Source organism: Canis lupus, chromosome 20 (genome assembly GCF_048164855.1).
Source record: "Canis lupus baileyi chromosome 20, mCanLup2.hap1, whole genome shotgun sequence".
In the NCBI taxonomy this organism is placed as follows: Eukaryota; Metazoa; Chordata; class Mammalia; order Carnivora; family Canidae; genus Canis; species Canis lupus.
In genome coordinates, this window is record NC_132857.1 from 12,258,558 (window position 1) to 12,402,736 (window position 144,179).

Below are 144,179 nucleotides of genomic sequence, written 5' to 3' on the forward strand. Positions count from 1 at the left end.
AAGCTGACTAAAAGACCAGAAACATAAATAAGGAAAAAAATAGCATTTCATATAAAAATGACTTAAATATGTGGACAGGGATCAGAAAAGCACTTTTTCAAATAACAGAAAATGGCTATATATCTTTTATTTATTTAGCTTTGACCAAAATTATTTTATTTCCTCAGAATTACAACTTTGTCTAAACAACACACTTTTATTTTCAATTGGCTTATTCTCATGCTTTTGTTTCTGACCTTCGAAACATATCTTCTTCTATGTATGTGGTAGTTCTATTAAGAGAAACATCAAAAACAGCAGTGTTCAGCAGGTCTTTTAAAAATTATACTATTAAACAAATAATGTGAAAAGACTAAACAGAACAGCTAACAATGAGGTTCTGGAAGTCAGCCAGTCTGCAGGCAATAAAGAGATGGTTATTAGTTCACTTGCCTGCTAGGCTGAAGATTTACAGGGAATAAATACAAATAAAATCCAAAAGCATTCCTGTAAAATATTGTATTCAAGAGGTGAAATGGGGGTAACTAAAAAAGAGAGAAAGCATAAACACTTACAATATATATTGAATTATGTCCTCTAGCAATATGACACTGCTATAAACTGCTTGGCAAGAATAATAGCATGCAGAATTACCAAGATGCAAAAATAGAAAAAAAAAGGGGGGGGTGTTGCTCATGTTAAACAAAGACATTAAAAACAATCAACTGCTTTAATGAACACAATTCACAAATGATGCTAAATCAAAGGTGGCTTTGCCTGCCTTACACAATATATTTTATATATAAAGGGATTGAGTTTTTCTTGGTCTTTCCATTTGCAATTAGCAAATGCCTTAAAAAAATTCACTATCAGAACTCTGCATTCTCTCCTTGAGTAAGAAAATTATGATGTAATATGATACGTTTATTTTTAAAATACGTTTTGCTTCATTATCTTTTCAACATCTAGCAGGAAATATCCATTTGGTTGTTAGAAATGCAGCTCATGGGACGCCTGGGTGGCTCAGTGGTTGGACGTCTGCCTTTGGCTCAGGTTATGATCACGCCGTCCAGGGATTTGGGTCCCACATCGGGCTCCCTACATGGAGCCTGCTTCTCCCTCTGCCTATGTCTCTGCCTCTCTCTGTGCGTCTCTCATTAATAAATAAATAAGATCTTAAAAAAAGAGAGAAAGAAAAAAAAAGAGAAAGAAACAAATGTAGCTCATGAGTTTGAGCAAGTGGAAATCACAAAGAAGATGGTGATAAAAGGCATGAGCAGGAGTTAAGAATTGAGAATTGAGCCCTGTGAAACACATACAGCTAAAAAATAAAAAAAACAAAAATTTTTAAAAAGGCAAGAGAATCAGAAAAAAAAATCAATAGAATAGAAAAGGTAAAGGCACAGATTGGAAATAAATGAGTGATATGATAAATTATTAAAATGCTTTCCTACATTTTGAGCCTCCTGCTACCAAAAAAAAAAAAAAAAATGGCTGCTACATAGAGCAATTGATAACTGATGATTGAATAAATGTTTTTAAAGTATAGAAGTCAGATTAATTAGAGTATAGAAGTCAGGTTAATTAGTAGAAAAAATATTTTTGCTCAATAAAGGTCTCCCAATACAGTGAATTTGAAGATACAACAATGCAATCTGAACAAAAAAGAAAAATAGACCAGAAAACAAATGAGCAGAGTCTTCTCAAACTCCACCAATTTGAAATATTGAGGCTATTTTATTTTACACAGGAAGAACCGGACTCCGCCAATCTCTTTTCTGAAGACTTGTTAAATCCTTTGTTCTTTCTCACAAATATAGAACATTGGGGCTTTGGTCACTTTTGTATTTTTCATAATATCCCACTGCTTCTCACAGTCACTAAAATGGTGACACCATATTAATTGTTTATTGAACAGAAAGTGATGGTTAACCTGAACAATTTAATGACACACAAACTTAGAAGATTTAGAGATCTGACACATTGGTAAAGCTTGCAAGTCTAATTGTGCTTGTCATGTTAGGGTCTCCCCTCTAGAGAGATAATGCACTGTTTTACTTTCAACTCCTTAAGGTAAGAAAGAATCATTCAATCTTTGCTGGATCTCTTGACTGTGGAGCTCATGCCAATCTTAGAAATAACTGTTCAGATCTATTTAGGTGAATCAACATGTTGCCAGTTTTGAGTTGTACATAATGCAAGAGAGGGCTCTATAGAGGGTCAAGGCTGCACTGCTGCTTGGACCATATTAGCCAGACAGTCCAGCAGTGTTAGAGATATTGACTGTAGATGAGGTCGTTAAATAGATCGAAACACAAGATGCAAAAGATTCATAGTGCAGACCCCTGAGACTGTAAGAAGGGCTGTATGTTCTGTAACAGAGAACTATTCAACCTTTTTTAAAGCAGAGGCTCACATGTTACTGGAGTCTAATGAACACAGAGCGTCTGATCAAGTGGCCTCAAATGAATATATGGGAGGAGCTGACCAACAAAAAGCAGGTATTAGCAGACATAACGATCAACTAAGATATAAATGCAGCTTTTAAACTAAGGACTTCATGTGTAAAGAAGCACAAGTAAATATCGTGAGCAGTGGCCTAGTCCACTGCCAACTCTGTTGTACTAATGCCCAACCTCATGGAGTTTCACTATGGCAACTGATGAATGATGAAAAAACTCAGATACAGTTGACAGATGAATCAGGTTCCCATGTTAGAATAAAATGAAGATAAATTGCTGCTACACTGAAGCCATATTCAGGGTGGACCTAAAGAATAATAGTGAAAGTATATTTTCCTACCATGTATATCACATACTTGAATATTTATTTTTTTTAGAAAGAGAAGTGTCTCAATATACAGCTATTCATGGATTTTTTTTTAATTAATTATATGTATGTGTCTTTTATCCTTTTCTACCAACAGATTTGTAGAATTATTATTTATAGCCATGAAATTCCTTACACAGTTGTTTCACACTTAGCCGTCAATAGGTGAAGGACCATGGAATCTACTGGTCACACCATGTTCCATAGACTGAACTCTTCTGGTCCAAAGGGATGATTAAAAACCTACTAAAAACTCACCTACGGTACTAGCTTGAGAACGCATCAAGCATGGTTGGGGTGCTATCCAGAATGCAATATATATATATATATATATATATATATATATATATATATATATATAAATTTTTACACTCATTTAATTTTAAGGTCATATCACCACTGAGGCACCAACCACAAACCACCAAACCACCCACCACAGCTGAATTAGTATATATATTGAACTAGTAGACAGCAAGTGATGCTAGGCTTCCCAAAGCTATGGTTTAAGAAATGAATGGAAATCAATCATTCCCTTTGACTCCATTATACAAATTATACTTCCTATCCTGATAAACACTGGCTGTGCTGAATTAGAGGTACTGGGGTCCTTAGAGAAAAACTTCCAGCAGCAGAGAAATTAAGTAAGGTTTTACTAACCTTGAAATTCTAACTTATACCTGATTACATCAGGCTTCTTATTCTAGTAAATATGAAGAAAATAAAAGGAGGATCTACTAGCAAATTTAATCTTTCCTTATGAAAAACTAGACTAAACTGCTATACAATGGGAAGAAAAGATTCATGAGTTATTTTGGACTTTCATGTCTAATAAACATTGTGAATAGTCAGTTGAAGAAACCAAACCTTAACAAGGACAAGGCAACTGAGGGTCACTGACCTCAGTGACCATACCCATGGACTAAAATATTTATTGACTATAAAGTCAATTGATGGAGAATAGGAGGAAAATATCAACATCTTCAGAGCAGTTACGATAGCTGAGGCTGCAGCTTGTTATCCCCCTGCATGAATTGCTGCATAGAGATTGTAGGTTGCCATCATCTTGAGTGGGTGGTGATTGCTTGGGTTTAATGGAAAGCATACGCATATCTGAAAAGTTCAAAGGAAACAGTATTAAACCTTTGCTGTTTACTGCTTCACATCTTCTTAGCCTTAATTCTGTTTCAATCTCAGATAAATGCATATTTTTCTATGCAAGATTGTATTAGTTTTTGTTCACAAAGATTCAAGTACATGCCATCATTTCTTCTTCATAAAGCTTCTCTAACATCACATCATGGTTCACAAAGCAGAGTGCACTGCCTTGGCCCTTATAAATGTAGAGAATGAAAAACGGTATCCGTAACACAAGAGAACAACCCACAATTGATTGGGAAAAAATCTAAGGGATAGATGATTCCATTTTTAGTTTTTACCAGGAACAATTTTAGATGCTTTTGTTACAATTTTTCAGAAGGATCAACACAAACAAGAACTAGTATCCTATAGTAATTGCCAACTCAAGAAAAAAGTGCTACATTTACTTTCCCTCCTTTCTGGCCATCTCCCCTCAGTCCCTGACCTGCTAAGTGAATTCAAATTTTTTACTTGGGTTCTGTTGTTGGGAAAGCCAGGCTAATCAGAGAGCCATAGAACTAGATGTATACATAAGTAATTCAAATAAGAGTAAAACAATCTTGTTTATGAAAACCTTCAGACCCCAGTATATGTTTTCAAAGTGTGATTAAAGAAAAATAATTATTTTATTTTTTAACAGATTTTATTTATTTATTTAGGAGAGAGCAAGAGCAAGAGAGAGCACAGAAGGAGAGGGAGAAGCAGACTTTCCGCTGAGCAGAGAGCCCGATGAGGGGCTTGATCTCAGGACCTTGAGATCATGACCTGGGCTGAAGGCAGACACTTAGCCGACTGAGACACCAGATGCGCCTAAACTTAAGTTTTTAAACACATCTTAAACAACTGTCTCTCCAAATATGGGACAATGCATTATAATTCAACAATATTTAGCAGGTATTTGTTGAGTATCAGCCATATAAGAGGTCTTATACAAGACCTCTTCTGAAGTACTTCCTTTAGATTCCAATTGTGTTTCCTGTTTCATCTATTATATTTGATGCAAGGAATGTAAAGTAATGATGAATTATTTTTTAAGGTGTTAGGATAAAATCAAAACAAAAACAAAAAGCAAAATAAGCAAACAAGTAAACATAAAACCTAAACTGAAACCACCACTGCTAACATCCCCACGACAAATATTAGTGAAATGCTTTGATGACTAATCAAATAGTGATATGTTTACTGAAGACTCAAAATCATATTTTTATGCTGATGAAAATAAATTATGTCAATTATGTATTTTTGAAATCAGCAAACATAGAACTATTTTCACCCAGTTTTAAATTAGGAGAATTAGATCATTAAAAAAAGCTTTTAGGGGCCAATTTTTTTTGAAGAGGTTATTCCTTTGTTATTCCTTTGTATTAATTACAAATCTTAATCCTAAATTTGGTTACCTGGCAGTGATTTTCTTTCCCAATGAAGACTACTTCTCCAGTATGATCTTTTCAATTGGCTTATTATACATTTTTATTGAGAAAAATGAATTTCTAAGAGTTAAAAACAGGTAATGCAGAAGACAGAGATAAAGGGGCTTTACAGCAGGAATACTGTGGGACAGGAATCTTGCCCAAGTTATGAGAAGGTGTTTCAACTGACAAAGACAGAGGATAATTGTAACATGGGAAATGTCTGAGGTTTTAGTAATCAGATTAACCTTAAATTTACTGAAAAGAACTGAGATAGTATTATTAATTTGCACATTTAACTCCTGTCATTCTATCTTCCAGTATCAACCCAATTCAGTAAATTGTGAGATTTGAAATAGAAATTTGATATTAGTTTACAAAAATATAAAGTATTTTTTATCCGTACAAAACTAAGAATTTTTCCCCGTACAAAACTAAGAAAATCCCAGTGGAAATATATGTACACCAGATTATTGATTTAACACATATGACATACTTCATAATACTTAGACTAAATGATTAAATATTGTCTTGTTCATAGCTCCTCAAAAAGCAATTCCTAGAAATTGAGATTTAAGAAAAAAGTTGTGCTAAAGTCTGGTTCTTACTATGTTGAACACAATAAAATCTGCTTTTTTATAGCACCAATGCTTCTCATAATGGCAGTGTGAATTATCAATCTTCAGGAATGTCCTAGACTTGATCCCAAAGCACAACACGATTTTTTATAAGACTATTACACATACCAGTGGTTACCATGAATGGATTTTTAGAAATGCTTATTTATCCCTATCCCTATTTTTCAGTTGAAGAAACAGATGAAATAAAAATTAAATAACTAGCTAAAACTGAAGAGATAAGCACTTGAAAGAGACAAAAACCCAACTCTCCTGATATCACACTATTGATCCTTACTAGAATTTTACATTGCCTCTCTTAATTTACTACAGTGTGACAGGAATGAATTGGGATTCTATTTTAACTATTTAAAAGAATTAACTTTGTCAGGTTTTTTTTTTTTTTTTCATTAATTAGGCTTACTACCAATATCCTATTCACATGCTATGGAAAATAATTCTGTTCATTTTTATTATTGTAAAAAGTCTGATAATGAAGTTTTACTTTTCTTAGGCTGTAGTTGACATAATGCCATAAACCTAAGTTACCCATTTATGAAATAGGTAACCATCATTATATATTATATGTTTAATTCAAAAACCACTTTCAAAGCCTTCCTATTAAAGACTATGTTATTCAAATTTTATAAATGTAGCCCTTATTTGAAAACTGGGCTAACATCACATATTTTATTTAGACTTTAATTATGTCCACAAGATTAACATATTACATATAGACTAATTATTTGCATGTCATTATACCTCATTTCAAACTATCAGATTCCTTGGTATCATCAGAAGCAGTCAAGTGATAATAAACATCTTTACAAACTCCCTAATTATTGACACTGGGACTTAAAGGTAAGTTACTAAACTTTCCATTTCTGTCACTGAGTTCCAGACATTCCATCCAGACATTTAAGGCTTATGTGCATATATTTTGTTGATATATAAACTGATTTCAGTAAAGGGTAAGTGACTACTAATACAGCACGGTCAAGAGTATTTCATAGAATATAAATTGATCTAAAATAATGAATATCCTGACCATTCCCTAAAATGTCAGAGTTAATAGAATTTGAATTACCGGTGTAATAGGTGAAGGTTGTAAGAAACAAATGATTATAAAGAGGGCATAATAAGTATTTTTTAAAAAATTCATACTTCTTTTACTTTAAGTGGTATTTATTAAGTGCCTATTATGTTGCGTTGGTGGTATAGTGGTGAGCATAGCTGCCTTCCTATTATGTGCCAGGTCAGGTGCTGAGGGTATCGTGGTTAAGGAAATGGCACCTCTTCCTAAGTATTTTATAGATAGATTAAACTTAGGTCCTGTATTTCCAGGAAATTACATTATCAACATCCGTTTTAAAATCTTATTTATTAAGACTCTTTCCACTCTCAGATGTACCATTGTATATAGGATTAGTCATATGATTACCCTATCTGTAAACTTGATAAAACTCTTATAAATGAAAACATTGAAAGAAATTTGTCACAATATTTGATTTTTTTAAAAAAGTAAATTAGATCTTCACTTCCTTTTATAGTTTGAATCTTATCCTACCTACATCAATTCACTCAACTTATTTTAAACCACAGTGAAAGCTGAATAAATATCTGATTATCAGCAAAATCAATCTTATACTACAGAACTCAGTAAATTAATTTTATCCAGAGTATTAAATCCTGTTTGGAGAAAACTGTGTAAAGAGGATTATGACAACATATTATAAATTGACTGTAAATAAACTCATAGGATTCTCATGGGAGAAGACATGTTTGCTCTTACAAATGAGTATTCCATGATGCTCTGTTCCTTTGTTTTTAGATAAAATCTGGATATAGAGTATTTATCATTAGCACTTTGTAGGTGTAAATTATATGTTAAAGATACTTACTTAAGAAATACTCTTTTAAAAACAACACAAAGTCCTAAGGTGCAACTCTCAATATAAATTGAATTCTATAATGGAATAGAAGAGGAGTGGATTCAGGATAATTTTTAAAAGTTTGTTCAGTACTCCAAAGAGGGTAGCCCAGGTGGCTCAGCGATTTAGAGCTGCCTTCAGTCCAGGGCGTGATCCTGGAGACCTGGGATCAAATACCATCAGGTTCACTGCATGGAGCCCATTCTTCCTCTGCCTGTGTCTCTCCCTCTCTCTCTCTCTCTTTCTGTCTCTCATGAATAAATAAATAAAATCTTAAAAAAATTATTTAAAAAAAAAGAACTCCAAAGAAATCATGAAAACTTCTCATAGGCCTAAGACATTTCTTTAAACTGTGTAGGTTGGATCTATATACTAGACAAAAAAAAAAAAAAAAAGGAGATGTTTTCACTGATTATTTTTTAAATTCAAATCACCACATGACATTTTGAGGCACAGAGGTATTAGAAATACATTTTGTTAATTTAATGAAGTTTTTCATGTATTTTTACAAATATGTAAAAGAAACACAGAGGAACAGCAATGAAATCCATATGAATATCCATAGAAATAGTAAGGATGAAAATTACAATTCTTCAACCTCTATTAACAATAAACTATATAATAATTTGTTTCTTATGGAGAGTGAGCAGGGTCATTACTAATACTTAATGAAAATAATCTGAATACTTTTGCTGCATATTTAAGAAAAAAAGCTTTTGCCACATTTCAGAGTATGAGAAAGAGTGGCAATGACCTCCTCATCTTTCTCCATACACACAACTCCTCTCCACCATGCCTATTAAATTCTATTTCTTATAGCATATGCTCATTTAATATTTGATGGATTTTTTAAATTGAGAAAGTAAATTGAGAGGAATCACTGAACATTTTGGTCCTTTTGGGGAAAAAATTAAATGATAAAAAAAGATACAGTAGACTTGTCTCTACAGTTTTTAGATTAAAACATAGCAATAATAACCTTGCTAAATCTGGTAAAATTAGTGGATGGAACTAGATCATTTCCAAACTAACCAACAATGCTATAGTTTTTAAAAATGATGATTTATTTTCCTGGGGGAAGCCAACAACAAAACTTTCAAGTTAAATTTATCAAAGAAACCTGGGAAGTGCCAGAACTTGTAGTTATAGTGGTTAAAAAGAGATAACAACATAAATGTTATAATTCAAAATGAACTTTCTGTAATAGCCTATAGTATTTGCCAACTGCCATGGATATAAATATTACAAACAGTGTGCTATTTAAAAGCAAAATTATTTTTTTTCTTTTTGAAATTAACTTCCTTTTCTCTACTATTAATAGGATTTTCAAACATTTATCAATACATTTTTATTTAAAGATCTGAAACTCGCTGCTCTTAAAAGAAAAGCAATCTATGTTGAGTTAAAAATTAATGTGGATAGGTAAAGTCATATTTATTTATGTATAAATAGTGGTATCAAACATACTTAATAGACAATATTGTGTATAGGCTTATGATTTTTGATGACTAGGTAATAACAGTAAATCTAGATATTTTCCCAAATAAAAAGTGAAATCATCCTTTGTTTTTAATAATTCACAAGACAATTATTTACCAACTTTACAATGGTCTACCTATCTATCTACTAATCTAGATAAACAGATATTTCCTCATGATGGTTAATTTTATGTGTTAGCTAAAAGGTTTTTTTTTTTTTTTTCCATGAGATCAACATTTAAATTTGTGGACTTTGAGTAAGGCAGATTGCCCTAGGCAACATGGATTTATCCAATCAATCGAAAGCTTGGATAGAAAAACAAAAACAAAACCACAATTTGGGTCCTTGAGAAGAACATGAAGGAATTCTCTAGAAGGTTGCCATCAAATTTCATTACATAACCAGCTCTCCTGAATCTGCAGCAATCAGCCACACTGCTGATTTTGGACTTGCCAGCCAACATGATTATGTAGGCCAATTCCTTTAAATAAATGGGTAGATGATGATGATGATGATGATAGATGATAGATAGATATAGATAGATAGATAGATAGATAGATAGATAGATAGATAGATGATAGATAATAGATAGATGATAGATACATAGATACATAGATAGATAAATAAAGCTGACCTTCGACAATGTAGGGATTAAGGGCACTGACATTCCCTATTATGGTAATAAAACCCATGTATAGCATTTGACTTTCCCAAAACTTAACTACCAATAGTCTATTGTTGACTGTAAGACTTAACAATAAACAGTTGATGAATACGTATCTTGTAAATGTGTTATATACTGTATTCTTACACCAAAGTGAGCTAAAGAAAAGAAAATGTTACTAAGAAAATCATTAGTAAAGAGAAAATATATTTACAGTAATGTACTATAGAAGTGGACCTGTGCAGTCCAAACCCATGTAGTTCAAGGGTTGTCACATACACTACTAATTTTTATCTCTCTGGAAAACCCCAGCTATTACAGTCTCCAAAATCAATGTGATTGAAATGATGTGTATTTATTTATTTATAAGGACTATTTATTTATTTGGTAGAAAAAGAGCACAAGCAGGGAGAGGCAGAGGGAGAGAGAGAGGCAAGCTCTCTGCTGAGCAAGGAGCCTGATGCAGGGCTCAATCCCAGGACACTGGGATCATGACCTGAGACCAAGGAAAACACTTAATAGACTGAGCCACCAAGGCGCCCCAAAATGATGTGTATTTATAAACCCATCATCTCTGACCTTAAAGTACCAACATAAGTGATTACAGCTTGAACAAAAATTCAATCACAATGCCATAGAAAGAATTTCTAGATAAATTTCTTAGATCAAAAAGGTTATTTCTCATCGTATGTATAGAATCATAAAAAATAATCTGACCTTCACAATAAAGGAGGTTCCACCACTTTATCATGACGAATGTTGTGCTATATTAAGCTAGTTTTTATTTTTCTCCAAATTTGATTTTAATAGATTTCAGTTACAACATTCATTAGTCTGGATATAATATGTTATGTTGTGTTAATAAGCTACTCTTAAGACCAATGGCTTATGAAAATAACATTTAGTTCTACCTTGTGCTAAATGTCCATGGTGAAACGAATATGCATCTCTGCTCCAAAATATCTTCCTCAAGATCCAGGCTGAAGAAGTGTACACTCTCTGGGACATGCCAATTGCTTGACAGGAGAAAAAAAAAAAAAAAAAGAGATAAAGGTTAACTGTGAGTTTAAAGCTTTAGGAGTGACACATATTACCTCCACACAAATTTTATTGGCTAAAATGATTTATAGGACCTCTCCTGATTTCAAACTCCAAGGATATACAATTCTCTTTCTGGGTGGATCATCACAAATCACAATGACTAAGTCTGAGATAATTGGGCAGGGATAGAAGGATTGTCCTTCTGCAGAAAAAGTCACTACAAATTACATTGCCAACATTGACATTGAAAGGGTGCAGCAGTATAATCCTACCGAAGAGGAGCAGCAAATGTTTTGTACAGCAATACCAGATCATACATACTCCGTGTCAACCTAGTACACAGAACTATGCAGATTGTCAACAGATGGAAGTAATGCTATTTTTAAAAAGATTTTATTTAATTATTCATGAGAGACAGAGATACTGGCAGACAGAGGGAGAAGCAGACTTCCTGTGGGGAGCCTGAGGCAGGACTCCATCCCAGGACCCTGGGATCAAGACCTGAACTAAACTCAGACGCTCAACCACTGAGCCACCCAGATGCTCCTCAAATAATGCTATTTTAAAGTCTACTGTAATCAATAACCTCCATTTCGCATAATGTTGCAATTGCTTACATTCCTCAATTGAAATACTTTTTTCTTAAGAAGTTTGAAAAGAAGATGAGATGGAGGAGCAGGACTTGAAGGTACAAATAATTAGAAGGAAAAATAAGAAGAAAAGGAAATAAAAAGAGAAATCAAGGTTTACAAATAAAATTCTTATCAGTACTATTCTTATTTCTCACAAATCAGTGATGTAAATCTTAAAAAGAATCAACATTTGCTGTAAGAGAATAGATTTTGATAGCATTGTAGTCAAAACTTTTATTTAAAAATACACAAAATAATTCATAGATAATATTTATATAAAGTTTTGTAGTGAAATAACATCATGATTTCCATTTTTGTTATAGTGAAGTTTTGTAAAATACACTGTTTTTTCTAGAAATAAAGATGTGTGTGTGTGAGGAATCTTTTTCTCTTCCTATGGCTTCAATCGAATTGTGAATCTTATCAACTATCCAAAATGGTTTTACGGGAGATGATGGGAAAATGCACATGTTTTAGAATGACATGGATGTGAGTTGCAGTCTTGACTCAGAATAGTAGCTAGTGGTTATAGGCTTAATAATTATGCATTCTGAATTTAATTTAATGTTTAAAAATGGTGATAATCATATTTAGATTATGTATAGATTCTTACTGTTTATTTTGTCATAACTTCTCTTATCAGGATACTTTTTTCTGGCCTGATTAAAACACTATTAAAGGAAATTATTTCACAAGAAATAAATATATGATTTCATCTGCATTGTTTTAACTGAAATTAATACTAATTGAACTTTTTGCCTCCTTTTTAATAATATCCATTTCAAATGTGTTTATGCAAGTTAAGATTCTATAGATTTGCTAATTAAAACCATGAGCAAGTTAAGGAAACATGTTTGAGAATTCTAGGAATGTTTATGGGGACCTTGTACTAAGTATCTACAATGTAAATTAACCATATACTTTGTTTCTAATTTGCTGTAAATTGAAAGCTAAAGTGCCATCTCTTCCATATCATTTTTTTTCTTGCAATCATTTACTTAGCAGTGATAGATGAAGCATTTGCTTGTCTTGAATAGCATGCTATACATCTATTTTAATGAATTTTAGCCATCAACTTAATTGATAGTTTCAAGTAGAGGGATAGATTTATTCCCACAATGAATAAAACTACTTAACATTTGCAGCCTGTATAAATTATGTTAACACTTCTATTGGCTCTCCATTTCAGCCTAATATACTGCTAATTTTAAAAGAAATCAATCAAACAATATATAATATATCACTAGACCACAGTTTCTATATAAAGCAGAGTACATTTTTTTTATAATACTTTAAAACTATGTGTTAAATGATTTTGCCAGGAGCCTTCACTGAACCAAGGAGCTTTTGACTTGTCTGATGTATATCTCTGTGGGCTCCCTTTATCATTTTTTACTTTAGACTATTTGTCTTTCCCTGGCATCCCACCTGTACAAGTGAGATGTCTCTATTGTAATAATTTATTATATAGAGTTTCAGAAAATTTGTCTTCTAATTAGAAATGTAAAGGATTCTAACCCATATGGTTGATTATAGAGAATAAAATGCAAAGAAAGTGAAAATCAAATATTGATATATGAACATACATGTAAAAACGTTTTCTAGTATTAGTTTAAACCCCCAGTCAAATATCATAGATCCAGTACACCTCACGTGATCTAGCACTTATATAAGGAAATACTATGGTTTGTAATATATATAAAATATAATCATTTCTGTATGTTAATATTCTTTAGATTACTAAATCATGTGAGTTATTTACTTTTGCTATATTACTAAAGATGTATTATTTTATTTTTATGAGAAACCATCGCCACTGAATAATTGATTCTTAAATACATTAGAATTAACATGCTGCATAGAGGCAGCAGTTTTATAGTAAAAATTGCACTGATAATTTACTATAATATTTGATTACATGATATTATATTGCCCTATAAGCATTCATTTTTAAGTGAAATTATGTGACTATTCTATTTTTCTTTCTGTAATACTGTTTTCTTCTAATGAAACTGCACTAAAATTTACAAATTGAATGCCTTGCTTTATTTTAATGGGTTTAAAGGAAATACAAAAAAACAGGGAAACCATAGAGTGATGATCTAGACTTAATACTAATACTATAAAATTAAGATACATTTTATGAAACATCATTTAATTCAATTTCATTTCCACAAAGAGTTGTGTAAAAGAATGGATCAAAAAGTACAACCTACTGAAGGATAGCAAATTCATCTAAGATCTAAACATAAGTTGCAATGTTAACTGTATTAGATAAAATCTGACATATATATTATTTTTAAAAATATTTTATTTATTCATTCATGAGATACAGAGAGAGAGAGAGAGAGAGAGAGAGAGGAAGAGACACAGGCAGAGGGAGAAGCAGGCTCCATGCAGGGAGCCCAATGTGAGACTCGATCCCGGGATCCCAGGATCACACCCTGGGCCAAAGGCAGGCACTAAACCGCTGAGCCACCCAGGGATCCCCAGACATACATATTATTTATTCCACGTGATGCCATTAAGTGACCTCTTTTAAAATGCCCTGAACAAATATAATAGTCTTGTCTGACTTGATAGCCATGATTTAAAGATGAGACCAGTCAGCATAGCTGAGTTTTATTTTTTTGTTTTCAGATATGTTCAGTTACATAGGTGTACATGTGGGTAGCCGGAGTTGAATCCAAGTTTGGGATTTTTACTGATTTTGTACAGGGACTTGAGGAAGTGATAAGTATGTTGAGGTTTTATATGAGGCAAGTCTTTCACAGTTGGACAGAATCTCAGGTGGGTCTTTAGAGAAGTAAAAACTTAATGATGATTGTCGGTACAAAGAGGAGATACTTCAGCACTGTAGTAAACTATCCCCAAATTTATTGCCACTAAATTCCTATGCATTCTTCTTATCAACCAGAACACTGAAAAAGGCAGAGTGGGGATTCCTTGTATCAGCTCTGTGATCTCTGCAGCCCCAGGCTGAAGAATCAGAGTGTGTGTGTGTGTGTGTGTGTGTGTGTGTGTGTAATAATCTGAAGGCTCATGCACTCACTTGTCTGACTCTTGACACTATCCAACTGGGGCCTCAGTTTCTCTCTTCAAAGGCATTGGATTGTGAAATCTTCTCAAGAGATAGTTTGGTCTCTTCTTACCGCATGATACTTAGTTCCAAAGACAAGCACTCCAAGATAGAAAAGGAATCCCAATAACTATTTATGATATAACCTTGGAAGTTATGCAGCATCACTTTTGCCATGTTCTTTTTTTCAATTTTTTTTTGCCCAAAACTTTATCTTTTTAGAGCAATTTTAGGTTCACAGAAAAATTGAAAGAAGGGTATAGAGATTTCCTGTATACCCTCTAAACCACACCTTCATAGCCTCCTGCATTATCAACATCCCTTTCAGAGTGATACATTTGTTACAACTTATGAACCTAGGGACGCCTGTGTGGCTCAGCAGTTGAGCATCTGCCTTTGGCCCAGGGTGTGGTCCCGGAATCCTAGGATCGAGTCCCACATCGAGCTCCCTGCATGGAGCCTGCTTCTCCCTCTGCCTGCGTCTCTGCCTCTCTCTCTCTCTGCCTCTCATGAATAAATAAGTGAAATCTTAAAAAAAGCAAACAAACAACTAATGAACCTACATTGACTTATCATTATCACCCAAAGTCTGCAGTTGATATGGTTCACACAATCTTGTACAAAATTCATGTTGCCCATGAGTTTTGAAAAATGTATAATGGCATCTATCCACCATTATAGCACCCTACAGAATTGTTTCACTCCCCCAAAGTCCTCCATGGTATGCCTATTAATCCTACTTTATCTACCTCTGATCCCTTACGTGTATTCTTAGTTTTGCCTTTCATAAAATGTAATATAATTGGAATCATATGGTATGTAGCCTTTCTAGACTGGTTTCTTTCACTTAGTAATGTGAATTTAAAGTTTCTACATGTCTTTTCCTGGTTTGATAGCTCATTTCTTTTTAGTGCCTTATAATATTCCACTGTCTGGATGTACCACAGTTTATTCATTTACTCACTTACCGAAATACATCTTTGTTATATTTTAGTTTTATAAAGTGTGAATAAAACTGCTATAAATATTTGTGTGCAAGTTTTGGGGTAGATAATAAGTTTATAATTCATTTGGGTAAATATCAAAATGCATGATTTTAGGAGCATATGGTAAGAAAATGTTTAGTTTTGTGAGTAACTGCCAAACTGTCCTCCAAAGTGCCATACCATTTTGCATTCCCACCAGCAATGAGCTCCTGTTCCACAACTCACCAGCATTTGATAGTGTCATTATTTTGAATTTAGCCATTCTAACACGTGTGAAGAGTAGTATCTCACTACTGTTTTCACTTGCATTTTCTGATAACATATGATGTAAAGCATCTTTCCATATGTTTATTTGCCTTCTTTGCATCTTTGGAGAGTGTCTGTTAAGCCTTCTGATCACTTTTCAATAGGACTGTTTCCTAATTCTTCAGTTTTAAGATTTTTAAAATATATTTTGGTTAATAGTTCTATATCACAGTCCTTTAGCATATATATCTTTTGTAAATTTCTTCTTGTATGTGGCTTGTCTTATTCTCTCTCCCTCCCCCCTTTTTTTAATTTTTTATTTTATTTTATTTTTTTTTAATTTTTATTTATTTATGATAGTCACAGAGAGAGAGAGAGGCAGAGACACAGGCAGAGGGAGAAGCAGGCTCCATGCACCGGGAGCCCAACATGGGATTCGATCCCGGGTCTCCAGGATCGCGCCCTGGGCCAAAGGCAGGCGCCAAACCGCTGCACCACCCAGGGATCCCTTTTTTAAAAGTAGGCTCCATGCTGGGCCTACTTAAAACAGGACCTGAGATCAAGATCTGAAATGACATCAAGAGTCATACTCTCAACTGACTGAGCCACTCAGATATCCCTGTATTATTCTCTTGATATTGTATTTACAGAGCAGAAGTTTTAATTTTAAGTTCAGTTTATTATTTTTTCTCATAATCATGCCTTTTGTGTTTTATCTAAAAAGTCATTATTATACCTAAGGTGATCTAGGTTTTGTACTATGTTTACTTCTAGAGTTCTAAAGTTTTGTGTTTTACATTGATATCTGTGATCCACTTGGAGTTCATTGTTCCAAAGGGTATAAGATCTATTTCTAGATTAAACTTCTTTGCTATTGTTTCATGTGGATCTATAGTGTTGCAGTACCATCTGTTGAAAAGACTGTCTTTTCTCCCTTGTATTGCCTTTGCTATTTTACCAAAGTTCAATTAACTATATTATTTTTTTGGGCTCTCCATTCTGTTCCATTGATCTGTTTGTCTATTCTTTTGCTAATACCTCACTGTTTAGATTACTGTAGCTTTATAGTAAGTCTTAAAGCTGGGTAGTGTCAGTCCACCAATTTTTTCTACTTTTTTAATGTGGTGTTGGCTATTCTGGGATTTTTGCCTTTCCTATAACCTTTTGAATTAGTTTTTCAATATCCACAAAGTAGATTGCTGGGATTTTTGTTGGGATTGCATTGAATCTATAGATCAAATGTGAAGAACTGATATCATGTTAACCTTATCTTCTTATCCATGAAAGTGAAATATAGCTTCATCTATATAGCTGTTTTTTTGATTCTGTTCTTCTGAGTTTATATTTTTCTTCACATAGATCTTGCACATATTTTGTTATACTCATGCTTGAGAATTAGGATGTAACATGTTCAGATTCAAGCATTGCTCTGTGTACCACATAAAGCCTCATTCTTTCCATTCCTTATTTAGTCAGTTTGGTATATTACTTTTTCCAAAAATGTGCTTATTTCATTTTAATTTTCAAGTTACTTAGCAAACATTTTTGACAATAGTATCATATTAATTTCATCTGTCCTGTATTTATATTTATATATTGTTTTATCCATAATATTATTCTCTATATTCATTTTGCTCACCATTTTTCTTTTGCTAGACTTTTTCCTTCTTCTCAAACCATTCTCCAAGTTATGGTCTGAGTGGTTGTTAAATATATATATTTTTATATGTTATATATTTATATGTTAAATATATATAAATATCGATTATTCCATTTATTTTATCAAGATCCTTCAGTGTTTTCTCAATATATTAAGAGTAAAGCCCTATATCACATTCCACACTTTCATTATAAGGCTCTTATTTAAGTATGAAAAGTTTCTAGACCAAGAAATTATTCAGATATATCTACTTGTGTCTGTGTCTGTGTGTGTGTTGTAGGATTTTAGACCCGTTACTACCCTATGTAGAAAATACGTTTTCTCTTCTGGAACTATTTCTCTGTCTTTCCTCATTCTCTTTATCTGGACTTTATTATCCTTTCTGTAATTACACAACATCTTTATTTTGATACCACAGAAATCATTACATTATATTCTAATTTTGTATTAAATTGATTGCATCTCCTGGATGACTGACTATAAATTCAATTAGAGCTCTGTAACAGTGATCACTTTGTCTCAAAATTTAGCAGAGTTCCTGTAAAATGTAATCACTCAATAAATATTGGATGGAAGTGTCATTGATTATAACAGCATACTGTATAAATATTTTACTGTATTTGTGTTCAAAGATGAACTAAGAGTGAGGAGAGAAGTGAACAAGGAGTGAGAACTCCTGAATTATATAGTTTTGCCTCTTGTAATTCGAAAGCTGTAAAATGTACAAAATCACTTACATTATAACACTCTATGAAGCTATATTCTTATGTATAAAAAGACAAGTTGAACTAGACAATTTTTCCAACATAAAATAGGCTTGACAGAGAGAACCAATTTTCCCTCTGGAAAAATGTTTTTCATTTCCATACCTAAAAACAGAGAAAACTTCACTGTCTTGCAACTATATTGTTAGAATGGTATAAATATGCTAATTTCATATATTAAAAATTCTGTCTTAATACTAGAAATTATGAATATTTACTTGATGACATAATATTTTGCAAGCTTGTCTAGTATTGAGGTATCTCTTACTAATATAAATTTATAAATTATATTTTTAAATGCCCTTTCTTTGGGAAAAAATACTAGAGACAATGCTAACAATTAACAATTACTTAGATTAGCTCCCATGTCAAATTCTGGGTTTTGGTGGAAGAAATAATATGATGTGTAGCTTCATCAGAACCACTTTTGGCAAAGCTGTTGCCTACAAAAAAGGTATGTACTTACCAGAATAAAGGGGAGATAACACTAAGAAATTTTAAAAAATACATCAATTTGAAAAATCAACATACATATTCCTTTCCTTTTTTAAAGATTTTATTTATTTATTCATGAAAGGCAGAGAGAGAGAGAGAGAGAGAGAGAGAGAGAGGTAGAGACATAGGCAGAGAGAGAAGAAGACTCTCTGCAGGAGCCCAATGTGGGACTTGATCCCAAACCCCAGGATCATGCCCTGAGTCAGATGAGGCAGATGCTCAATCTCTGAGCCACCCAGGCATCCCAACATATTCCTTTCAATTAAATATTAGTTATTCCAAAGTAATGTGTTTGCTATATTGGTAAATTACTAAGATATTGTGACTTTTGGTGGAATTGTACTTTTTTTCTTAGCTCTGTCTTTCCCAAATCCAAATCCAAATGGTCTTCAAGTGTTATCTAGAAGACAAAGAAAGACAAGAAGAGGAGGAACAGAAAAAAAAAAAAAGAAAAGAAAAAGGAAGCGAAAACCTGATTTCTCTTTCTCCTGCTTCTCTCTTCTGTGCCTTTTCTTATTCAAGTAATAAAAATTTGGAGAAGAACAGTAAATTTATACGTTCTGTTTTGATTTATCCACCTTTATTTTGAGGTCTGTCTTCTTGGCTCTAGCTATTCTTGTTGTGAATATAAATAAAGGAAACCTTATTTGAAATGGAGTCAGGAAGCCCTGAAGGTGGTCGTTTTAAGTGTTTCCTCTTCAATGGGATTCATAAAAAAGACTTTGACAGGTACTCTAGTACACCAGTTTTGATAAATTTAAGATCATAACATTGAACTAAGTAAGAATTTCCACAACTTTAACAGAAAACTGATTGCTTTACTGTTTTGTTTTCCAGGTTTAAAGGAACTCTTTTTGGGCAGCCGGGGTGGCTCAGCGGTAGCACCGCCTTCAGCCCAGGGCCTGATCCTAGAGTCCTGGAATCGAGTCCCACATCATGGAGCCTGCTTCTCCCTCTGCCTATGTCTCTGCCTCTCTCTGTGTCTCTCATGAATAAATAAATGAAATCTTTAAAAAAAATAAAAAAGGATCTATTTTTTCTTCTTTAAGCAATCTATAATTTACTGCAATTTGGTAAAGTATATCTTTACCACAAAGTTTGAAGAATTTATCTCTTCCTCCCTACCAGATTCCTCCAAAATTCTGAAACCTTATCAAATATTCTTATTTTTCATGAGAATGTGTCTATTTGCATAAATTCAATAAAAATCTCTTCCTCTTAAAACAGGATGCGGAATACCCGTTGCCCCTGCTTCTTTTAGTCTACAGCTGATACAAAGGAGACATACTTCAATATTGTGAAGACCTATCTCTGTTGAAAATAATCATGCTTTGATAGAGCAATTGTTTCACAGTGTGATCCTGGGAACATCATTTTTGCAACTTATACTTTAGATATTGGAAAAGACATCTCTAGAAAAAACTTCTTTTGACCCTGCTGGAAAGATCCCTATCAGCTACGGTTTATCAACCCTTGTCCTGTCAAACTCTAGGGAACAAACTTTTGGATTCACATGTTATATCTAAAGAAAAGTACCAAATCCTGGCTGGTCCTGTACACCAGCTGGTGACCTGAAGGTAAAGATTTCCAGGAACTGAAGACGTATAACAACAACAGGAGAGCTTTCCTGAGATGATCAGATCAGGACTCTCTTGCTACTTTCTTGCTGCTGCTTCTTACTTGGTTTTTCTCCTCTTTCTCTTGGAGAGACAATGCTCTTATCAACAAATTTTAGTCTATTGCAAAGGAGAGAAATGTCTCTGACTGTTGGATCTGTCACCAGAAACTCTGATCTGTTCACAGTGGCAGAGACCCTTTGGTATTTCCTGTAGCTAATGTCTCTTTAGTCCTAAATGGCAATGCTGTTTATACATGCAAGCTTATGGGTGTTACCTATTAGGTTAGGTTGTTACAACTAGGTGTTCTCACACCATGTTTCAACCTTTCCCCAGTCTAACCAGACTAGTTCAACTAAACACCGCCACTGTTGCTGTTTGACCCTTGTTCCTACACATTCTTTTCTTTATCTAAATATGATCTGTTCCCCTGTACCCAAGGGAGATACAAATGAGTTTATACTTCTCTGTGAGGTTTTTATTTTTTTAATTTTTTTTTTGTTTTTTCTCTCTGAGGCTTTTAGAAAAGACCTCTTTAAGAAGGGACAGGCTTTCAGAATGTTATCTCAACTCCTCTGACTCATGGCTTTAAAGGGTAGATCATGAAATTCCAGCTAACGAATCTATCAAACCAGACCTCAGCTGGAAACCTTATAGTCCATTGGGTTTCACGTTTGTTTAAGGTCGACTGCATTTGGAGGGCATGGGAATGTTAAGAGAGCTAACAAATCAGAGGTCTATGCTTACTGGAACTTTACTGTCCCTGTTAACATCCATACCAAATCAGAAGCTTCCCATTAGTTCATTCTCTTGAACATCCCTGGCCACTGTAAACAGGAACTCCCAAGATGCATACATGACTCTAGATTTGTTTCCCTAAGGAGAGCCCTTCTCCCATTGATTGGATTAAATACCAAGGACGTGCATGAGAAGAAATCTCTCCATAATGTTAGGAGAGCTAGCCCATTCCACAGCCAAAGCAATAGCAGGTAAAGTGCTAGGTAAGCACTTGACTCATTGGCTAAAGTAATTTTGCATAGTCACGTTGCCCAAGATTATCTGCTTGTTGAATAAGAAATCATTTGTGTATAGTGATACCACCTGCTGTACATGGATAAATTTCTCTGAATAGGAAGAAACCTAATTGCATAAAATCAGAGATCAAGCACATTGGCTAAAACAAAATCCAGATAATACATGGTTTTGACCTATGCAACTGGTTACTTTCAGACTTGGAGCTCTGGCTTAGGACTATTAGCCAAATTGGGGCCATTATTCTGTTCCTTGTCTTATTTTGTATAATCAATTGTATTTTTTTAAAGTAAACTCTGCCTGTAACATGGGGCTCGAACACATGACCTCAAGATCAAAAGCCACATGCTTTATCTACTGAGCCAGCCAGGTACCCCTGTTAATCAATTTTAAATGTTGTGCTTGTTGCCTGCCAAACCACTGCAGAAGTAATGCACCAAGCAGGGTGATGCTAGCTAAGGGCTTTGTGATGATCTCCAATGCTTACAATCTTGATAAGATATAGATGTTCAGTGGACAATCCCTAAGAATCCTTCCTCCTACCCTTCTTAATTACACAGATACGGCCTCCACAATTTCCATTCTATACACTTTTCCTTACATGGAAAAATGACAATCAGGAAAAGTCCTTCCTGGCACTGGGGGGGACAAACCACTAAATGTGGTAAACCCACCTTATCAGTGATGTTTTTGAGGAAAGATCTTGATCAAAAAGGAAAAGTGTGAAAATAAAGGAAAGTTCATTAAAAATGAAATTGGGATGATCTGAAGGCTGATTCTCATGCACATACTACTTATTGCTGCCTGCATAACCAGGAGGAAGAAGGAAGAATTATTTTGACAAAGAGGACATTCTTCATTTAGAAATTTCATCTCCTGCTTTAAGAGAAAGAAGGAAGCTCCCTCCCTACCCCAAGAACAACACACTAACCACAGCTGTCAGCCAATGAGAAACCTTCACAAACTCAAACTTTTGTTCTTTTCCCGTGAACTTTTGTTCAAAACAACCCTCAATTTTTTTTTAATTTTTATTTATTTATGATAGTCATACAGAGAGAGAGAGAGAGAGAGAGAGAGGCAGAGACATAGGCAGAGGGAGAAGCAGGCTCCATGCACCGGGAGCCCGACGTGGGATTCGATCCTGGGTCTCCAGGATCGCGCCCTGGGCCAAAGGCAGGCGCCAAACCGCTGCGCCACCCAGGGATCCATGACGAATCTAATAAAAGCTGATCTTGTCTTTGTCTCTTCCGATTTGCCAATGGTTCACCATAGCTTGCAAGTCCCAGATTGCAATTCCTCTGCTATTCCTGAATAAACTCAATCTCCTGGTAAAATAGCTGGTTATTTTATTTTATTTTTTTTAAGATGTATTTACTTAGAGGGGAGGGGCGAGATGGCGGAAGAGTAGGGTCCCCAAATCACCTGTCCCCACCAAATTACCTAGAAAACCTTCAAATTTTCCTGAAAATCTATGAATTCGGCCTGAGATTCAAAGAGAGACCACCTGGAACGCTACAGTGAGAAGAGTTTGCGCGTCTATCCAGGTAGGAAGACGGGGAAAGAGAAATAAAGAAACAAAGGCCTCCAAGGGGGAGGGGCCCGCGAGGAGCCGGGCTGAGGCCGGGGCGAGTGTCCCCAGGACAGGAGAGCCCCGTCCCGGAGGAGCAGGAGCTGCACCGACCTTCCCGGGGGAAAGGGGCTCGCGGGGAGGTGGAGCAGGACCCAGGAGGGCGGGGATGCCCTCGGGCTCCCGGGGACACTAACAGGCACCTGTGCCCCGGGGGAGTGCGCCGAGCTCCCTAAGGGCTGCAGCGCGCACGCGGGGACCCGGAGCAGCTGGGGGGGCTCGGGGGCGGCTCCGCGGAGGGGGCTGCGGGGCGGGAGCAGCTCGGGGGGCTCGGGGGCGGCTCCGCGGAGGGGGCTGCGGGGGGGGGGAGCAGCTCGGGGGGGCTCGGGGGCGGCTCCGCGGAGGGGGCTGCGGGGGGGAGCAGCTCGGGGGAGCTCGGGGGCGGCTCCGCGGAGGGGGCTGCGGGGCGGGAGCGCGAATCCACCAGCACAGGCTCCGGAGAACTGGGCGCCGGGACACAGCCCAGGATCCGGCCTCCCCCGGGACAGGCAGAGGCCGGGAGGGCCCAGGACAGCGAGGACGCTCCTGCCCCAGCTGAGCAGATCAGCGGCCCCGCCCCGGAGCCTCCAGGCCCTGCAGACGGAGTTCCTGCCGGAGCTGAATCCAGGGCTCCAGAGCTGGCCCCGCCACTGGGGCTGTTCCTCCTGCGGCCTCACGGGGTAAACAACCCCCACGGAGCCCTGCACCAGGCAGGGGCACAGCAGCTCCCCCAAGTGCTCACACCTGAAAATCAGCACAACAGGCCTCTCCCCCACAAGACCAGCGAGACGGACCAGTTCCAGGGGAAGTCAAGGGACTTAAAGTACACAGAAGCAGAAGATACTCCCCCGTCGGTTTTTTGTTTTTTGTTTTGTTTTGTTTCATTTTGTTTTGTTTTAATTTGTTTCCTTCCCCCACCTTTTTTTTCCTTTCTTTCTTTTTCTTTCTCTTTTTCTTCTTTTTTTTTTCTTCCTTTTTTCTTTTTTCTCTCTTTTCTTTCCTTCTTTCTCGCCTCTCTTTTTCTCTTTTTCCCAATACAACTCGCTTTTGGCCACTCTGCACTGAGCAAAATGACTAGAAGGGAAACCTCACCTCAAAAGAAAGAATCAGAAACAGTCCTCTCTCCCATACAATTACAAAATCTGGATTACAATTCAATGTCAGAAAGCCAATTCAGAAGCACTATTATACGGCTACTGGAGGCTCTAGAAAAAAGCATAAAGGACTCAAGAGACTTCATGACTGCAGAATTTAGATCCAATCAGGCAGAAATTAAAAATCAATTGAATGAGATGCAATCCAAACTAGAAGCCCTAACGACGAGGGTTAACGAGGTGGAAGAACGAGTGAGTGACATAGAAGACAAGTGGATGGCAAAGAGGGAAACTGAGGAAAAAAGAGACAAACAATTAAAAGACCATGAAGATAGATTAAGGGAAATAAACGACAGCCTGAGGAAGAAAAACCTACGTTTAATTGGGGTTCCCGAGGGCGCCGAAAGGGACAGAGGGCCAGAATATGTATTTGAACAAATTCTAGCTGAAAACTTTCCTAATCTGGGAAGGAAACAGGCATTCAGATCCAGGAAATAGAGAGATTCCCCCCCTAAAATCAATAAAAACCGTTCAACACCTCGACATTTAATAGTGAAGCTTGCAAATTCCAAAGATAAAGAGAAGATCCTTAAAGCAGCAAGAGACAAGAAATCCCTGACTTTTATGGGGAGGAGTATTAGGGTAACAGCAGACCTCTCCACAGAGACCTGGCAGGCCAGATAGGGCTGGCAGGATATATTCAGGGTCCTAAATGAGAAGAACATGCAACCAAGAATACTTTATCCAGCAAGGCTGTCATTCAAAATGGAAGGAGAGATAAAGAGCTTCCAAGACAGGCAGCAACTGAAAGAATATGTGACCTCCAAACCAGCTCTGCAAGAAATTTTAAGGGGGACTCTTAAAATCCCCTTTTAAGAAGAAGTCCAGTGGAACAATCCACAAAAACAAGGACTGAATAGATATCATGATGACACTAAACTCATATCTGTCAATAGTAACTCTGAACGTGAACGGGCTTAATGATCCCATCAAAAGGCGCAGGGTTTCAGACTGGATAAAAAAGCAGGACCCATCTATTTGCTGTCTACAAGAGACTCATTTTAGACAGAAGGACACCGACAGCCTGAAAATAAAAGGTTGGAGAACCATTTACCATTCGAATGGTCCTCAAAAGAAAGCAAGGGTAGCCATCCTAGCCTCAGCAATCAGACAACAAAAAGACATTAAAGGCATTCAAATTGGCAAAGAAGAAGTCAAACTCTCCCTCTTCGCCGATGACATGATACTCTACATAGAAAACACAAAAGTCTCCACCCCAAGATTGCTAGAACTCATACAGCAATTCGGTAGCGTGGCAGGATACAAAATCAATGCCCAGAAATCAGTGGCATTTCTATACACTAACAATGAGACTGAAGAAAGAGAAATTAAGGAGTCAATCCCATTTACAATTGCACCCAAAAGTATAAGATACCTAGGAATAAACCTAACCAAAGAGGTAAAGGATCTATACCCTCAAAACTATAGAACACTTCTGAAAGAAATTGAGGAAGCTGCAAAGAGATGGAAAAATATTCCATGCTCATGGATTGGCAGAATTAATATTGTGAAAATGTCAATGTTACCCAGGGCAATATACACGTTTAATGCAATCCCTATCAAAATACCATGGACTTTCTTTAGAGAGTTGGAACAAATCATCTTAAGATTTGTGTGGAATCAGAAAGGACCCCGAATAGCCAGGGGAATTTTAAAAAAGAAAACCATATCTGGGGGCATCACAATGCCAGATTTCAGGGTGTACTACAAAGCTGTGGTCATCAAGACAGTGTGGTACTGGCACAAAAACAGACACATAGATCAATGGTACAGAATAGAGAACCCAGAAGTGGACCCTGAACTTTATGGTCAACTAATATTCAATAAAGGAGGAAAGACTATCCATTGGAAGAAAGACAGTCTCTTTGATAAATGGTGCTGGGAAAATTGGACATCCACATGCAGAAGAATGAAACTAGACCGCTCTCTTGCACCATACACAAAGATAAACTCAAAATGGATGAAAGATCTAAATGTGAGACAAGATTCCATCAAAATCCTAGAGGAGAACACAGGCAACACCCTTTTTGAACTCGGCCACAGTAACTTCTTGCAAGATACATCCACGAAGGCAAAAGAAACAAAAGCAAAAATGAACTATTGGGACTTCATCAAGATAAGAAGCTTTTGCACAGCAAAGGATACAGTCAACAAAACTCAAAGACAACCTACAGAATGGGAGAAGATATTTGCAAATGACATATCAGATAAAGGGCTAGTTTCCAAGATCTATAAAGAACTTATTAAACTCAACACCAAAGAAACAAACAATCCAATCATGAAATGGGCAAAAGACATGAACAGAAATCTCACAGAGGAAGACATAGACATGGCCAACATGCATATGAGAAAATGCTCTGCATCACTTGCCATCAGGGAAATACAAATCAAAACCACAAATGAGATACCACCTCACACCAGTGAGAATGGGGCAAATTAACAAGGCAGGAAACCACAAATGTTGGAGAGGATGCGGAGAAAAGGGAACCCTCATACACTGTTGGTGGGAATGTGAACTGGTGCAGCCACTCTGGAAAACTGTGTGGAGGTTCCTCAAAGAGTTAAAAATAGATCTGCCCTAGGACCCAGCAATTGCTCTGCTGGGGATTTACCCCAAAGATACAGATGCAATGAAACGCCGGGACACCTGCACCCCGATGTTTCTAGCAGCAATGTCCACAACAGCAACACTGTGGAATGAGCCTTGGTGTCCATCGAAAGATGAATGGATAAAGAAGCTGTGGTCTATGTATACAATGGAATATTCCTCAGCCATTAGAAATGACAAGTACCCACCATTTGCTTCAACGTGGATGGAACTGGAGGGTATTATGCTGAGTGAAGTAAGTCAGTCGGAGAAGGACAAACATTATATGTTCTCATTCATTTGGGGAATATAAATATTAGTGAAAGGAAATATAAGGGAAGGGAGAAGAAATGTGTGGGAAATATCAGAAAGGGAGACAGAACATAAAGACTCCTAACTCTGGGAAACGAACAGTTAACTAGGGGTGGTGGAAGGGGAGGAGGACAGAGGGTGGGGGTGAGTGGGTGACGGGCACTGGGGGTTATTCTGTATGTTGGTAAATTGAACTCCAATAAAAAATAAATTTAAAAAAAAGATTTATTTACTTATGTGAGAGAGAGAAAAAAAAGAAAAGGTTGGGGAAGAGGGCAAGAATCTTTGAGCAGACTTCCAGCTGAGCACAGAGCTGGACATGGGGCTGGATCACAACTTATGAGATCATGACCTGAGCCCAAACCAAGACCTGGCTGCTGAACTAACTGAGCCACCCAGGATGCCCCTGGTTATTTTAAAGGTTGGAATTATGTCAAAGTTGTTGTAAACTCCTCATGAAGTCACTAAATTATAGATGATTTCTTTCTGTAGTAGCTGTAAGTTAACTAATCCAAAATTAGATCAAATATCCATTTTATAAATCTTAATGTATTTCTGAAACTGAATATAAATTTATGACACAGTTTAGTTAATTCAGTTAATTTTTCTCACAGGCATATGTATGTAGTCTCAAAGTGTAATTATAGTAACTCATGATTTTTGTGAATAGATATTTCAGAGGGAAATTATACGTCTAATCACTGAGCAAAAGAGCTTTATTCCGAGGACTTAACTCATTGTTTCTTCTTGTGCATATTTGACTATAATGAAATAAAAAAATATAAGTTGATATTTTATAGAATGGCATTTCATTGAATTAATGAATTAATGAATTTCTATTTTTCATAACTAGGAAAATATCATTTCCCAGTTTAATGTATAAAATTGTTTCATGCATAAAATTTGAAGAGAGTAATTTCCAATATCATATTTAAAATGTTATAAAACTATGAACCTGCCTTTCTTTTCCATTTCTGTTTTTTAAAATTTGAAACACACAATGCTGAATACTGGTATTTTAAATGTATGTCAAGTCCCTTGAGTAATAATGTTATTTTTTTTGAGTAATAATGTTATATATGATAACTTGTTGGTATCTGTTCTTTAAATCCACATTACCCTGGTCCCACAATTGCCCTGATAGTTGCAGTATGGCAAATCAATAAATGACTAAGCTTCAAAGCTAACTCAATAATCCTTTGACTTAAATTTTCTAATTGAAAAAAAACAAGAAAAAAAAATTCTAATTGTTCAACCAAATGTAATTGTCAACTACTTGGGGGGCCTTGGGTGGCTCAGTGGTTTAGCACCTGCCTTCAGTCTAGGGCGTGATCCTGGAGTCCTGGGATCAAGTCCCATATCAGGCTCCTGCATGGAGCCTGCTTCTCCTCTATCTGTGTCTCTGCCTCTCTCTCTCTCTCTCTGTCTCTCATGAATAAATAAATAAAATCTTTAAAAAAAAATCTAAAAAAAAAGTCCACTACTTTGCACACCATGAAATTCATAATTTACCTAGAATTATAATGTTTATGCTTGTATAATTTCTCTGACATCTGACATTGTAATTTCATGTTACTAATGCATGATAACTTTAAATTGAAAAATGCAGGAATACATAAAATAGCAAAATGTTTTACTAAAGCATATAAAAGAAACATGAATTAAGTGAAGAAACTGAATATTAGCAGAAAATGCTGGAATAAGTAATCTTGATCTTTACTAAAGAAGACAAAATTAGAACATGTTTAAGTGACTGCTAAAGGAATAAAAAAGTTGGAAGAGAACAAAAGATTTTAGGACTAATTTTAGGACTGATTGTGAACAGAAGAAATAATTTTAAAATACTCATACCTATGTACACTTATAAACATCTGCACACATATACATTATTCAAGTATACTTTTAATAAATGTTAACCTTAATAAATAACTTTAATGTTAACCCTTGTTCAAAACCAGAATTCTACATTTACTGCCTATTTTTAATCTGTAAGATAAATCTAAGAAATGACTCATAAAAATATCCTTCCAAATTTTATATTGATTTATTAAAAGAAAAAAAATAAGATAAATGATCAATTATTGAAAAAGATAAATATTCAAAAGTATAGCATAACCAGGAGATCATCAACTGAGATTTTCACAGCCTTTTTAGTTAAAACAGTAAAATCTCATCTTACAAATTTAACCATGAATAGTCCATTAACCATTAACTCATTTTCCTTACAAACTCAGTTTTCATCATGTAAAAATGTGTAAACAATTCCTTTAGAAAATTTACAGCTTTATAGCTTGCAAAGTTAATTGCAATGAAACCAAAGAATTTTGACAAAACATTTCAAGATTTTTTCCATCTGAATGTGCATTTTAATGATTTAACATGCAATTCCTTGTCTCATTTTGAAACTGTCAAATTTACATGCACTTGTCCTCTGCCCTGTAAACAGTTGTTATTGCAAATAAATATTGCAGTTGAGCTTGAAGATGGATTTGAAATATTAGATCTAAATTACCAAAATATTTTTTAAATTACCAAAATATAACCACTATGATGACAAGTAATTTCCATGAAGTGTCACCCTTTTATTCTTGAGCAAGTTATAACTTTTATGCTGATGATATTGTTGCAGGAAAGAAAAACCTGATCTTAGTACAAAAGGTTAATTTTAAAATTAGGAAGACAAATCTAAAAATGATGCCATTTCCTATTAGTTTTCTAATTTCCGTTACATTTTAATATAATTTATAAATGGCAACATGTATTTATCCTCATTGAAAGTTATTTTTTACATTATTATTCAGTATCAAGAGCCCTTAATCAAAATGATTTGCTATTGAAGAGATATCTAATTGTGAATACTTAAAAAATATAGTAGCCATGACCCTTTATGACATATTGTATCTTCTAGACTTAAATTATTTTCACAATAATGGCTACTAGAAATTTTAATCAGTTTATATTTAAAGATGTATTTTGGAAAGAACAAGCTTTGAAAATCGATTCATGGAATGATCTTTTGTTTGTATTCAGAGTTCTTATGTCATTTGTGCAAATATGAAGAAAGAGAAAAGCATTCCTTAAAAAGTATTATTGAATAATTAAATAATTGAGTAAGAGTAAAAAACAGTAATGATGAGGTAATATATATTATAAGAATTTAAGGGAAAAAAGAATTATAAATATTAAAATAAGAAATTGGTAAAGAATACATAATAGATGGTGGACTCAAACATAAAACATATACCCAAATATCTTTGCAGAAGAGAAAAAATAATTTCTGTGACTATAGAGAATCGGCCTACTCTAACCACCACTTGGAAAAGAGCGAATTAATCAAAATACAAAAATATTAACTCAATCCAGTGAAATCATTTAAGCATTAACAATGACAAAAATAATATGATAGCAATGATAAAATAATGATGATGACAAAATTAAAAAATAATGGTCACACCTAAAACACCTTGAAACATGAGTAGAGTAATGTGTCCAGGAGCCGCTGGGAGCAGAAGTGGCCAGAAATAGATTCTCTCTTGGAACCTCGAGAAGGAACACAACCCCAATGACACTTTGCTTTTAGCTCCTTAAGGCTTCCTTTAGATTTCTGCCTCTAGAAGTGTAAAAAAAATAAATCTGTGCCATTTTTGTCACTGCATTTGTGGAAATTTGTGATAGCACCAGAAAATTACATACCCTGGAACAGGATTCTACCCTTTAGCTTTCATTTACATAGAAATCATTGGCAGGCATCCCAAAGCAAGCAAACTGTTCTTCAAGAGAAGCCAAGACCATTGTGTCCTTCATCAGTCATACTTGACCTAGAAGAAATTGTATTATATACCCAGTTATCTACCCTGTGGTCATGGAAAAGAGAAATAGAGAGTGGAGCAGGCAAAGCATCTTCATTAATTCACCCGACAAATACTTACTCAATGAAATAGGCTTAATCTGGGGGCAATGGAGAAAAAAAAAATACTCAAGAACCCCTGCTCTCATGGATACTACATTCTAGCTTTCTTTTTTATAGACTGTCTCTTCCATTAAAAAAAAAATGTGACTGTTTAAAAGTATAAGCATGGTTCACTTGATGCATGTTTAGTTTTGCTTGCCAAATGGGTGGTCAGGGTAGAGAGAAAAAAAAATATGGTAGCAAGTATTTTTTGGACAAGTTTCTCTGTGAACTCTGCATCAAATATAATCTTTTGAATAAGCCCAGGAATGGTCTATGGTCTGAGAAAGAAAAATGAAACCACTAAACTGTTTCTTGCCAGATACTTCCTTCAATGCAGATTTTATGAGACCTGGATAGGGTGTTGGAAATTTAATACCTAGGGAGACTTTGTAGGTGATGTTTATGAGTTGTCCACAGTGTCTCTGTGGTAATTTATTAAAATTAGCTCTTAATTTAACATTTCTCTCCAAACCATAGATACTCTCTGTCTTTATTGATCTAAGTAGAGCCATGTTTAAAGATTTATTTATTTATTTGAGAGAAAGAGAATGAGTGGGAGTTAGGGGTAGAGCTAGAGAATCTCCAGGAGATTCCATGCTGAGCTCAGAGCCCACGTGGATAAGTCCTACAACCCATGAGATCATGACCTGAGCAGAAACCAGGTATTAATCATTCAACCGACTGAGCCACCCAGAGCCCCTAAGTGGAGTCATGTTTAAAAGATCAAAATGCTTCAGATTTAGTGATCTAGGTTGTTGTTCTAATTTACCTATGTACTATGAATGAAAATGTTACTGGCATAAAGCTTAAATCCCTCATCTGCAATTTTGAATCCACTTAGCCTATCCTACAAAATTCAGTCTATTCCACTGTGATAAATTCTTTAAATAAATATAAGTAATAAAAACAAATGGAGAATACATATTTTGGGTTAAACTTATAGGTTAAACTACCAGCTCTTCCTATAAAATGTGAAATTACATAATCATAAATGAGTATTTGGAGAACTGGATGTCTTGGTATTAATCATAATTATAATTTTATATGACTAATTCACATATTCATAAAATGCCTTTGGTTATCATTCTAAATGTAAACATTCAATCACAAAAGAAAATTTACAAAGTTGTCTTGCTTTTAAAAAGTTTTATTTGGAATTTGACATAATGTTAAGAAACAGAAGGAACCAAAGTTTGAACAAGTTTTTCAGGAAGAAGAACTGTCAAAGGAGAAAGTTTTGCTAGAATAATAGTGAATAGAAAAATTGATTAAAAGCCATCAATAGGGATCCCTGGGTGGCTCAGCGGTTTAGCGCCGCCTTCAGCCCAGGGCGCGATCCTGGAGACCCGGGATCGAATCCCACGTCAGGCTCCCGGTGCATGGAGCCTGCTTCTGCCTCTGCCTGTGTCTCTGCCTCTCTCTCTCTCTCTCTCTGTGACTATCATAAATAAATTTTTTTTTAAAAGGTAGAATTTAAAAATATAAATAAAAGCCATCAATAATACTTTCGATTTTTTATTAAAAGTTATACATCATAACCTAATACTATTTTTAATGAGTTTATTCTGTGTTTCTCAACATGAACAAATGCTTAATCAGGACTTTTTTTAACTTCTCCTATGGGAAGTTTGACCAAAGAGGAAGGACAAAAGGGGAAAAAATAGGGTCATCTTCTGCATATACATCTCAATCTTTTCACCTGTAAACTTCTATATTTTTCTTTATTCTGGGAAATATTGTGAGACCATGGATCAAAGCCAATCAAATTAGGCTGAATTTCTACTTACTTGAGAAAAACAATGTTAAATATTTATAATTCCCCTAATATAATACAATTAAGGAATTTGTAAGATTTGTGACCAAATAAATACAAAATACTTTAAAATAAATTTAAAATTTTCAAATTTGATATAAATATGATTACCACAATATGATAAATTACATTTTGCAAGTGATGGCTAAGTATAAAAGTGTATATTTACTTTATTAAGATATAGCCAATATCAAATAATCATTTCATAGTACATTATTGTCATTACTATTTATTTTATTAACTCTAGTTTACAAGCTAATCTTAATATTCAGAAATCCTTAGCTTTCTCTTGGGTGATGCAAATCAAAGTACCTTCCCTCCATTGTCAACATCCTCTAGATATACTTTATTCATTCCAGATCAATCAATCAATAAAGCAATGAGGTAGAAATAAAACTGGAGATGTCTTATTTAAATGTGAAGAACAAAAGTGCAATGGATGTAAATACCTTGCAAACTTTGGAATCTATCTTCCTGGGAAAGTTATGAGAAAATAAAAATTTCTTCTTTTCTGTTCCATAAACTGCATATTTGTTTAGACAATGGCAGAAGCTAGTGAAATACCTTAAATCATCCTGCTTCCAAAGAAGGAAAAATTCAAAGATTTGCAACACGATTTTTAAAAATATTTTATTTATTTATTCATGAAAGAGAGAGAGAGGAAGAGAGAGAGAGGCAGAGAGATAGGCAGAAGGAGAAGCAGGCTCCACGCAGGAAGCCTGATGTGGGACTTGATCCCAGGATTCCAGGGTCACGCCCTGAGCCAAAGGCAGACCCTCAACCACTGAGCCACCCAGGCATCCCTGCAAGACAAAATTTAAAGTCACAGTCTGTATAATACAGCCAAGTGGAAACAATTACCTGGCAATAATTCCCAACTACAAATACATCTACTCTTTCTGGGATTTAATTAAAACTCCTTTTGATAAATGTTCATAGATACTAAAATATAGTAAAGCAATTTTACGTGATTATTTCTAATAAAACTTGAGATGTATGTCATACGCAGTAAATATCTCCTGATAGGAAGTATATTTACCTATTCTCTGTAAGAATATCAAGAATTTGGCCAAGGCAATTCCCTGAGGAATTTAACCTGCAAGGGGGTCATGCAAAGAAAAAGAAGAGAGTCAAGTTTTTGATGGCTGAGGTAGACTGGCCTAAGATAGCAGAATGGCCCTATCAAGTAGAAATCATTGGGAAGAGCTTGGACATCACTCTACAAAATTTAGCTACTGCATATAGAAATATGTTAACTAAAAATTAGAGTGCATGGTCCCTGGAAGAGTAAAGAAATCGAACTCTTCTTTTAGGAAGTTTGACCTACAACTCCTGATGTATCACAGATAACCATTTGCATTGGGCTGGGGGGTTTATATCTGTTGTTTTTTAGAAGATAAATGTATTATGAAGAAGAATATATTTTACCCAACTTGCAAATAAGAGTAAAAACATAAATTCTTCAATTCAAAATTGTAATTCAAAAAAATTGTAATTCAGCAGTATTCTTAAAAAAAAAAGCTTTTTTTCTGATGGGGGAGTGTTAAAAAGTATATCCATTTTTTTCCCATTATTTCCACAAAATGAAAAATAATCAAAACAGTTCTCTTTACTCATTTAGAACAGAACTAGCACAGCACAGAATTCACTGCTAAACACAAATCGACTACAGATATATTTTTTTAAAAATAACTTTTTTATATAAATGTGGTTTCAGAGGCTGTATTTCAAAGACAACACATTAGTAAAAAAGTTGACTTAAATTTTGACAATGTGTTACTATAATCAGCATTTATACAATAACAGAAATATCATTATATATATATATAACACCTATAATTACATGCTGTGATAACCTGTATAAAATACAGATTTTTAAATCTTAATCTCTTTCTTTACACCTTGAATTAAAATCATAATGCCCCTTTCAGGATTATGGTGGAATATATGAGAATTATAGGCAAAGTGTCCAATAACATATTTCATTCGGAATACATCACAAATAACTGATAGGTAATTTCACTCAAGCCATCACAGTGATGGAAAGGTTCTGAGTTTTGGAAAATATGTGTAAATGATCAAACACAAGTCATGTAGGTGAGTTCTTTAAAATTTGGTACCCTTGATGTCGCAATATAAGTTCCATCTTCTACAGATGGGAGGCAATTTCATACTGTTTGATTTCCCATTGAAATGAGAGTAGCCAACTAGGTCTCTCTTAGTGTACTATAAACTGACTTACTGATTTAAACAGATATAATTTAAATAAATATTTAGATCAGCAAAACACAGGGTATAGTTTCCTCACTTTGATGTACACATACACACATTCTTGATGTATATATTTTTACTATTACCTCAAATAATAATCAACTACTCATATCTCCCTCTCTCTATAACATAGTGACTCTAGGTTTCTTGTTTATTCTGTTCTCATTTCCTACATACTTTACCTGGAATTATTAACAGAATTATTTTTATTATCATATCATAGAATTCTTAAAGCCTAGAAGATAATGTTGGATTCTTGTTTTTTATAATGTTGGATTCTAAGAAATAACATTTCAGAAAATTAAATGCAGTCTATTTTTTGTCTTATATATTTCATTAAAGTCACCTGGAGAACAATTGAATAAGTCAGAAATGCAGCATTATCAAATTATTCACAAGGCTTATCTAACTGATTAGAAGTAATTGAAAATATCTTTAAAAGATTGCAAAAGCATGGCTTATGGCAGTCTGATCAGGAAGCATGTAACTACTTTATCAAAAAAACTGGAGGTTTTAAAGCTGCCGCAGACTTGGTAGTGATTTCTTGGATAAGACACAGAGAGCATAGTCAACAACCATATCGAATAGAAAGCTCCTGCACAGCAAAGGAAACAATCAATACATTGAGAAGGCAAATCTATAGAATTGGGAAGATTATTTAGAAACCATACACACTTATGGATTTAATACCCCAAATTTATAGAGCTCATGCAACTCAATTATCAAAAAAAGTAAATAGTCCAATTTAAAAGTGGGCACAAGACTTGAATAGACATTTATCTTAGTTAATACAAACATACATACATGAGCATTACACAACAGAAGTTGACATTTTCCCATATCCTACTTCTCCCTCTGCCTGTGTCTCTGCCTCTCTCTGTCTCTCAAAAATAAATAGATAAACTATTAAAAAAAAAACAAAAAATAAAAAACAAATTACTACTTGAGACTAACTACAAAACTGACCTTATATGTAATATGTCCTCAGTTTGTTATGGTTATTTCCTTCGTTCTTTATTTACTCGGAGTCCTTTTATTATTTATTTTATTTTATTTTATTTTATTTTATTTTACTTTATTCTGTTATTTTATTTTTTTAAGATTTTATTTACTTATTCATGAAAGACACACACAGAGAGAGAAAGAGGCAGAGACACAGGCAGAGGGAGAAGCAGGCTCCATGCAGGGAGCCCGACGTGGGACTCGATCCCAGGACTCCAGGGTTAGGCTCTGGGCTGAAGGCCGCGCTAAACCGCTGAGCAACCCGGGCTGCCCTATTAGTCCTTTTAGTTTAGAATAAAGACAGTTGCCTAAACTTTTCTTTCTTTATTTTTATTTTTTTTTAATTTTTATTTATTTATGATAGTCACACACACACACACACACACACACACACACACAGAGAGAGAGAGAGAGAGAGGCGAGACACAGGCCGAGGGAGAAGCAGGCTCCATGCACTGGGAGCCCGACATGGTACTCGATCCTGGGTCTCCAGGATCGCCCCTGGGCCAAAGGCAGGCGCCAAACTGCTGCGCCACCCAAGGATCCCAACTTTTCTTTCTTTAGTAATAGATTTGTATACTGATTGCTTAGTTTAAAGGTAAGGTATTCATTGATAAGATCTAGACCCATAATTTGCCATCTAAAGAATTTACATGGATATGTTAGTAATATCCTCTAGGTCTACTTTTTAGAAAAGGCTGGGATACACTATTTTGGAATGTGCTTTTGTACAATTATTTCAAATTTTTGTTGAATACATGCCCAAGGAATTTCTTTTAAAGATTTTTCTTTCTTTCTTTTTTTTTTTTTAATTTTTATTTTTTTATGATAGTCACAGAGAGAGAGAGAGGCAGAGAAACAGGCAGAGGGAGAAGCAGGCTCCATGCCCCGGGAGCCTGATGTGGGATTCGATCCCGGGTCTCCAGGATCGCACCCTGGGCCAAAGGCAGGCGCCAAACCGCTGCGCCACCCAGGGATCCCTATTTCTTTCTTTATTCATGAGAGACACACATAGAGAGGCAGAGACACAGGCAGAGGAAGAAGCAGGCTCCATGCAGGAAGCCTGATGTGGGACTAGATCCTGGAACCCCGGATCATTCCCTGGGCCCAACGCAGACGCTCAATCGCTGAGCCACCCCGGCATTCCCCCAAGGAATTTCTTAAATATAAATATCCTCAACATGTGTACATAAATAATATATGCTTAGGAATAAAGGATTATGAAGGATCTTTCAATAAACAAATTTAGATAATTTCACACACACATATTTGGAAATATTGAATTAGAAAATTAAAATGCCAATATTATTATTTCCAGGACTTTTATTCAGAAACATTTAGAATGACCTTTATATTCTGTGCATTCCTACATTGTGTTATTCTTAACTGTTCTTATCTTTTTGTTCTTTCTTTTATAATTGCAAGCATCAGTTTACTCTGTTAAAAGGGTAGACCTGTTAATTATTCTTACCATAATAATAATAATAATAATAATAATAATAATAATATTAATAAAATATAACCATTCATTATGTGGTAACTTAAAATATTGGCACAAATAAACATATAATTACCTTAAAAATTCTGTAATCTCACAATCTAAAGAAGAACAAGTAGAACTATACATATAATAACATGCTTTTTTGTCTTAAAGAAAAACAAAAGTAGAGTTCATGTTAATGAGAGTCATTGTCTCATCCATCCACTACCAGTCCCTTAACTCTCTCTTTCTTTCATAACCTGCTTCATTCAAAATAAATTTTCAATTGTCAATCAAAATAATTAGCATACAATATAAATGTCATTATGATGCACTCATGCTTGAAGTTATTTCTACTTATAATTCATTTTAAACTTAGTTGGACACACCCTTGCTTAAATAGCTTCAGCTTCTAGCACATCATGCTATGGTGCACCCAGAGGAAACTTTACTGTCTTGTAGAAATTTTCCACCCTTTCTGCCTTGTGGATTTTTTGAACTTATGCTATGTTCTCTATATGAACCAATCTTGTAAGAAACTGCCCTCCACCACAATTTCATTTGGATAAAACATTCTTGAACATATGATTTACATTGTATCCCTATATGGTCTACTATTACAACTAATATTTCTTTAGCATAAATTTAAAACCCTTAATTGAACTGTATATTTAATCATCTTTTTCATCTGCCAGGTTGTAAACTCCTTAATGGTTGGTACTGCCATTTTCTTGTTCAGCATTTTACCACTGGTGCATGTCAGAATGCATTAAATGTATTACTGAACACTAAATTGTGGCAGATATCTTTTAGGCCCTGAGGATTTGGTAGTTTACAAGATCAGATAGGCTGCACTCAGAGAGACTGCTTATATATTAATGAAAAGGAGAGAGAAAAAGCATGGAAATATATAAACATGAAAAAGACTCAGATGTGACAATGATGGTGATGTACTATGATGGTTTTAAAAACTAGGATAATAATAGGATAGAGAATATTTTAGGCTGGGAGGAATGGAATCTCTGAAGGTATGATAGTAGAACTATCATGTGAATACTAAGAAGAAAGCTATATAACAATCAGAAGAAATAAATAATCCAATTAAGAAATGGGCAGAAGACATGAAGATACATTACTCCAGAGAAGACACAAATGGCCAAACAGACACATGAAAAAAATGCTCAACACCACTCATAATCAGGGAAATATAAATCAAAACCATAATGAGACACCACCTCACACCTGTCAGAATGGCTAAAATGAACAATTCAGAAAACAACAGTTGGTGAGAATGTGAGAAAGGGCAACCCTCTTGCACTGTTGGTGGGAATGAAAACTGGTGCAGCTGGTCTGGAAAACAGTAGAGGGGTTATTCTATATTCATAATGACACCTATTCATACTCTTATTCATAATAACAGTATAATAATTATAAATAATTATAAATAAACTATAAATAATTATAATTATTATTATAATTATTGTTACAATTATTATAATTATAAATAATAACTTGCACTATTAGATATTTATCCAAAGGATACAAAAATACTAATTCGAAGGGGCACATGCACATCAGTATTTCTGGCAGCATTATCCACAATAGCCAAGTTATGGGAAAATGCCCAAATGTCCATCGACTGACTTCTCTGTCTCTCAAATAAGTAAGTAAATTTTTTTTTTTTTTAAAGGAAGGGGAGCACCTGGGTGGCTCAGTTGGTTACATGTCCGACTCTTGGTTTTGTCTCAGGTCATGATCTCATGGATCATGAGATCGAGCCCCATGCACTCAGCAGGGAGTCTGCTTCTCTCCCTCTCTCTCTCTCTCTCTTACCTTTCTCCTCTCTGTGACTTGAACTCTCTCTCTCTCAAATAAATAAATCTTAAAAAAAAATTTCCCATCAACTGATGAATGGCTAAAGAAGAGGTGATACATATAAATAATAGAATATTACTCAGCCATCAAAAAAAAACTCTGACGTGGATGGTGCTAGAGAGTATTATTATTATGTGCTAGAGAAATAAGTCAGTCAGAGAAAGACAAGTACCATATGATTTCACTCATGCATGGAATTTAAAAAACAAAACAGATGAACATAGGGGAAAGGGAAGGAAAACAAAATAAGATAAAAATAAAAAGAGGCAAACCATAAGGGACTCTTAACTATAGAGAACAAACAGGCTTGCTGGAGGGGAGATTGGTGGGGTAATGGGCTAAATGGGTCATAAGTATTTAGGAAGGCACTTGTTGGGATGAGAACTGTGTTGTATGTAAGTGGTGAATCACTAAATTCTTCTCTTGAAACAAACAAACAAAATAGTATGGAAAGAAATAATAAGCTCTGAAAAAACATATTCAAATCTTACAGATATTAATAGAACAAAACAAAACAAACAAAAACAAGAAAATAAATAAAAAGTCAGGATACTACATCAGGTCCTTATGAGACAGGGGAAAAGTGACTGGAGAAAAGGCCAGTGACTGGGGAACAAGTGAGTTTGTAAAGCATCTTATAGGCCATGGTAGGAGTTTGGATTTGTTTTTGCTTGAAATGAAAACCATCAAAGGATAATAAGCAAGATATTACTATGATCATGTTTATTATATAAATGAAAGATTCCAGTAACTGCTGTGCCAAAAATAAAATGTACAGTCTGCTTAGTAATATACTAAATACATATATATACATATATACATATATATACATATATTCCATTCAAGAGATGATAGTGGCTGAAAATTAGTTGTAAAATGAAGATAGTAAAATGTAATTAAAGTTAGAAAAATATTTTTGAGGCTGAACCAAAAGAAATTGCTTATAGTAAGCTTAAAATATGGGGAAAAGAGTTAAATGAATCGTATCTTCTGTATTTTCTTGTTGAAAATTTCAATGAACTAAATGGATGGTTTCATCATTTATGGCACTAGAGAAGGAACAGATTATAGCAGGAACTGAGAGGTACATTTTGTCTGAATTATATTTGATATGCCAGTTAGGCTTCCAAATGAAGATGCTAAACAGACAGTTTCATATGTGTTTGGGGCCCAGGGCTAGATCAGATGAAGATGAGGCTTGAGACTTATCAAGATACATATGGCAACAGATTTATGAGACTTTTCTGATTGTCTAAGGTAAGATTGGCTAGAACATCTAACACCGAACTTTTTGTAGTTTTCACTTTCTAGGTATAGCAGAAGAAAGACCCTAAGAAAAGACAGGGAAAAAATAAGTTTTCACAGAAACTTAGGATATGAAGAAAAAAGAAAAAAAAAAAGGTTTCAGTTAGAGAAGAATGATGCACCAAGCTAAATGCTATTGAAAGTTCAGGCAATGTTAAGGAAGGTAAATGAGTATCACATTTGCCAAGATTGAGGTTTTGATGAATCTGAGAATTATTTTTGTGGATCATGAGAATGAGTGACCAAATGGAATAAACTGAAGAGGAAATAAAGGAGATGTCATGTATCAAATTACTCTTTAGGGGAGGGGATTGGTATGAAAGAATAGGGAAACATAAAAGACAGTAAATTAAGTTGTTTAAAGCAAAACAAGGGATATCTACATACGAATGGAAATGATCCAGCAGAAGCAAAAGCAATAACAGTAAAGAACAAAATAATTATAATAGTACATGTTCTTGAGTAGGCTACATACAATACTCACTAAAGGATTTAGTAAGCATTTAGTGAGCATTCCAGACACTGGCAATAACGCAGTGTTGTCAATAAACCTCCATCTCTCCCTCCTTGCAGAACCACCAAATTTGAAAAAAAAAAAAAAATATATATATATATATATATAACAGAGATGGTGCAAAGTCAGACATTAGTCTTTGTTGATATTTTTCAATGAATAAGTTTGATAAAGGAGATAAACAGGAGAATTAACAGTTTGTAAAGTTAATGGAAATACCTAAGAAAGTAACCAGTGGCTTTCAGAAAGGAATGAGGAAGAATGGTTTAGAAGTGGAAATGGGGAGTAGGACTAACACCTACCCCATTTTGTCTGTATCCTGCATATATATATATATATATAGTGTGTGTGTGTGTGTAAAGAGAGAGACATAGGGTTTATAATTAAAAAAAAGACCAATAACACATCAATTTGACACAGTTACCAGAGAAATGATAAAAAATGATCATGTCATTTGAGAAAAATCATCTCTGAAGATGGAAAGGAAATAAAGGGAATGTTTACAGAAATCTGAGGACATAGAAGCACCTTCTTATGTCTGTTTTGGGATTCTAGTAGGCATAATGGAGAGGCTGGAGTTGAAAGGAAGAACCTAGAGGTGAAAGGAAAACCTAGATGTGACATTAATTGGGATTTTTCTTGTGGGCCATGGTCTCCCAGTGTGTGAGAGCATAGGGTTAGAGCCAAAACTTTGAAGGTAGAAGCTAAGCAGTGCTCCATCTTATTCTCTTGAGGTATGAGGTTGTGCCTCAGCTAGAGCCAAGTGAAATATAAGGATCTCAGGACTCACTAGCAAGGAGGTGGAATTAAGTCCCTTTGCTTCCTAAAAGAACACTACATAGAAACACAATAATATTGCTTCCACCTGTGAAAGGATAAAATACAAAATCTGAGATATTAATCTTAATTAACTATCTTAGAGAAATAAACTGGCATCAAAATGATAAGAGATTCTGACTAAATGTTAAGACTTCTAGCCCTAGGCAGTAGAGGGACAAGGCTAGATATAGAACAATCAGTGTAGGCCTGAGATTCACTGAGTATAAAGTAGCAGAGAAAGTATAACACAAAAGAGGAGAACTTTAAAAATCAAGGCAATAGACATAAAGTAGTCTGGAAACTTTAATCAAGGGAAAACAGCCAAAACACTTCAGTATGATAAAATAGTATCATTTACTACAGGATTATTACAATGGTTCATGTTTCTAATGATAACTGTTAGTCATCGAGGCAAAGAATAAGTTTTATTAGGATAGTAACTTAATGCTCTTGACCCTTAGAAGTATTTATTTCATAAAGGCTCATGTTAAAATTTGTTTAAAGATTTCCTGGGTGCCTCATGAGATAAATCTTCAGCTTTCTGGAAATCAAAGCTAGCCCGGTAAACAACATCCCAATATTTCTAGGTAATTTTACTTTCAGAGTTAAGAACATTTTCTTTAGAAAGCAGTAAGAGAGTAAATAAATATTTACCAAATTTTATTTTCATTAGGAATTTTTGCTTTTACTTGATTATTTTTCTTAATTAATTTCTAGATTCTACACTTCCCTTGACTAATTAGAAGGATAGCCTTAGTTGATGTTTTAACTAGCTGTTACACCAAAATACAAATTCAACTGAGTTATTTAAGAGCCAGATAATATGAAAAGCAAAGAGATTATTTGAACTAATGTTGCAAAATGAAAACATAATGAAATGTATTCATTATAAGTCAACAAATGTTTGCCCCATAATATGTGATATCTGAACTAAATGGGTTTCTACTTAGTTCTTTGTTTATTAGGGTAGAATTAGAAGTTTTGAATTTAATATTATATGGGAATCTTTCGTAAAGAGTGTTCCATAGAACATTGGTCCATGCAACTTTTAGAAGTGCTCTGCAGGACAGGTTTATGATTCTCAAAGATATGATCAGTAAAGCAACATTAAACTAGTATTTTTATGCCATAATTCCTCAAATCTTTTATCAAGTAATGCTCTGTTTGATCATGGAATCCATTTTTCAGGACATTTCTCTTAGGTTAATATTCCATGGAATATATACTTTGAGGCATATTGCTATATTTATTTAGTTAGAAAACAATTGTGAAAACTAAACAAGAAATAATTAAACAGAAAAAAAGCCCTCCTTTCTTGTCTCCAACAATAATGACAGAAAAATAAAAAAAAATAGAAAATATATCCCTACCCTACACCTGTGGAAAATCAAAACTACAAATTATATCACATGGTGAAGAAGTTATCTTTTACTCAGTTGTTAAATGTGATCTGCTTAATATCATTTTTTTTTTCTTTGTCATTTTGGCTCCCTTATTCATTTTTATTTTTAAAAATATTTATTTTTTTGAGAAAGAGAGTTGGAGGAAGAGTTAGGGGGAAAGGGAGAGAGAGAATCCTAAGCAGTTTCCTGCTGAGCATGGAGCCCAACATGATACTCTATCTCATGAGCCTGAGGGTCATGTCCTAGGTTGAAATCAAGAGTCTGGATGCTTAACCAATTGAGCCATCCAAGTACCCCTGAACCTTTCTTTAAAATAGAATCATCTATAATCAAAGTGATTAATGCTCCTTCAGTACAATAAAATACAGCTGGAAGGGACCTAAGAATTGAATAAATGATACGGAAACTATTCAATATATTAAAACATTCACTGACATTGAAAGATCACAGGTCTGCATTTTTATATTAGATAAAACTTATTTCTTGTATGTTTTCTCCAGTTTAATTGAGATATAATTGACATACAGGTATGTTTAAACTTAAGGTGTTGATTTGATACACTTACCTACTGCAAAATGATCACCACCTTAGCGCCGGCTAGTGAACTCTATCAAGTTACATACATACTGCAAAGTAGCCAAAACTTGTAGGACACCATGTTAGGCATAGCCTGAAGTGTTTGTTTTCTCCCTAAATCTTCACAACTGTCCTATGGAGTTTCATTTTGATAATGTCCTCATTTTCCAGTTAAGGAAAGAGACTGACTAAAGTAGAGATGTTTGCTAATGATACAGGGTAAATACATAGTGCAACCATATTTGAAAATGTATAGTCTGGCCCCAGAGTCCACCTCCTCAAACATTCCTTATAATTTTCCATAATGATGAGGAACAATTACTTACTATGCTAAGGATACTTTTGCTTGGGCTGCTATGGGTGGACAGATTACGTTTCATTCTTTTCATGTAAAACCATATATTTGGTAAGAAGATAGCCATTGGCATATGTAATTTTATTAATGATCATAAAATAGTTTCCTTGCTGCAAAGAAGATAACATTATCTTTAGATTGAAAAAAGAAGAAAGCTTAACACAAAAATAGACTTGCTCAGCGATGAGTAAATTTGTTGTTGTGATGGTAAAATCCTGGTTAAATTGTTAAATAAATATTAAAGCATTCACTTTATTGCTTCTAATATAATGATAACCGCATTTTTTGTATAATCCATCCTTTTATTTTTATAAGTATATGATATATGTTAAATGTGCGCACCACTTACAAGTGCTTAAAGGAATGTAATTCAATAAAATCATTCTTATTGTGCCTTTTTTTCTATTTAAATGCTTTTTTATATCATCCATAACAGAAGGTTGAACTATTATAAACATGGACAACACCATTATATTAGTTTTTCTTATTCAAGTCTCTTTCATGATTTTCAGTCTTTTCCTAGGCACTGTAAAAAGAAATGAGTCACCCAAACACTAAAAAGATAAAATGAAAAAAAAAAAAAACTATAGACAATGTGATATTTATACAACAGTTGAAACTGCAATCCTCAGAGAAAGAAAATAGTGTTTTGACTTGTAAACTGAGAAAAAATAACTAAGGATGTCAGCAAAGGATAATAATATAAACTATAGATGTCATGTTCTTACATTGTCACTTTTCTGACCATAATCACAATTTAAAATGAAACATGTGAATAAAGAGTATTGGATGATAACATAAGCTATAATGACTATAACACATAACAAGAAAAATGACTACATGTGTTTTTTTCTAAGATTTGATCACCATTAATCAACTCTCCACAAAAGTTACGAATTTAAGGAATTGATGAAACCATAGTTCTAAAAAAAATTGGGGACTGATGTACTTATACAGCATACTGAAAACAAACTGAACAACTTGTACGTCCTGAAATTGTTTTTCCAAGATTAATTTTTAAAGGAGCAATGAATTATTTTCCAAAGTATTTTCTTCCATAGGAGAAAAAAGGGCAAATATATATATATTCTACTACCCATTTTTAAAATTGACATTATGTTCTTATAAGTATCATGTGCATAAATAGCTGGCCATTGCCATTTGCATCTATGGAATAGGTAGTGAGAACACCAAATCTCGTCATCATCTATCATTTCAATTATTTTTTTTTTCCAAACACCTACCAATCTATTTTTTATTACATCTCCATGAAAAAAAGTGTCACTATAGCTCTGGAATCTAGGCCATTTAATGACTCTTATCTTCAATATTTATCGTGTGAAATGTATCATTTATCTGATAGATGTTATGAACTTTTATCTTGCTTTACCCTTTGGTGAGGTTAAAGCTAACTAGACACCAACTTTGTCCTACTACTCCTTATTAAAGTTACTCCTTATTAAAGTTACTTATTAGCATTTTATGGTAATAGACAAAAGAATCCCCCAATTGCCAAAAACTGGTAGGAATGCAAAATGTATTTATCAAAATTTTTCCTGAATACAAGAGAATAATACAAGCTTAGGGGAGAAAATGACAGAAAAAAGACAGAATATTTTGACACTTCTAAAATTTCACAGGATGAAATATATAACCTGAAATATTATATTATAAAACTGAGATGGATAATTATAAATGCAAATAGATTTATGCGGATCTAATAAGATTTAAGGAAGAGTGGACATGGAATGATACATGCTTCCAGACAGAAGCAATCTCTATATAATATGCTTCTTACCAGATTGAGGCCCTTTATGTCTAGAAATGCCAAAAGCAGTTGACCAAGATAAAACCACCCCAATCTAAAAGAATGGTCTAAGTCAGTACTTTGTAACAACTACAAAGAAGATAACTTAACAATAATTATATTAACAATTTAAAATAAGAATTACAAATTTTCTAAGTAGCATAATTATACACATCAACATATAATTTTGGATATAAAAAAATTTGGATATAATGAAAATCTTTGTATTAATTATGGCAGGTAATTGTCTCTGCTTTTGTGCCATGGCTATCTCCTCTTTTTTTTCCCCTTTAACTCAAGAGAGTTTTGCTCTTCTGATCATTTTCTACATGTACCACCTTATTCTTCCATTTGCCCCCTGCCTTGGAATGGTTGGCAATATCTTTCCGCTAATATTGTCAGAAAATTCTTATGTGTCTACATAAACATAGGTCAAACTTGGCTTTTAACTACTTAGTTTTTATCAAGGATATCTTCTGGATGATTTCTTTGCTTCCATTTACTTTGAAGACTTTTTTTTTTTTTTTTTTTTTGCTTTGAAGAAATTTTAACCATTAGTTACTTATTAATGAGGAATGACTTTTCATTCTATTTAGGTTTTCTCACCTCTATAAATGTCTTTAGTATGAATGTTTCTTGAACAAGTTGTGTTGTTACCTGATATCTTCCATGATGCACAAAACTATTAATGCCACAGGGTTTGGTTTTGTTTTTAAAGAAATGTTAAATGTCTCTCTCACAGCAAAGTGGCCTTTAAAGTTTATCTTTTCTTTTTGATTTATTTATTTTTTTAAAGTCTATCTTTTCATTGCAGCTGGTGATAGTAATAAAAGTTGGTAAGAAAGAATTCAACCCTTGAACACACAAATGAGTAGGTGTAATCAGAAGTATCTGTAATTTCTTCTCCTCAATACTTACAAATCGTATAAAGGTGGATAAGTGAGAGACGAAACTGCATATCATTTAAGATATCAAAATTACATGCAGTTTTGTCTCTCATCCATCTTTCCTCTCTTCTTACAAAGATACTTACAAAGATACTCTCATCTGCATATAACCATGTGATGATATGGGCACATAACGTACCGCACACAATAAAGACCCAGTGACAGGCCAGTGTTTGGTTAATAGGATAATATACCTAGAAAGGATCGCTATTATTTTGTGATAAAATGATTTCAATTGAAATATCTTTCTTACATGTGATTCTAGATCCGAGACAAAAACAAAACAAAATTTTTAGAAAGAAAAAAAAAACTTGCAATGCAGTGGAGCACGTCTATTTTCACATATGGGCAAACTGGATGTTGATGATTCAAACTCTAGAACAAGCATGGAATCAGTAGCATCACTGAGTACTTACGGTGGCAACAATGTGTGATGTGAATGTAATGAGGAAAGCTCTGTGACAGGGTATGGTTTCACAGAGTTTATACTTAAGTTAATACGCTTTGAGTTAGACACATTCACAATTGAGTTCTCTTTTATTTAATCAGTTTTAATGTGCCTTAAGTGAGGTTAAAGGTCTCCTATTTCCACGTATTGAAATTGTATTAATGAAATTAAGTAGAGTGTAAAAATGTCTAGTTTACTCACCAGTCATGGTTACTTTTCTCTGTTGAAGTCCAGAGACCATTGATACATGAATTCTTAGGTTTTAGAAATGAAAATTTTCCACTCAAATTTTTATATGAATTTTTAAATGAGACAGGGTATAATTATATTGTCCTGTTAGTCACTAAATTGTCCACAAGAGATTATAATATCTGAATTTATAAGACTTAATATATCTACAAATGACTCAAAGCTGTAGAAACTGTATTATGTGAAAAGCTTATTGATAAATCCATGTTAAAATAAGTAATGGTAAAATCATTCTATTTGAAACAATTTTACATATGATTAAAATAACTATTTCAAAGCCATAAAGTTTAAAGCTAAATTCATTTTACTCATGCCCAGAAGGCATTCGCAGTTCATCACATATCTGATGAAAGCTGTCTTTGCACATTAACTATTTCATTTTTCCCGGCAACAAAACCATGAGGAAAAAAATACACACACACACACTCTAGGTGTGAAAATCTTGGCATTCCAGCTGTTCTCAAAGATAAGCCTATGCATTTTTGACCTTTCAATTTGTTCCAAGAGTTTTCAACTAGCTCTTTTCTGCATTATTTTCTGAAAATTTTATGATTTGGCATTCCTGTCTTCTTCATTATATGGGCCAAGATGAATAAAATATTTCTTTCTTTCTTACATTACATGAAATAATTAACTTCTTCCAAAAATGAAAACGGCAATAGAATGAATGAAGAGACAAAATAATTTATTTGAGCAACCAGACAAAAGTAAGGAAATAGTTGAGTTCCCAGTGTGGCTGGATCTCTTTATATCATAATGGAATTGTTACTTTATGTTTTGATATTCCGTCTTTATTTTTTACGTTTAACTTTTTTTTTAAAGATAATACATACACATGACTGAATCATCCAGTGAAATTCACACTTCTCTCCCTGTGCTCCAGGAATCCTGCAATTCCCACAGATAATTGTATTTGTTTCTTATCTGCCATACCAGAGTATTTTAAAGAAAAAATTTTCACTTGTGAGTGTATGCTTATCCTCCACTTTTTATACACAGAGTACTATATGTGTGTGTGTGTGTGTGTGTGTGTGTGTGTATCTTCATCTCCTTGTTTTCCCACTTAATATATCTTGGAGTCTATTTTCATATAAATAAGCCTAGAGCTTCCTCATTGATTAGAGTAGCACATCATAATATTATTTGTTACATGGTAATTTATTTTAACATTCTCTTGTCAAAAGACAGATTATTTTAATTAATTTTATTTTTGTTGTTACAAACAATGCTGCAATTAATGACTTTAGTGAGAGCAGTATATACATAGGATATTTCTCAATTGAGTCAGAGTGAATCCATTTTAATTTAAATATTAAAATTGTAATTATAATGAAGTGAATACATCCTCCTTACAGATGTAATAGCTGACACTCCCACATGCTTTATAAGAGAATACCTATTTTCCAGAAGCTTAATTAACAAAGCACATTGTCATTTATGTTTCAGGTCTAGATAGGGACTGGATACCCTTCCAGCAGCAAAAGCTCTTTTTCTGGCCTTACTTTGATTAGTGTGAGCAGGACCTGCAGTTTTCAATCATTTTCCCTTTAACCTACAAGAGTCTTCATATTTATATTTATACTCAAAGTGAGTTTCTTGTAGGTGGAATACAGTGGGTTTTGTTTCAGATCTCCATTTTCCACCATCATGAAATGCAGAGTTATTCCAGTAGAGAGGAGTTAGTGGTGATGGATGTTTCAGTGCAATGCTGCTTGTATTATAGTATTTGTTATATTATGTCTTGAAGAATAATCTGTGATATGTATACTGCCATAGAGTAAATAGAACTGTGATTTATGATTCACCATTTACATAACTATTTTAATATGCTACCTTCTATCCTGCTTTAATGCATTCCAAAGAAAATTAATCCTATTCTCCTCTACATTTATTCTTCTTTTTGCATTATGGGCCATGGAGGGATTCTTAAACAGAAATTATGGGGCTCTATGATATATTCCTGATGCTGTGTTCACTTCTTCCTTCCTAATATTTGGTCTCAGAACAACAGTGAACTTAAAGATGAAATGGCAAATTTCTTACTTTCAGGTATCTCCCATATTTATACATGTGATATTTTAGGTAAAGATGGGAAGAGGGCATGGCAAATAATCCTGTGTATTATAAAACACTCTGTTTTTCTGTATCCATTTCTAATTGCTAAGTTCAGGCAGTGCAGATTCACTGAATGAGAAAAGATTTTTTCAGCACATTTCATGAAAAATTTTCAAATTTCTAACCTATATTTTTCATTAAATTAATTACGGAAAACTTCTTAGAAGATTAATATTCTTGTTACAAAAACACTATTTTAGAAAAAGGCTGAGGAATTCCATTATTTGGACAAAATAATAAAGATAAAGAACTTATTAATAAAGTAGCAGATTTTTTTTTCTCAAAACAATGTTACTAACACTATGCAACATTTAATCTCCAGATATTGAAGACAATTTTCTTTAGAGAAAGATGCTCAATTAACCTCATAGGAAATATTTGACATGCGATGTACAATTCATTCAGGTTGAGTAATTAAACTTCAGTTTACACCAGTATTATAGAATGACAGTGATTTTCCCTACATTTTCAAAATTGGCCATTTATGATTAGTTCACAAGTGTTTAAGGTTTCATTATTTATGTAAACTAGATGTTTCATATTACATAAAATATTTGTTAATATAATATGTCATATACATGTTAACTGTGATTAAAATAAGTTTTTATCTTAAGGACCACTGTGGTGTTCCTTCTTTATGCCAAAAATGTACAGGATGTAAAATATACTGAGAAATATTTAGTACTTTGCTTAGAGCAGTTTAGAAAATGTGTTTATGTGTTGATTGTTTGATTTTACAGGCTTGATTTTGATGTCCACTTTAACTCATTTATTTTATTAATATTTAATATTATTAATATTTAATTGATTAATAAAAATAAAAATATTTGATTCATTAATAATTTCAACCCATACACATAGGATATAATGATACATTTTGCTCATTGGCTTATAATAAAAAAGTAAAACATAATCAATTAAATTAATAATTATAATGTCACAGTATGGCCAGCCTGTGCCTAACCATCACTAGTTTTGAGGAACTATTACTTGAGGAAAACCATTCCATTTCTAAAAATCTGTTGGTAATTACCACCAATGCCTATATACACACAATTTTTAATAGACATCATTCTTAGCATCTGTTTCCCTTCAAGTTTATTTTTAAGGACCAAGGAGGAAAACCAGCATGTAGCACATTTCTTGCATGTGAGCCATTTCTTTTACCTTACTGTTATTTGTTCTACTTAAATATATTAATTTACCCTAAACTTCTTTAATCAGATAAGATTAACTCAATATTTCAGTTATGGCCTGTTTCAAACAGACTAATATTGTTGCATCAATTCTAAATATGTTTATATTACGATAATAGTAAATTAAGCAATAAAGTCCATAGTAATCCCATTTGACTTTTCTCTGAAAAATGAGGAAGTTTTCCTTAAATATTCTCATTTTCACTAATATTTAAGAAAAACAATATCAACAACTTACCTGTGTTATTCGATTATTATTCCTTAGTATTGAAAATATGTATTTTCTTTTACTTTCCATTATTAGATCAAGCTCTCAGTAGAAGTATGGAACAAGTTAAAAGCTCAGAAAATATAAACCTTAAATCAATTATATACATCAATGATTAATAAAATGACTGCAATTTAAATTACCAAATAACACGAATTTATTTATACATTTATTCATAACATGAAATAATCTAATGAAATATATAATCCTAAATCCATTTTGGACCAAACTAGTTATATTGGCATTTTAATCATGGTATAGTTTGATCACACTGTATTAAAAACTAATTTAACTTTTTCAGTATTCACAAAACTCGTGTTTTATTCTGACAATGATAAATGGTTAAAATACTCTACATAGAGTGACATACCACATTGCACGAGGATAAATCATCAAGTTGGTCAGTTATAAAGTGTGAAAAATTCTTCCATTATATTTATTATAATTATCAACTTGTTATTAATGTTATAGTTGCTGTTTAGTGAATACTTGCTAAAACTACAGTTAGAACAAAGTAGCAGATATAATACAGAGTGCCCTAAGCCAGGGATAATAACATCGATAGAGAGACTTTTTCAGTTCTTAGAGATGAAGAGAAGGGTCATAATGAATATTCATGAAGATGCCAAGTTGTTAATGCCAATAAATGAAAGAGATTAGGTCTGTGAAAAACTGGAAAACACATTTATCCTCTAAAGGAGATAACCAGTGCTTAGCTAGCTAAATTTTAAACATTTTTTAACTTTTTTTTTTTTTTCATTTTTTAACTTTTTAATTCTCATTTTGCTGTCATGGAGTTATGAAAACAAGTGAAGTATATGGGCCAAATTAATATGTATATTTGAAGTAGTCTACTTTGCCAATTTCCCTGTTGTAAAACTTCCAATATGGCCAATTTAAATTTGTCAGTGAAATTTGTCAAGGTGATGTCACTGATCATGGGATTGAGAAAAGTTGCATACAATCATTCCTCACAAGCATGTAAAATTCATCTTCAGCATACCACTCACATAGGCCACAGGCTTGCTACCTCAGCTTTAACAAGTTTTTTGATCATCCACAAGCACCAAGAAGTCTACCAAAGGGGGCGTCTATGTATATATTGGTACAACCAGTAACATTTTAACTTTCTCTTTACTTCGTTCACCCTCCTTGATCTCATTGCCTATGTTCTAATTCATATTCGCTTCTTGTTTTTCTATACTTGCTGCCCTACTCCTTCCCACCTGTTCCAAAACTTGCATTTATGGTGACTGGTACCTTTTCATTTCTCTAGGTCATTTTATCCAATACAGAGTTTCCTGTGTTTGGTTCTTTCTGCTCCCACAAACACTCGAGACAGTCCTGCCTCTCTTCTAGTCCTGAGCCCAGTTCCAGATTCTCCCAGACTTTGCTCAGGAGAAGACAAAAGAAAAATACATACAGTTTTCCACTGGAAACATAGTATTTGTTATTACCACACTGGAATGAATACCCTAACAAAGCTATGCACTAAGTATTATAAAAATGTGTAAAAGTGGCATCTAAATGATCTGAGGTAGTTAGTAAAGGAGGGAGAAGACACTTCAGGAAGAAATTGGGAGGTCAACATCTTCATGGAAAAGACTACTAACATTAGACCACATGATGAATCATTAAAAGTACCTTCACCATTTATAGACAGTGACTATAAGACATCTCAAATCCCAATTCTATCATGAAAAAAGAACACACACACACATACACACACACACACACATACATGCCACAAGAGAGATGTTCAACTTGGCTTTGTTGGGCTTGGCTTTAAAACAAATCTCTAAAAAGGTGGAAGTACATAGAAAATTATAAATAAAGAACTGAGCAAATTTTCCATATTGTTTTATAATTCTCAATGAGAAAGGGACATACACTTCTTGTGCTTGAGTGGGATTGAAAAACCAAGTGAAGGAAATTGCAAAATCATTACACACAGAGGAATGAGGACAGAGAAAAAAACTCTCATTACACAGATACGCGTACACGCATGTAATTCAAAATGAACCCACAAACCAAACACTATTATTCTAAAACACAGAACGAAATCTTAGGCAGCCAAAACAGCAGTCTAAATATGAGATTCTTGGAGCAAAACATAATTTCCCAGTCACGTCTAGCAAAATCTTTAAAAAATACACTTAAATGGTTAATATGAATTTCATTTACAAAAGGAAAAACCCAAACTGGGGCCCTACAAAGAATGAATTTGGAACTATGACTATATAACAGGAGCAGGCTAATCCAGTTTTTCTTAATGTGTTCACTTTTAGTCCACGGATTATCTGTATCGTACCATGAGCCCTAAAGAGAAAGTAAATGTCCAGATTTCTGCATGTCCAACTCTCCCCTCACTGCCCCAGGACTTTGAGAATCTAAATATCCAGGAGTGAAGCCCAGAGTCTTCATTTTCTATATATTATCTAAGGATATTTTTTGCTTCATTTCCCTCACCATAAGAACTAAATCAACTAAAGGTAAATCACACAATTTAAATGCCAGCTCCTTTCTCCATAATTAGCACTTGGTAGGAAGTAGGAAGTATTACCTGAACACTAAAAGTACTTCACTGAGGTTCAATGAGAGACAGAATGTCATGGTGGCTATGAAGCTTTGGAAGGAACCAGATCTAGGTTCAAATGCTGGCTTCCGTAATAACTACATATGTAAGCATGACATATTATTTAATCTCCTTGAACTTGAGTTTTCGCCACATGGAAAATGGAGATAATACCATGTCACATATTTGTGGTGGAGATTAAATGCAGCCACAAAAGGAGAGTCTTCAGAATAGATCTGACACATTCTAGGTACTTGATACATGATCAGGATTATGATGATTGTTCTATGATTCTTCCTCTCCTTTACCTTTGTTACTCTTAGGATCTGAAGAGGATATTAGAGAAACAAAGGATGAAAAGAGATTACTGGGAAAAAATAAATAGTAATGTATCTGATGTTAATGAGAATATATAGAATGAGGAATACAATGATATTGCAAACTTAAACTGTGGCTGATATTACAGACCTAAACTTGGCAATGCCATATTTAGGACCAAATCTTAGGAATTTCATGTACAACCACCAACACTATTTCTAAGTCTATTTTTAGGGTAATTCACATATTCGCATAGAAATCGGTTCAGCTGTGTTTGTTATAACCTAGATATAAATGATCAAAGTCAGAATTAATCTGAGTAACTATCAAGGGAAAATAAGCAAATAAAATCTGGTATTGTCACTTTATTTTGTCAGTGGACTCCACTAAAAGATCACCGGGGTCCTACCTGTAGTTGAATGAACTGCATGTGCAGTTGACCCTTGAATAATGTAAAAGTTAGAGGCACCAATCCTCTGAGCAGTTGAAAACCCACGTGTAATTTTTGACTTTTCAAAAACTTAACTACAAATAGCCTATGTTGACTAGAAGTCTCACCAATAACATAAAACTTGAGTCAACACAAATTTTGTATGTTACATGCATGTTCCATATACTGTATTCTTACAATAAAGTAAGGAAGAGAAAGAAAATGTAATTAAGAAAATCATAAGGAATAGAAGGGGCTCTTGGGTGGCTCAGTTGCTTAAGCGGTTTGGTTTCAGCTCAGGTCATGAGCTGAGAGTCATAAGATCAAGCCCCGCCTTAGGCTTCATCCACATTCATTGCAAAGTCTGGTTGAGTTTCTCTCTCCCTCTGCCTCTTCCCCCCACTCACGTGCTCTCTCTCTTTAAAATAAAGAAATAAATCTTAAAAAAAAAGAAAATCAAAAGGAAAAGACATCTATAGGTTATGCAGTGTTTATTGAAAAAAGTTCACATGTGTAATTCCACCCACACAGTTCACACCTGTGTTATTCAAGAGGCAACTGTATTGCTAATTGCACGCAGCTAGACAAATTACACTGTGCAAAACTGTGCAGCATCTAATTAGAATACATGGAGGGGAATCTCACTTGATTTGGGTCTTTGAGATTATTTAGGGGAGGGTTCAAGAAAACTGAGCTTTGTTTCAATTTAAAAGTTGTTAGAAAGCAGGAGTAATTCTATCATTTGCTATCTTAATAAATCTTTCAGTAGGACTAGCATAAGAAACTGTAATTGGTGAAGGAGCATTCACTTATACCAACCAGAAGAGTTGTACATTTTGGGTTTTTATAATTTGCGTCATATATGGATTGATTCTTTCAGTACTCAGACTCTTTGCCTTCCTTCCTCACAGTCACAGTGTGTCCTTAATTGATGTTGATGTTCTATGAATTTTTTTTTTTTTTATGAAATTGTCAACATTTAAAAGAAAGACCTCAGGCTTAGCTCTGAGGGCTTAGGTCAGCACTTGGATGTCTGCTTTGCTCTTTCTTACATAAAATAAAATATGGAAGCTAGAAGAAAAGGGAAGTACACATGTGAGCTTCTACTTATTGTAGCTCCTCCTCCTCTTATAATTTTAACTCTTCCTGTTTTAAAAATCTCGTGTCCTAGTGCACTCTCACTCTGCTGTAGTTCTCTGGTCCCGATCTTGCTAATTTCAATTAATTTCTATTAACTTTGGTTTTTGGTTTCTTTTCTCTCATGTTTGATAAAAAAAAAATTTTGCTTTAATGTTTAGTGTTTGAGTCTAAGCTAGTTAATATATAGCACTTTCTTTGGGTGGCAGGTTAGTAATAATGTGCTGGCTGTTTTTATTCAAAATTAATTTGAGAGACACCATAGATCTATCTTGGGTACTTTGATTTGGTTGTATAATGAATATCTTAGCAGATGGTAAGAAATTTTTTACTTAATTAGACATATTAAGAATAATTAAATGACTTTGACTTTGAAAATGATATTGCTCTTGTCTTCAGTGGTTCTCATACGCATATAAACTAATTGATTAATAGGGAAGAAGACAGGCCACCTGCACATACACAGTGTAACAATCCGTGAATGCCCGTATCTGTGCCTTGGATTTTGCACACACACACACACACACACACACACAGGAACATGTGTGTGCACACCATTTTTCCAAATTTGAGATAATTGTTAAATATATTGAACCATTACCAATATTAGAAAATATCAAAGGAGGCAGAGATCTAGCATAGTACAATCTAAAAACATTTCCGTGGGAAAAAAAAAATTTCTCACTGTTCACTTTACTTGCTAACCTTCTAGCATCTAATTCCTAGATACATAAAAAATGTCAAGTCTTAAGTAAGTTAAGACTGTGTAGTGCACACAGCTGTGATTTAATTACTAACAGTGATATTGTAAAAATTATTAATATGATGTTCTCTTTTTGTACTTTCAAATACGTAACCTTCTTTATCTGTTCAGGAGTACTTGAGTATTTGCTACAGAAGGAACACACATAAGAAGATCAAGGTAGGGGATCCCTGGGTGGCGCAGCAGTTTGGCGCCTGCCTTTGGCCCAGGGCGCGATCCTGGAGACCCGGGATCGAATCCCACATCGGGCTCCCGGTGCATGGAGCCTGCTTCTCCCTCTGCCTGTGTCTCTGCCTCTCTCTCTCTCTCTGTGACTATCATAAATAAATTAAAAAAAAAAATTAAAAAAAAAAAAAAGAAGATCAAGGTAACATAACTACAGGATAAAAAAGATTAGCATTATTTTTCCCATTCCAAATAAGGTAGTTTCTCCTCAAAAAATTAATGACAATTTGTTTCTCACTTCATTCATAAAACCTTGCTTCCAAATTTGTCTGATTGGGCAAGCACTAGTGGCACATGACTTTTACAAACTTGAAATATGCCTAAATTAATATGTGCTATAAGTGTAAAATTTGAAATATCTAATATAAAAAAGTATATTAAATACATCATTAATAGTTTCTTATATTGATTGTATTCTGAAATATTCATTTCGATTAAATAAAATATATTGTTGAAATAAAATGTACCTAATTATTAATCTATCCATTAAATATAAAATCACATATATTGGTCCCATTATATTTTTATTCGACAGCACTTGTCTAGACTGCAAATCACCTTTATAAGGTACAGAAGGGGAAAGGAAAGTAAAAGGAACTTCAGAACCTGAAGGAGCAAGACAGATACCCTCTCTGTTGGTAGGATTGAGATAAGGAGAAAGAAGAGGTAAGAATGAGAAAAAGAATAGCAAGGTGTAGGGAAAACACATGTAGAGGCACATATCTATCCCTACTAACATTTAAATCTTCTATTAGGAAGAGAACGAGGTGTGAAGGTCATGGAGGGAGAAGAGAAGCGACACAATTGTTTAAATTATAAGGTCAGGCTCATTTAGTACTTTGTTATTTTTACTTGTACAGGCCCTAAAGCATGCTGGGGCACCTGGGTGGCTCAGTGGTTGAGCATTTGCCTTTGGCTCAGGTCATGATCCCGGGGTCCTGGGGTAGAGTCCCGCATCAGGCCCCCTGCATGGAGCCTGCTTGCTTCTCCCTCTGCCTGTGTCTCTGCCTCTGTCTCTCTGTGTCTCTAATGAATAAATGAATAAAATACTTTTTTTAAAAAAGGAAGAAACTGGACATTTTAGAACATATGGTGTAACAACTGAAGGGACTACCCTCTGCACTCTCCACCAGGGCTTGTGGTTGGGTTTCTTGCTTGTATAATTTTTAGTGACTGGGTAGACTGGGTTAATGAAATCTGTTTGTCCTTTACTGACAATGTTAAGCCTTTGATGTCACTCCACAGGCTTGTGCAGCTTCCAGTCACCTTCGGAATATCAGTGGTATGTATTGATAGGGCTCTCTCTCTCTCTCTCTCTTTCTCTGGTCACATTGGGCTGTTAAGCTCCACTGGTCAGTGGGCAGATTCCTCAATGTTTCAGCAATTCCTGTGGAATCAGTTGCTTTACAAATTAATACAATCAAATTTTGGCTCTTTCTGAGGTCCCTGGTTGATCCTATCCTCACTCCGGGAAAGCTCTCTACAGCCACCTGCTTACCTGGCTCTCTTCCACAAACTAGCCAGTTTATGGCATGGATTGTATCTTTAGTAAACCCACAAATCTCCTCCTGTCAATTTTCACCACATTCCACTGTTTTAGAAAGTTTTAAAGATTGACATTTTTCACTTAATAATATGTATTAAAGGCTCCTCCTTGCCTTCTCCTGAATTTATAGCTCATTTGTTTTTAGCACCAAATAATAATAGTCCACAGTCTAGATTTACCAGTTTACTTATCTGTTTACCTAATGAATTGCTTCCATGTTTTGCCAATTTTTAATAAAACTACTAAAACCATCTATGTGCAGTTTTTAGGTGAACATAAACTTTCAACTCCTTTGAGTAAATAGCAAGGCTTGTGATTGCTGGATTACATATGGTAAGACTATTTTTTTTTTATGAGTTTGCTAAACTATCTTCCAAAATGGTTGTGCTATTTTGCATTCTTACAAGCACCAAATGAGAGTTCCTGTTGCTCCACATCATTGCTAGGGTTAGTATTGTCAATGTTCTGGAATTTGGCCATTCTAATAAATGTGTAGTGGTATCTCACTGTTGTTTTATTTCACTATTCTCTAATGACATATGATGTTGAGAATCTTTTCATATGCATATTTGGCATCTGTATATATATTTACTGAAGTGTCTGCCCCGGTCTTTTCTCATTTTTAATCAGGTTGTTTTCTTATTTTTGAATTAGAGTTCTTTGTATATTTTGGATAAGAGTCCCTTATCAGATATGTTTTGCAAATATTTTCTCCCATTCAGAGGCTTGTCTTCTCATTTTCCTAATAGCGTTTTTCGCAGAGCATAATTTTTTTTAATTTTTAATAAAATAACTGCTATTTAAAAATAATGAAAAAAATAATAATTTTTTTAAATTTTTAATAAAATAACTGCTATTTAAAAATAATGAAAAAAAATATTTTCATCTCTGCCTCTCTGTGTGTGTGTGTCTCTCATGAATAAATAAATAAAATCTTTAAAATTTTTTTTCATCACTTTCTCTGGTAAGTGGGTCAGTGTGGCTCCTTATGTTGTCATGCCAGAAGTTGATATCTGAGATAGACTTTCTATATCATGAAATTAATGACTATGAAAATAGTAAACTATAAACTATTCCACAGCAGAAAAAAAATCTGTTAATAATAAGTACTTACATATTTTATTATATATCCACATATTTCAATGCTGAGGGAATATAAAATTATCTGTAGAGAAGTCCAGATTATATCCTTCTAGGTTCTAAACCCAAATTTGTATCTGGAAAAAGCAACAAGAAACTTAAAGAATAGAAAGGCTTTTTCAGGAATGCAAAATTAATGAGAAGTAAATGTACTGAAACATTTGGGCAGTCATCTGTATACTGCACTTCACTGTAAACTAAGCATAAAAAGAATACGTTGGGATAAATAATATAAAATGCTCAAATATATTAACACATGTATAAATAGTTACACACACCTCTATCTATATCTATACAATCTACCTCTATCTACATCTATACAATCTATCTGTATAGAGAGATTTTCCACCTCTTTTCCCTAAGTTTTTATTTAAAAACCAGTAAGTTAGTATTACAGTGTAATATTCATTTCAGGTGTACAATTTAGCGTGATTCAGCACTTCCTTCACAAGTGCACTCCTAATCCCCATCACCTACTTCACCCATCTCCTCTCACCCACCTTCCTTCTGGTAACCATAAGTTTGTTCTCTATAGTTAAGAGTCCATTTTCTTGGTTTGCCTCTTTTTTTCCATGTTTATTTTTTTTTGTTTGTTTCTTCAATTCCACAAATGAGTGAAATCCTGTGATATTTGCCTTTCTCCGACTGACTTATTTTGCTTAACATAATACACACTAGCTCTATACACATCATTGCAAACAGCGAGATTTCATTCTTTTTTATGGCTGAATAATATTGCATTATATATATGTATATGGAATGGAATAGATATAGATAGATGATGATGATGATGATGAAGATAGATGATAGATAGAGAGATAGATAGATAGATGATAGATAGATCTACCACCTTTCTTTATCCATTCATCAGTCAATGGACCCTTGGGTTCTTTCCATAATTTGGCTATTGTGGATAATGCTGCTATAAATATTGTGGTGCATGTTTCCCTTCAGATCAGTATTTTGTATCCTTTTGGTAAATACCTAGTAATGCAATAGCTGGATCTTAAGGTAGTTCCATTTTTAACTTTTTGGGGGGATCTCCACACTGTTTTCCAGATTGGCTATACCAGTGTGTATTCCCATCAACGGTGTAAGAGGGTTTCCCTTTTTCCACTTGCTCCCAAACACCTGTTGTTTCCTGTTTTGTTGATTTCAGCCATTCCAACTGATGTGAGATGATATCTCATTGTAGTTTTGATTTGTATTTCCTGATGATGAGTAACGTTGATCATCTTTTCATGTGTGGAACGGATTTTCTCTTGATGAGTGACTTAGCATATCTTTTTTTCTTTCTTTCTCTTCAAAACATATTCAGAAATTCCTTTAAGTATGCTATCTTTGATAAACTTTTGAAATATACCATAATAATAAATATCCAAGCATAGGTCCACAGATAGAGTCTCTCATTTCTGTAATTGATTAATTATGCCCATCTGCCAGCAAAAAAAGAGTGTCTAAGAACATTTCTTTAATAGCAAGTATAATATTAAGTAGTTATAAGCCTTGGGCAAAGACAAAAAGCAAACTATTTCCACTTTTTCTCTCCAAAGTAAACTTGCTAATAATTTCTTATATAAAAACATAGAGAATGTCATTAAAACTGTATGATTACCTAAAAAATGTTCTGTTCCTTAATTTAGCTTGCCATAATACATACAACTGATATATTTTAAATAATTTCCTTTTTTAAATTATTGTCAGTAGTATTTAGGATATATCTACACTAAGAATTTCTTCTGTTCTATTTTTTGGTTTGGATAAATATTATATTTAATTATGTCTTGTCACTTTTGCCATCAAGTACTATAGAAATTTATGTATATATATATATACATACACATTATTTTAGTTGATTATATTATTAATACTATACATTGATATTTTTATAACTCAACTGTTTGATATTATTATATTTTACATGCCTTAAGATGCCTAGATCGTATTACATCTTTTCAAATTATCCCACGTTGTTGGTAAATTAGGAAAATTCCAATTTATTGTTATAATGAACACTGTTGCAATAAATTTCTTGTAGATCTTTTCATTCACATAATTGTTTCCTTAGGTTATATTTCTGAAGTGCTATTTCTTACTCATTTTTAAGGCTTTTACAACTCATTACCAAATTGCCTTCCAAAAAGGTCATACCAATTTATACTCTCATATTAATACAGTGTGAAGAAGACACTTTTTATGTTTTTAATTAGGAGGTTAATTGGCAGATGCTTTCTATAGTATAAGGAAAAGGAAAGTAACCAGTAATTCTAAATTAAAGGAAAAATGTATGCTATAGCTTATGTGTGATTACCATAGGATTTTCTTCTTATAACCCAGGATGCGGAGATTAGAAATAAGTCCAAAGTTATATAGTCCCATTCCTTCATTTTTTTCTTCTGAGAATGGTAAATTGATAAACTCACTACAGAAAAGAAAAACTTTTGTAATATTCTGTAGTTTAAGCTGTTGTTCAGTGGGTAAAATGTTAAAGTATTCAAGATGAATAAGCTCTAGAGATCTGCTATACAACATACCATCTATGGTTAACGACACTGTATTGTACACTTAAAAATTTGTTAAAAGGGTAATCTCATGTTAAGTGTTAGTACTGCAATAAAATATTAAATTAAATTAAAAAATTAATACCAAAGGGGCTGGAAGAAACTTTTTGGGATGATCAATATGTTCGCTAATTTGATGATGATGATAGTTTTGTGGGTTTACACATGTCTATGCTTATTAAATTGTATTAAATATGTGCAGTTTTTGTATATTTATTATATTTCAATAAAGCTCTTTAAGATATGGTGTATAAGTAAGAAACATCAAAATTTATACCTCTATATCTAATTTGATGAACAGTAGCTATATAATCTAATCCCCTTTTCTACTCAAGAAAACATATGGGAATGCCAATGCATGCTCAGCGAAGCTTTTATGTACATACTATTGATTCCATTGAAATATACATATTTATGGAAAATTTCATCTCTAAATCCTTACACATGTTCTGATCTTTCACAATCTGGTGGATTGCTCGAGGCAGATTAGACAAATAGATTCATCAGGACAAGAGACCATTAATAGGTTTTACCACTACTGAAGATACCACGATATAATTTCCTCATGATTAAGCTTAATTTTAGGAATTGCTACCTTGCCATATCTGGTTTAAGTGATCTGTTTAAATTTGGTCTTATATTCAACATAGCAGTTTGCATTTCTTCAGTTTATTTTTATAAATATATCATTGTTTATATGTTTGCATTCTAATGTAAAACTAGCGTATAAAACACAAAAATCAATGTATTAGAAATATATCAACCAATTTCATTTTACTTTTATTTTTTAGAGAGAGAGTGCACAAGGCAGGGCAAGAGGTAGACAGAGAGGGAAAGAGGGAAAGAGAAAGTAAGCAGGCTCCACAGTTAATGCAGAGCCCAATGTGGGGCTCGATCTCACAACCCTGAGATCATGAGTTATCTGAGACCAAATCAAGAGTTAGAGGCTTGCCAACTGAATCACCCAGATGTCTCACCAGCTGATTTTATTTCAATAAATAATTTTCCTATGTTCAGAATTCTAAGTTAAGAGCGATGCACTCTACCATATAATAGAGGTCAAGAGTCTGAGCTTTGGACATCTCTTTGTGACTTAGGCAAAGTCATCAATTCAACCTGTGGTAAATTGGTATATATGTATGCATGTATATATAAGCACAAAATCCAGATAGCAACTGAGATCTATATATACATCTCAGTCATTTTTGTGAGCATATATATATTTGTTGCTATCAAGATTTAATGAAACAATATTTCTGAAATATTTGGTATAATGAATGCCTGGTACAGTTAAGCATTCACAAGTGTTAGTTATGGTTATTTTCTGCATGTTCATTATAAAATAATTTATCATAAATTGTTAAAAATGCTATATAACATGTTGTAATAGAAGTATTATATTCCTTATTATCATGTTGAGTTTTACTAGAGATATCAATTCTCATTTGTATTTGCTATTATGAATATTAAATAAAACCAAAGGAGATTTATTTACATATGGCATATTTTAACTTTCTAAATGTAAGGGAAAACCTTTTGTCAAATACTGCATTTCTATAAATACTTTAAAACCTTTTTTTTTTTTTTTACCAAGAAAGGGAGTTAAAGGGATTCAATATATTTGAGAAAAGAAAATAAGCGCTAAGAAAATGTGGCACAGAATGGTTCTGACATGTATATTATCTTACCTGGAATCATTTCATTATGGGGTCTAAAAAAATAGCTGTTCTTTGGGACCGAGTGAATATAGCTCTAATTTCAGCTTCTAATTTCAGGTTCTCATATATAATTACTCTCTCTATGAGTGTAGAGTGGAGGGTTTTCTGTTACCTTGGGTATGAGCTTTAATTTAAATCCTCAGATTTCCAAAATTCTAATTTAAACTGCAGAGCAGCACAGCTATGATCAGATTGTTCTCTTGCAAATGGGGTTTATAATTTGCGAATCCCAAATGAAACAAATCATTTAGCAGAACTCAAAGAAGCCAGTTAGTCTATGCTTTATTTTTTTTTTCTTTTACAAAATGAAAGTAAAGAAAACCTTAAATACTGTTCTGAGAACCTAATCAAGAAAAACTACAGAGTTAGTCTTGAATTATATGCCCAATGGCAATTTAAATCCAATCCTTTGGAGAAATATTAGTAAGTTATAGAAATGGCAAATTGGGACAGTCTGAAAACTTTAGTGTCATGTAGCTGATTTTCATGGTTTATAAAAATGGAAGAGAAAGGACCTTTCTTTTATAGATTATATCACACAAGTTTGATGCCATTGCTACTGTAGTAGGAAAGAATTCTCTATTCCCCATATGCAATTCTCAAGGATTTCTAAAATGACAGATATAGAAAATTACTAGTTATTTGCAATTGTCTTCTCTCTTACTCTATTCTCCATTTCCCCAAAGTCACTGGCCCTAAAGCTGGTGAGAAGAACAATCTAACCAGATAGAGAGAGTCAGGGAAAATGTCTTTACAGTCAGAATGTGAGTTCAGAAGTGTGAAGAAAGAAAGGTCAAAACCAAATCAGGAAACAGTTTTCAAGTCCTTTTAAGAGTGAAGTTGGAGCACTTCTACCCCATGTGGGCTTTAGGTAGAGGTTAGTTGACATAAAGATGTCAAGATAAACATACTGCCCTAATCCTAGCTTACCTCCCTTGGTGATATAGTTCAAGACTTCAATATTGATAATGGAAAGTTATTGCACAAACTGAATCTTTTTGAAGATGAATAGTTGTTATCACAAATACTACTCTGGTCTGTATAAAATCTACTATATCTTCAATTGCTTCAAGTGCTAGAAATTTCTTAAGTAGTAGCACAGATTTTGAAAATGTTAGAAAAAGCATTCATTTTGATCATTTAAAAATATAAAGCAAGCTGCCAAGTTTTTGGTAGTATGAAGGGAAAAAGCAAAAATATAAGCGAGATAAACATGCTAAGAAGTAGCTACACGTGAACAGAATTTTTAATCAGTAAGATTTATCTTGATTATCTTATTATGAATAGGCCAAAGAAAGAGCTGTCAAATTACAAATATGGTAGAAACAGAGTCAGATTAAGTTTATAACTTGCATACTTTCTTGTGACACAGACAGAGGGAGAAGCAGGCTCCATATATGGAGCCCGATGTGGGACTCGATTCTGGGGGCCCAGGATCACACCCTGGGGTGAAGGCAGGGCCCAAACCTCTGAGCCACCCGGGCTGCCCTATGGCTCCAGTTCTGTTTTTAGTAAGAATTGGGATGATTTTTCCAGTTAAAGATATTTGATTATCCAGGTAAACAAATTAAATAGTTGAATACATCTGATGACCCATAATGGTGAAGACAAACATTTATCAAGCCCAACCAGGCAGACCTTGAAAGCTTCATTAATTATGTAAGTGTTGACATCTAAGTGGAGTAAGATCTGTGAGTAAGTGAGACAAAAGCAAGAATCATAAAATACGGAGCGTGGTGGAAAATTTGTACCAAATCTATGTTAATGGAAAATTTTAAAGGGGTCTAAGTCTCTAGTAAAGGATTAGCAGAATTTATGAAAGTGATGTAGATCTCACTTACCATGTCATGACGCAATACTATATTATACTTGAAGGATATAAAAAAAATGGATAGAGGGTAGTTAAATAGACAGATTGCCTTGTTGCAAGAAGACAAATTCAAGATGTCAAATTTCTGTAGCTATATGTATTTTAAGAAATCTGTTGCTCTTCAGAAATTTCAGCCCTGAGTGCATGAGAAATGTTACATAATTTGAATCTCCTGGGCTGATAAGGTGAAAGATAAAGAAAAATGTCCAGATAATCTACAAGGAGCTTAATATGTGTGGGTTGTAGATGGGATAGTTTTATACTTTCTATTTTCATTTTATCTATATTATATGTATGCTGTATGAAGGCTTTTACAGCCAATTTCTCTTAGAATTCAGAATGAAGGAAAAACAAACAAACTAAAACTAATCTGCCCAAAAAGAAAAAAAATGAATGTTTTTCCTCTTGGCTATCAGGACTAAGCACATGCTTTTTATTCCTTACTCTACTCTGACGTCTTAGTCCAGAATGTTCTATGCTTTCCCTTCCTTACTGAACTACTTAGTTTATTCTTTCCTCAATTTTACAAAATATTGATTTACTCATGTAAAAATGAAGAAGAGTTATTTTAGGCACAGTGCATTTATAAAATATAACAATTAATTAGCAACCAAGAGCTATTTCTAAATTAAAGGTAGAGGCCCTACGTAGGGATTAGATGGAATTTTTGAACATATTCATTTAAGTTGTAAGTGTGCATGTTCACAAAGGTTAAAATGGCGGCAGGAGTTCATTATATATAAATATATATAATGTATATAAGTATATATATATATATATATACACACACATATATATATTTAATAGGTAGACTTGCCTATGGATGATGTCTTTGAATTACTGTTATGTTTAATCAAAGCTATTATGAATTATTCCACTACACACATAATATATAATCAAGTACTCTTGTGAATCAGCTTGGTTAGAAATATTCCTGATAATACTTTATGCAATATGAGGACCTTCAAATTAGCAATAATGGGGAAGAAATGGTTATTAATCTTTGATCATGATGGGGCCTTTGGTCAAGCTGTAGCGATTTCTTAATAATCTAATTCAAATTTCAATCACTTGTTTTCAAATTATTAAATCAATTGATTGAACATAGACAAAGAGAATCAGAGCAAAGAAAAACTAAAGATGGGCATTCTCCAATTGTTCAAGTATTGACATTTTCATCAGTATGATTGGTTCTATTTACTACTAACGCACTAATGCAGCTCTTTTAAAATACTCCATGACAGATAGCCAAATTAAAAATATACACAGTTTATGACATTCAAAGATAACCTATTCTTTAATAAACAATACAATTAGACCTTAGAATCAGTAGCCTAAAAAAGATATTCCTTTCCTTAAGAGAGAAGGGGAAATTACTCCTACTTTTAGTAGACAGTGCCTCCCTAGGGAATTACCATGATGTATACTTTATTTATCCAATCAGTAGTTTGGATTCATTTGTCTTCTTTTCCTACTTTTTCTCTAATCCTAAGAAATATAACATTTGAAGTCTGGGCCACTATGGAAATATGCTTGAGAAATTAAGAAGAGTAATAAGTAAATGGATTAGCCCAGAAAAATCAGTTCTAGGTGCCTATTGTACCCTTCTCTGATGACTTTAACCCCTGAGTTAGCTCCCTCTCTTAATTCATCATTCTTTTGATGTCATACATTGGGGATAGAATCCCACTCAGGAGGTGTGGTCTCTCTGCCTCAAATATCACCAACATACCCCTTTGCAACTCCATGGGGATGTTATTGTTACTTAGGGAGAATTCCAAACATTATCTATAAAAACTCCACATGGTTAAGGCTGCAGCAGATGTGAAAGATGCTAAAATTCAATGTTTTAGGCCTCTACCAGACTATTATTGTATATAAAGTTAAGTAATTCTTATGATAAATTCTGGCAAATGAGAAAACTAACAAGAAAAAGGAGGAGAAAGAGAATGATTTAGAAAAGAATCTCCCCATAATACTTTCATCATTACTCACTTCAGTTTATTTTTAAAATTTTATCTATTTATTCATGAGACACACACACACACACACACACACACACACAGGCAGAGACATAGGCATACCTAGAAGCAGGCTCCCCACAAGAAGCCCCATGCAGGACTTGATCCCGGACTCTGGGATCACGCCCTGAGCTGAAGGCAGACGCTCAACCACTGAGCCACCCAGGCATCCCTAATTACTTCAGTTTAAATAAAAATGTAAAAAGTATCTCAACAAAATTTGCCACACTAAAATGTGGTGATGAAGACAAGTGAGTGAATTTGTCACTTTTACTACAATATACTGAGCGAATTTTGATCGAGATTAAATTAAATATATAGCTCCATTTATGATTAATGTATATAAGATTTTAGCAAAGCTTTCCAATCCAGTAATTTGATAAAATGTGTCAGTTATTTAGACATTCTATTTCTCTAATATATTGCAATTTTCTATACAGATGTCTTACACATATTTTGTTAGATCTATCTGTTAGATATTGTTAGATCTATCAGTTGTTAGATTTCAGTGTTTGATATTTTGATGCTACGAAATACATTTGGCTTGTAAATTGAGTGTGCCAAATCATTCTTATTGATATCTAGAAATGCAAGGTTTTCTACTGACCTTGTATCTGCACCCCCAAATAAACTAATTACAATGACTTTTTACATCTACTTCTATGATATATGTAACTTTATTTCTCTATTATCTCTCATTGCACTGACTAGGGTATCTGAAATACTGTTGAATTGCAATAATAGCAAACACAGATTTTGTGGTCTCCTTATTGAATTAAAGGAATAGCATATTCAATATTTTACTACTTACTGTATCTATTGATTTTGTTTTTTACTGTATGTAAATATCTTTAATTAGGCTAATGAGGTTGTCTTCTAATCCTGGTTTGTAATTTTTAAAATTTATGTATTTATGTATGTATTTATGTATGTATGTATGTATTTATTTAAAGATTTATGCATTTATTCATGAGAGACAGAGACAAAGGCAGAGACATAGGCAGAGGGAGAAGCAGGCTTCCTGCAGAGAGCCCAATATGGGACTGGATCTTCGATCCCCTGACCCAAAAGCAGATGCTCCACTGCTGAGCCACCCAGGAGTCCCTGGTTTGTAATTTTTTAGAGGATAATTGGATAATGGTTTTTTTAAGTGCTTGTTTTACATCTTCTCATAATCATATGATTTATATATCACATTCTGACATATTGATTCATTGATTTTACATGTGAAACAAATGTGCAGTTCCCAAAAGTAACCCATCCTCATTGTCACACACCTTCAATCTCTTGTATTACTGAATAGAGTTTGCTTATGTTGGTTTAGGATTTCTAAATTTACATACCTGAGAAACAGTTGCTTCTATTTTTTTATGAAGACTTTATTTATTTATCCATGAGAGATACAGAGAAGCAGAGACATAGGCAGAGGGAGAAGCAGGCTCCATGCAGGGAGCCCGACGTGGGACTCGATCCGGGACTCCAGGATCACGCCCTGGGCTGAAGGCGGCACTAAACTGCTGAGCCACCCGGGCTGCCCGAAAGAGTTGCTTCTAATTGTTCTTTATTTGTAATGCACTTGTAAGGTTATAGTATCAAGATCCGTATAAACTTCTTAAATCATTGTGTTGTTCATCTGAAAATAATGTAGCATTTTGTGTCAATAATATTCAATTTTTTAAAAAAGAGGGAGAAATATCGGTTTGCCTCATAAAGTGAGTTGAAAATATTTTAACCTTTGGTAGTATCAATAAAATACAGATATGTTGTAATTTCTTTCTGGAATTTGGTAAGACTCATTAGTAAAAACCATAATCTCAGTATATTTCTGATATTTCAACTTATACATTTAAACTGGCAGAAAACAGTTCCAACTTTTCATTTCATTTGTAATTTTGTTAATGGTGCTTTGTGTTTTGGAATTCTTTTTCCATTTCACATATGTAATTATCATTTAATAATTATTGATAAAAAAACAAAAAAAAACAAAAAAAACAAAAACAAAAAAATAGTTATTAATAATATATCATTTATTCTCTTTAATGTCTGCAGGATTTATTTTTACTTACAGTAATTTTACATCTGTGCCCTCTGTCTCATGTACATGAAATCTTACTCTATCACCCCTCTCAGCATTTATTGATCCATTTTATTTGTTTGCTTTAATAACTTTGCCATTCTTGGGTTTCATGCAATAACGTTAACAGAATGTCTCTATTCAAGTTCCGAAAATCACAGTGATATAAAGGATGTACACAAATCCATAAATTACCATCACTTGCATCCTAAAAAAAATAGATATAGACTATTAAAATATATATAAATGATCCATATGCAGGATGATAAACAGTACAATCCAGTAGATGCTAGAGCCCAGAGATAGGGAGAGTAGGGCAGAAAATCCAAAGTATATGCAGAATAGAAGAGATATGTTCAGGAAACATGGATGGGAGAGCATAGATGAGCTCTCCCCAGGAAGAATGAAATTACATACATAATTAGTAATACTGAGGAAAAGGTTGACATCTGAAAGATTAACATTTTGGCTATGAGACATAGGGAGGAAAGCATCTGGAAGACTGTATGATCCCAGGGGTTGCCTCAAAGAGCTGTCTTTTTAAAGAAGAAGGTGACAATTTAGAAAAAGGTGGTAACTCTCCAGATTTGGTTGAGAGGAGAAAAAAAAAAAAAAAACAAATCAAGGAAAGCCAGAAGACTTGAAGAAACAAAGAGAATTGAGAAATCTGAAGACAAATCAAAGAACATCTCCCACACTGTGAAGAAATATGGCTATCCATCTCAAAAGCTCAAGTATTTTCTATATTTAACTGTTATTTTTACTTCAGGCACAAATATTGTAAGAAATGGACAGAAAATGGAGGGACATATGCATTCAGGAAGGGACCATGACTTGTTATTTACTGGCTTATCCCCACCATTCACTTACCAAACATAGCTGATACATTGTGGAGACTGAGTAAACATGTATTTATTAAAGACCTTGTATTAAAATGATTGATAATAGATTATTTAAACAAAGTATTTAATTTAAAATACCTGGAATAAAATCAAGAGATGCTTTTAGGATTCACTAAAGAAATGAAAATTACTTAAAACTACTAAAAGATCAGCCTTCAAAAAAAAAAAATAAAATAAAAAAAATAAAAGATCAGCCTTCAAGAAAGTCTTTATCATTCAGGACACACATATGGTTGAAATTTTTTTAAAAAAAGATCAATTTAAGCAGTTTTTAAAAAATCATTACATTAAAAAATGATCGATATATGATGAAAAGTTAATAATTAATTTCCTCCTAAGCCCTTAATAAGAATTTGAAACAATGTTAAGAAAGGAGTAGATGAATCAAACTATGAATTATTTGAGACTACCCAAAACCATTCATCAAACCATTGTGGAATTTTTATGGTGCTTTTCACAGGCTCTGTAATTTTTTACTTATGTCACATTAATAATTTAAAAGATGTGAAATCTATATTGATTTTGAAAAATTTGAATTAATTTTCCTTCTTATCTTTATACATAATTTACCCATAATCGGTATAAATGTGTGCCAAATATATTTACATAAAAACATATTCAAAATTAAGATTTAATTCTTTGGGAAAATATTTATCTTAGAAAGAGTAAAATTCAAGACATGTTGTATAATGCATTGTACAAGGAACCAAGGAGCTTCATTTTAACACATTTCAACTTCCCTAAGCACCACTCACCACTTACTGAATGGAAATAACTTTTACAGAAAAGTGTTCTAAATTGTATATTTCAAAATAACATGTTATATATTACAAGTTATGGAAAGTAGAAGTAAAGGTGGATGAGACACGAGAGGACAAAGAAAGAAGTTCCACACCTCTTATGCCCAAAAGAGCATTTGTTGTAATCTTAGTATACATTTACACAGATATCAAGTCACAAGCCTGAAAGCACAAAGATTATAGTAGTTAAGGAGAATTTTAAAATTGAAGAAAGTAAGAAGATAAAGGTAGAAAAATGTATATCAATTTTTACTGCATAACTGCCAACCACAAGCTTTGAGTGGCATGGAACACTGAAAGTTTATTTCAAAAGTGTGTGTTGCTGGATAGTGGCAGAGCAACTATGCTAATGAAGTCTTCATTACAGGTCCTGGACCGAAGGAACAGCAGCAAACCCTGGGAAACTTTTCTCATGGTGATATCACAAACACAGGAGTACATGAGTACATGCTCCGTTGTCCTAACAATTTCAACAGCAACAAAAAAAATTAATCTAAATCCTGCATTAAAGAATTTTTTTTATTATGAGTATGTGTTGGATTGCATCAAATTATTTTTCTGCACAATTAAGTTCGTTAAATGATTTTTCTGCTGATTTATTTTCTACCATTTCATCACTTTCCAGTCATGGGTACAAACCCAATACAATATAATCTAGTAATCATTTTTATATATTGCTCATTTCCATTTGCTAATATTTTAGTAATATTTGTGTCTTATCTCCTTCATGGGATTGGCTTAGAGATTTCTCTTTCTCTACAATTCTTTGTGGAGTTTGGAATCAAGGTTATTCAATCTTCATAAAATGCTTTGGGGTATTTAAATAACATAGCACTCTAATCTAGCAAAGGTAATAGGAATATACAATAAGATGTGTCAAAGTTATTGATCTAAAGACATCTTTTGATTCAAAATTTTGTTTTTTTAATACTATCCATAAGATTTATATAAAGTATTAAAATTTTAAGAAAATTTATTTTTTCTGTAAGTGTATCTCACATTTAACAGCAGAAAAGGCAACAAACACATTTATAATATGACAGAGCTACAAACAAGGCATGATCCCGGGGTCCTAGGATGAAGCCCCACATTGGGCTCCCTGCATGGAGCCTGCTTCTCCCTCTGCTTATGTCTCTGCCTCTCTCTATATCTCTAGTGAATAAATAAATAAAATCTTTAAAAAATAAAATAAAATAAAATAAAATCTGTATATTGATTAATAACTCACTTCCACAACAGAATTACAAGATGCAGGATTCATGTGTGTAAGTGTGTGTATTCATATTATGTATGTTCTTATATATAAAGTATATATGTATCTACATACATATGTAAAAATATACATATAACCATAAAATCAAGTAAGGCATTCCCATGTGGACATCTAAGTAAAAGTTATTCTACAGTTACAAACAGCACTAGTCACAGTCTCCTAGGACAGGACAGAGAGGTAAACTGCAATGGGTCAAAAGTAAGCCTTTCAGTGAATAAAAATGTTCTATATTGGGCAGCCCAGGTGGCTCAGCAGTTTACTGCCGACTTCAGCCCAGGACGTGATCCTGGGGACCCAGGATCAAGTCCCACATTGGGCTCTCTGCATGGGGCATGGCTCTCCCTCTGCCTGTGTCTCTGCCCCTCTCTCTCTCTCCTGAATAAATAAATAAAATCTTAAAAAATATGTTCTAAATCATAATAGGGGTTCCCATTACATGGGTATAGACGTTCATCTAAACTCATTAAATAAAATAAGTAGAAGTTATTATTTATAAGTTATACTTCAATAAAATTAATTACAAATCGAATTTATTTTTTGGAGTTTATTAGCTAGTAATTAACCAGAACCTCTAGTTAAGTTAGTGGCAGTGTTTTTTTGAGGGGTATAGCATGTGATGAAGGGTATTTAAGAAGATGTATTGATTGAGGATGTCCTTATCATACAAATTATTATTATAGGAGTCCTCTAGGTAACATCAATTAATAAATTTTATTTGGCCAAATTTGCATACACTCAGGGAATTTGATAGCAATTGAATTCAACAAAATTAACTTGAATAGTATGTTATGAAACTCTGTTGGAAATACCACTTCATGCTAGGAAGGTAGCTTATCTTCCACACATTATAGAAGCCAAAAAAAAAAAAAAGAAAAAAAAAAAAAGAAACTTGGTCACACTGAAACAGAAGAATTCTATAGGAAAAACAAATACCCTCTAACTTACAATCTCATCTCACTTTTCTGGCCCTCAGTAGTAATTAACTTTCAAAACAAGTTACCATCCACCAGATTAAATAACAGCATTCTAAGCTTATCTATCATTAAAATAAACCAATGGCTTATATTTATATTTATTTATGATTAAAATAGATAGTGTAACATCATTATCTTTGAAAATCAAAGTGAACATGAATACCTTTTAGTATAATTTGATGCCCTAGAGATTGATCAATGAGTCTACCATGCAAATTACAAATAAAGAAGGAAAGTGGGCCAGGCTAAACAATTTAGTATTCTTGTGTAGGTAAATAAAATTGCTCAAAAAAAAAAAAACTTGAAAATATCACACAGAAAACTTATTTGTCATGTCTTTGGGCTGTTTAAATCAGAAGTCCATGAACTCTCTCTGTAAACAATAGCAAAATCCCTAGAAAAAGCAGAGACTAAATATATTTTAAGCTTTGGGGGCTATCTTGTATCTATTACCTTTTTCAAGTTGGCCATTGTAGTGTGAAAACACATAAATAAATAAATAAATAAATAACAAATAAATATTAATATATTTTCAGACTTTCCTCTAGCAACTCATTTTCTATCTCCTTTTTGTGTTTGTTTCAGTTATATCGATTTCCTTTTTTTTTTTTAAAGATTTTATTTATTCATTCATGAGAGACAGAGAGAGAGAGAGGCAGAGACATAGGCAGAGGGAGGAGCAGGCTCCATGCAGGGAGCACGACGTGGGACTCCATCCCAGGTCTCCAGGATCACACCCTGGACTGAAGGTGGGCGCCAAACCGCTGAGCCACCCAGGGATTCCCTAGTTTCCCTTTTAAACAGGGGAACTAGTAATGGATGAATATGGATGCATTCGGATAAAAACTTAGCAAGAGGCTGTGGGATGTGCCCCACAAGATGTTATTATTATTATATATTATCATAAGTACCAGAGCGGATAAGTCAGTGATGTTATAATTATTTTAAAAGTTATTTCCTATCCTCTATTTGCAAAATAAATTCAGAAATATGTTTAGAACATGGTTAATTATGGATTTTTTAAATAATAAATTTATTTTTTAATTGATGTTCAATTTGCCAACATACAGAATAACACCCAGTGCTCATCCCGTCAAGTGTAATTATGGATTTTTTGTATATTTTTATTGGAGTTTTATTTGCGGACATATAGTATAACATCCAGTGCTCATCCCATCAAGTGCCCCCCCTCAGTACCCGTCACCCAGTCACCCCGATCCCCTGCCCACCTCCCCTTCCACTATCCCTTGTTGGTTTCCCAGAGTTAGGAGTCTCTTATGTTGTCTCCCTTTCTGATATCTCTCAGTCATTTTCTCTCCTTTCCCTTTTATTCCCTTTCCTATTTTTTTATATTCCCTGAATGAATGAGACCATATAAGGTTTGTCTTTCTCCGATTGACTTACTTCACTCAGCATAATTATGTTTTATGAAAACTGATGGAGTGTTCTACATTATAACACTAACTGAGTAGTGTTGAGATCTCCAGGGTGCACCTCAAAATATGGTATATCTCAATTTCAACTAAGCTCTTCATATTGTAACAGAAATCAAAGGAGTAAAATAGAAACCCAAATGCCAAGTATATTTCTGACAGAGGCCAGGTCAAAAGACATAGCTTAGTGCAAGAGCTAAACAGTTCTGTTAAATAAATCTTATAATTAATAAGCATATTTACCCACCCCATAAAGTGGTGCTTGATGTAATGGGGCTCCATCCTTTAGGTTTACACTGTTACATAAATTTACAGAGTTAACATCAAGAGAAAGAAGGTCTGAATGAAGATAAGCACCAAGTTATTCTTCCCAAGTTTGGTTCCCTAATCATTCATTTCACCTACTTGGATTGGAGTGATTATAAAAAAGAAAGAAGCTTTCCTACTAAAAAATAGATTATGTCTCTTAGACAATTTACATTTAGTTTACAAATGTAAACTTCAAAGACTTCTGTTTGATGCTTATATGTTTTAGTCATTTTTCCCAAAATCATTAATCTTTGGCAGACTCCTAATCCTTTTTTTTCAATTGTTGCAATCACAGTCAGTAGATACATCAGTAACACTTTGCTGAAAACACTACTGATTGTCATGAACTCATTTGAGATTTATGCAGACTAATATTTATTTCCCTAAAATATTCTATTACAATGTAGAATTGGTTGAGTTCCATGGATTTCTGAGGTTCTGGATGACTGCCAAAGCTTAGTTTTGTTTTGTTTTTCTCTTTGTTAATTGTATTAAATGATATTTCCCTTTAACTCATTATAAAATTTTATCGCTAAATGGAGCATATTACAACTATTAGAAATAGTGAATGAAATTTTCTAATTTTATGCCGAGATGAAGATTAGACAAATGCAACTGTCCCACATTAAATATCTTGCTATAACCTAATACATGTAATGTGTATACATATTACATATAAAAAGGGGTCAGTGCTTTTATTACTTTTTTCTCCAGCTTAAAAATAAAACAGATTGAAATAAACAACATAATAATAAGATAGAGTAACTCCAAGAAGGAAAAAAACTTAGAGGCAAATTAAAGAAGTTTTTGTTTGCACACATATAGATGGGCATATATTTTTGCCTAGATAAATTAGGATGAAAAAAAAGTTACAGTAGAATACAGAAGTGTTATGAATACGGTGCTTTGAAAATAAAGGAGTGTCTTATGAATCACAATGTTTATACAAAAAGCCTGATTTAAAAATTTAGGTGACATTTTCTCAAAAATATGCTCCTGACATTTTTTGTCTATCGTCAACATCAGTCTTTCCCCCCCGAATATACATATTCAGTAGACAATATTTAAAATATATATGGATAGGTAAGTAGGGAGATCAGTAGGTAGATAGAGTACTTGTTATATTAGTAAAGTCTGAGAAACAGAATTGTATTTATGTAGGTACAAATATTTCCTTTACGTGTCTTTGGCCTTGCATCATTTTCTCTCTTGGGTAATAAGCATGTAGAGGATAATAATATGCTCGATTTTTTTAAATAAACACTATGTAATATTTTATTCAGTTCATTAAATTCTTCAGAGGTCCCCCTGCATGGTGCATGACAAATTTTCCTTTCCCCCCAAGTCACTGATGTGGTGAATTCAGAGTTCCCCTGCATGTTTATATACTTTATATAAATGTAATCTGGTATTGTTAACTATGATTAAGTCATAGTTAATAATAAATTAACTTTAAATAAATTTACTTTAAATAAAACTATAGTTTTATTTAATAAACTATTTAAAACTTGAAATAATTTTTTTTTACCAAACATGGCCATTCTAAATTGTATTTTTTCTCTCCACATTACTTTTCATAGATTTTTAAAAAGATTCCATTTATTTATTCATGAGACACATACACACACACACAGAGTTAGAGACACAGGGAGAGAGAGAGAAGCAGGCTCTATGCAGGAGCCCAAAGTGGGACTTGATCCAGGTCTCCAGAATAACGCCCTAGGCGGGAGGCAGGCGGCCAACGGCTGAGCCACTTTTCACAGATTCTATGTTAATAGATATAGAGCTAGTTAATTAATTTAAATTCCTCATTAAAATTATGTTGGGGGGATCCCTCGGTGGCGCAGCGGTTTGGCGCCTGCCTTTAGCCCAGGGCGCGATCCTGGAGACCCGGGATTGAATCCCACGTCGGGCTCCCGGTGCATGGAGCCTGCTTCTCCCTCTGCCTATGTCTCTGCCTCTCTCTCTTTCTCTCTCTGTGACTATCATAAATAAATATAAAAAAATTCTGTTGGATGCATATCCTTGTATCCAAGAACTATTGATGGACATTTAAGCTAATTTGAAAATTACTCTTCTATATCCTATGTTATATTGAAATCTAAGTGTATATAAATTCTAGGCTCATTTATGACTTTTTCTAGAGAACATACAGAGGAATGAGATACCCAAGTAAAAGAGTGTGATTTTTTATTTTAATTTGATTTTATTAATTTTGATTTGATTTTAATTAATTTTGCCAAAAATTAAGCAAATTCATCAATCTTTCTATTGTAATTTTTGTTTTTGTGGTTTGTAAAAGAAAACCTTTCCTATTTGTATATCACATAGCTTGTCTCCTGTTTTGTCTTGTATAATTTAAATTGCATTTCAAAGTTGATGATGCCAAACGAATGAAATTTATTTTATTGGTGGTATGTTAAATGAATCTAAATTTATTTTAATGTATTACCAGTTGTTTCAGGAGTTATTGACACTTAACTTTACATTTGTCCTATACAAAGTTTCTATGAATGTTTTTCTCATTCTGAGCTTTTTAATCATACCCTTTTATCTATTTGTTTATGATAATAACAATAGTAATAATAATTAATCTTAGTATTTTTTTAATGTGCCAGATACTATCCTAAGTACTTTATAAATACTTAATCTTTTAATCTTACAACATTCTATGAGGTAGGTACTTTATATCTTCATTTACCAGATGAGCAGAGAATTTAAATAACTTGTCTAAGATCACATAGTACTTGGGAGAGTCAGGTTTAAACCAACATTTGGCTCCAGAGTTTTAATTTAATTTAACTCATTAATTTAATTTAACCCTCAGCTATCCTGCCCGTCCAATATCATACTCTGAGAGAAACTGCTATGTGTTACCAAGGCATATTTCATTTTCCTCTTCGGCATACTATTAACTTCTAATTCCCCAGCCTCCCTTTTAGCAAGGTATATTTATGTGATTTTTTTCTAATCAATGGACGATGAACAAAGTAATGTGTGTTATTTTGAGCCTTGGCTCATAAAATGTTCTTATGTATAATCTCCCCCTCCATTTACATACAAGATGCAGAAAAGCAAGTAAAGGATTATGAGATCCTAAAAGATAGACTACACATAAGATGCACTGAGCCTGGTCTCTGAATCACAGTGTGGACCACAGATGCCAAAGGATGGTTTTAAAGATTTAGGTAGGCAGGAAATAATATTCCAGAGCTGTGCTATCACATACAGTAGGTACTAGCCACATTGGTTACTAAATTTAAATTTTGATTGATTAAAATTAACTAAAATTAGAATTTTAGTTATACAGTCATATTAGCCACAGTCAAGTGTTCAGTAGGCACATATGGTTATCACATGATCATTATATTGAACAGCACTTATTTTAAGTGTAGAATAAGATTCTATTACAAATATTGTTATATAGATGTAGTACAATTTATTTATCTATTCACCTAAATGAAGGACAGCTCAGTTGCTTCCCTGTTTCGGCAATTATGAACAAAGCTCCCATAAACACTTATGTGTAGGTAGGTGAATGGATAACTAAACTGTGATACTTACTACTATGTAAAAGAAGCCAAGTCCATAGCATATACAACACCAAGAGTAACCTCTAAGGTTAAACTCTGGATATTGGGTAATTATGATATGTCAATCTAGATTCATCAGTGATAACAAATGTACCACTCTGATGGAGGGTGTTGATAATGGGTAAGTGTATGCATGTGTGGATGCCAGGGATATATGAGAAATTTCTTTACCTTTCTCTCAATTTTCCTGTGAACCTAAAACTGGTATAAAAACTTAAGTCTTTAAAAAATTAATTTATAAAGATACTCAATATCATCAGTCATCATGGAAATGCAAATAATAATCATAACAGAATGCCACTTCACACCACTAGCATGGTTATAATCAGAATAACAGAAAGCAACTAGTGTTGATGAGGCTTCAGAGAAATTGAAATTGTTGTTAATTGCTAGTGAGAAATATATAATGGCATCATCACATTGGAAAACAGTTTGTGGGGAGATAGGGTAACTGGATGATGGGCACTGAGGAGGGCATTTGATAGGATGAGCACCGGATGTTAAACTGTATGTTGGCAAATTGAATTTCAATTAAAAAACGTAAAAAAAAAAAAAAAAAAGGAAAACATTTTGAAAATCCCTGAAAATGTTCAACATAGAGTTACCATTTAAACCCAGAAATTCCAATCCTAAGGATACCAAAAAATAAGAAAAATATATGTCAATACACAAAATTGTATATGAAAGTTCAGAATAGTGTTATCAATTAACGCCTAAACGTAGAAAGAGTACAAGGTCAATTATCTGATGAATGAATAGTAACATTTAGTATATTCATACGACAGAATATTATTTGTCAATGTAAAGACTGAATTGCTGATACATGCCACATCGTAGATGTGCCTTGAGAACTCTACACCATGAAAGAAGGCAGTCATAAATTAAAATCTATTGTATTACTCTATTTATATCAAATTTCTTTAATAGAAAAATTCATGGAGACCGAAAATAGATTATTGTTTGCCAGTGAATTCCAATATATATAGCAGTTTCTCTTATGGTGATGAAATGCTCTAAAATTAGATAATACTGATATTTGCACACTTCTGTGAATATACTGGAATCAATGAATTATAGAGTCTAAAAGAGTAAAATTTATGGGTATAAATAATACTTTAATAAGCTGTTATAAGAAAAATATCATGTTATGCACATTTCTACATGCCTTTCTATGCACAGGTGTATTTATTTCTTCTGGTATATATTTCTTGGCTTGCTTTTGGCCACATCACTGTCCGCTTTTACTCTTGTTCACTAAAAACAAAACAAAACAAACTAGGTTTTGGCTCACATGTGGAGGAGGTAGAGATCAATTACACTGTATTATTTTAGGCCTTATCATAGCTCTAATACAGAGAAAAGACCAAAGAAGAAACACTTAGTAAAGAAAACATATAGAAAAAAGATAAATCAAAAATGTTTATTGCTAAGAATGTAGTCAAATTGTTAATTAATAAATAAAATTCTGAAAGAAGAGTGACTAATGTTATAGGAAATACACGTGAAATTATTTTCAAATATACTTATTATTATGTACCCAAATTGCATGCATCTGAAACTATTTTTCCCTAACATGATCTCTTCTTGGTAAAATACCCAAGTAGGGCTTCTTTCATTTCATTCTCTTTTGTTTCTATTTCTTGATAGAAATATTAAAGGAAAAGCAATTATTGCAAATGTATTTAAATACACTAAACACATTTAACTTTTCACTTCTTTCCATTAGAAATAACTGGATGATTAATTGATAATGCAGTGTAAAGTATAAGCATAATAGTAACAGTTATCTAATACTTACTATGCATTATGCATAATTTTGAGCACTTTACATAATTCGCTGATTTAAAATTTGGGCGATAACACTAGCAGGACTGAAAATGTGACAGGAAAATACTAAAATATCTAGTCTAAACTATATGAATATAAAAATCCTAACTTTTAAGTTCACAAAACTTTATTTGTAAGCTTTATTTGTAAGCTCCCACAAAAATTACTAAACATCAGTATACAGTTTAATGCAAATTGTACCTATGCTTCTAACAAAACTGAAAATATAGTCAGAACTGAGGTCTTCACAACACAATTGTTTGGTCACCTTTAAAATGAATTTTTGCAGGTCAAACATTAACTTCTAATGCATATTAGAAAAAAAAGCATATGCTGTTTTCTAACTATTGAATTGGTAAAATAAATAAGTTATAGATCAGTAAGAACTTCATACACATATACATGCTCTGAGTTTCCCTTTTGCTTCTCTGTGTTGAATGTTCTTATAATGTTTTTTTTTTTTTAAAGACTTTTATTTATTTATTTATGAGAGACTCACAGAGAGAGAGGCAGACACAGGCAGAGGGAGAAGCAGGATCCATGCAGGGAGCCTGACATGGGACTCAATCCTGGGACTCCAGGATCATGCCCTAAGGTGAAGGCAGATGCTTAACCACTGAGCCACCCAGGCGTCTCATTCTTAAAAGTTCTGTCTGTAAAACATAAGTGGATTCCCTTTAGTAATATCTCCTATTAATCCCCAATAATCCAGCCATGCCTGATTATCATTTTCCTGGTTTCCAGGCCAGAGTTTATGACTTTCTATATGTGCTGATATCTTTAGACTCAAATATTAACAGCCTTTATTCCAGAATATGTGAATATAACTGAATTCTGCTCCCAAAGAAATTATATGTACCCTAATTTGTCTTCTCAAATATTATGATATATTTTCTGGACTGCATGTTCTAATTTTGTTGAAAGATTATGACTTCTTTAGAGTCAGGCCACTTTCTAACACTATCTGCATCCCCCTTTTTCATATAACTCTCCATTGTGGTAGAAGTATACTAATGCAGCTATTTTGCATAGCCACTCCAGAGTCCCTTTAAGGAAATATCAATGAATAATGCTCCATGAATTGATTATATCCTATGAACTTATTGTGTGACCTTTGTCTATGGAAAAATATGGACATAAATATTTACTGCATTGTACAATATCTTATGACTTACACCAAAAATAAGACTAGGCAATTATAGATTAAGACCCTTTATATATTGCCTGTATTAAATGGCAAATGATATGTTATTTTTAAACCATTTTTTCCAACTTTGGAATGTAGATGACATTTGTTGCATGTAACAGATAGAACAAATAAATACTTAGCTAAACAATTTTGGGATTCCAGGATAAAGGATAGCATCTTCTGTCTTACTGTCTTTGGAGAAACTGTAAGGATTTCCTTTATCCAATAGCAACATGTTTGTACCTATGAGAACCTAATGTTTCCTTAATAATTGAAAATATTACAATATCTTTGAATTCTACTTAATTTTTACTTGACTGGGTCATCACAATGTTAAATAAGCTCAAGATTATTTGGCCATTATTAGGAATGGCCAAAATGGTTTTACAAAAGTTATTTCCCTGAAAACTCTAATGCAAGAAAAATGTTTTAAATAATATACTTCAAAAATAGTATACCCCACTATTTCTTTTTTACTTGAATCTATTTTTCTGGGATTAGAATAAGATCTGATAGACAAATCTAAGAACTTTAGCTCTGTTAAGCAGTATTAGCAGCAGTGATGATTGTAACATTAAATTTCTTGATTTGGGGCGGCACCTGGGTAGCTCAGTTGGTTAAGCATCTGCCTTCAACTTAGGTCATGATCTCAGGTCCTGGGATGGAGCCCTGGTCCCTGCTCAGTAAGGAGTCTGCTTCTCCCTCTCCCTCTGTCCCTCCTCCTGCTTGCTCTCTCTTGCACACACATGCCCTATGCATCTCTTTCTCTCTCCCTCGAATGAAAAAAAATAAAAATCTTTAGAAAAATAAATTTATTGTTTTTTTAAATTCAATCTAAAATATTTAGTAAATATCCTGTGAACCTTAAATCCTATTTTCTACCCTAAAAGCAACTGAAGTTAACAGTTTATATGTTCTTCTTGACTTTTTTCTATGCTGTACAGATATATTTTTTATATAAAATAGACAATATCTTTGAAATTATTATTTGATCTCTAGTAATGCAACAAAAACAGTATTCTGTATGGAAGTTTAGCTAGGCCTTGCAATTTCAACATTCCTTGAATCTGATGGAGAAATAAAGACAAGTTATTTGAAAATATAATTTGAGACACTATGATCTAGCTTCACCCTATAGTTCATAAAAAGGATCTCTTATACCCATATTGTCTAATGTGATAGCCTTTAAAACTTATGGCTATTGAGCGATGAAATATGACTAATCTGAACTGAAATCTTAAGCTCCACATATTTGGAAATTAAGGACTATATCTCAAAATAATCACAGCTTCTAGCAAAATAAATCTCAAGGTAATTTTAAAATATTTTGAACTAATGATCTGAACAATATAATAAACACAGGACTTAGCTAATAGCAGGGCTTATGGAGGAATTTATAGCTTTAGGGACTATAATTAAACATAATATCTAAATTTAATCACCTATCTTAGTAAGCTAGGAAGAAAAGCACAAACTAAACTCAAAGTCAGAAGAAAATATTTATAAATGTTTATTGACTATCATTTAGATTAAGGCAACATACCAGTGTTTTAATTTCATATATCCTTGAAACTAGTTTTATACATTTCACAACACATCTTATTTGTATGTGACTGAAATATATATAGCAGCAGGAAAGTTTTCAAGACATTTATTTTTCTTTCACTACAATTTCAATAAGAACAATTTTGCTACAAACCTTTTATTTTTATGACATTAGAAGTTGTTCAGTTTTGGAAACCCACATTAGCATGGAAAGCACTAACTGGAAAATATAAACAGGAACTTCTAATGTTTACATTTTTTAAGATTTTATTTATTTATTTATTTATTTATTTATTTATTTTAATTTATTTTTTATTGGTGTTCAATTTACTAACATACAGAATAACCCCCAGTGCCCGTCACCCATTCACTCCCACCCCCCGCCCTTCTCCCCTTCTACCACCCCTAGTTCGTTTCCCAGAGTTAGCAGTCTTTACGTTCTGTCTCCCTTTCTGATATTTCCCACACATTTCTTCTCCCTTCCCTTATATTTATTTATTCATGAGAGACACAGAGAGAAAGGCAGAGGCACAGGCAGAGGGAGAAGCAGGCTCCATGCAGGGAGCCTGATGTGGGGTCCCCAGGATCATGCCCTGGGCTGAAAGTGGTGCTAAACTGCTGAGTCACCTGAGCTGCCCAGGAACTTCTAATAAAAGAAAAATGAATAAATAGTGGTTACATGAAGGAAAAAAAATTGGAAAAATATTCCCAAAGAATGTAAACATAGTAGTTACATTGGTGTACAACTCAACAAAATTGTTAGATACCATTTGTCTCATTTACATGAGTCAAAATGTAGGAGATGAAAATTAGAATAGCATTTTTCCAATTAAACTGTCATAATTACCTGTATTGAAGTAACCTATAATGAAACATGACGAGTCTTCACTTCCTACTAATTTGTTATTTAGCACAAGATAGAAACATACAGAATTTATACTGAGTAAGAAAATATTCTGGACAGTAATGAATTCTGGAGTCATATTATATATTAAAAATACTTATTTTGGAAAAGCATAATCTGGGCCAACCTGTGATCTCACATTATATTTTTGAGATTAAGGTCTTTAGCAGCCAGGACAATGCCATAAGTTAAAGATACTTTAAGGAGAAAAAAAAGAAATCTAAGTCAGTAAAGATCTCTTAAACCTAACAAGAATAAAAAACTTATTAACAAATCACCTTTTTCCTGATTCTCAAGATGAAATTTTGAAATTTTGAAAAGATTGTGATTTCAATAAAATAAAATAAGACACATAAAAAAGCAAATACATTTGGTTGACTTATAAGAACTGAATAGTAATAAAAAAGGGGGAGGAAAGGAATCAAGCTATATAAAATTAATGTTTTATATATTACTGGAATTAAGCTAGTTTAAACCTGAATTTAATTCTAATTGGTTAAGATGTAGTATTAAACCCTATAGCAATCATTGAACAAAGAATTCTCAAAAGATAAAATCATGGAAAACATAATTAACGTGCATCATTGAACAAAGAATTCTCAAAAGATAAAAATCATGGAAAACATAATTAAAACATAATTAAAGTGCAACACTAAAAAGCATTTACTTAATGCCGAAGTAAGTAGGAAAGGAAAAAATATAGGATTAAAAAATATATGAGACTCTGAAAACAGGTAGTAAAATAGAAAACATAAATCTGACAATCGCAACAATAATATCAAATGGTAATGGATTAAATAATCCAATGAAAATTAAGACAGTGTCAAACTTGATAAAAAATATGATATAACCCTATGCTGTCTATAGAAGTCAGATTTTAAAATACAATGAGGTATGGGAAAAGGTGTGTGAATTATATATCATGCAAGTAGTAACAGCAAGAATGCTAGATAGGCTATACAAATATTACACAATATAGCTATAAAAAAAGAATTTGCTAGTGATGAAGAGGGACATTTCAGAATGATTCACTGATCAATTTATCAAGAAGATATAATTAGAAACATATGCGCCTATTAACACAGCACTATAGCAAATGAATCAAAAACTAACAGAAGAGAGGAAATTCAGTAAGAGTTGGAAATTTCAATATCCCATTTCAATAATGATTAGAACAAGTAGAAGACTAACAATAAAAGATTTGAACAATACAATAAACTGACAGACAATATAGATTTAACAGAGAACATTCTATACAACAGAAAATATACATTCTTCTCAACTCCACATGGAATATTTCCCAGGATTGACCATTGCTAGGCCATTAAAAACAAAACAAAACAAAAACCTCAATAAATTTAAAAGGATAGAAATAATACGAAGATATGTTCTCTGATCACAATGGAATGAAATTAGAAATAAATAACAAAAAGAATTTGATAAACTCACATGCATACAGAAATGAAACAACACACTGAACTTAAAAACAAGAAAAAAGAAGAAAATTATAAAAATTAAAATAGAAATTCATAAAATAGAGAACTAAAAGCAGTAGACAAAAAATTAGTGAACAAAACACTGATTCTTTAAAGAGAGAGGGAGAAGGGGACTAGAGGTGGTGGGGGGAGAGTGAGAGAAAGAGAGAGAGAGACCTAGATTACTAGGATCAGAAGTGAAAAAGGAGACATTACTATGAAAGAAGAAGGAAATATGAAGGATTATAAGAGAAAAACATGAACAAGTATATTCCAACAAATTAGATGACTTTAGAAAAATTCAATAAACTAGAAAGCAGAGTAAAGAAATAAAGAAATTAAACTGAAAAAAGAAAAAAAAAGTTGTGTTATTGAAAAACCAAATAAAGTGGCAAGTATTTTGATAAACTGATTTTAAAAAGACACATAAACATCATTAGCAATAAAAAGTGCATATGAATTTAAAAAAATAAAGCTTAATAAAAATCCATAAAATCTTTATCCCAATAAATTAAAGATTTGAAAGGAATATTTTCTATAAAACATAATTTATATAAACTCAATAAAATAAGAAAATGCAGCAATAAAAAAAGTAAAAGAAAATGCAATGATAACAGGCTGCTGGAATAAGTTGAGTCTTTTGAAATCCATACCTGTACTTAAAAGGGGGAAAGTAATCCAAAATATGTTCAAAGGTGATAAAACACTTAGGAGATTTTAAATATTGGCTATAGAAGATTAAGTGTAATGGGAAGGAGCCTAATGGTGGGTATGATTACCACTTTACATAACTTTATAAGAACTTGGATAAAATTAAAAATACCCATATTTGTAAAATAATAATTTACTGTAAAAAATAATGAAGTCTGCTCTTAAGCTAACCAAATACTTAATGGCTTCAACCCATATTTGTAAGCAGTTTTTACATCACCTCAGAGATTTAAAATAAATTTAAATTTTTAAATGGAATCTTAAAAAAATGCATTTAGAAGTCATATGAAAATGTTACATAAAATTAAGATAGTTTGTCTTTTGTCTTATTTTCTATAATTGAACCATGGGACTCACTTAGGCCCTAAGCAGGAGCCCCAGTTGAGACAGAAATTGTTGACATCGCAAAGTAGTAAATACACAGATCGCAAACAAGATTGTGACCTAACCCTCTTACTTTGATCTCGATTTGAAGAGAAGGTACAATTTCAAATTTACTTTTGAAATTGTACAATTGGTACAATTTCAAATTTACTTTTGATTACAATTGACAAAATGATATTCTTTGATGGGTATAGGGAAGCCTATATTCAAAAGCTACAGTAATAACCCCAAACTTACATGACAGAGAGGAGTATCACTCTGGAAAGCCTGTAAAATGAAACATAAATGTCCTTTTGCTACAAAATCACTCTCAGGTAAATTATTCAACATAATCTCTTAATTATCATTAATAAAAAGATATTTTCTCCATTTAGGCATACATCCTGCTGTTAAACTGATAAATACTGATACCTTTCCAAGAGGATAAAATTTCTAGAATGTATGTATGCATAACCATACTAAAGAAATATATTCTCCTAAAATATTTGAAACTTAGAGTAAATGTTAATATAAGGAAATCAGTTTCCTAGTTCCGATCAAGTACTTTTTGTAAAAGTTTTTATTTATTTATTTGAGAGAGAGAGTGAGCACAAGCAGGAGAACTGAATATGGAGAAGGAGAAGCAGCCTCCCCACTGAGTAGGGAGTCCCTGCTGGCCTCGAACCCAGGACCCTGAGATCATGATCTGACCCCAAGGCAGACACTTAATTACCAACTGAGCAACCCAAATGCCCCATGAACAAATAACAAAGTATTTTTCAGAAGACAGATTAGCAAGAGTAATTTTGTTGCTTCTGATGTTTTTTTTCTTAGATTTATAAATATATTTTTAAAAACCCTCAGTTAAACAAGAAGGGAAAGAGTAGGCTAATTATATTTTGTATTATTCTGTCATGTAAAGTCCTAATTTTAAACAGGAAATTTCTAATAGAAATACTACCAAGGCAAAGTTAACCAACATAAATTTCTCTAATGATAAAAATGTTCCGCATATGTGTTGTCCTATATAATAGCAGCTAACCCCAACTCATTAGTGAGACTTGAAAAGTAGCTAGTAATACAGAAGAATGGAATTTTTATTTCCTTTTAATTAATTTTAATTTAAATATCCACATGTGGCTAATGGCTACAATACAGGAAAGCAAAGCAAGAATTTATATATTTTACTCGGTCAGGACTTCGTGTACAAGCTTGCATCCTCTAAGACACATTATACATGAGTTTTGTGAAAATGAATAATCACTTTCAGCTTTTTCAAAAGAGAAATTGCCACAGAGATTCACAAAAGCCCACTTTTAGAAAGAACAAATGAGCATATACTACCATGTTAATCAGTGTTTAAATGTGTTAAAAAACAACAAACAAACACAATGATAATAAGGATATGAAAAGCTACTTGTTAGAACTAATAAGAGAACAAGAAAGCATTTTTATCTGGTGGCCCAATTTGACAACATTTCAGTAAGTCTTTCAAAAAGAACAGTTTGCTAAAGACAAAATTACGCAATTAAAGCATGCTATATGGAATTTCATTAATATGTTCATGTTAAAAACAGATAATCTTCATTTGAAGTCTACGTGATAGGAAAATACATAAATCACATTTATCATCTCTCTTACTTCTAGGTGCTTTTTGTGACTTTTGCATTTATTTGAAGAAGCAAAGGAAAACTTACAATTATTTTGGAAATTTGGGAAACTCTTCCAAATTAGTCCAAGTCTTTGAAATACTCTGATTTGGATTTTAAAATGAGCATTTCTCTTAAAAGTTTATACAATGTAATACGATTATTTTTGGTTAGATAACTGGGTAATTTTATTCCGTATAATTTTCCAGGGACTGTAGAGACTCACATTTTCTAGTTCTAAGTAATCGATGTCAACAGTTTTTGAATGCTCTTTATACAGACTCATAAAGTAAATTAAAATACAATCACATTGGTTATAACATCATGGATGCATCAAATACTTTGAAAATAAAGACTAAAGGGCAAAGTACACATAATAAAGGGACATAGAGCCAAATTTACTAGAAATCACTAGTGCTAAGCATAAATTCTTCAACCTAAAAATTAACTCAGTGCCTTTACCAGTCTGTGAAAAGTGGAATCAAAATGAATTATGCGGATCTTACTTTCTAATAAAACAATTCACATAGGGCACCTGGGTGGCTCAGTGGTTGAGCATCTGCCTTTGGCTCAGGTCATCATCCCAGCGTCCTGGGATTGAGTCCCAATTAGGGTTCCCCACAGGGAGCCTGCTTCTTCCTCTGGCTTTCTCTTTGTGTTTCATGATTAAATAAATAAAATATATTTTTTAAAAAACTCACACAATACCATCAGAAGAAACAAAGTGTTTTTTTAAATCTAAACTCTGATGAGAATGAATTTGGAGTATTATATTTTCAATGATAGATGTGTCAATATATTTAATTCAGTCATTCATTATCTTGACCCTGTACAAACAAAACCACTAAAACTATGTTCATAGTTGTCAAAATATTAGCTTAAATTTTTGCTTCTGAAATATTCAGATCACAAGAAAACTCCTTCCTTTAAAAATGGAACTACCCTACAACCCAGCAATGGCACTATTAGGTATTAGCCCAGAGGATACAAAAATCCGGATTCTAAAGGGCATATGCACCCTGCTGTTTATAGTAGTATTAGTAACAATAGCCAAATTATGGAAAGAACCCAAATGTCCATCTACTGATGAATGGATAAAGAAGAGGTGGTAAATATATGTGATGCACTCTTCAGCCATCAAAAGCATGAAATCTTCCCATTTGCAATATGATGTAGATGGAGCTAGAGTATATTATGCTAAGTTAAATAAGTCAGTCAGAGAAAGACAAATAATACTTGATTTATACATTAACCTTCCTAGTTTGGAACTCGATAATATAAATAAGAACTGCAGCAAATAAGTACTATAGGGCTGAAATTAAAGTTATTTCTCAGAGGTAAAAATTAAAGTGTGTGTATTTATATATTCTTTTAAATTATTGTTTCTACCTGTTTGTTTGAAGACATCAGACACATCTGTTAAAGCAATTAGGATCTGAAAGGACAGGATCATGAACAAGGTGCCAACAATGAAACACAAAGGAGTGAGATGACTTCCAGTCTGACGGCAACTTTTTCTTTCCTGGGACATTTGCCGATTCTGTATGCTGTAGAAGAAGCCAAGGATCTGAGTTCCCTTAGCTAAGGGCCAATAGGAAGATGCAGAGACACAAACAAAAATTTGAGAGGTTTTGTGAAACAATATTAGAAACAATGAGGATGAGGGAAAAAAGCAGGGCATAGAACTCAGTCACTTGCTCTGTTTTTCCCTCCAGACAATAGGCTGTAATCAAAAGCTATACAAGGGAGAGTAAGAAATTCAGTAGAATGTTTCCTGAAAGCAGAGCACAAATATTGTGACTGTTCCAACCCCAAGGATCGAAAGTATACAGCTCAAAAGAGACCCTGATGACAATTTGAGCTTCACAGTAATGTGACTATAACTATGAGTTAGGCAAAGATTTTATAAAAATATTAAAAACCCATTAAACATAAAAAGAAAAATGATAAATTCTATTATATTATTTACAACTACTCCTTTTTTTATTTTATTTTATTTTTTTCTTTGTCTCTGTCTTTATTTTATTTTTTATTTTTTTTGTCTCTGTCTTTAAATATCTTAACTCAGCCTGCCCTTTTCTTTTCTTTTTTTTTTCTTTTTTTTTTTTTAATTTTTTATTGGTGTTCAATTTACTAACATACAGAATAACCCCCAGTGCCCGTCACCCATTCACTCCCACCCCCCACCCTCCTCCCCTTCTACCACCCCTAGTTCGTTTCCCAGAGTTAGCAGTCTTTATGTTCTGTCTCCCTTTCTGATATTTCCCACACATTTCTTCTCCCTTCCCTTATATTCCCTTTCACTATTATTTATATTCCCCAAATGAATGAGAACATATAATGTTTGTCCTTCTCCGACTGACTTACTTCACTCAGCTATTTACAACTACTCCTTATCAATTATTACGATAAAATAAAACCACAAAATTGAAGAATATGTTTTATAATCCATGTATCTGACAAAAACTTAGTCCATATTTAATTAAATTAATTCCTTGCATCAACTTAAATAAGAAATAAGCAGAAAAACCAGGAGAAAAAGTGATTAAAACACACCAACACTTGCTAAAAGCATATCTAAATAACCAATAAATATATGAAAATGCACTCAACATCATTAGTGATCAATGAAATGCAAACTCGAATTACAGTGTTATCACGTATCCAGCATGACTAAAATAAAAAAATACAATACCATATGTTAACAAGGATGTGAAGAAATTGGCACATACATTGATAATGAGGTTTAATTTTTTTATATTTACTTTGAAAAATTATCAGCATCCATTAAAGTTTAACATACACACACTGGTAATTCAGCAGTTTCATTCTTCTGAATACGCAGAAGAAATCCACATTCATGTTTACTAAATACACGTTTATTTTTATAAGTAACTAACAAAATGTTTTCGGGGGTGACTGTATTAATTTACCTTCTCACCAGCAATGTGTGAGTGATCTTGTGACTGTGCATCCTTAATGACATTTTGCATTATCACTATTTTTATTGTACCTATTCTAATACGTATGTACTGATATTTCATTGTAGTTTTAATTTTCATTTCCTTAGTGGCTAGTAATGTTTAATATCCTTACGTGCTTATTTTCTCCTGGTATATCCTGCTTGGTATATCTGTACATCTTTGCTCACTTCTTAATTGGATTGCTTATTTTTTTACTGTTACATTTTGAGTTCTTTAAATATATTTTTGTTATCACTAGTCCTCTGTCAGGTATGTCAATTGCAAATATTTTCTTATCTGTAACTTGTCTTTTATCACAACAGATTCTTTTGCAAATCATGAAGTCTAATATTATGAATTTTCCTTTTATTGTTCATACTTTTTGTGTCAAATCTAAGCAGTCTTTGCCTAGACCTAGGTTCTAAAGATTGTCATTTTTTCTAGGATTTTTATAATTTTATGTTTAAGCCCATGATCTATTATTGTTAATTTCTACAGACTGTGTGATTTAGTAAAGGTTCTTTATTTGACTGTTGATGTCCAATTGTTCAACACCACTTCTTGAAAAGACTATTCCTCCTCCACTGAATTGCTTTTACTCCTTTGTTAAAAATAAATTGGACATATTTGTGCATTCTCTATTGCAACTTCATTTTTAATAGCCAAAAACTAAAATCAATTCAAATTTCTATGAATTTTAGATTGGCTAAGTAAATAGTGGTAGAGTCATAGAGTGGAATATCAGAAAGTTATAAGAATATAAAATTATTACTGCACACACATAAACACACACACAACAATGAATCTCAAACATAATACTGAGCAAAAGAATTCAGGCAAAAAACAAGGCATAATATGTATAAGGTTTGAAATGGTCAAAAGTATTTCTGTTGCTACAACGCAGAACAATGACATTTATCATTGGAAAGTGACTGGCAAGAGTCATAATGAAGCTTCTTAGATTTCAATAATATTCTATTTTTTATGTGTGTGATAGCCTAATGTACTCACTTTGTGAAAATTTTCTTAATTGTACATTTATGATCAGTGCATTTTTCTGTATGCTGATTCTATTTCAATATCTCAATTAAGATATAAGAAAAATATCCTATTCTCTTTCATTCCTTGGTCAGTTTAAGTGAGGAGAACCTGTACTGTTCATGTATGTGGAAGATGTGCTGAAATAAAGACTAAAGACTAAGAATCCTGCTCGACTTGTATATTACTCAATATGTTGTAGAACTATCTCACTGATAACTTACAAATACAATTTCTCCATGTTTCCCAACACTGAGAAAATTTCTTCATATTTTTGTCACTTAAATATGGATATGATACTATGAATATCAGGAATTAACTTCATATACTCAAATTGACAATCACAAGACATTTTTTGTTTAGTCAAGTTAAATTTGTATTTTGAAGACTATAGAAGAACTTTTGACATGTAATGAGTCCAATGTATAAATAGAACTTACAGGGCAGCCCGGGTGACTCAGCGGTTTAGTACCTCCTTCAGCCCAGGACATGATCCTGGAGACCCAGGATCGAGTCCCACGTTGGGCTCCGTGCATGGAGCCTGCTTCTCCCTCTGCCTGTGTCTCTGCCTCTCTCTCTCTCTCTCTCTGTGTCTCATGAGTAAATAAATAAAATCTTTAAAATAGAAGAAGAAAGACGTTCAAAAAGAATAAAAAGTAAAAATGCAAAGCTGAACTTAACTTTTTTACATAATATAATTTTTGAGAGACTTGATGAAATGAAACTATATGGGATAACAAAATCCTTTGATCCATCTCCATCTTTTAGTATTTTATATTTTTTATAGCATTGTGAAAACAATGAATCAGAGTAAAATGTCACACAGAGAAGAGAATAATTCCTTATTTTAAAGAAGTTAAGATGGGATCCTTATGGAGAAGTCCATGACTCTAAACACTCTCCTTATTCTAATCTCCCTCAGCCTTCAGAAAACAGAACTCATAACCTGCAGGATTATGCAGGATATATTCCCCTCATTTTTAGAACTGCCTTGTATACGTCAGTATAACATATCATGTCTGAAAAAAAATGTGTCAATATATGTTTCTTTCTATGCTATAACTTGGGTATAAGGTTTTATTAACTGGTAGTACTTGTTTCTACTTCACATTATTATGCAGAACATTGTTAATTTCCTCTGTACTCTTCCTTCTGTCAGTTTCTTTTTACTCTTTCTCGATAAAAGCTGTAAACTTTTCATGGCTAATGACTACTCTATTACACAAAGACCTTGTCAAAGCTTTTAAATACCCATAGTGATCTTTCATTAATCTCTTGGACAAGTCAATTTCCTACATTTTCTGTTGGCTGTTTGTGGACACTGTGGTTCATTGAGTTATAGAAGAAAAAAATAAATTGGTGAATAAAAGTTACGTGTGTGTGTGTGTGTGTGTGTGTGTGTGTATGCACAAATAATTAAGGGAAGACATGATGAAAGAAGTATGGATAACAGGGATGTAGGGAATTTGTGACCAATAGAGTTGAAATAATAGATATTTAGCTAGTTCTTAAACATCTGATAAGCAATTATAGCTTAATTTAGAAAGCAGAAGTAAAAATAAGCAGTACAGTAAGTTGGCAACATTACTCAGAATGAATTAAAGAAAGACATAAAGACTAGATTTTGAAATGTCTCAGGAAGTACTACATTTGGCCAGAAAAGAAAAAGTAAAGTTTAAGCTAGTGAATTCACAGTGAATGAGGAAAAGATATTATCTGTATGAATGATTTAAAGAGTATCAGGAACAATTTGCAACTAATATATAATGGGGACAATGGCTAGGATTATGATGTGACTGGAATAATAGTTATGTGGTGATGACATTTTCAACCAAATTAGAGAATTTAGAAAGAAAACCTGCATTTGAGTAGAAAGAATAAGTTTTATAATGGATATTTGCATACATTAGAAAGGCAATGCCTATTTATAATTTTAATCACTAATTATATTTAACTTCAGACATTGTAGTTATGTTTTTCCCATTATTATCAATCATAGAAAGTAAGTGGGACCTTAGCCAGCACACCAGTGTCCTGATGCAGATACAGGGGACAGTATCATAGTGTTTGTCAAAACCCAGGTCAAAATCTGTTAGTAGGTCAAGATCAGCACTTTTAAAAATGTAGTGAATGAAGGAAATAATCTATAATAGAAAATGAAAGTATCAGAATGTATCCCAGGTACTCAGGGTAAGTGTGCGCGTGTGTGTGTGTGTGTGTGTGTATGTGTATGTGTGTATGTGCACACATATGCATGCATGAGGAATCATTACATAAAAATATTTTCGTTTTGGGCAGCCCAGGTAGCTCAGTGGTTCAGCACCGCCTTCAGCCCAGGGCCTGATCCTGAAGACCAGGGATCGAGTCCCACGTCGGGCTCCCTGCATGGAACCTGCTTCTCCCTCTGCCTGTGTCTCCGCCTCTCCCTCTCTCTCTCTCTCTGTGTCTCTCATAAATAAATAAATAAATAAATAAATAAATAAATAAATAAATAAATATCTTTTAAAAAATTAAAAAAATATTTTCATTCTTAGTATGGATTGTTCAAAACATGATGGAAGCAACTGCTGTAAGAAGTTTTAAAAAACCCTGTGGAAGCAGATATCCTGGGTTTAAATCCTGGACCCACCAATATCATGTATGTCACATCGGCATGTTACCTGAAATCTGAAAAATAACTGAAAAATCAAAGAATATCATAATTCATAACATTTTCACAGTGTTGCTGGGATGAGTGAATAAGTAAATATATGTGTAGCAGTTATAATGGTACCCAGATTATATTAAGTGCAATGAATCAAGTCAGATGTATCCTCTTCATGTAACATGCAATAAAGAGAAATTATTCGGCAGTCATTAGTATACCATGTTTTTTGTTTTGTTTTGTTTTGTTTTGTTTTGTATGCCAGAATAATCTCTGTCTTTAATACTGCAGCTGCTAAAGGGGAGCCAGACTCCGGAAGTAAATCTTTGGACAGTTATATAATCCACAGGACTACAAAGAGAAAGGGTTATATAGCCTAACTGCTAGAGCCCTTAGATTTAAGGCCTTTCAATCCCTTTCATTTCTCTTACTCCCTATGGAGGCAGGCTTCTGAGCCAACTGGTCAGCCATTTCTATTAAAGTATTTTAAAAATCTTCTTTGGCTCCAGAAAGATTTTATCTGAGATCAATTGAAAGTTGAAGTGATTTAATATGTGATCAGTAGTACCAGTTTTTATTCATCAGTTTTTAGGACTTTGTAATATTTAGTTCACTAGCCTTTGAAAAATAAAACCACAATAATTTCTGCTTATAAACAAAACAAAACAAAATAGAAACAATTATAATTCTTTCCAAATTTAATGCTTGTTTAGTGTTAAATTTAATAAAACATAAACTTTAATTTTAAGAAGTAAAGAACTATTACATGTGTTATATGTGCTACTTTGCATATTTTTTATAACAATTCCCATTTTCTCCAGAATAATATTAGGTTAAAGTATTTTCACTGTTCTCTGTCCCATACCCTTGGACCTTGTAGCTGATGCTTTGTCTATTAATGTCTTCCAACCCTTCCTCTTTCTTCAGATATAATTCAAACATCATTTCCTTTCCCCTTACCATATCACTTGTGCCTTTTTCATACCCACTTTTACTAAAGGGTCAGTCTCAAAACAAAATTTAAGGAATTCCATTTGAAATGCAAAATAAATACATCAATATTTTAAATAATTACTTGAGTTAATATCTTGGGAAGAAGGGTAAGAAAATAATATCTTATGGGACGGGTGGGTGGCTCAGCAGTTGAGCATCAGCCTTTGGCTCAGGGCGTGATCCTGGGATCCTGGATCTACTCCCCTGTCCAGCTCCCCACAGAAAGCCTGCTTCTCCTTCTGGCTATGCCTCTCTCTCGCTCGCTCGCTCTCTGTCTCTCATGAATAAATATATAAATCTTAAAAAAAAAGAATATAACATCTTAGACATATATTTTTCTAATACTTTTTATGAGCATTACCTACAAAGTAAATACAAATAGTTAAAATATGAGTATCTATCGTAAAACTGTTACAGAGTAACTATACTTACCTCAAGTTCTTTGAAATTTCAAAAGAATACCCTTAACTGTACAACCAATTAAAATTAACTTTCACATATGTACATGCTATATGCATAAAAAATGATTATTTAAATATTATTCCATTCCGGTAATTAGCACACATTGGAGAGCCTAAGGAAGCATCTGCGTCCTTCTGTTGTGATCAGTAAGTTCCTTAAACTTCCTATGCTTTAGCTTCCTCAACCATAAAACATGGATAAAAGAGGAACCAAGCCCACTGGATAGCAATGAAGACTATGAAAGTTGTTATGCAGATCACTTAGAATAAAGCCAGACATTTGGGGCGCCAAAATTGGTTGGTTAACACATTAAATGCAATCCCTATCAAAATACCATGGACTTTCTTCAGAGAGTTGGAACAAATCATCTTAAGATTTGTGTGGAATCAGAAAAGACTCCGAATAGCCAGGGGAATATTAAAAAATGAAAACCATAGCCAGGGCATCACAATACCAGATTTCAGGCTGTACTACAAAGCTGTGGTCATCAAGACATCAACACATCAAAGCTGTGTTTTGTACTGGCACAAAAACAGACACATAGATCAATGGAACAGAATAGAGAACCCAGTAGTGTACCCTCAACTTTTGGTCAACTAATATTTGACAAAGCAGGGAAGACTATCCACTGGAAGAAAGACAGTCTCTTCAATAAATGGTGCTGGGAAAATTGGACATCCACATGCAGAAGAATTAAACTAGACCATTCTCTTACACCATACACAAAGATAAACTCAAAATAGATGAAAGATCTAAATGTGAGACAAGATTCCATCAAAATCCTAGAGGAGACACAGGCAACACCTTTTTTGAACTTGGCCACAGCAACTTCTTGCAAGATACATCCATGAAGGCGAGAGAAACAAAAGCAAAAATGAATTATTGGGACTTTATCAAGACAAGAAGCTTCGGCATAGAAAAAGAAACAAGTCAACAAAACTAAAAGACAACCTACAGAATGGGAGAAGATATTTGCAAATGACGTATCAGATAAAGGACTAGTATCCAAGATCTATAAATAACTCATTAATTCAACAGCAAGAAACAAACAATCGAATCATGAAATGGGCAAAAGACATGAACAGAAATCTCACAGAAGAAGACACAGACATAGCCAACAAGCACATGAGAAAATGCTCCGCATCACTGGCCATCAGGGAAATACAAATCAAAACCACAATGAGATCCCACCTCACACCAGTGAGAATGGGGCAAATTAACAAGGCAGGACACAACAAATGTTGGAGAAGATGTGGAGAAAGGGGAACCCTCTTGCACTGTTGTTGGGAATGTGAACTGGTGCAGCCACTCTGGAAAACTGTGTGGAGGTTCCTCAAAGAGTTAAAAATAGAGCTGCCCTATGACCCAGAAATTGCACTGCTGCAGATTTTCCCCAAAGATATAGATATAGTAAAACAACAGGACACCTGCAGCCCAAAGTTCATAGCAGCAATGTCCATAATAGCCAAACTGTGGAAGGAGCCTTGATGCCATATGTATACAATGGAATATTCCTCAGCCATTAGAAATGACAAATACCCACTATTTGCTTCGACCTGGAGGGACCTGGAGGGTATTATGCTGAGTGAAATAAGCCAATCGGAAAAGGACAAACATTATATGGTCTCATTCATTTGGGGAATATAAAAATTAGTAAAGGGAATAAAGGGAAAGGAGAGAAAATGAGTGAAAATATCAGTGAGGGTGACAAAACATGAGAGATACCTAACTCTGGGAAATGAACAAGGGGTAGTGGAAGGGTAAGTGGGTGGGGCTTGGGGTGACTGGGTGATGAGCAATGTGGGGGGCTAAAAAATTAAAAAAAAACTGGTTGGTTAAGCATCTGCCTATGGCTCAGGTCATGATCTCAGTGTCCTGGGATTGAGCCCTGCATTGGGCTTCCTGCACAGCAGGAGACTGCTTCTCCCCTCCCTTTGCCCCTTGCCTCAGTTCCTGCTTGCTCTCTCTCTCAAATAAATAAATAAAATCTTTTCTTTAAAAAAATTAAAAAATGAACAAGGCCAAATATGAGAATTGTAAATGCTACTCGTTTTTTTTTAATTAATTACTTCAGAGATGATTATTACAAAACACTAAGAACCCAGAATCTAAGTCATTGTCATAACTTTATGTCACGTAGGAAAATTCCCTTTCCTGGGGAAATATATTTAACAATTCTAGTTTCATTTATTCCAGAATTTTATATTTAATGTATTGTTGAAGGTTTTATTATTAAGGAAGATTCTTTATGTCGGCAATGTTTCCAGACTACATATGTGAATTCAAATTATGGAAAGAGATTAAAGCTATAATTCTCAAATTTTACTATGCGAAAGAATCATTGAAATACATGCAGTTTTCTACCCCTATAATTCCTGAATTCAAATTCTGGATGAAGGTACTTATATATTAACCAAGCATTACAAGAGATTTTGATGCAGGTAGACCTAGTGAAACACAGAATGATAAAAAGGCCATTTCCCTCAAAGATTGTCCCCATATATGGTGAATAGTATATACATTTATTTGATTTCACATGTAAACTCAGGCAGTAAACATGCTAAAAGGCTGTTCTTCACTTTAAAAATATGATTAAGAAAACTGAACACTCAAGAAAAATTCAGATGAGATAAAGTATTTTTATAGTTTTTTTTTCTGTCAATAGATACTTTCAATTGCAAGGTTAAGGAGAGAAAAATAATACAATGAAAAGAGTATGTCAGGATGATTAAATCTTCTTAAAAATGACAACTACCTGTGTTTTCAGAAGTACAAATACACAAGACAAAAGGACAAGCTTAAGACTAATAATGAAGTAGAACAAAAATTTTTATGTTGAGCTGTCAGGATAATTTCATGATACTTTGTCTAGTAAAATATTGGGATGGGGTATAGGGTAATCTATACTAAAATCCTAACTGAGATTTAACTGATTAAAATTTATAATGCTGCAAATTGGCGATCTTTACATGGATTGCAGAAACATGCCTAATAGAACATACCTAATGGGCAATACACAATCATTAACAGCTGAGGCAGCATATACAAAAAAAAAAAAAAAAAAAAAAATGGTTGTTGGATATTGAGAGAAGAGAAAAAAAGTCCTAAAACTAAGAAATGAGCAAATTATGTTCTGCCTCACTCTTTGCAGCTTGAAAGGAAAAAAAAAATCACGGGTGATGGTCTCTTTAAAATCAGATTACACTGCTTTACTCTGCCTGTGGTCTCTGTGTGACACCATTTCCTGTCTTCTTGCTTGTTGGCCCTATTGGATCCTACGGACAGGGGATCAAATCCTTTTATTCCAATTTCAGACACAGATGTGGCTTTCTCATTTGCTTCTTCAATGTGTTAATTTTGCCTCCAGACTGATATTCCACACACCTGGCACTTCTCATCACCAAACCCCAGACCTCCTATGTAAAATCCAATCTGGACATGAAACTTTTAAGAATATGTGAATTTAAAATTCAAAGCTTTCTTTTAAAAAAAATTAGCTGCTTATATAAGTATCCTTGGACCTCCTCCATGCCCTGCAACTGTCCTGTTTTATTTGCTAGCATTTTTAAAATTTGGGGTGTATTGTTGATATTAATAAAATTTTGTTTTGAACAAAAATATTTTAACAGAACAATCCTATCTATTAAAGGAAGAAAAGAAGAAAGGAAGCATGAGTAAACTTCATAGGATGATTAAAATGAGAATTACCGAGAAATATTAACAGAAAATATTTATTTAAAAGAAGAATCATGTATGAGTAGCATGGCATTCAAATCCATGAATTGTACTTTCTTTTTTGTTTGTTTCATTAAGGACTTTCTCCCTTCTTCCTCTTCCTGTTCTGACACACAGACACACACACACAAAAATATTGTGCTGTGCAGTACAAGGATTTACGAGTTAAGAAGGCAACATTATGTACTTTTTGTTTTCTCTAAGGACAAGTAACTAGTTGTGACCCACTTGCAGTCATCATTTTCAAGAGATCTATGTCACAACAGAATGACACAGCAGAGACCCAAAGGATTCAGATTCAATGGTGGGAGATAGGATAAATGAAATTTATCAAATTAGATCAAGGTTAGATTATTTGTGACTGATGATAGCTGATGTCCATTGTCATAAAGAATATGTGCATCAAACATGTTTTAAATTAGCAGCATATTTTGATAAAAATTACATTCTAAATTATACATTAATTTTATTATATTTATAATATTTGAGATTTGTAAGGAGGAATAGTTTAATAGATCATATACTAAAAATTCTGAGCCTACCTGGTTCTATCATAGACAGGTTTACCTTAGCAGGCACCTGGGTGGCTCAGTGGTTGAGTGTCTACCTTTGGCTCAGGTCGAGATCCCGGGGTCCTGGGATCGAGTTCTGCACCAGGCTCCCAACAGAAGGACTACTTCTCCCTTTGCCTGTGTCTCTGCCTCTCTCTTGTGTCTCTTATGAATAAATAAATAAAATCTAAAAAAAGAGAAAGGTTTAGCTTATTAACTTACACTTACACACACTGAGTTGCCAGTTAATGGCAAGTGTACACATTATGTACATAACATAGGAAGAACAATTTAACTTTATAAACAAGAATTGGATACAGTAAAAAAATATTATACATGATCACAGATTCTGCCAATATTCTTGAAAATTAACTACTCGAATCTCTTCTTTCAACTTCATTCCTTAAATGATTTCTCTTACTTTATACTATGCATTTTCCAATTATTAGAGACACAGAAATAAGAAGACCTGATGTGTGCTTTCATAACATTCTGACTATTAAGCAGATATAAATAACTAAAAACAAGGAAGTAAGAATATGAAATTTGATGCTACTAATAAATTATTATGGATTCTAAAGAGAAGTCTGTGTAAGATACCCTGAACATGAGAGGCAAGGTCAATGTATTCTGATGGGGTGAAGATGGGAGACAGAAAAACTTTACATGGGAGGGTGATGCTCAAGATGGGAATGCCAAAATGAAAATAAAAACTAGAATCTTGTGCTATTATAAGAAATTCTAGCACTAGAAGAAAAAAAACCTATGTTTTAAAACTGTTGCTAGAATAACAGTTAACAAATTGGCTTTAAACAAATAAAATTGGATATTTAAAAATATAGTTTAGAGTCCATCTGTGGCAGTTCATGATTCTAATTATATAAGTATTCTTGGACATGAAGGCCATTAACCAAATTCAGGGCACTTTTTTTCTGGATTGAAAAAAATGACTTTTCTTCCTGTCACTAATACCTAAAACAATTTTTCCAAACTCTAATTTTGCTCTTATTTTTCTAAACATTCTCAGAAGAAACCTTGTTAAGCAAAATACCTAGTCAGATATTGTTAAAAGTAGAATTTCACTAAATATTTTAATATGAGAATAAAAGTAAGATGATTTAAAAAACAAGAATCTCCTTATTTTGGGTAACAAGGTATTCCCTGGAAATGTATAAGAAAATAACACAAGTAAAAAAGGATAATTGGTGATAAAAGTTTGAAAAGCAAAATAAATAAATAGGTGAATTATAAGGAGATAGAATGACTGCAAAAATATATCTGCTAAGAGAAGATATGGTCAATAATATGTAGTTGCTGGGCTGAAAAAAATATTAGATAGTTTTCTATTTTATTTTGTTTATAAAGAGCATTATTGATAAGTAAGCAAATCAATTCAGAAAGTATGTGTACTAAATTGACCATGTGAAAATCATGATCCTATATAATATGGAGGTAATAGAGGAATCATCTTTTTTAATCAGAAAATCATTCAGTACAAAAAAATGCAATTCAAGATGCAAATGATTCAAGAAACATTATGGTAGAGATGGAAATAATCTTGAAATCAGGTCAGCTTTACTCAGTGACTAAGCACAGTCTACCTACCAAAACTAGCAGTCAGGTAGGAAAGGAAAGAATGTCACTCAGTTACTGAAACATTGTTTCTTGAGTTTTTAAACTGTAACTTTTTGTTTTTAGGCAGAAATTAATAACAGAATAATAAAAAATAACTATTAAAAACACTATATATTACTAGGAGTTATAGAGAAAAGAATGATTTAGCAGTTATGACCAAGTGATGAAAATCAAAGTGCTCAACTCATGGACACATTCACTGGCCTTAGTAAGACAGCAGATCACTTTCTCACCAGAAATGAGAGTTTAAAAAAAAAAGGAAAATGTGGGAATAAAAGAGTTATGGGTAGAAAGAACCTCAAAACAAAGCACAACCACCACCACAACAAATGTCATGTGGTTTGGCCAGGACACCATATTTAAATACAATTGCCCAAAAGAAAATCTTTTTTTACTGGAATTTTACTAAAAAGGTATCTTTCATGAGCTACATAAAATATATTTCTTTCAGAATATGCATTTAAGTTACAAGTAGACATTTTGAACAAAATCAATATATAACTTAATTAAATTAGTGATATAACAAATACATGAGAAAAAAGAAATCATAAAATGTTTTACTACTCAACTAGTTCATATTAGGTAGTATATTTTGGGAGTTCCTAAAACACTACAGAGTTGCAACTGCAAGAGGAAAATCAATCAAGATTCCCTTGCTAATATTTCCGTAATACAATAGTAAAGTATTGGAAATCTACTTATATGTGACTATGAAGTGTTTGGGGAAAATATAAATAAAATGCCTTTAACCTTGAGTGTATCTGTGTGTCTGTGTGTGTGTGTGTGTGTGTGTGCATTTTTAAACAGTCAATTGCCATGAATCTGATCAACATGATTAGGTTATGAAGTTTTGTTGGAAAGAGTAAGATTGTATTTAAATATGGGAATTATAAGAAAAATCGATTTTATTTTAAATCATGTATTAAAACACAAGGGAATGAATATTGAACAGACAAAACATAACTGTCAGTGCAATTAAAATTTAAGTTGGCATCTTAGAGTGGAAAAAAATGAAATCATTTTTAGGAAATCAAATTAACTAATGCAATATCCATCCAAACACTGGAGGGGGAGAATTTTCTTAGCTAAGCGGTTTAGAAAGCAAAGCAAACCTTTCTTTAAACATACTTTTCTAAAATGTGCAAATATTAAAGTTATCAATTTTATAGGGTAAACCACTCTGCTATACAGCCAGATTATGGCTTTACTGGTGTATATTTAAGTTAATTCAATCTACATCCCTTCAACATATTCAAAGTTAACAAATCATGCAATTTTATCAATCAAGGGCTAGTCAGGAGACAAAAATCACCTTAATATTTTGAATAGGGGGAATTTAATATAAGTGATTGTTAAGGAAGTATAAGTTTATTAACTAAGTAATAGAATAGGTAAAAGGAGAATCTGGCCATCATGAAAGTAGGGCTTAAGTAGTAGCTACCCTTCCAGAGAAGAAGGAAGAGAGAAGATACTGAGATTATTACGATTTAGAAATTAAGAGGAGGGCCCTGAGAAGCTGAAACTCCTCCTTGAGGAGGAGAAGATGCTACTCAACTTATGTGGTACATGCCACGGGAGTCCCATGGGGCTAAGACCCTTACCCCTAAGGAAGAGACAAACATCTGCTACTCGGTGCTTATGTCTCTGAATGAGTACAACAAGGCTACTTTTGTAAATGTTGGGAAAAAGGTCAAACAATCCAGCTCTGCTCCAGAAAGGCAGTGCTTCCGCCAAGGTCAACAAACAAGGCTGAGATGATGCTCACAGAAACTAAACTGCCAGCCTCAACTATCTATCTGCCTCCCCTACGAAAGAGCCTCACAGTGAGGAGCTGGCAGGGGGAGAATATGGAAGGGTGGATTGGGAGCTGAGAGGAAATAATTTAATAACCTGTCTAGCATTGAATCCCATGCCAGAGGACTAAAAGAAGTTATTGAGGTAAGTGTAAATAAATTTAATTTAAAAACATAAAACAGGAAACTTATTCTTCATTGGAATCAAGCCTAGATTTAAACTAATCCAGTAGAATTTTGAGCAATTAGTATAGTGATCAACAACAACAACAAAATCAAAATGTAATCATAATATCATATACTTCAATCACTGAACAATTTTAGGAAACATTTTTTAAAGGTGAAAATATTTTTAAAAACTAAAGGTGAAAATATTTCAGAGGATCATAACATAACTTGCCCAAAATCATAACAAAGATTACTGATGAGAGGAAAATTGCAAATCAATTTCTTCAGTCTTATTTTCTATTTCTTAGAATATAAGACTCCTCTGATCATTTGAAAATAGGTAATATTTTTAGTAAAAAACACTTTTAGTATCCTTACTTTTGATATAAAGGTCTTAAGTAAAATAACTATAAAATCATATACAAGCCAGTACTAACTTTCTTTCTTAAACTATTACTTTTCCCTCTAATTTATGGTAGCTCTTCTACTACTGTTGTCAATCTGATTCAATTACAGGAAAAACCCAGCGTTACTGTTAACTATTATTTTCTTAATAACTATTGATTGAATATTTGAACATAATATTTAGACATTAAATGTATTTAGACAATTATAAATGTGCCACATGCCTTCAGAATCTATCACTGAGATATTGTAAAACCTAATGAACTGCTCCTGGAGTCTAGACGTACAATTTGCAGAAGAAACTGACAGTACAGAAAATCAATAATCTACCAATAGTCTGCATTAGTTATCTATTGCTGTTATAAATTATCTCCAAGCTAAATGTCTGATGAGATCATGCAGCTCTTGGGAGCCTGTAAGTCCTAAGTGACTGTTGATTGGCCTGAGAAGATCTACTTCCAACTCTCACATGACTGTCTTCAAACTCCAAGTTCTCACTGACTGTTGGCCAAATACCTCACTCCCTTGCTATTTGGGTGTCTCCACAGGGATATTTACAATGGGCAGCCTCCTTCTCCCAGAAGGAGGATACCATCAAAGAGAAGGTGAGAGATGACAAGAGGACAGAGAACACATTTATTTTGTAACCTAATCTCAGATATGACATTCAACCACTTTTGATGTATTTCATTCATCACAAGTAGGTTGCTAGAACTAGCCCATAACCAAGGGGCAAGAGTTGGTTACACAAAGTCACAAATGCCAAGAGGTAGATGTCATTTGGAGACATTTTAGAGGCTGTCTACCACAAGGTCTATCTCCAGCGCCCAAAAAGAGACAAAATGCAGAGGGAATCATACTGAATTTTTTCATCCTTAGTCATTCCGAGTCCTATTTAAATATCTTAATTAAGTTTTACAACAGAACAAATAAAGAAAAATGTTTTGAAATGTGACAGAACTATCAAAAGCACATCAAACAGATCACATAATTTGTGAAATTGGAACGGATTTTAAAAAATAAACATGTAACAGTTCTACCAAGGATCTCTCTCTCTTTTACTGAAGGCTTTTTTTTTAAAGTATAGCTAGCATACAATGTTACATTATTTTCAGATGTACAACATAGTGATTGAACAATCTATGCATTGTTTTGTGCTTATCACAACTGTAGGTACCATTTGTCACCATACAATGCTTCTACAATTACCATTAACTCTCTTCCCTTGCTGTACATTTTATCCCAGTGACTTATTCATTCCGTTACTGGAGGTATCTTCCACTCTCCTTCACCCATTCTGCCCATCTCCACCATCCCCCTTCCTTCTGGCAAGTTTATTCTATTTACATGTCTGTTTCTGCTTTTTGTTTGTTCATTAATTCATTTGTGCTTTCTTCCTTTTTAGATTCTACGTAAGTGAAATCCTATGGCATTTGTCTTTCTCTGATGACTGATTTCACTTAGCATAATACCCTCTAGGTCTATCCATATTGTCTTAAATGGCAAGATCCCATTATTTATATGGCTAATATTCCACTGTATCCAAGGATCTCTTTACTAGTATAAAAATGTTATCTGTGAAATTGTGATTTAATTTTTTTTTTTAACTTTCATTGAATGACTGTCCTAAACCTAACAGTTTCAGACTTTAGGTTATAAAACTGTCAAGCTTGAAAACAGATGCATCAATGATTTCAGTCTATCATGCCTTCCAAAACTCCTGTGCCGTTGTCATCTATGATTCAGATTGTTTTATTTCACACTTGCTGCAATATTGATTTAACTGGTGATTCAAAATCACTAGGATAACTAGTGTAGTATGACTGATATTTGCATCTTTACCTTCCTGCATTACATGTTCTTTTTTTTTTAGGTAAGAGACTCCAAATTATGGGAGATACTTTATCTCCATTCTCAGGCCAGGGCTCAGTGAATTATATACCTCTGGCTACTGTAATTATTTTGGAGGTAGGAATTTAGCCCAGATTAGGTTATAAAGCTCAGGTCTGGACTTGCCTTGCAATCAGCTGAGATATTAAAAGGTCTCTCCTGTTTGCTTCTTTTACGAAGCAGTGGAAATGAGACTACAGATTCTGACAACTCTGTCCTAAGTCTAGAGACCTCCTGCAAGTGACAGTAATGCTGAGGAAATCTGGAGCTTAGAGAAGTGGATAGTAAATCAGTGAGACCACTCTTGAGCCACTTCTTTCAGCTATGTCTGAGATAAGCCTTATTAGTGATCTGATTCCAAAAGACTATAGTCTGTCTGTTGTGCTTTCACTAAGCATATTTGACTTGGTTTTGTAGAGTTTGCTACCCAGTGAGTTCCAGCTTCTATAATCAGTAAGCAAAATGGTGTTTACCTGAACGCATGTCTTCGCAGTGTAATTCAGTAATGGAAGTAAAAACCAATCTGCTACCATATATTGAATTTGGAATATTTTTATTTAGATTTAAATATGATAGAAGCAGAAATGACTTATTATTTGAATAAAAAAACCTTATTTGATCAGTCACTTTTGTATGCAGAACTTAATTACCTATTGAGAAAAAGATGTACCTTCACTTCAGAATCAAACTTCTAAGTAAATGTAGGGAATGTTTAAACTGCCACTTGATATATCAAGTCACAACTTTATAAAGAGGGAACAAATTCTTTATCAGCAATTAAAGTAATTTGAAAATGTACAATTAAAAGGAATCCAAAAGCTTTTTTTATATATATAATACTTTCACCTTGTTACTAAACTGTTTTTAGTTATTAGCTTGACAGATCAAAGATGCTAATGTGTGTAGTGGAAGAAAATCATTCTAACATAATTAAATGTTAGTATGTTAGCAGGAATAGTGAAATCTTGTTGCACTCCTGCAGTTAAGAAGCTGTGTGATTTCAGAACATTTTGTGATCTCTCTGATATTTGAAAGTCAAGCTATTTTCTCTACAATAGTTGTTGTGGACTGTCTCCCATTGACTCTACCAAATATATTCCAAGTGATAGACTAAAACTGAGAGGTATATCACTTCATTATCCCACTTAAATTTTTCAAGCTTATATGCACCTAAGATGATGTTTATTACTTTTCATGAGGACTATTGCCAGAATATCTGTCCTTTGCCTGACTTCCAAGTTTTTTTTATTTTTTTTTCATTCCTCACATACAGTTCAGCTAACCTGACTTTCAACCATTTCTTCTTCTAACCTGTTCCAGTCTTATATACTTTGCAAATACTATTTTTTTCTCTCTCCAAAATGGTAGCTTCTATAATCTTGACTTACCTAACTCTTCCTCCTTTTTCTTACACTACTTTAAATGTCACATGCTCAGTTATTCCTTCTCTAACCCATTACCACTAATCCCAATTTAGTCCTTCCTTCATAGTATTTTGATATTTTCTAAAGATAATTTGTTTCATTTTATAATTTTATAGACACACATAGATATAATTTATTCTTTACATATACATATATGCATATATATGTATGTGTGTAAATATCTGTACATGTATACACATATATTTACTCTATTTAATAAATCTGCACCATTGTATATGTAGTACCAGACACTTCTCTCTAGTGAATATTAGGATCAATATAAAACTGTTAGATTGATTTGTATTTTTAAAAACTGGTAGAAGGGGATCCCTGGGTGGCGCAGCGGTTTGGCGCCTGCCTTTGGCCCAGGGCGCGATCCTGGAGACTCGGGATCGAATCCCACGTCGGGCTCCCGGTGCATGGAGCCCGCTTCTCCCTCTGCCTGTGTCTCTGCCTCTCTCTCTCTCTCTCTGTGACTATCGTGAATAAATAAATAAAATCTTTAAAAAAAAAAAAAATAAAAATAAAAACTGGTAGAAGAAATACTGAGGTGATTTTTCTTTCTGAATCCATATACTTTTGAAGGTTTCTCAAAAAGTTAAAAATAGAACTACCCTATGATCCAGCAATTGCACTACTAGGTACTTACACAAAGGATATAAAAATAAAGATTCAAAGGGTCACATGCACCCCGATGTTTATAGCAGCAATATCAAGAATAGCCAAACTTTAAAGGGAGCCAAATATCCATCGACTGATGAATGGATAAAGAAGATGTGGTGTATATAAATATATGTACATATATATACACAATGAAATATTATTCAGCTATAGAATGAATGAAATCTTGCCATTTGCAATGACATGGATGGAGCTAGAGTATATTATGTAACTGAAATAATTGGTCAGAGAAAGACAAATGCCACATGATCTCACTCATAGGGAATTTAAGAAAGAAAACAGATGAACATATAGGAAGGGGAGGGAAGGAAAGAAGGAAGTAAGCCATAAGTGATTCTTAACCATTGAGAACAAACTGAGGGTTGACGGAGGGAAGTGGGTGGTGGATGGGCTAGTTGAGTAATGATTATTAAAGAAGGCACTTGTGATGAGCACTGGGTGTTGTATATAAGTGATGAATCACTGAATTCTATTCCAGAAATGAATTGCACTGTATATTAACTAACAAAATAAAAAATAATATATTCGAGATTTTGTGAATGTCTTTTTGCCTTTATTTGTTCACATTTCTAATTTTTTAAAATTTAATGCATTAAAACATAATTTGTAAAAAAGATTCATCACAGCACACATCATGATAATTTAGGGTAATCAAAGGCAGTATATAGAACACTTAAATAATAAATTTATATTCCCCTCAGAAAACACTGCCACTTCTACTGTAAATAAAATCTGAATTTACTTACTATGTTTTGTAACTCTTATGTCCCACATAGTTAATGATCATTTTCCTTCTTTTTTATTATAAATAAATACATAGACTTTGGTTGACCTATCTACTCTTATTGTCAGACTTGTGTCCTAAACTCAAAACTTTAATCATTATTACCTGAATCCTTCTGTCTCTCCTTCCCCTGGAATACATCCTTAACTCCCTTATCTGGCTGAAGAACTCATATTTATTTGTTAAGATTTTATTTTAAACAGGCACTTTTGTTGATACTATTCTAACTACCACTCTCAATTTATTTTTTTATTTTCTAATGTTTTATAGAATCATCATACAAAAATTGAATCAAAATTAGCAGATGATGAATTATCAAAAAATCCAAATGTCCATATGATAGAAATGGAATATTACCACTGTCCTAAAGTTCCACTCTTCTCCTTCTAACCACTCCCCTGTACTTCCACTACAAAACTTACCATCATTCTGATCATTAATAACAAAACTCAATTTACCTGTTTTGAACTTTGAAAAATGGAATCATGCTTAGGTATTCATTTTGACTTGGCTGCTTTTTAACAATATAATATTCTTGGGACCCTTCCATATTATTTTCTAGAAATGGGTTATATTTTCATTGCTGTATAGTATTCTATTGATTCATCTAGGATTTTTTTAATTCAACCATTATAAATATTTATGTGTCTACTTCCCATTATAACAAATAATTTCACTACACATATCCTTATGCATGCCTTTGTTTGAACTTTTACATGTTTATTTAAGATAAACAAAGCACATGTGCACATGCACATGCATACACACACACTCAGAAGAGAAATAATAAGTCACAAAGCATCTTTACATGAATACAGTCAAATAGTTTTCCACAAAACTCCAGTGAATAGATGATACCAGGTGAAAAAACAACCTCCTGAAAGGGAGAAGGTATTTTTGTGAGTGATTTATCTAAAAAGGGGTTAATATCCAAAATATATAGAGAATTTATACAACTCAACACCAAAAGCACCAAATAATTCAATAGAAAAATGTGCAGAAGATCTGAATAGACATTTTTCCAAGAAGGCATACAGATGGCCAACAGACACATGGGAAGATGTTCAACATCACTAATTATCAGGGCTACGCAAATCAAAACCACAATCAAATATAATCTTACTCCTGTCAGAATGGCTAGAATAAGAAGACAAGAAATAAAAGTGTTGGCAAATATGTAAAGAAAAAGGAAACCTCATACACTGTTGGTGTAAATATAAACTGGTACAGTCACTATGACAAACAGTATGGAGGTTCCTCAAAAAACTAAAAATGGAATTATCATATGATCCAGTAATTCCACTACTGGATATTTACCCAAGGAAAATGAAAACACTAATTTGAAAAGATATATACATCTTTATGTTTACTGCAGTATTATTTACAATATCCAAGACACAGAAGCAATCTAAGTGTCCAGTGGTAGTTGAAAGAATAAAGATCTAAAAACAAAACAAAACAAATAAACAAAAAAGCAGAAAAACACCCATAAGTACAGAGAACTGATAGTTGCTGAAGGGAAGGGGGATGAGGAGATGAGCAAAATAGATGAAGGAGATTGGAACGTACAAGCTTCCACTTATGGAATAAGACATAGGGATGAAGGACAGCATATGAAATATAGTCAATGATAATGTAATAGGGTTGTATGGTGACAGATGGTAGCTCTTCTTGTGGTGAGTTATAACTCATACAGTTACTGAATCACTGTGCTGTATACCTTAAAAATAATGTAGCATTGTGTTTCAACTATGTTTTAATAAAAAAAATGCTCTTCTTGACTGGCTATGGGTTTATATTATAATTAGGAATACCGTTTATTGAATTATTCTTCTGTATCTATTGATATATCTTTATGATTTCTCCTTTATTCTGTTAATCTGGTAAATTATACTTAAATGTTAAGTTAGCAATACATTCCTGAATCTAAAATGGTCATATATTTTTTTTATAATTAAATATTTGAATTTGGTTTAATAATAATTAACTCAAGATTTTTATATCTATGTTCATAAAAAATTCATAACTGTCACTGCAATATCTTCACCAGGTTTTCTTATTATATATCCCAAAGCAAGTTTAAATATGATTTCTTCTTGGGATGCCTGGGTGGCTCAGTGGTTGAGCATCTGCCTTTAGCTCAGGGAGTGATCCGGGATCCTGGGATTGAGTTCTGCATCAGGCTTCCTTTAGGGAGCCTGCATCTCCCTCTGCCTGTGTGTCCGCCTCTCTCTCTCTGTGTCTCTCATGAATAAATAAATAAATAAATAAATAAATAAATAAATAAATAAGATTTCTTCTTTATTCCTTCAAATTGTTTTGAATATCTGGAGTTTCTTTTTCCTTAAATATATTTTTTTAAATTTTTATTTATTTATGATAGTCACAGTGAGAGAGAGAGAGAGAGAGAGGCAGAGACACAGTAGGAGGGAGAAGCAGGCTCCATGCACCGGAAGCCCAATGTGGGATTCGATCCCAGGTCTCCAGGATCACGCCCTGGGCCAAAGGCAGGCGCCAAACTGCTGCGCCACCCAGGGATCCCTTTTTCCTTAAATATTGATCAAATTTTTCATGGAAGGCATCTTGACTTTTAGTCATTTTGTGTGTGTGTGTGTGTGAGAGAGAGAAGGATTTTAACAGAGGTAAATTTTATAAATATAGAATAATTCAGATTATAAATTTTTGTTATGTCAGTTTGTATAAATCAGGTTTTCCTCCATATTTTCCTGTTGCATTTATCAGGTGTACTTCTAGAAAGATGTTCATAATATGCTTTTATAATCATTTTCACGTTTGTAAGATCTCTACTTCTATTTCTTTTATCATTCCCATTATCGATTACTGGGACTCTCCAATATCTTGATGTGTCTCACCAGGGATTTATTATTTTTAGTAATATATTATAAAATATATTTCTTATATGATTAATTTTTATCATCTTGATTATTATCTTATGATTTCTTTTTAGTGTTTTAAGTGATAGGAATGCTTAAATCATCAATTTTCTCACTTTATTGTCTTGCATATGCGAGTAAGTGTCACAGCTAGACTTTTTGGCTTTCGAATCAAAAAAGATTTTCTAATTGCATTGTGATTTTTTTTCATCTCAACTGGATATTTAGAATTCTGCCTTTTAATTTCTTAATTTAATTATACTTGAGTGTTACTTGTTTTAATATTAATTTTTAAGGTAACCCCATAATAATTGATAATATACTATCTATTTTAAGGCTTTGATATTCTTGTGACTTTATCTGTGACTCAGCATGTGGTAAATTTTACTTATTATTCTACCATGAGTCCTTACAAAGAATGTATATTTGGAAGTTGTTGGGCTCAGCTCAAACTTAATAATCAGATCATCCATATGTTATAAAGGCTTACTGTGTTTTTTTCTTTTCAGCTTGCTTTATCAGTTACTAAGAAAGCTGTTTAATATTCCATTAGTTCTGTTAATTTTATTTTTTAAAGATTTTATTTATTTATTCATGATAGACACAGAGAGAGAGAGAGAGAGAGAGGCAGAGACACAGGCAGAAGAGAAGCAGGCTCCATGCAGGGAGCCCGACGTGGAACTCGATCCCGGGTCCCCAGGCTCAGGCCCTGGGCTGAAGGCAGGTGCTATACTGCAGAGCCACCCGGGCTGCCCAGTTCTGTTACTTTTAACTTTATATACTTTATGGTATATAATTAGCACAGACATACTTATAATTTTGTATCTTTATGATGAATTATAATTTTATTATCATGACTCACACTTTTCCAAACACACATTAAAAATCTTTTTATATATGTATTTTATTTCACCCCTAATAAATCTCTATAGTAGCAAAAATACTGCCAGTCAAAAGTTTTCGGCTCAAGGAACTGCAATCCCTTTTGTAACGAATGCATAAACGTAGGAATGGCTTATCATTTCTGTGTCTACTCCTTTGTACTTCTCCAACGTAAGATTATATAATTTTCTGCCTTATTTAAGTCACCCAAATATTCTACACACCTTAGTCCATTGAACCTTTGCTTGCATGTTTTTCTTATCATCAAAAGCTTAGTTTTTATCCCTTTGACTGCCTTAATGCTATTCATTCTTTAAACTTAAAATCAAATACAATTTCCCAAGTAAGTCTGGCTTCATCTCCCAAACTAAATGAGGCTTGTGTTATTGTTATCCTCATAGTATTTTTCCTTAGACCTGAATGAATATAATTGATAGTACCCATCTCATAGGTTTGTGTGTGATTATTGAATAAACAGAACATGGAAAGCAATCAGAAGACTGCCTGGCATTAATAACAATTCAATAAAGTTTAGTTATTGTAAAGCTATTTCCATTTTTACATAAAATGGTGGATCTCCAAATGAATAAGAGATTTTCCCCAAGGATACAAAATCAATAAGATGCCATGTTTTACCCCATATACAAATACTGGTTTTAATTTTTCCTTCCTGTCTTTGTTAGCCATTTTGCTCATTGACCTGATGTTTCCCTGATATATTTGTAGGTATATGCATGCAGATGAATATATATGTAAGTATATACACATATACATGGAAAGTCCCATTCACCCACTAACACACACATTTGTAACTGAATACTATAATAGAATCTCCTTAAAGAATTTGTGATAGGGTAGTTAAATAAATGTTTAATAAATCATTGCTTTCAAAAAGTAGTAAAACTCCATACTTGATTGGAGTAGTTATTCCAAAAATTTTTACAAAATTGTTGCATCTATGGGTAGTCATCAAAATATTTTGAGGATAATATTCCTTTATGTTTGTTTTATTTCCAAATAACCAATGTTTATCCAGGATTGCAACTTGGAACTATGACTTTCTATTCAGGCTGCAGACAAATTTCATTATACTTTATTTATACAGTATCCCTCATGTTTCCTAAAATTCATTCCTTAAAAGTGGTATAACATAGAGTTTCCTATATCTAAAAGAAGAAATGCAATTGATAAAAATATTGAAATATATGATGTTTTGATTTGATGTGACATGGTACATCATCATCTGCTTGGCTTTCCTTTTTAAACTACTTATTTATTTTTCTCCTAGGGCATAAGAGGCAAGTAATGAAAATTATCAGATTTCAGTCATAAGTACAAGTTAACTCACAATCATTAATATGTGGCACTTGAACCAATTTAAAACAGAAATGAAAAATACAATATATTTTATATGATTATATATTAAATATGAGAAATGTGAAAATATGCATGTGTATTAAAACACAGTTTTAAGATATTTTACAATTCAGATTGTTTCTGGCTAAAATTTTATGTAATAATATTAGTAAAAATATACATTTGAAAATATAATGCTTCTGAGTTTTATTAAGCTTTTGTATAGAAAAGTGTGTGTATGTTCATGTGCATGTGTATGTATATGAATGTGCATGCATTAAAAAAAAGAGTCATGAAGAAAAAAACTTAAAATAATGTTTCCTATATGGATTAATGTGAGTATAAAAGTGTGCAGGAAAGTCATTGCCTTTTTGACAATGCAAACTCACATTATTTTATTACTTGAAACATGAATGGATACTGACCTCAAAAATTAAGCATATTCATTAAAATTTTATTTGATGACCCCTGAATATAGGTGGACACTGGCATAAAATTGAGAATATTCATTATAAAATTTGTCACTGTTTCTAAAAATATTGTTCTATGATTTCTAAAAGGACTTTCATTTTAAGACTCAGAGGAACATTTATTTTTATAGTTTATAAGACACTCTCCAGACTGCTAAAATTCACAAGGAAAATTGCATCATATCCTAAATAGACTTCTTGCCTCTGGGTGTGTTTTCTCAGTAACAAATGTTCATTTGTCAGAAGCAAGTATATATATTTGCAAATTGTATTTAATGATTATTTTAGAAAGACCCATGTAAGCTTAAACATAGATACATTGAATCAGAAATATTAAAATTCCAAATATTCCAATTATCTTTTTCTTGTATAACCTGTTGTTTCAACATACTAAATATATTAAACTTCTCATAAAATAAAAGTTTTGTCTTTGGTAAATTTTCTGTTATGAGTAAAGTATTAACAAATGTGAATATCTAATTTGTTACATGCCAGAGTACGTACACATTTATTCCAAAAATAATACCAACAAAAATAACCTTAAATAAAAACATAAATCAGCAAATTTGAATATAGATTTCTTTCTATTATAAAATATGTCTTTAAACTAGAAGCAGCTTAGCTTGAACTCATTTTCATAATTTCATAATTTTAATAATTCATTTTATATTAATTTATTAGTAGAATAAATTAAATGAAAGCTAAATTAAAATATGAGGTATATATGTATTAAATCCTTTTCAGTGATCAATTAGAAGTGAGATGATTAGAGAATATAAATTTTCTTTTGAGTGTTTCTCAATGATAACTCAGATTAAGCAATATTTGGTTATTGTAAGTAAGGAAATAAGATTATTTTAGATATACTACATTTTAAACAGACCATATAAACTATTAATATTTCTATAATTTAAAAAAAACATATATAATTTATATACATACCAAAGATATTGGTTTTTTTTTAATAGTCCTATTTAAAGAAAATACATTGCTTGGTGTGATTATTGTATCCCTTTCAAGTATAGTTAGTTATAGCTCTATGAACCATGAGCCAAATTTTCAAATTTCCTTCTAATTATAACTGCCCAAAGTTATGGGAAGTATCATTCTTTAAGCAAAATTACCACAATGAAAAATTTTCATGTACTGTATTTTGTGCTACTTTTTCTTGAGTGTTAAGAATATAAAAAAAATTTTTATTTCTTTAAATTGAACAAAACCATAGTAACTGACCATAAAAAAGAAATTTCAAATTTTTAATTATATTTAACTTTTCTAAAGTATATATAAAGCAGAGAGCAAGAATTATTTAAGATAATACTTATTAACTTACTACTGGCATAGAAAAATACTGGACTCTATATTTGTTTATTTAATCTTAAAGGAAAAAAATGTTTGAAAGGGAGAATGTCTTCTTTTTATACTTTTTGCCATCATTCCTTAACTTTTGCTTACAATGAAAATCATGAAAGAAATATTTTCCCAGAGTCAACAAACTAAAAACAATCTATGCCACTGAAGAGTAATCCTGTTTATCATGCTTTTTTAGATTGTACACATATCCCAGCACAGTGCCATATACACATGGAAGACAGTACAGCAAAACCTTTTAAATGGCTTTGAGTATGGAACTTACATTTAGTGTTGCCTCTGCTTGAAAGACATAAGCAGAAGAGAAGTAGGGAAACATGCTCTCTAATACTGCCATGCTATAATAGGCGGAAAAGAAGTATGTTACAGGAGAGGGACAAATTCTTACAGAAAAAAAAAAATACAGTAAGGAAAGAGAGATCTAATTTCTCCAAAATAGTAGAATAATCTACTAGTGTATGGATAGTCCTTCTTTCAATATTTTTTCTGCCGATGGGCCAAAAGGTACCATCAGAAGTGACAATGTGTCCATATGCAGTACTGAGTAAGTTTTCCATTTCCAACATCTGACCTCCTGAATGTGCTTCACTCTCAGTTGTCCCTTTAACTGGATAAATTAGAAGTTGCTCCTTGTAAGGGAAAGTTGGAGACTACCAATTTGGCCCAAGTTCCTCATTTTACAAAGGGAAAATTGAGGTTGAAAAAGGTTAAATGGCTTTTTCATGGTCATGCATATATTCAACAGGAAGTCAGTACAAGAACTTTTGTTTCTTTGCTATCCTTCAGAGATCAGAATATGACCAGAATACGAGATAGGAAAAACCCTAAGACTGAGTCTCACACTTTTACCTAAAATAAGGTATGTGTATATGTGTATGCATATAAACTCAATCTATACATATACATATACCTTCATAAGTTTAGTGTGTGTATATATATGTATATATAAAATACTGTTTTATATATATTATATATTGACTATAAAGAAATTATGTATATATTGGCTATAAAGACATACCTTCTATAGATGTTATCTACAGTTACTGACTCAGAAAAGATTTTGAAATTAAGAAAAGCAACATTAATTGACTTATAGACCATAATACATGTATAATGGGATCTGAAAATAATTTAATCATAAATCACACAGTTATTTGCATTATTTAAAATGAAAGCACTTTTGTATGAAAATTCTAATTGGGAGAATAATTTTCTCTATGTTAAAACAATATATTATTGAGTTATGTTACATTTCAAAAAATAAAAGAGAAATAGAAAATAAATTTCTTAGCTTACATTCATGCTATTGTTTAAATTCCTATAATGAAATATGGAGGTACCGTGTTTTAATGTATGCAGCTTTTTGAGAGCTGGAGAAGTATTTGAAGAAAATAAGATCATCACTCTAAACATTCCAATGTTTTTAATTTGACTGGAAATTTAGTATAATTTAAATAGTATTTATATCTAGGGTCATTTTCCCTATTTATTATTTTCTTTGGAACTCTTTCTAAGGTATATTTCAAATTAAATGTACATGTAATTCTGTTTGGGGGCTAGTTAACAAATGTTCTTCCTTAATTTCTTTGTGATGAGCTTATTTTTCCCCAGGATCTGATCAAAATAATTGTTTCACTTTAAAAGTGTAGTAAATATACTTTATTAAAGTACATATATATGTAAAATATTAATAAATAGTATATTCTGACATATTCTCTGGTGGAGGAATTAAAACAGGTGATTTAAAGTGAAGAGATCAACAGTTGTAAGACAAGTATCTCCAAAGAGTAGAGACAAAAATGAATTAATGAAGTCTACTATTTTCATACAAGGTTTAGTTTTATTATTAGAAGTCTAAAGAATTGGCACAAACTCTATTTATGTTTTCACTGAACTATTAAGTATCATATCATTGAGTTGGATTGTATTGAACATTATATTCATCCATAGTATTAGTCAATGTATGTCAGTTGATATTAACTTCTGTATTCCTACATAAATTTTCATACCTGTTAATTTATTTAATATATTTTAGAAACAAGTATTTACTATCCTGTGATATACTGACTGCTAGTCAGTATAAGAGAATAAGTGGCTTATGCCTTTAGTTGTTCAGTCTGATATTAGGACTCTATATGTTTCTGGTGGAGATCATAGTAGAAGCAAAACATTACTGCCTTCTGGAATCTTTTCAGACTTGGATCTGTAAAGATCTAAGGGAATTTAGCATCATATATAAATGATATTGCATCATTCATGTCTTTGGAAATTACCACCATTATTTATTTTGTTATATGTTTTCCAAATAAATGGCCTTAAACTTTATTTGAACATTGCATAGTATAGTTTTCATAATTATTTCTATATTGAAATGAAACTGTGAAATGTCAAAAAAAAATTAAGGAATAGACTTAAAAACTAAAACAGGGTTTCCCAAACTAGTCTTCAAAATTCTTGTACAAACTTAACTGAAATATTTGATAAAATGAAGATTTTAAAAAACCTTTTCCAAAACATATTAAATCAAAATCTCTGTCACTGCAATTTAAATATCTATAATTTTAAAACTATTTAAGTACATATAAACATTCATTTTATAACCAGTGATGTAAATCGTATCATGCCACTTATATTCTGATTTTATTTGGGTTACCCTAAAGGCAAAGACCTGTGTGCTGATACATTATGTCAATAGGCAAAAGTGAACAAGGGAAATGGGAGTTGAAAAGTGAATAATCAAATAAATATGAATAATTTATCAAAATTGCTGTTCTGAACAAAAGATGCTTATTTCTACAGGGATCTCTGAAAAGCATATGGAATGCCTCTCAAACCATCTTTTAAAGATGAGTAGCTGAAGCATTTATCCATCAACCTCCACTAGTTGAAGGTTGCCTGCAAGGAAAGCTCTCCCACACTTCCAGGAGGCATTTTTTGTGTAGGCCAAGTGAGTTCTCACAGCTTCAGAGCAGGCCCCATGGTCAAAGCACAAAATGATATGTGGCAGAGACCTGAGGGGGTTACTATTAGAATGAGTCTGAGCTTGCAAGAACATCAAAACAAACAAGCAAACAAACAAAAACCTAAAACACCATCACAACTGTGGTTAAGTCTAGAAATGTAAGCAGAATACCAAATATCTTGCTTATATGTGTCTTAACATTGCTCAGATCCATTCATGCCAAATGCAAAGTCTCCCTCTGTCGTAAAGTTTCAAATACTTTCTGGTTGACAATTTCTATGAAAGCCAATGCATAGAAGAAGTAATGGAAAAGCAACAGTCCCTGCTATTATAAGGCAGCATCATTGTTTTCGTGGTGAGAGAGGAGCCATAATCCTGACTCTCTAAAAGCACCATCCCTATCACCAATGCTACTCTATTTATGGGAACATTAGTCAAGCATGAGATGGGCAATACAGAGGATGGCTATCATATAAAGGACAAGTCATTTTGCCTTTTGAAGGAAGCCAAAGGTAAACAAAACTTTTTATTTTATTTTTTTAAATTTTTATTTATTTATGATAGTCACAGAGAGAGAGAGAGAGAGAGAGAGGCAGAGACACAGGCAGAAGGAGAAGCAGGCTCCCTGCACTGGGAGCCTGACATGGGATTCGATCCCAGGTCTTCAGGATCGCGCCCTGGGCCAAAGGCAAGCGACAAACCGCTGCGCCACCCAGGGATCCCAAACAAAACTTTTTAAAAAGGTGAGTGAAATACCACTTTCTCTAGCCTTATAACCATCCCCTCAACCTAATTGACCTTTACTTTCCTTTCTGTCCTGTAAACATCTACTTTCTCTCACTTATAAATTTTTTTGGCACTTTCCCTCAGCTTTCCTAGGAGACACTTGTAATTTGAAATAAACAAATAGTCATTTTGTTCTACATATTTGTTGAGTACTCTCTCTGCAGTAGAGAGTTTTCTGTTCTGTGAACATTAATGTGAACCACGAACCCCCAAAATTTGTGTTGGCCCCTATGTTCCAGCCAGTTTCTTTCCCCGATCTCTTTACAAACAAAAAGAATTTTGTTTGAATTTATATCAATTTTTCCATACTGTGCCTTCAAGGTCCTGAAAAAAGCAAGTGAGCCACTTATCACTGCTCAGGAATACTTATATATTCTTATCTCACAATTCATCTCACACTATACAGACTCTCAGTATCATGAATAACATGCTGCCCAATTGAGAGAATTTCTTCCTAATAATATTGGTTAGAGTCATCCCTGAATGGAATTACAGCTTAGCAGGAATCCATTTTCAGATATGTTCCAAAATATTAAACCACCCCTTTATAAAACAGGTGTAAGCCTTTTCCTTTTCCACTAACTAATCACGAAGAATGCCTCGCCATAGGTGAGACTTCTGTAAGATGAAAAGATACATAATAGTAGCTATCATATAAATCTGGGGCATCAGGACCAGTAACATGCTTGTGTCATCTGAATCTGCTCAGGTCCAATCTGAAAGATCACATTTCCATTATATAATGGATAGCTGCTCTGTCCACTTAAATTTGTTTTGTGGTAGATCTTAACATACCCAGCTTTGGTGGAAGGCAGTTTGTGTCACATAGCCATTTAATGTCATCTGTTGTCACCTCTCATTCAGGAAGGGACTAGTTTGTGGTTCATCATCAGAAATATAGATAAATAGATAGATAGATGATGATGATAGATAGATAGATAGATAGATAGATAGATAGATAGATAGATAGATAGATTTTATTGGTATATGTTTGCCATTTGTGCTGGCAAAGCCTCAACCAGCACACTATCCAGAGGAGAGTACCTGACCAACAGGCATGGACTACCACATGGCTTAGCATATGATAAAGGGATCCGCTTCACATCAAAGAATATGCAGAAATGGATGTGTCACAATAGGTTCCACAGGTTGCATTACACAGCATATAATGCAGAAAAAGATGGCTTTACATAATTCTCAAATAACTTTCTAAAAGCACATCTGAAGTATATCCCCTGAAGCAACATTGAAAATACCTGGTACTGTCATTTGGGATGAAATGTGTACATTAGGGTTTTTCAGGCTAAGAGCAAGGAGTGGAAGCAGGAGCAGCAGCTCCACTTACTAATGACCAAATAGTGGACTTTGTGCATCTTATGTATCCCCAAAATCAGGGCTCTGCGTGAAAAGCAGATGAACTCTTCCCAGAGACATATATCTACGTCAATGTCTAGGTCAATGGTCCCATTGAGCTATAAGCTATAGATACCACCAGGAAACTGAAATTCTGATATCTTGGAGATAGAAGGCACATATAAGTATAAATGTGACCAGAATAATTGACCCTGATGATCAGGAGCCAGTGACTAGGACTGCTTTTAGGTCATAAGTGTAGGGAGAAACATGTATTGAAAACAAGGGATCTACTTGGGTAAATCCAGGTACTTGCTTCCCATATTATAATTGTGAATGGATAGGTACAGCAGCCCTAATCTAAGAAGGATTTTGAGAACTCTTAGGCTTCAGTCACACTACCAGCTAAGCTACCAAACTTACTGATATGATAGGTTAAATTTAAAGGAATTTAGAGCATATAATAAATGAGATGGAATAGATACCAAGTTGTAGCTATAAGACTGACTATAGTGAAGGTAGTTCATCCCATTAATTTCCTCTTTTAAGTTTCCAACAGGAAGAAAGCCCACAGAAACTGTGGAGGAGCTGATCTTTGAACTTGTGAAAGAAACACATCTATGCGGAGATTGGCAAATATCCGGATGGTCCAGCTCCCAAATATGAGCAAAGTGGTCCTCTATTAGATATTTTTCTCATAAGCTTTTATTGTTTTAACATCTCTGTGATATGATAAAATAGGGATTTTTTATACATATATAATTTTGTTGTTTTTGTTTTGGGGAGAGAGTCTGTCTTTTGTAAATTATTCCATCATAGCCAGAAGTAGATGGTCCCCCAAATTTAAAGGATAATTTCTAGAAATTTCACATAAAACATTTGTTTCTTTCTATTTTAATTACATGGCTATAAAATCTGCAAAGGACCATAAAAAAATATACCCAGTCAAAAATCTTAAGTTCTATTAATGAAGAGAGCAATGATAGATAATGAATGTACAAATAATAAGGCCTACTACAATCATTAAATCCAGTTTAAGAAATGGTGGGGTGGAGATAATCCATTAGGAATGGGGAAGCTGATGTATTTTGTGAGCACTGACTCCAACAATTATTAAAATAAGATTGGAAACTTAACTTATATATAAAAGCAGTATATACTTGGTTAAGGTCTGACTCTTGATTTTTGTCTTGGGTCAAGGTCTCAGGGTCTATGAAATCAAGCCTGTGTGGAGCTCTGCTCAGGACAGAATCTGTCTTTCCTTCTCTTTGCCTCTCTGCCCTCCCTCCACTTGTGTGCACACATGCACTCTCTCTTAAATAAGATCTTTTAAAAAAATAAAATTAGTATATATATAATAGAACTATTAACAATGTAAAAGTTAAATAATGACCACATGAGATACAACTTTACTCCCACGAGGATGGTTATTAAAAAAAAAAAAAGAAAGAAAGAAAAGTTCGTTTCCCAGAGTTAGGAGTCTTCCATGTTCTGTCTCCCTTTCTGATATTTCCTACCCATTTCTTCTCTCTTCCCCTCTATTCCCTTTCACTATTATTTACATTCCCCAAATGAATGAGACCATATAATGTTTGTCCTTCTCCCATTGACTTATTTCACTCAGCATAATACCCTCCAGTTCCATCCACATCGAGGCAAATGGTGGGTATTTGTCGTTTCTAATGGCTGAGTAATATTCCATTGTATACATAAACCACATTTTCTTTATCCATGCCCAGAGGTCAGTGGCATTTCTATACATTAACAATGAGACTGAAGAAAGAGAAATTAAGGAGTCAATCCCATTTACAATTGCACCCCAAAGCATAAAATACCTAGGAATAAACCTAACCAAAGAGGTAAAGGATCTATACCCTAAAAACTATAGAACACTTCTGAAAGAAATTGAGGAAGACACAAAGAGATGGAAAAATCTTCCATGCTCATGGATTGGAAGAATAGATCAGAGATTTAAACGTGAAACACAGAAATATAAAATTCTAGGATAGACTGAATGTTCGTGCCACCCTCTTTTGTGCCAGAGTGAAGTCCTTATTGACAATGTGATGGTATTTTGAATAGGGCCTTGGGAAGATAATTAAGCTTACATGTGATCATGAAGATGGGGCCTCCGATATGGGATTAGTATCCTTATAGGAAGACAGACCAAAGCTCCCTTTCTCTCTTGCTATCATGTAAGGGAATAGCAAGACAGTAATAGCCATCTGTAAGTCAGAAGGGAGTTCTCACCAGGAACTGAATTGGCCAGCATCTTGATTGTGGAATTCCCAACCTCCATTATGAGAAATAAATTTCTGTTGTTTAAGCCACCCAATCCATGCTATTTTGTTATAGCAACCTGAGCAACCAAAGATGAACTACTAAAAGATAATATATGAAAAATTCTATATGACCTTGATTATAGCAATGACTTTCAGATACAAATTTGAAAGTATAATCCATGAAATAAAGAATTGAACTGGGCTTCATTAAAATCAAAATCTACACTGTGAAGGAAAATGTCAAGAGAATGAAAAGACAAGCTATAGAATGCAAGAAAATATTTACCAAAGGTATATCTGATAAATGACAGTAATCCAAAATATACAAGGAACTTTTAAAACTTATCAGTAAGAAAACTGAAGCACTTGATTAAAAAGTGGCAAAAGACTTGAAGAGACACTTCACCTACACACACACACAAAGGTATACAAATGGCAATCAAGCATATGAAAAAATGCTCCACATTATATGTCACTAGAGAACTGCAAACTAAAACAACAAACAATGAGATATGTATTAAAATTGTCAAAATCTAGGGATGCCTGGGTAGCTCAAAGGTTCAGCATCTGCCTTTGGTTCAGGTCATGATCCCAGAGTCCTGGGATCGAGTCCCTCATCAGGCTCCCTGCATGGAGCCTGCTTCTCCCTCTTCCTATGTCTCTGCCTCTCTCTCTGTATCTCTCATGAATAAATAAATAAAATCCTTAAAAATAAATAAATACAAATAAAATGGTCAAAATCTGAAATTGTGACAACATCAAATGTTGAGAATGATGTGGAGCAACAGTCATTCCCATTCATTGTTGGTGGAAATACAAAATGGTACAGCCACTGTGGAAGACAGTTTGGAAGTTTTTTTTACAAAACTAGACATTATTATCCTACGATTTAGCAATTGTACTCCTTGGTGTTTTCCCACAGAAGTTGAAAACTGATGTCCACTCCTAAGTTGAATCTAACATAGATGTTAAGATCAGCTTTATTTATATTTGCCAAAGCTTGGCAACAATAAAGATTATCCTTCAGTAGATGAATTGATGAATAAACTGCCGTACATCTGGACAATGGAATGCTATTAATTTTAAAAGAAAATTACCTATCAAGTCATGAAAGGACATGGTGGAAATGTAGATGCATATTATTAAGTGAAAGAAGCCACTCTGAAAAGTTACATGCTGTATGATTCAAACTATGTGACGTTTTGGAAAAGGCAAACTGTGGAGATAGTAAAAGGATAAATGGTTGTTAGGAGTTAGAAGACAGGCTGGGAAACACAGAATATGGAGTATTTTTAGGGAAGTGAAACTACTCTATATGATATAATAATACATAGATGCCATTAAATGTTTGTCAAAACTCACAGAATGTACAGCCTCAAGAGTGAACCATAATATGAACTATGGATTTGGGGTAATAATGACATTTCTTTTTAGGTTCATCAGTTGTAATAAAACTAGCATTGTGGTGGAAAGAAGTACATAATGGGGGGCCTATGGATATGCAGGGGCAGGAGGTATTGGGGAAAGCTCTGTATCTTCTCAGTTTTGCTGTGAACCTAGACCTGATCTTTTTTTTTTTAATTTTTTATTTATTTATGATAGTCACAGAGAGAGAGAGAGAGAGGCGCAGAGACACAGGCAGAGGGAGAAGCAGGCTCCATGCACCGGGAACCCGACGTGGGATTCGATCCCGGGTCTCCAGGATCGCGCCCTGGGCCAAAGGCAGGCGCCAAACCGCTGCGCCACCCAGGGATCCCCCTAGACCTGATCTTAAAAAAAAAATAATATATAAAGTCTGCAATAAAAAAGAAATACATATTCCCAGAGTCTATTCAAACCAATAGAGTCAGAATTTCTGGGAGTGTGATCTTATACATTAATTAACTTCCCAGGAGACATTTTATACATACAAATGTCTAAGATGGGTCATGATCTCTCTCTTAAACTTGTCTCAGATCATGATTGCTTCATTTCATAAAGCTTTATATGAAAATTATATAACTCAATTTATAGTTGAGATATTTTAGAAAACTACTTAAAGCTTAGAGAAACAATGTACTACACTTAAGTTTAATTTCTAAATGTATGATTCCTCACCTGTTTCTGACTTACTTATTTTTTATTTTTATTTTTTAAAATATTTTATTTATTCATTCATGAGACACCCAGAGATAGAGATAGAGAGAGAGAGAGAGGCAGAGACACAGGCAGAGGGAGAGAGAAACAGGCTCCATGCAGGGAGGCCCAACACGGGACTCGATCCCGGGACTCTAGGATCACGCCCTGGGCCGAAGGCAGGTGTTAAACCACGGAGCCACCCAGGCGTCCCTTCTGAATTATTTATTTTTAATGAATTAATTTATTAGTTTTGAATAAACAGAAATTACATAATCTAAAGTTCCACTGTATTTGTAAATAAAAATCAACATCTATCCAGCAGTCAGTCATATTCTGTGTATTTAATTTTATGCATTATAATACTGCATTATAAATATTTTACCTGTCAGTTATGATTTTTAAAATTTTATAAGACTTTATGATTCCCACATGAATATTTGCTCACTCTAAAATTCAAACTAATTATATTCCACTGTTCACACACTGCCCATCTCATGCAGTCATTCATGTTGTCGCTGTCCTCTGCTGCCATTCCCACATTTTCTCAAAATACAGAATATATTATCTTATAATCTATCTTAAAATAGCTGTTTAAAATTTCTCTCTCTCATCTCTCTGATTCTTTTCAGTATATGAAAAGTTGAAGAGAAAAAAATCTAAAAGCAGCATTACTCTTATGCTGAATCAGTATTATAAACATCTTGAATTGGTTTTTCTATTTAAAATGGTTACTGGCAGCAGAATTTGTATCAGCTTTCAATATAATTTTCAACTCACTTGGTATAGACAGTTAATACTATTAGTGGACGGTATCCAAGAAGCTCTCTCGTTAAAACCATGTCAGTAATATGAAGAAAACTTAGCAGTCGATTAAAAGCAAATTTTCATTTTATGAAAAAATTGCAATAAATTATTATGAATCTATAATCAGAACATGAAAGACTTTTGATAATACAGACCTAGCCCCTAAGAATCATGTTTGACATTCTAATTTGTTTAGCCTGCCTCATGAGAATCAATAAAATAAAAAATATAGATTCCAAGATTATCTTTATGATGAGAAGAAAAATCAAGCTGTTCCAAAGCTCCCTCTTAATTAAAAAGAAGGGGAAATGAAAAGCTATATACCTTTCATGAAGTCACCCAAATAAGTTTTCTTTTGATTGTGATTGGAGAAATATGAGAGTTTAAAAGATGTTAATTTATTATTTTTTTCTTTTGGGGCACCCAGGTGGCTCAGTGGTTGAGCATCTGCCTTTGGCTCAGGTTGTGATCCCAAGGGTCCTGGAATCAAATCCCACATCAGGATCCCCACAGGGAGCCTGCTTCTCCCTTTGCCTATGTCTCTGCTTCTCTCTGTCACTCATGAATAAATAAATAAAATCTTTAAAATATTTTATATATTTTTCTCTTTTGGCTTTTAATCCAATTATTTACATGGTTTATAATTTTTATATTTCAAGTTGACCTATCAACTTTCCAAACAATTGCCTGCTATGTTACCTAAGAATTTAATGCTTCTTAAGTACTATCTTTACCCTCCCAACGTTTCTATATCAGAAATTTTTTTTTAAAGATTTTATTTATTTATTCATGATAGTCACAGAGAGAGAGAGAGAGAGAGGCAGAGACACAGGCAGAGGGAGAAGCAGGCTCCAGGCAGGGAGCCCGACGTGGGATTCGATCCCGAGTCTTCGGGATGGCGCCCTGGGCCAAAGGCAGGCGCCAAACTGCTGCGCCACCCAGGGATCCCATATATCAGAAATTTTAATAAAAATTTGTTAATATCGATACTATCTGTATTAACACTACTCGCTGTTAAACCAAATAATAGTTTTGGCTTCTGATTACCTATACATACATAAACACACATATATGCAATTTGTATACATATATATATATATATATATATACACATACATGTGTGTGTATATATATATATATATATATATACCCTTGTAGTTTTTATTATTGCCATTTATATTATTCTTATTCTCAGTGTTCTGAGTTCACTTTCTAATTGGCTTTTATGTGAGGCTTTATTAACTTATTTTTCTGGGCACTGGATAAGTCTCTTTTATCTGAGTGATAAGAAAAGTTCTGGAATTACTTTTTTTAGATTCTTTTTATAGTTACCCCTTCTCTGTTTTTAATTCATATTTTGGAAAGAATTCATATTGCTCGAATACTGAAACTTCTTATCCAATCTTTATATATCCTTAACTTTCTTTTTTTAAAGATTTTATTTATTTATTCATAAGAGATACACAGAGAGAGAGGCAGAGACACAGGCAGAGGGAGAAGCAGGCTCCATGCAGGGAGCCCAACGTGGGACTTGATCCCATGTCTCCAGGGTCACGCCCTGGGCTGAAGGTGGCGCCAAACTGCTGGGCCACTGGGGCTGCCCTATCCTTATCTTTCTTAACCAATTTTGTTCATTATCCTTTTTGTTGGTTTCAACTTTAGAAACATTTTCTAAATTTTATCTTTCAAATTTCCTACTATTTTTTTACTGACTGATATTTTAATTTCTAGGAGATTACTATTGATTTAGCATTATTCTTTTTCCCAAACTTATTTTTCCATGTTAAAGAATCTAATGTCTCTGAGAATTTCAGTTACATTCTTAAAATATTTTTTCTCTCGATTCCCTCCCCCACATTATTATGGGATGCTTCCTTATGTCACTTATAGGCAATGCTTAAAGAAAGCAAGGCACATTCCAAAAGAAAAACAAAAAAGAGATTAACATTAGAAAATGTCAAGATACGTCACTAAAGGCTATTTAGAAGGTTCACCAACATCCAGAATTAAACAGAGATTTCAAGGAGTATTGATTAGAAGAGCATTTGACTGTGAATTTCTCTTCCTAAAGAGGGAAATAGATTCTGGGAAGATGCCGCATTCAATCACAAGCTTAGGGAGTCATAAATGTCCCCTTGCAGGTGGAGGCACTCTAGATGGGTATCTGACATATGGCTGTGATGGAAGAGCATCGAGTTGCCTCTAGGAGAGTCAGTGATTGACTGGCTTCATGAATGAATGCATGATTGAATGAAACAAAGGACATCTATTGCTATTTACAATGTGCTGCATAAACAACTATAATGTAGTTATATATTTATATATATACTATATGTAAACATCAATAATGACAACAATACATCTGAGAACTAATAAATTATAAAATCTGACAGGGAGTTTTCACTAACTTCAATTCAGTGGTGACTATGAAAGCAACATTTGTTGACTCCTTCATCTATACTCATCATCAAGTTGGGAAGGTGGAGGTTCCTTATTTACCATATACTACTAGAAGCATGCCCTTTATACTCTATTTTAAAACATTCAGAGTTTATTCTATTGCCCCATGTAAATACTCTATTATTGCTGTTATAATGGCATTAACGATTGTCTCACACACATAAAGTCTACAGCTAAGTAGAGAGGAGGTATTATGGCCTATTGTAGATTGTACTATTTTTTTTAATTGAAGTATAGTTGCCACACAATGTTACATTAGCTTCAGGTGTACAACATAGTGATAAGACAATTCTATATGTTATGTTATGCTCACGAGTGTAGCTACCATCAGTCATCAGGCAACACTATACAACACCTTTGAATATATTCCCTCTGCTAGACATTGTATCTCTGTGACTTAATCATTCCACAACTGGAAGCCTGTATCTCAACTCTCCTTCACTTGTTTTGCCTATGCAATAAGTTTTAATTAGGCACCCAGATCCATGAGACAGAGGTCCAAAAATAAGAGTTAGAGAGAGGAACTTTGATTAGGAGAGCCACTCCAGTGTGTTGGGCTATGAGGTTGCAAACAATTTACTGTATATGTAACTGTAGATTTTTTGAGTGAGTATAACTAGAACTTATCTAATTGCAATCATATTAAGTAATCTCAGTTTTTCTCTCAGCTGTAATGTTGAAAGAAGAATTGATGAGAAGGGGAATCTGTTGAGGATAGATAACCTAGACCTGAAATTTTGAAATGTCTATACATCAGGAGCAAGATAAAAAACAAAACTTTGAGACAGAGAACACTGCAGAGAGGCAGTAAGAATATTTTAATGCTTTATATGCCAAAACAGAAAATGTTAAGATTAGGGAGTGATGAATGATGAACCTATATGGTTAGCAGTTATCAGTTAAAATTATAAATCTTAACAGAGGTGGGTATTTTTGTTTGATTTTTTTTAACAAATGTTGGTGTTTTCAGTGAAAAACTTCCTGCCATGGTAGCCACCTCATTCTGCATAAAAACCTTCATGATTATAACATTTGACAGCAAAAAAGCATTCCATCAACTGCCACTTGTTCCAGGAAATAGCTGGCCAAGGAAAACTCTCAACCTCTAAGATTGAATAATCCTTCCTTTTTTGAAATGACTTCAAAACTGTAAGGTTTTGGCAACCAAGGCTGCCAAATGTAGAAGACCAACTAAAATGTCTCCCTGCATCTAAAACCTTCACCTTAAGAGATAACTTATCAGTCAGAGACTGTCAGCTTTTTCTGCTTTTACTCTATAAAATATAGTTTCCTTTCTGACTCCTTGTTTGAACCCCTATTGAAATGTAACTGATGACAGATGGGTTCCCTTATGGCAACTTTGTGAATAAACAAACTTTGTCTATGTTGTAGCAGACTTAGTTTTGTCCTTGACATCAATAAAAGGGCCCATAAATTTAAAAGATGAATAAATTTCAATATGAAGTAACTAAGTACACAAATGCCAAATCAACACTCTAGTAAACTTTAACATTTTTGTGGTCTGTTATAATTAGCAAAGCATCTTCACTTAGATTATGTACACTTGAACACAATCCATACAATCATTCAATATAACAGATATAGGAAATAGGTTCTAGATTTTTATTTATATTTTCACAAATTCAGTAAATATGAGCTAGAACTTGAACTGAGGCCCCTCTGATACAAGATCCTTTTCCTTGGACAATTCAGCACGTTGTTTATATTATGTTACAGGGACAAAATTGAGATAGTGTTCTTCAACAGTAGAGATGTCTGAAGTGAGAAATAGAACATGGTTTGGCTTCTTAAAGGAATTTAGCCTTGGCTAAATTTCTAAAAAAAAAAAAAAAAAAAAGAAAAAAAAGTGATATTAACAGACTGGGAAGGAGCAGAAGAGTAAAATGTCATCAGAATAAAGAAACTTGAAAAAAAAAAAAAAAAAAAAAACACATGAAAAATTTTTCCAGTACATGAAAACAAGTATATTTTGCAGACTAATTTCTTTTTCAGTTTAAAACATGGAAAAATGAGATAAAAATCTACCCTCTGCTATGTTTAACCTATAGATTAAAGGATCATCAAAGATCAAATGTGTCATGAGACACATGCACACACCCAGATGCAGAGACACCGGCAGAGGGAGAAGCAAGCTCCCTACAGGGAGCCTGATGCAGGACTAGATCCAGGGACCCTGGGACCACACATGAGATCTCAACCACTCAGCCACCCAGGCATCCCTAATACAGTAATTTACAATTATTGTCATTGATAGCTGTAAATGTGGTTCACTGACAGTGAAAAGGTCTTAGGAGATACACTTTTATAGGCCAAATTCCATCCAGGCCCAGCATCAAAGAAGATTATCTTTTTTCTTTTTAGGAATTATAAATCTTTCTGTAATTATTTTCTCCTTCCCTCAGGTCTTTATATTTCTTTCACTTGACGATATTTCATCCATATAAACCTACAAATCTGATCACATCATCACAATACTTAAAATCTCCCTCTGACTTCAGGGTGAAATTCAAAACTTATTAGCACATAAAGGTTACTTGTGCCACCGCAAAAAGATCGTGGTTTGGAGAGTCAGTGAGGATTAAGAATAAATCTGGATCTATCATTTCAACAGACTCAATTTCTTAATCTTTATATAGACATAATAATAGACAACTCACAGGTCTGTTGCACAGACTGGCAAGAGTTTGCACGGACAGGACAGAGTATAGCAGGTATGCACTAGGGACACATGACATTATTTATGATCCTTAGTATTTATCATTTATGAATCTGTATAGCTTTCACACAATATCACCTCTTGCCTGTTAAAATATACTTATCTTGTCCGTGGAGCTCTTTTTTTCTGCTTTCATTCATAATTTTGCTCTTTCTGACTCAGTTCTTTAAAAAAAAAAAAAAAAGAATTTATTTACTTATTCATGAGAGACACAGAGAGAGAGAGAGGCAGAGACACAGGCAGAGGGAGAAGCAGGCTCCATGCAGGGAGCCTGATGTGGGACTCGATCCCAGGACCCCGGGATCACGCTCTGGGCAGAAGGCAGAGGCTTAACTGCTGAGCCATCCAGGTGTCCCTCTGACTCAGTTCTCACCTATGAGGTAGAGAGAGGACTTCAGAGGTAGGGGGAGATAGTAGGAATTTTTTATTTGATGGATTACCAGGCTCCTTTCCAATGTGTGGAATCAAATAATGGACATAGTCAAGAGAAACAATTAAGATAAAACTCCATAGGCTAAATATATCTCCACAGTAAGGAAATGAGAGAAGGGGAATTCTGCAACAAGTCCTCCAAATTCTACTATAATAAACTTGTGCAGGGGCCCCTGGGTGGCTCTGTGATTGAGTATCTGCCTTTGGCTCAGGCCCTGATCCCAGGGTCCTGGGATCAAATCCACCATTGGGTTCCTCGTGGGGAGCCTGCTTCTCCCTCTATGTCTCTGCCTCTGTCTCTGTGTCTCTTAGGAATAAATAAACTTTTAAAATATCTTTAAAAAATAAATAAATTTGTGCAGTTGTAATGTGCTCTTTATTTTCATACAATATTTGAAAATGGAAAACACTTTTTTTTTAAATTTTTTCTTTACTTATGATAGTCACACAGAGAGAGAGAGAGAGAGAGAGAGGCAGAGACACAGGCAGAGGGAAGAGCAGGCTCCATGCACCGGGAGCCCGACGTGGGACTTGATCCTGGGTCTCCAGGATCGCGCCCTGGGCCAAAGGCAGGCGCCAAACCGCTGCACCACCCAGGGATCCCTGAAAATGGAAAACACTTAAACATGTTTTTGTTTTATATACTTTTATATTTAGTCAAATGAACTTTCCTGATTTGTTTTTTTCCAGAACCCATTTTAGTTTCACAAGGTTAATTCACTTCAATACCCTCACTATATCAGTTTTCACCGCCCAAAGCAAAGAAACAAAACATATCCCAGTTACAAGGATACATATAAAAATATATCATAGACATCTGGGAGTTTCAAACAAAAACAAAGATTAAAGAATGCAGGCGACACATCACATGCATGAGACATTTTGTCTCCAGTAATGTTTGAAGCTGGAGACCTGAGGCTCCCCTTGATATGGTGAGATCAGAGATTATGTTTCACACGTAAATGGAACAGTGTATTTGAAGTAAATGGGGCACCTGGGTGGCTCAGCCAGCTAAGTGTCTGCCTTTAGCTCAGGGCATGATCCTGGAGTCCTAGGATTGAGTCTGGCATCAGGCTCCCCGCTTCACGGGGAACCTGCCTCTCCCTCTGCCTCCCTGTCTCTTTCTCTGCCTCCCATTAATGAATAAGTAAAATATTTTTAAAAACGAGTATTTGAAGTAAATATTCTTTTTTAATTAATTTATTTTTTTAGAGAGAGACAGTAAGTGTGAGCAGAGCGAGGAGCCGAGCAAGAGGAAGAGAAGCAGAGCACAGAGCCCAAACCCAAACCACGGCTTTATCTCATGATCCTGAAATCACTGCCTGAGCTGAAATCAACAGTAGGATGCTTAGCTTGCCTGGATGGCTCCACGGTTGAGCGTCTGCCTTTGGCTCAGGTAGTGATCCGGGGCCTGGGAATGAGTCCTACATCAGGCTCCCCATGAGGAGTCTGTTTCTCCCTCTGCCTATGTCTTTGCTTTTCTCTCTCTCTCTCTCTGTCTCTCTCATGAATAAAATCTAAAAAAAAAAAAAAAAAAAAAAAAAAAAAAAGTAGGATGCTTAACCGAATGAGCCACCCAGGTGTTCCTTGAAGTAAACATTTTAATTTGCATACTCACTATAGAATGGGTAATTTAATGAAAGCCTATAAATATAGCAAATGCTTTAAATTTTCTTTTTTTTTTAATTTATTTTTTATTGGTGTTCAATTTACTAACATACAGAATAACCCCCCCGTGCCCGTCACCCATTCACTCCCACCCCCCGCCCTTCTCCCCTTCTACCACCCCTAGTTCATTTCCCAGAGTTAGGAGTCTTTACGTTCTGTCTCCCTTTCTGATATTTCCCACACATTTCTTCTCCCTTCCCTTATATTCCCTTTCACTATTATTTATATTCCCCAAATGAATGAGAACATATAATGTTTGTCCTTCACCGACTGATTTACTTCACTCAGCATAATACCCTCCAGTTCCATCCACGTTGAAGCAAATGGTGGGTATTTGTCATTTCTAATAGCTGAGGAATATTCCATTGTATACATAAACCACATCTTCTTTATCCATTCATCTTTCGTTGGACACCGAGGCTCCTTCCACAGTTTGGCTATCGTGGCCATTGCTGCTAGAAACATCGGGGTGCAGGTGTCCCGGCGTTTCATTGCATCTGTATCTTTGGGGTAAATCCCCAGCAGTGCAATTGCTGGGTCGTAGGGCAGGTATATTTTTAACTCTTTGAGGAACCTCCACACAGTTTTCCAGAGTGGCTGCCCCAGTTCACATTCCCACCAACAGTGTAAGAGGGTTCCCTTTTCTCCGCATCCTCTGCAACATTTGTGGTTTCCTGCCTTGTTAATTTGCCCCATTCTCACTGGTGTGAGGTGGTATCTCATTGTGGTTTTGATTTGTATTTCCCTGATGGCAAGTGATGCAGAGCATTTTCTCATATGCATGTTGGCCATGTCTATGTCTTCCTCTGTGAGATTTCTGTTCATGTCTTTTGCCCATTTCATGATTGGATTGTTTGTTTCTTTGATGTTGAGTTTAATAAGTTCTTTATAGATCTTGGAAACTAGCCCTTTATCTGATAGGTCATTTGCAAATATCTTCTCCCATTCTGCAGGTTGTCTTTGAGTTTTGTTGACTGTATCCTTTGCTGTGCAAAAGCTTCTTATCTTGATGAAGTCCCAATAGTTCATTTTTGCTTTTGTTTCTTTTGCCTTCGTGGATGTATCTTGCAAGAAGTTACTGTGGCCGAGTTCAAAAAGGGTGTTGCCTGTGTTCTTCTCTAGGATTTTGATGGAATCTTGTCTCACATTTAGATCTTTCATCCATTTTGAGTTTATCTTTGTGTATGGTGCAAGAGAGTGGTCTAGTTTCATTCTTCTGCATGTGGATGTCCAATTTTCCCAGCACCATTTATTGAAGAGACTGTCTTTCTTCCAATGGATAGTCTTTCCTCCTTTATTGAATATTAGTTGACCATAAAGTTCAGGGTCCACTTCTGGGTTCTCTATTCTGTTCCATTGATCTATGTGTCTGTTTTTGAGCCAGTACCACACCGTCTTGATGACCACAGCTTTGTAGTACAACCTGAAATCTGGCATTGTGATGCCCCCAGCTATGGTTTTCTTTTTTAAAATTCCCCTGGCTATTCGGGGTCTTTTCGGATTCCACACAAATCTTAAAATAATTTGTTCTAACTCTCTGAAGAAAGTCCATGGTATTTTGATAGGGATTGCATTAAACGTGTATATTGCCCTGGGTAACATTGACATTTTCACAATATTAATTCTTCCAATCCATGAGCATGGAATATTTTTCCATCTCTTTGTGTCTTCCTCAATTTCTTTCAGAAGTGTTCTATAGTTTTGAGGGTATAGATCCTTTACATCTTTGGTTAGGTTTATTCCTAGGTATCTTATGCTTTTGGGTGCAATTGTAAATGGGATTGACTCCTTAATTTCTCTTTCTTCAGTCTCATTGTTAGTGTATAGAAATGCCATTGATTTCTGGGCATTGATTTTGTATCCTGCCACGCTACCGAATTGCTGTATGAGTTCTAGCAATCTTGGGGTGGAGACTTTTGTGTTTTCTATGTAGAGTATCATGTCATTGGCGAAGAGGGAGAGTTTGACTTCTTCTTTGCCAATTTGAATGCCTTTAATGTCTTTTTGTTGTCTGATTGCTGAGGCTAGGACTTCCAGTACTATGTTGAACAGCAGTGGTGAGAGTGGACATCCCTGTCTCGTTCCTGATCTTAGGGGAAAGGCTCCCAGTGCTTCCCCATTGAGAATGATATTTGCTGTGGGCTTTTCATAGATGGCTTTTAAGATGTCGAGGAATGTTCCCTCTATCCCTACACTCTGAAGAGTTTTGATCAGGACTGGATGCTGTATTTTGTCAAATGCTTTCTCTGCATCTAATGAGAGGATCATATGGTTCTTGGTTTTTCTCTTGCTGATATGATGAATCACATTGATTGTTTTATGGGTGTTGAACCAGCCTTGTGTCCCAGGGATAAATCCTACTTCGTCATGGTGAATAATTGTCTTAATGTACTGTTGGATCCTATTGGCCAGTATCTCGTTGAGAATTTTTGCATCCATGTTCATCAGGGATATTGGTCTGTAATTCTCCTTTTTGGTGGGGTCTTTGTCTGGTTTTGGAATTAAGGTGATGCTGGCCTCATAGAACGAATTTGGAAGTAGTCCATCTCTTTCTATCTTTCCAAACAGCTTTAGGAGAACAGGTATGGTTTCTTCTTTAAACATTTGATAAAATTCCCCAGGGAAGCCATCTGGCCCTGGACTCTTGTGTCTTGGGAGGTTTTTGATGACTGCTTCAATTTCCTCCCTGGTTATTGGCCTGTTAAGGTTTTCTATTTCTTCCTGTTCCAGTTTTGGTAGTTTGTGGCTTTCCAGGAATGCGTCCATTTCTCCTAGATTGCCTAATTTATTGGCATATAGCTGTTCATAATATGTTTTTAAAATCGTTTGTATTTCCTTGGTGTTGGTAGTGATCTCTCCTTTCTCATTCATGATTTTATTAATTTGAGTCTTCTCTCTCTTCTTTTTAATAAGGCTGGCTAATGGTTTATCTATCTTATTAATTCTTTCAAAGAACAAACTCCTGGTTCTGTTGATCTGTTCCACAGTTCTTCTGGTCTCGATTTCGTTGAGTTCTGCTCGAATCTTAATTAACTCTCTTCTTCTCCTGGGTGTAGGATCTATCTGCTGTTTTTTCTCTAGCTCCTTTATGTGTAAGGTTAGCTTTTGTATTTGAGTTCTTTCCAGTTTTTGAATGGATGCTTGTATTGCGATGTATTTCCCCCTTAGGACTGCTTTTGCTGCATCCCAAAAATTTTGGAAGGTTGTATCTTCATTCTCATTAGTTTCCATGAATGTTTTTAATTCTTCCTTAATTTCCTGGTTGACCCTTTCATCTTTTAGCAGAATGGTCCTTAACCTCCACGTGTTTGAGGTCCTTCCAAACTTCTTGTTGTGATTTAGTTCTAATTTCAAGGCATTATGGTCTGAGAATATGCAGGGGACGATCCCAATCTTTTGGTATCGGTTCAGACCCGATTTGTGACCCAATATGTGGTCTATTCTGGAGAAAGTTCCATGTGCACTTGAGAAGAATGTGTATTCAGTTGAGTTTGGATGTAAAGTTCTGTAGATGTCAGTGAAATCCATCTGGTCCAGTGTATCATTGAAAGCTCTCGTTTCTTTGGAGATGTTGTGCTTAGAAGACCTATCGAGTATAGAAAGAGCTAGATTGAAGTCACCAAGTATAAGTGTATTATTATCTAAGTATTTCTTCACTTTGGTTAATAATTGATTTACATATTTGGCAGCTCCCACATTCGGGGCATATATATTGAGGATTGTTAAGTCCTCTTGTTGAATAGATCCTTTAAGTATGATATAGTGTCCCTCTTCATCTCTCACTACAGTCTTTGAGGTAAATTTTAGTTTATCTGATATAAGGATGGCTACCCCTGCTTTCTTTTGAGGACCATTAGAATGGTAAATGGTTCTCCAACCTTTTATTTTCAGGCTGTAGGTGTCCTTCTGTCTAAAATGAGTCTCTTGTAGACAGCAAATAGATGGGTCCTGCTTTTTTATCCAGTCTGAAACCCTGAGCCTTTTGATGGGGTCATTAAGCCCGTTCACATTCAGAGTTACTATTGAGAGATATGAGTTTAGTGTCATCATGATATCTATTTAGTCCTTGTTTTTGTGGAATGTTCCACTGAACTTCTTCTTAAAGGGGAATTTTAAGAGTCCCCCTTAAAATTTCTTGCAGAGCTGGTTTGGAGGTCACATATTCTTTTAGTTGCTGCCTGTCTTGGAAGCTCTTTATCTCTCCTTCCATTTTGAATGAGAGCATTGCTGGATAAAGTATTCTTGGTTGCATGTTCTTCTCATTGAGGATCCTGAATATATCCTGCCAGCCCTTTCTGGCCTGCCAGGTCTCTGTGGAGAGGTCTGCTGTTACCCTAATACTCCTCCCCATAAAAGTCAGGGATTTCTTGTCTCTTGCTGCTTTAAGGATCTTCTCTTTATCTTTGGAATTTGCAAGCTTCACTATTAAATGTCGAGGTGTTGAACGGTTTTTATTGATTTTAGGGGGGGATCTCTCTATTTCCTGGATCTGAATGCCTATATTTCCCTTTCCAGATTAGGAAAGTTTTCAGCTAGAATTTGTTCAAATACATATTCTGGCCCTCTGTCCCTTTCGGCGCCCTCGGGAACCCCAATTAAACGTAGGTTTTTCTTCCTCAGGCTGTCGTTTATTTCCCTTATTCTATCTTCATGGTCTTTTAATTGTTTGTCTCTTTTTTCCTCAGTTTCCCTCTTTGCCATCAACTTGTCTTCTATGTCACTCACTCGTTCTTCCACCTCGTTAACCCTCGTCCTTAGGACTTCTAGTTTGGATTGCATCTCATTCAATTGATTTTTAATTTCTGCCTGATTAGCTCTAAATTCTGCAGTCATGAAGTCTCTTGAGTCCTTTATGCTTCTTTCTAGAGCCACCAGTAGCTGTATAATAGTGCTTCTGAATTGGCTTTCTGACATTGAATTGTAATCCAGATTTTGTAACTCTGTGGGAGAGAGGACTGTTTCTGATTCTTTCTTTTGAGGTGAGGTTTTACTTCTAGTCATTTTGCTCAGTGCAGAGTGGCCAAAAGCAAGTTGTACTGGGAAAAGAAGAAAAAGAGGAGAGAAAGAAGGAAAGAAAAGAGAAAGAGAAAAAAAAGGAAGAAAAAAAACGAAAAAAAAAAAAAGAAAAAGAGAAAGAAAAAGAAAGAAAGGAGAAAAATGGGGGGTGGGGGAAGGAAACAAATCAAAAAGCAAAACAAAACAAAACTAAACAAAACAAAAAAAAAGAACCACGGGGGAGTATCTTCTGCTTCTGTGTACTTTAAGTCCCTTGGCTTCCCCTGGAAGTTGTCAGTCAGTCTAGCTGGTCTTCTGGGGGAGGAGCCTGCTGTGCTGGTTTTCAGGTGTTAGCAGTTGGGGGAGCTGCTCTGCCCCTGCCTGTGCAGGGCTCAGTGGGGGTGTTTACCCCGTGAGGCCCCAGGAGGAACAGCCCCAGTGGCGGGGCCAGCTCTGGAGCCCTGGATTCAGCCCCTGTAGGAACTCCGGGGCTCTCCGTCTGCAGGGCCTGGAGGCTCGGGCCGGGGCCGCTGATCTGCTCAGCTGGGGCAGGAGCGTCCTCGCTGTCCTGGGCCCTCCCGGCCTCTGCCTGTCCCGGGGGGAGGCCGGATCCTGGGCTGTGTCCCGGCGCCCTGCGCTCCCGGGCCGCGCAACCCCCTCCGCGGAGCCGCCCCCGAGCCCCCCGAGCTGCTCCCGCCCCGCAGCCCCCTCCGCGGAGCCGCCCCCGAGCCCCCCCGAGCTGCTCCGGGTCCCGCCGTGCGCGCTGCAGCCCTTAGGGAGCTCGGCGCATCTCCCGGGCGCAGGTGTCTGTTACTGTCCCCGGGACCCCGAGGGCCTCCCCGCCCTCCTGGGTCCTGCTCCACCTCCCCGCGAGCCCCTTTCCCCCGGGAAGGTCGGTGCAGCTCCTGCTCCTCCGGGACGGGGCTCTCCTGTCCTGGGGACACTCGCCCCGGCCTCAGCCCGGCTCCTCGCGGGCCCCTCCCCCTTGGAGGCCTTTTGTGTCTTTACTTCTTTTTTCCTGTCTTCCTACCTGGATAGACGCGCGAACTCTTCTCACTGTAGCATTCCAGGTGTTCTCTCTTTAATTCTCAGGCTGAATTCATAGATTTTCAGGATAATTTGAAGGTTTTCTAGGTAATTTGGTGGAGACAGGTGATTTGGAGACCCTACTCTTCCGCCATCTTGCCCCTCCCCTCTGCTTTAAATTTTCTGCTTGAAACTTTCACTACATATGCTAAAATTGCAATAGCATCTAAAAGTAATTATGATACATATATATATATATATATTTACATATATCTGTCAACTTCAAAAAAGAAATGGACATTTGCCTATATTTTGGGACTTACATTCAGCCATTGAAATAAAAACCATTAGAATTACAGAGAAAAAAATACAAGCTGAAAAAGAGTTATAATAAATGCCTTTCACAAAGCATAATCACAACTGCATGCCCTTAAACTTTAAGACAATAATGCAGAAAGAGAAAGAGAAATGTTATAATGCATTGTCATGAACCTGTGTTATCACACTCTCAAAGCAGTAAAAAAGAGTAGGAAAATAAGATGAGCAAAAGTTATTTTTAAAAAAGTGTTTTGGACTCAGTCCAATTCATAGAAAAGTATTGAATAGATAGTATGGAAAATAAACCAGCATGGATTTTTTAAAGATTTTATTTATTTATTCATGAGAGACCCAGAGAAAGAGACAGAGAGAGAGAGGCAGAGACACAGGCAGAGGGAGAAGCAGGCTCCATGCAGGGAGCCCGAGGTGGGACTGGATCCCGGGACCCCAGATCACCCTTGGGCTGAAGGCGGTGCTAAACCCCTGAGCCACCCGGGGAAGCTTCAGCATGATTTTTGTTAATGCAAATTCTTCCTTAACAAACCAATAGAGATTCTTCATGCTCCTTTCTGTGGAGAATTTACTAGGAGGAAAAAAATTACAAATGACAAATGATATAAAGGAATGCTAACTGATGGTTATTTTCTCTACAGACTGAATACAGGATTGGTAAGAATCTGAATTTTATGAGGACAATCCCACTGGATTTAACTGTGTCTTGGTCTTTGTTTCAAAAAAAGAAGAAAGGAAGAAAAGAAAGAAAAGAAAGAAAGAAAAGAAAGATAGAAAGAAAGGAAAGAAAGAAAGAAAGAAAGAAAGAAAGAAAGAAAGAAAGAAAAGGGAAAGAAGGAAGGAAGGAAGGAAGGAAGGAAGGAAGGAAGGAAGGAAGGAAGGAAGGAAGGAAAGGAAGGGAGGAAGAAAAAAGAAAGAAAGAAAGAAAGAAAGAAAGAAAGAAAGAAAGAAAGAAAGGAGGAAGAAAAAAAAGAAAGAAAGAAAGAAAGAAAGAAAGAAAGAAGAAAGAAAGAAGGAAGGAAGGAAGGAAGGAAGGAAGGAAGGAAGGAAGGAAGGAGGAGGAAGAAAGAAAGAAAGAAAGAAAGAAAGAAAGAAAGAAAGAAAGAAAGAAAGAAAAACTACGCAAAATTGAAGCAAACTGGTCATTTATTTGATGACTCACTGAATTCCTGGAAGTAGGATTGACAAGGACACTAGTGAGGCTTCATGAGAATTCAAGAAAGGCAGAGCTGCACAGCAGCCACATGATGTCCTGGGGCTCCACAGTTGCAGCATATCGATCTCCTGAGAATTTGTTACTCAGTTTCTCAAATCCTCTCAATCATAGAAACTAATCTCTACCTCTCTGTGGTACCTTTGGTCATTGAATAAATTTGCTAAGGCTGCCATGACAACAGTACCAGAGACAAGGTGGCTTAAACAACTTATTTTCTCACAATTCTGGAGCCTGAAAGTCTAAGAATAAGATGTCAATAGGGTTGGTTTCTTCTGAGGCCTCTCTTCTTATTTTGTATATGGCCATCTTCTTCCTGTCTCTTCACATGGTCCTCCCTCTGCATCTGTGACCAAAGGCCATTCTTATAAGGTATCGATCATATTGGATTAGGGCCCACACTAATGGTCTCATTTTAGTTTAATTATCATTTTGAAGGTGCTACCTCCAAATACAGTCACATTCTGAGGTATTGGGGGAAGGGACATAATTTAGCTCATAATAGTAACTCAGCTGAGATTTAAATTTCTTGAAATGTCAATCTGATTGACCAAGCACAGGTTTGCATTCCTATTCATGGACTTCAACTTTTTAAAAATATAGTATAAATTTTATCTTACAATTGGAAATGGATTCCCCATGTACCCAGGTGAATTAACCTGAAGTTTCATAGCTGGCATCATGTTCAGGATCTATGGATTGATTCTTTGTGTTTATCATGATCTTATCTCACTATTCTATTCTGCATCTTGGAATCCATACTGTCACAGTATCTACTGCCAATATACCCTATTTAAAACAGCAAGGGGAAAAAACAAACAAAACAAAACAAAAAACAAAACAAAAAACCCCCCACAAAAGCCAAAAGCAAAACAAAATAAAAAAACCCTGTGTATTTGCTTTCCACAAATATACCACAGCTTAGAAGGACATCCAGGTAAATAAAGTGCTGTTTTAGACATGTATTTATATATTCATAATTTATATTTACATCTTGTGGCAGACACTTGCAATGATTTGTCAAGTAAAATGACAACTGAGAATTAAATTTGGATGTAGCAAAGTGGCAGTCCCTAATGATCTTTAAAAAATAATGATTTAATATCCTATTATGATGGTTTTAAAAATAAAGTGGAATCTTATGTACAGTTAAATATAGAAAACTCTTAGGAGGACTTTTTTCTTCTATGGGAAAGAATATAGATGATTATCTAGAGAGAGAAATGAATTCAAATAAACATTTTATTTGTTTATTTTTAATAGTGGAAAAATTATCAAAAGTTTGAATGCTAATGGGAACCATCTAGTTGAGAGCAAAACCTAAGTAGTATGGGAGGAAAAAGGGGGTCCGTTCTTTCTTTCTTTCTTTCTTTCTCTTTCTTTCTTTCTTCTTTCTTTCTTTCTTTCTTTCTTTCTTTCTTTCTTTCTTTCTTTCTTTCTTTTTCTTTCTTTTCTTCTTTCTTCTTTCTTTCTTTCCTTCTCTTTCTTTTCTTTCTAGCTTTTAACTTATTTACTTACTTTTTCTCAAAAAGTAGCATATTTATAGGGATCAAAATCCAGATGACACATAATAATGAACATTGAGAAGTCATTCCTATCCTTGTGCCCATATCCACACCATACTCTCACCCCTTGGAGGAAATAACTTTTGTTAGCTTTTAAAATATATTTGTTTGGTGTTTATTCATGTAGACATACAAAAATGTAAATATACATCTAAAAAGGGATATTTTCTGTAGTAATCATCTTAACTATGTGAGATCCTCCAGATTCTGGAGAATGTGTCTCCAGCACAATGGAGAAGGTAATACTAGAAGCCAGTGAGATCTACGTAAGGAGGTTTCATAGGGTTGTGTGCTTAGAAGAATACTTTAAGGTGGAAGAAAAAAAGCTGTTTCA

At 34.0% G+C, this 144,179-nt stretch overlaps 1 long non-coding RNA gene across 1 annotated transcript; it reads right to left on the minus strand.

Moving 5' to 3' along the window:
* Positions 1-33,184: 33,184 nt before the first annotated feature.
* On the minus strand, positions 33,185-70,951 carry LOC140611668 (uncharacterized). The gene is made up of 5 exons (XR_012012781.1): positions 70,021-70,951; positions 69,298-69,587; positions 62,096-62,206; positions 59,759-59,861; positions 33,185-34,116 (listed from the first exon to the last, which is right to left on the minus strand). It is a non-coding gene; the product is annotated as an uncharacterized lncRNA (long non-coding RNA).
* Between the last annotated feature and the right edge of the window lie 73,228 nt (positions 70,952-144,179).